This window comes from Acipenser ruthenus, chromosome 30 (assembly GCF_902713425.1).
Source record: "Acipenser ruthenus chromosome 30, fAciRut3.2 maternal haplotype, whole genome shotgun sequence".
NCBI classification, from domain to species: domain Eukaryota; kingdom Metazoa; phylum Chordata; class Actinopteri; order Acipenseriformes; family Acipenseridae; genus Acipenser; species Acipenser ruthenus.
Genome location: NC_081218.1, coordinates 6,752,890 through 6,897,068, shown reverse-complemented (window position 1 = coordinate 6,897,068; position 144,179 = coordinate 6,752,890). Strand labels below are relative to the sequence as shown.

The window sequence follows — 144,179 nt, the reverse complement described above, 5'->3', positions numbered from 1 at the left end:
CTGTTTGCAGCCCCAGCTCTCTCTAAGCTTCTCTTTGCCATTGCTGATCACTCTGTTGATTCTTGAAGCAGTCTGACTACTGGATTAACAAAGGTCAGCACTACAGCCTTTACACTGTGAATAAAGACCCATCACCCCTCCACACTGCCCCCACTCCCACCGTGACACACTCAACCACACCGTGAGGAATCAAAACCCATCATCCCTCCACACTGCCCCCACTCCCACCGTGATACACTCAACCACACTGTGAGGAATCAAAACCCATCATCCCTCCACACTGCCCCCCACTCCCACAGTGACACACCCACACTGTGAGAAATAAAAACCCATCACCCCTCCACACTGCCCCCCACTCCCACAGTGACACACCCACACTGTGAGGAATCAAAACCCATCATCCCTCCACACTGCCCCCCACTCCCACAGTGACACACCCACCGTGTGAGAAATAAAAACCCATCACCCCTCCACACTGCCCCCCACTCCCACAGTGACACACCCACACTGTGAGGAATCAAAACCCATCACCCCTCCACACTGCCTCCCACTCCCACAGTGACACACCCACACTGTGAGGAATCAAAACCCATCACCCCTCCACACTGCCCCCCACTCCCACAGTGACACACCCACACTGTGAGGAATCAAAACCCATCACCCCTCCACACTGCCTCCCACTCCCACAGTGACACACCCACACTGTGAGGAATCAAAACCCATCACCCCTCCACACTGCCCCCCACTCCCACAGTGACACACCCACACCGAGAGAAATCAAAACCCACTACCCCTCCACACTGCACCCCACTCCCACAGTGACACACTCACCCACACCGTGAGGAATAAAAACCCATCACCCCTCCACAATGCCCACCCACTCCCACAGTGACACACCCACACTGTGAGGAATCAAAACCCATCACCCCTCCACACTGCCCACTCAATCCCACAGTGACACACCCACACTGTGAGGAATCAAAACCCATCACCCCTCCACACTGCCCACCCACTCCCACATTGACACACCCACACTGTGAGGAATCAAAACCCATCACCCCTCCACTCCTACCGTGACACACTCACCCACACCGTGAGGAATCAAAACCCATCACCCCTCCACAATGCCCACCCACTCCCACAGTGACACACCCACACCGTGAGGAATCAAAACCCATCACCCCTCCACAATGCCCACCCACTCCCACAGTGACACACCCACACTGTGAGGAATCAAAACCCATCACTCCTCCACACTGCCCCCCATTCCCACAGTGACACACTCACCCACACTGTGAGGAATCAAAACCCATCACCCCTCCACACTGCCCCCCACTCCCACTGTGACACACTCACTGCTCTCTGCCTCTCTCTCCATCTCCCACTCCTACAGTAACACACTGTGAGGAATCAAACCCCATCCTATCGCCACACCCTACATGACAAGCATTTAGACTACAGGTCTGCGTCTCTGATCTTTTGACATTTTGACTCAGCCGCGTTGAGTGTTTAGTAGTTATGGATGATACTGTACATCTACGGTAGGGGTGGCCATGCTGGCCCTTCCACTCATGGTCTTTTTTCCAGCCCTGTTCTAAATTGTTCAATTGAACCAATTAAACCTCCATCCAGACCCTGAAGTAGTTCATGATCTCACTTTAACTGTTAAATCTGGAGTGGAATGGAGCCTCCAGGACCGTGATTGGACATCCCTGATCTACAGCATAACCTGATCCACTCGATATAAAAACAGATATGATACCTTTAACTCTGCTTTCTACCTGCAATGAACAAAATATACACTCTCTCTCTCTCTTTCTCAATTAGTAATTCTGAACGGCTTACTGAGCAAACTCCTATTGCATAGCAGATTCACCCAGTTCTGGTTTTACTAGGAGCTTGACTAACCCCAGTGTTTAGGTAACAAGCTCAGGTGTGTCTTCTTATTAAACTCTTAGTAAAACCTGGAATAGATCAAACTGCTATGCAATGAGAGTCTTACTTCCATCCCTGCTGTTCAAATGCATTCCCGATGAACAGAGGCCAACACTTCACTGCAGACCACAGCAGAACACAAGCCAGTAATCCAGAGGCTAAAGCAGCTGTGATCCTGAGACAGCAGAAGACACTGATGTCTCTGCGCTTCTTAAAACTACTGATACATTAAGAGCATCGCCTCTCACCTTCTGCAGGCTGGTCGGGTTCAGCTGGGTTTTGTCAATGATCTTTATTGCAACCTGAATTGAGAGGAAGAGAAAGGGGGAGGTTAGGAAATCAGAAATCTTAGTTTCACTGTAGGAAAAAAACACACAAACAAATAAATAAAAAGAGAAAGAAAACCTGTGTATTCATCAACGGACCACAAACCATAAACCTGCCCCCCTGCCACACTCTGCCCCCTGGTGGATGTTAGAAGTACCTCATTTGTTCTGTGTGGTTGTGGTTGCAATCCGTTACATAATCATGACATTCAGAACATTAACCAACTGTTTAAAAGATTCCAAGCTGCTCTAAACAAGTTTACAAATCATGATTTGTTAACACGTTTTTAAAGAGGAGTCTCGTTGACTGGTGCTCTGTTGGATTCTGATAAAGAAGCAGCCGTTCTGCCCCTACTAGACCTGCTTGTTTCAGTGATTATTTGAAGTGTGTGGATTCAGACGGATGGACGTGCAGTCACTATAAATATAAATGGCATTTCAGAACACCAGTATGTACTCAGAAACAGTCCCTTCACAGATAGAGCACCACACATTATCCAATACACGACTGGTTCATATTTTTTTGGAAAGTTGCGAATAGTTCACTATTTCTACCTCAATTACTCGACTCCGACAAATACCCATAGTGCTCAGAGCACAGCTAACAGGGCACATTAATGTGTGGACAATAGACAGGGCTCATTAATGTGTGGACAGCAGACAGGGCTCATTAATGTGTGGACAGTAGACAGGGCTCATTAATGTGTGGACAGTAGACAGGGCTCATTAATGTGTGGACAGCAGACAGGGCTCATTAATGTGTGGACAGCAGACAGGGCTCATTAATGTGTGGACAGCAGACAGGGCTCAATGTGTGGACAGTAGACAGGGCTCATTAATGTGTGGACAGCAGACAGGGCTCATTAATGTGTGGACAGCAGACAGGGCTCAATGTGTGGACAGTAGACAGGGCTCATTAATGTGTGGACAGAAGACAGGGCTCATTAATGTGTGGACAGCAGACAGGGCTCATTAATGTGTGGACAGTAGACAGGGCTCAATGGGTGGACAGCAGACAGGGCTCATTAACGTGTGGACAGTAGACAGGGCTCATTAATGTGTGGACAGCAGACAGGGCTCATTAATGTGTGGACAGCAGACAGGGCTCATTAACATGTGGACAGCAGACAGGGCTCATTAATGTGTGGACAGCAGACAGGGCTCATTAACATGTGGACAGCAGACAGGGCTCATTAACGTGTGGACAGTAGACAGGGCTCATTAATGTGTGGACAGGGCTGATTATGGCAGCAGTGTGGAGTAGTGGTTAGGGCTCTGGACTCTTGCCCGAAGGGTCGTGGGTTCAATCCCCGGTGGGGGACACTGCTGCTGTACCCTTGAGCAAGGTACTTTACCTAGATTGCTCCAGTAAAAACCCAACTGTATAAATGGGTAATTGTATGTGATATAATAATAATGTGATATCTTGTAACAATTGTAAGTCGCCCTGGATAAGGGCATCTGCTAATAAATAAATAATTGTGTGGTCAGCTCTCACCTCCCTGCCTGTGAGGATGTGTCTGGCCAGCTTGACCTTGGCGAAGTTGCCCTTGCCGATGGTCTTGAGCAGCCGGTAGTTGCCGATGTGCGGCTGCTCGTCCGTGCAGGAGGCGATGGAGTTCCGACAGCGAGCGGCCAGCGACCGGCTCGACCAACCAGAGCCCTTCTCAGAGCGGCTGCCTGTCAGAGAGGCATGCTGGGAGGAGAGGGAGACAGGCAGTCAGTCAGAGCACAAACTCCACAGCATGGCTACTATGCCAAAACTGTGACATCACTTGCAACACTGTGACACTGAAACACAACAATGACGCAGCCCTGCACCCAGCCTGCTCTTCACTGTCAGAGGCAGCCCTGCACCCAGCCTGCTCTTCAATCAGAGAGCAGACCTGCACCCAGCCTGCTCTTCACAATCAGAGAGCAGACCTGCACCCAGCCTGCTCTTCAATCAGAGAGCAGACCTGCACCCAGCCTGCTCTTCACAATCAGAGGCAGACCTGCACCCAGCCTGCTCTTCAATCAGAGGCAGACCTGCACCCAGCCTGCTCTTCAATCAGAGAGCAGACCTGCACCCAGCCTGCTCTTCACAATCAGAGGCAGATCTGCACCCAGCCTGCTCTTCACAATCAGAGAGCAGACCTGCACCCAGCCTGCTCTTCACAATCAGAGAGCAGACCTGCACCCAGCCTGCTCTTCAATCAGAGAGCAGACCTGCACCCAGCCTGCTCTTCACAATCAGAGGCAGACCTGCACCCAGCCTGCTCTTCACAATCAGAGAGCAGACCTGCACCCAGCCTGCTCTTCAATCAGAGGCAGACCTGCACCCAGCCTGCTCTTCACAATCAGAGGCAGACCTGCACCCAGCCTGCTCTTCACAATCAGAGGCAGACCTGCACCCAGCCTGCTCTTCACAATCAGAGAGCAGACCTGCACCCAGCCTGCTCTTCAATCAGAGGCAGACCTGCACCCAGCCTGCTCTTCACAATCAGAGAGCAGACCTGCACCCAGCCTGCTCTTCAATCAGAGGCAGACCTGCACCCAGCCTGCTCTTCACAATCAGAGGCAGACCTGCACCCAGCCTGCTCTTCAATCAGAGCAGACCTGCACCCAGCCTGCTCTTCACAGTCAGAGGCAGCCCTGCACCCAGCCTGCTCTTCAATCAGAGCAGACCTGCACCCAGCCTGCTCTTCAATCAGAGAGCAGACCTGCACCCAGCCTGCTCTTCAATCAGAGAGCAGACCTGCACCCAGCCTGCTCTTCACAATCAGAGAGCAGACCTGCACCCAGCCTGCTCTTCAATCAGAGGCAGACCTGCACCCAGCCTGCTCTTCACAATCAGAGAGGAGGCCTGCACCCAGCCTGCTCTTCACAATCAGAGAGCAGACCTGCACCCAGCCTGCTCTTCACAATCAGAGGCAGACCTGCACCCAGCCTGCTCTTCACAATCAGAGAGCAGACCTGCACCCAGCCTGCTCTTCAATCAGAGGCAGACCTGCACCCAGCCTGCTCTTCACAATCAGAGAGCAGACCTGCACCCAGCCTGCTCTTCAATCAGAGGCAGACCTGCACCCAGCCTGCTCTTCACAATCAGAGGCAGCCCTGCACCCAGCCTGCTCTTCAATCAGAGGCAGACCTGCACCCAGCCTGCTCTTCACAATCAGAGGCAGACCTGCACCCAGCCTGCTCTTCACAATCAGAGGCAGACCTGCACCCAGCCTGCTCTTCAATCAGAGGCAGACCTGCACCCAGCCTGCTTTTCAATCAGAGAGCAGACCTGCACCCAGCCTGCTCTTTATCACACAAGGAGGGGAGTGAGTGTGTGCTAAATCGTTTCTAATATTTTGTCCATACCCTCTAAATATGATTAAACTCTCACACATGCAAACAGATAGTAACACACACACAGACACAGGGACTCACAAAGCGACAGGCTCAGATACCAACACACACACAGTAATACAAACCGATAGTAACACACAGACACACACATAGCGACAGGCTCAGATAGTAACACACTCAGGCTCAGTATGTCCTGCAGATTAACAGGTTGTTTCAATGCTGACTCAGCACTCCTTGCCCCTCCCCCTCTCATTCTTATTCTCAGCTCTGCTCACTCTCACACACCTCTCTCCCCTTCACCTCCTCCCAGCTCTGTCAGCAGACGCATTCCCCCTCCCTCCTCATCTCTCTGCTCTTTTCTTCATCTCTTCTAGAGCCAGCATAAGGTTTCTTTCATAAGAGAGACCCCCTCTGTTAAGTTAAGTTGTCTCTTTGATCTGCTTAAGAACCGGTTCAAATATCAGTTCCTTCAATTGTATGAACAGCTTCAAATCAATATTATAGCTCAAGAGCTTGTATTTCATTGGAACCTTAGAGCCTATACAAGTCTATTTCGTATTGTAATGTCAGGAGAATCTGGTGGAAGTCTTGCTCTCACTAGTGTATTATTTAGTGCGACTCCCCTCATGCTCCTAAATTCTTCTCCTGGGATAACCAGGATTTGTTTTGTAGTCTTTCTGAAAGTTTTTATATTTTCGGTTTAACCGAGGAATCCATCCTTTATATTTTCTAAGGTAGGGAGAAGATCATTTGCTGGTGGTCTGTTTCTTGTGCCCGGTTTTATTTAAATAACAGTTGTTAAGATTATCCCACACAATGATAATTTAACTGTGCAGTTTTCATGTATAATCGTATGCTCCTCATTATAATACCTCCACAAACTTGCTATTATCCAGCTCCCCTTGATCTCTATAGCTAGGAGGGCTGCCCCCCCCCCCCCCAGATTAACCACTGCCCCTCCCTCTCTATTGATCCCTCTGTCAATTAATTCAGGCCACTGATTGATGAGCGCAGAGCTGCTAATGTGACTGAAACCCTGAGGGACAGAGAGAAGAGACCAGAGACACACACACACCCTGTTTTTTTTCAGTATTTCTCAACAACCTCAACCCTTTCTAACAGCTACAGCTCACAATGGGCACACAGAGCAAGTTCATTCATGTTCACAAACTCTTTTTAAAACAATGACGATGACTGTTTTTCACATAAATAAAATGATCCTGGCTGCGGGATATGAACACAGCACAGGAGCGGCGAGTTTGCGGAGTGCAGCCCGGTTAGACAGTTTATTGACATCGTGAGGATGTTTTCGTGCTGCTGTCTGTAGACTGAGGCTACAGTATGGCTGTGTTCCTGGTTCGATATGAGACAGGAGATAGGAGACAGGGAGGTCGTCACCCCACCTCTTATGATGCGCTCCGTTGTACGCTGCAGCCCCTCGCAGAAACTAACGCCAGCCACCTACTACTCACCAGAATGCACACTGCTTTTGAAAGACAGATTTCATCCAAGTTATTTGTAACTGTCTACAGTAAGTTAAAAGAAAGTTGAAACAAAAAAAAAGCTGTAGCTATTTTATAGCCTATAATTTAGAATAGAACAATATACTTTAAAAAATATATTTGTAATGATGGGTAGGGTCGGGAGACCACAGCACTGCATGGTTTTTATTTAATAACAAAAAAAGATCACGCTTTTGCAATCTGTGTGGAGGGGGAGGTAAACTATACAACGTTTCAAAATTTTTCCTTTGAGGTGAATTGGTGCAATGATAGGGTTGATGTTGTCACAAAAACATAAGCAACTGAAATCTCCTGTCAACGAGAAAACAAGTGAACCAGAGAAAGAGACACACACACACAAACACACACACACGCTGACACCAGAGAAACAGAGAGAGAAGCACAACCTGCTAGCCAACCTGAACCAACAAGACACACACACACACACTGACACAGCAAGAGGGCACACACAAACACACACACACACACACACACACACACGTGGTTAATGGTTAATCACATCCACCAGGCCAGGCTAATCAGGACAGGTTCTCTGTTTACTCTCTCAGGCCAGCTGTTCAGCAATGGATTAACAGCCAGAGCGCCTCCTCAGTCAATACAGCAGCATCCCTGCACCACACAGAGACAGAGAGAGAGAGCTCTGCACCACACTGAGTGACAGAGAGAGAGCCCTGCACCACAGAGACAGAGAGGGAGCCCTGCACCACACAGAGACAGAAAGGGAGCTACGCACCACACTGAGAGACAGAGAGAGAGCCCCGCACCACACTGAGTGACAGAGAGAGAGCCCTGCACCACAGAGACAGAGAGAGAGCCCTGCACCACACAGAGACAGAGAGGGAGCAACGCACCACACTGAGAGACAGAGAGAGAGCCCCGCACCACACTGAGTGACAGAGAGAGAGCCCTGCACCACAGAGACAGAGAGAGAGCCCTGCACCACACAGAGACAGAGAGGGAGCCACGCACCACACTGAGAGACAGAGAGAGAGCCCCGCACCACACTGAGTGACAGAGAGAGAGCCCTGCACCACAGAGACAGAGAGAGAGCCCTGCACCACACAGAGACAGAGAGGGAGCCACGCACCACACTGAGAGACAGAGAGAGAGCCCCGCACCACACAGTGTGACAGAGAGAGAGCCCCGCATCACACTGAGTGACAGAAAGAGAGCCCTGCACCACACAGAGTGACAGAGAGAGAGCCCTGCACCACACTGAGTGACAGTGAGAGAGCCCTGCACCACACAGAGACAGATAGCCCTGCACCACACAGAGACAGAGAGGGAGCCACGCACCACACTGAGAGACAGAGAGAGAGCCCCGCACCACACTGAGTGACAGTGAGAGAGCCCTGCACCACACAGAGACAGAGAGAGAGACCTGCACCACACAGAGACAGAGAGAGAGCCCTGCACCACACAGAGACAGAGAGAGAGCCCTGCACCACACTGAGTGACAGTGAGAGAGCCCTGCACCACACAGAGACAGAGAGAGAGCCCTGCACCACACAGAGACAGAGGGAGCCCCGCACCACACTGACTGACAGAGAGAGAGCTCCGCACCACACTGAGTGACAGAAAGAGAGCCCTGCACCACAGAGACAGAGAGAGAGCCCTGCACCACACTGAGAGACAGAGAGAGAGCCCCGCACCACACAGAGACAGAGAGAGAACCCTGCACCACACAGAATGACAGAGAGAGAGCCCTGCACCACACTGAGTGACAGAGAGAGAGCCCTGCACCACACTGAGTGACAGTGAGAGAGCCCTGCACCACACAGAGACAGAGAGAGAGCCCTGCACCACACTGAGTGACAGAGAGAGAGCCCTGCACCACACAGAGACAGAGAGAGCCCTGCACCACACTGAGTGACAGAGAGAGAGCCCTGCACCACACTGAGAGACAGAGAGAGAGCCCCGCACCACACAGAGACAGAGAGAGAGCCCCGCACACACAGAGACAGAGAGAGAGCCCTGCACCACACTGAGTGACAGTGAGCCCTGCACCACACTGAGTGACAGTGAGAGAGCCCTGCACCACACAGAGACAGAGAGAGAGCCCTGCACCACACTGAGTGACAGTGAGAGAGCCCTGCACCACACAGAGACAGAGAGAGAGCCCTGCACCACACTGAGTGACAGTGAGAGAGCCCTGCACCACACAGAGACAGAGAGAGAGCCCTGCACCACAGAGACAGAGAGAGAGCCCTGCACCACACCGAGTGACAGTGAGAGAGCCCTGCACCACACAGAGACAGAGAGAGAGCCCTGCACCACAGAGACAGAGAGAGAGCCCTGCACCACACTGAGTGACAGAGAGAGAGAGAGCCCTGCACCACACAGAGACAAAGAGAGAGCCCCGCACCACACTGAGTGACAGAGAGAGAGCCCTGCACCACACTGAGTGACAGAGAGAGAGCTCCGCACCACACTGAGTGACAGAGAGAGAGCCCTGCACCACACTGAGTGACAGAGAGAGAGCCCTGCACCACACTGAGTGACAGAGAGCCCCGCACCACACTGAGTGACAGAGAGCCCCGCACCACACTGAGTGACAGAGAGAGAGAGAGCCCTGCACCACACAGAGACAGAGAGAGCCCCGCACCACATAGAGACAGAGAGAGAGCCCTGCACCACAGAGACAGAGCCCTGCACCACAGAGTGACAGAGAGCCCCGCACCACACTGAGTGACAGAGAGAGCCCCGCACCACATAGAGACAGAGAGAGAGCCCCGCACCACACTGAGTGACAGAGAGAGAGCCCCGCACCACAGTGAGACAGAGAGAGAGCCCCGCACCACACAGAGACAGAGAGAGCCCTGCACCACACTGAGTGACAGAGAGAGAGCCCTGCACCACATAGAGACAGAGAGAGAGCCCCGCACCACACTGAGTGACAGAGAGAGAGCCCTGCACCACAGTGAGTGACAGAGAGAGAGAACCGCACCACACAGAGACAGAGAGAGAGAGAGCCCTGCACCACACTGAGTGACAGAGAGAGAGCCCCGCACCACATAGAGACAGAGAGAGAGCCCCGCACCACACAGAGACAGAGAGGGAGCCACGCACCACACTGAGTGACAGAGAGAGAGCCCTGCACCACACAGAGACAGAGAGAGAGAGCCCTGCACCACACTGAGTGACAGAGGGAGAGCCCCACACCACACAGAGACAGAGAGAGCCCCACCCACCCACCACCACCACCACCACCAAGCTGAGTGGCAGAGAGCCCCCCACCAAAATCTGTACACTGGAACTATAGCCCGCGAGCCTCCTCAATTAATACAAGAGCATGCCCGCAGCAAACTGAGTGACAAAGAGGTAGAGAAAGGGAGTAAGCAAGGCTAGGAGCACATGGCATACACAAGAGAAAGGAAGCTGACCAAGGCTACACACACAGACATGCAGAGACACTGACATTGAGACACACACACGCAGACAACCATGGCTATGAGTTAGTCACACACACAACAGAGAAAAGCCGACCACACAGAGACACCAACATCGAGCCTACAACATGTCGTAAAAGGAATTGAAGAACAGGAGTTGCCCCTGCACGCGTGCCCTCAGCCACAGCACTGTGAGTAGCACAGCTACAGCGGGACAACAAGTAGAACGCCTAGTGAATTCAAATGAACACACCACACAGCAAGCCCATCTCCTGTCTGTCTGCCTGTGTCCCAGGTATTAGGATCCCCTCTGACTGAGCCCTGAGTCCAACGCACACAAGGAAACAAGCTAACATGCCACAGAACTTCAATGAATGCTTTGAGAAATGAAATCACAGAAATACTGTAAATCGCACAGAACTTTCTCATAAGTCAAGTGCAAGTCAAGCAGCTCAAAGAGTCGTTTACAAATTTTCCACACTGTGCAGGACCAGCTTGAAAGGGCTTCCTGGTGCATGTTGGATCTTCCACAGAGCAGGGTCACTGCCCCTAAATACATGAAGTGCAGGAGGAAGTGAAGAGGGACAGGAAGCCAGGCTATGAGGAGGCAGTGCAATGGACCAGGATGCTGTGTATAAAACACCTTATTGCTATCCCTGAAGAGGATCAGCTGTGAGCGAGGACGGGTCGGGACAATACTGCTGTGCTCAGACAATGAGCGAGATCACTGCAGAGCCACGAGTTTCATATCCAACACCAGCACGGGAGGAACGAGGGGTTTTCATGTTCCAATAATCTTTCAAAATGCATTTCCAGATACTCTAGCTTTGAGAATTATAATTCCTACCCTATAAAAGTTTACACAAAATATCTAAAAGCGTTCTTGATTTCACACCTCATTCACACATGCATTGCCTTTGCACAATGTCTTTTTGATAATATCATATAGAAAAAGTCAGTTTATAAATTTTAGCGCTGGGGCAAATAGCCAAATACATTGTTTTCCATGCATTCAAAGGCAAAAAAAAAAAAAAAAGAAAAACATGTCTGTGTCCGCCAGAAATGACACAACGGATAGAAATGAGAAATACATCACGACATGTTTTGCCTTGCAACGATTTACCACTTTGCCAGAATTTGCGCAACAGTTTCTAAAACGGCATGTGAAGAGAGAACGTTTGATGTTTTAGACAGCAGGAAGTGGAGAGAGCAGATCTGAATTCACACACAGTGATCTCTCCGAAAGCTCAGAGGTTGCTTCAGGTCTGGGAGGAGTCAGAATGAGGGGGGACAAACAGCACCTCGCTCAGAAATGCTTTTTTATAATGTGATGCTATTTTCTGTTACATGGAACATAATAAAGGAGAATAAAACGTTGAGTTTTTTTCACTGTGCAACACCCCCTTTTCCACGTTTCAGATTCGGGAAGCGAGTCAATCAGGGGATACAACACCCCCTTTTAAAAGTGGATTTTATTTGAAGTGTTTATCCGCATCCGGTAAAGGCGCTCTGCGTGGAGTGCAGGATGCGCCCTATACCCTGGAGGTCGCCGGTTCGAGTCCAGGCTATTCCACTGCCGACCGTGTACAGGAGCTCCCAGGGGGTGGCACACAATTGGCCGAGCGCACCAGTAATGGTGTTATTACTTTATTTAAAATGTGTCTACAGCCACTTTGCGTATTGCAAAGAAACTTTATATTCCCATCAGTACTTTAAGAACTCTATACTTGTGTGATTGAAGTTGAGGAATCTCTGGCCTCAAACATCAACACATGTTGTACTCACTTGTATAACAATGCAGCTGATGTCATATTTCTCTTACTGGTCTGTTATCTCTGCAATACAAAAACCCAGGCCCTTCTCAAGGATTCTATTCCTTCATAGGCCGTGGGATTCTTTGAAGCAGTTAAGATAAGCAGGACTGAAAGGGTTAAAGGAGGGCAGTGATCAGGCATCCCCCATTAATAAGCAGAAGGATACGAATGAACATGAAGCAGTGTACAGATTGTATAGAGTGTACAGAGTGTACAGAGTGTACAGTGTATAGAGTGTACAGTGTACAGAGTGTATAGAGTGTACAGTGTATAGTGTACAATGTGCACAGTGTACAGTGTATAGAGTGTACAGTGTGCAGTGTATAGAGTGTACAGTGTGCACAGTGTATAGAGTGTACAGTGTGCACAGTGTATAGAGTGTACAGTGTGCACAGTGTACAGTGTGTATAGTGTACAGTGTGTACAGTGTATACAGTGCACAGTGTACAGTGTGCAGAGTGTACAGTGTATAGAGTGTATAGAGTGTACAGTGTATAGTGTACAGTGTGTATAGAGTGTACAGTGTGAACAGTGTACAGTGTATAGAGTGTACAGAGTGTATAGAGTGTACAGAGTGTATAGAGTATACAGTGTATAGAGTGTACAGTGTGAACAGTGTACAGAGTGTATAGAGTGTACAGTGTATAGAGTGTACAGAGTGTATAGAGTGTACAGTGTATAGAGTGTACAGTGTATAGAGTGTACAGTGTGTATAGAGTGTACAGTGTACAGAGTGTATAGAGTGGACAGTGTATAGAGTGGACAGAGTGTATAGTGTGAACAGTGTACAGAGTGTATAGAGTGTACAGTGTTAACAGTGCACAGTGTATAGAGTGTACAGTGTACAGTGTACAGAGTGTATAGAGTGTACAGTGCACAGAGTGTATACAGCAGTGGTGCACAACAGTTTGTTTTTATTCCACTGCACCCTAAAGTACTTTATTGAACGTTATTAAAAGCTTAATTGGTGCAATTAAATTATTTAGGGTATGGTTAGAACAAAAACCAGGCGGGACACTGGCATACACTGTACAGAGTATATAGAGTGCACAGTGTATAGAGTGCACAGTGTACCGATATTAGATATTTGGCAAAATAGATGTCATTTAAAACATATTGAAATCAGCTACCTCTGCCACACACAGATAGTGACACACACACACACAGGCACACAGGCACACAGGCACACAAACACAGAGTGAAGCAGTGAAGCACAGTCTGGCTCCAGTGCTCAGTATAACCAGGCTGAGCCAGCACTGGGGTTCAGGGCAGTCTACTAAAGGGTTAACACGATACCAATCAATTCACTGACACCCCTCCCCCCCTTCTGTGCCAACAGATCACACTCACAAGATCTCAAAAAAAAACCCTGCTACCTCCAAGAGAGGACAGGGAGGGACAAGGGTCAGTTTAATTCAGCACTGGAGTGGAGTGCCCTGGGCTTGCTGTTTATATATCATTTCAGCAGCTATCAGCTTTAATCCTCCTCGATAAACACACCCTGCCAATGCAAATCCTGTGTTCATGTATGTATGTATGTATGTATGTATGTAAACAGCTACCGGCGTCTATGTTTAAGTCTCTATTTAACTACGTTTCTCTTGACTGCACAGAACCATACAAGCAGATACTGTATATTAAAAAGATACCGTGACACACACACACGTCTACAACCCGCGGTGTATATATTATCTGCTAAACGAGGTGTACATACATACATACATACATGTATGTCACCAATGACACAAGCTGGGCCCGCACACACACGTATATTAACATGTATGACATGTCCACGGGTTTGGTGTGCGCACATGACTCAACATTAACAATTACGGTGGGTTATTTTCTCCTTGATAATATTACATTGTATTAACAATGTAGCAGCAGCACAGCCATGTATGCGATGCGGAGCCGCAGGACAACAATACCGAGCGCGGCCGTGCTGTATTACACGCTCTGCAGCATAGCAATATACTCGAATACAAAACACAGTGCGTTCATAATGCCTCATACACATGCACTACATTATATAATACAGATATCGCATTACCTTCTACTAGCTGTGTATAATAATAGCCCTCGATAACACCATAATTAATGCTTTCGAGTGCAATTAATACCCTAAGATTAGAATTACAAGCGTTGCCTGTGCAAACCGGAATCCACAAGACGCGTATTAGAATGATTATTACTGTGCGATACAGAGGGGCCACAATGCTAGTGTTGGACACCTGCATTCATGCTGTATAGGCCTGCCTTGTATTATATACAACAAGGACTCCCCCCCACACACACACCCCGCCGGGAAACCAAGCGCCACAAATCATAAACACACAACAACAACAATAATAACAGCAATAATTACTATTATAATAATAATAATAATAATAATAATAATAATAATAATATGTACTTACATGATCTGCATTTCGTTCATTCCCGGAAGGTAGCGCTGATCTGGATGACATGTTCCCTGAGTGCGAGTGTGTCTCTCTCTCTCTCTCTATATATATATATTCAATTATATTGATATAGCGCTCTCTCTCGCTCTCTCTCTCTCTCATGTATATATTTACAGAATCCGTTCAGTTCTAAAGCACACAGCTGTCATTCTCTCCACTCTCCTGAATCGATGGATGGTCTCCTCAATTGATCCGCATTTTTGGGTGGTTGTGGGTGATTTAAAAAAAGCATCGAACGACAGACCCACACGAAACGCTCAGCGCACAGCGGAAGATATCAGAGGCTTTGCATTATTACTATTATTAGTATTGTACGAATGAGAACAATAATAAGAATAATGACAATAGCAGTATACTGACTTCCTCAATTCGTATTGTGCGCATCGCCGGATTTACAAGAAAACAAAACAACCACAATCTGGAATATCTGGTGGCTCCGATGTAACGTGTATCTAATAATAATAATAATAATAATAATAATAATAATAATGTATTAAACTATATTCCCTGTCTGATTAAAAACATCCTCGCGTTCTGCTATTGAATGATAAATAAACAAACGACCCCCCCATTTTGCATAAATTTCTCTCTCGCACACAGTCTATCTATTCTGTTGCCTGTGGAAAAACATTCAGAGAGATTTACAACAAATCCCATTTAAAAACACACCGGCTTTCCTAAACGGAGGGGGGAAAGCTTCGATTAATGACAGACTGCACCTCCGCCATAAACTCAGTTGTTTTTTTAGACGGTGAATATGTATCGAAATTGCTCAGTTAAAAATATCCATCCCGGAGCCATAGGAGAGAGAGAGAGGGCGAAGGAAGCGCGTCAAGCAGGGCATGGGCCGGGCTGGAAACAGACTGCCCCCCTCCCCTTAAAGAGACAGCGCACCTTTCCATATACCGCGCCGGGGCGGAGCGCGTTTTGAAGACCTGAACACCGAACCGGCGTGTTTATAAACCGCTGGTGTTGGACTGGGTTTTAAAATAATGTATTCCCTCTTACTGGCAAAATAATGGAGTGCGAACCAGCTTAAAACCCATTATCTTACCTCTTATTAGCGTTATTAACATTATCACTGGTCCTCTTTTACTATGCTATTGAGAATATTTTGGTTTTCCACTTGTTTGGGTTTTTTACATTAATTCAGGATTTGCAGATATTTCAAACAGCACTGTATAGGAGGGGAGAAGGGCGAGGTTAATATTGATGCTCTACGATGCAATGGATTTTAAAAGTCTTTGAAAGGTGTCTATGTCTTCGGGGGAGAGATGGAGAGAAAGAGAGAGAGAGAGAGAGAGAGAGAGAGAGAGAGAGAGAGAGAGAGAGAGAGAGAGAGAGAGAGAGAGAGAGAGAGAGAGAGAGAGAGAGAGAGAGAGAGAGAGAGAGAGAGAGAGAGAGAGAGAGAGAGAGAGAGAGAGAGAGAGAGAGAGAGAGAGAGGGGAGGTCAGGGCAGGGCAAGGCAGGCAGACAGGCTAGCTCATGCCGTGTGCTGTGCCCTCGTTTCCAGACTGATTGATACCCCGGACAGTTCAATACAGTTCAATACAGCTCTTCAATGTGAGCAGAGCGCTGTGGCCGATTAACCTCCGAAGGAGATCTGTTATATGTATACAGATTGACACCATGGAGAATATAGAATTGTATTCCATGTTGCCATGGAAACAGAACGCCACATTGAACAAAAATATATCCTTGTAATAGTCACCTACACTGGTGTGAAAAAGTCTTAGACACGTTGCATTATGAGCATCAGCAATTTACTCAAAGCCTCCACTAGCGTTTTCTACTATTATAACAACCTTGACTTGCATACAGGAAACACATTGAGTAAAATCGCTCACATCAATCGATTTTCAAGGTGTGGTATCTGAAGCATAATCAACGAGTACAGAGAATCATCATCTGTAATAGACAAAACCAGCACTGGAAGACCCAAAAAGCTGTCTAACTAGGATGCGCAATACTTGAAGATAGTATCCTTAAGGAATAGAAAGAAGTGTTGAATTGACAACAGAACTGGCAGAAGGCTCAGGTGTCGTTGTCGATTGTACATACCAATCCTTCCCCGGGGCCGCCGGGAACCGTCATACGTTTTTAACATAAACTCAATTTTAATGGTGTTGCTATACACTATTTTATTTATACCGTGCCAATAATTAACCACCCATCTCTGCTCTTAACTAATAGCCTGTATTGGTAAATATATTTGTATTGTAGTGAGCACAGGGATGAATGGAGACACGCACACAATAGCTCTTTTAGGTAATGCAGTTTATTAAGCAGCTAACAGCAAGTCAGCGCCAACCAACCAAACATGCACACACAGCCCTTCCCCACCCCAGAGCACTACTCTGCCTCTCAGGGTGACATTCACATACTTAACAAACAACACCCGAAGGGTAATAACAATTACAGGGAAATTCATAGAACAGTACTGGAACTTTTACAATAACAAACAAATAAACACAACAACAATAATTCCGTTTCTCCCCTACCATAGTTCGTACTCCCAGCATCCTCTGCTGCACATTAACCAAATGTAGGGGACTGGCTCCGGGCACAGCGCCCTATTCGCCGACAGGTGGCAACGCGAGTCAGTCCAGCCGTGCCCGTTACACAGTCCCCATCTTAGGGCCGAACGTCCCGTCGGCCCAACACTTAATGTCTCACAAAGTCAGAGAGTCCCGGGGGTGGTCGACGGATACGCTGGCCGCGCTGGAGCACAGGTGCAGCGGGCTGGGAGTCAGCTGGAGCCGGAATGCTCCTACCTGGGCCACCAGCTGGTGAACTATTCGGTTGTTGCAAGGGGGAAGCGCTTTCCCTGTCCTGGGAGCTGGCCTCCGGGCTGGCTGCAGGGACAACCGAGTTTGTTGGGGGCCAAGCTCCATCAGGCGCTCGAACGTTGCTGGGGCATTGCACAGTCCAAAGGGCATCACTGAAAACTGCCACAGACTCTGGCCAATGGAGAATGCAGTTTTCTGTCGTGCCTCAGGGGCCAGCTCAACCTGCCAGTATCCGCTGCGCAGGTCGAGGGAGCTGAACCAGCGTGAGCCCGCGATTTAGTCCAGAGCTTCATCGATTCTGGGGAGGGGGTACGAGTCCTTGTGGGTCACTGCATTCAGTTTGCAATAATCCACACAGAACCGCAGTAACCCGTCTTTCTTTTTTACCAGCTGGGCTGGCGCGGCCCAAGGGCTAGCCGATGGTTCAATTACCCCGGCAGCGGCCATTTCCAGAATCATGCCCTCGGCCACTTCCCGCGTTGCCAAGGGTAGCCGCCATGGCCGCTCCCGGAACGGAGCCGCGTCTCCTGTGTTAATGCTGTGCTGAACTAATCCAGTCCGCCCACAGTCCTCTATGTTTGCAGCAAAAATGTCCAAGTACCCCCTTAATAGTTCCCATAACTGGTCCCGCTGGCCCTGAGATAGACCCTCCTTACTCCTCTGCCACAGCAGGGGGCGGTGAAAGTTCTGCAGGGGAGGGGGCGTAGACAGTTGAAGCCCTTGCAAACTCTGTCGCCGATGTCCTGTCCTCTGCTTCTGGGAGAGGCCGGGTCCTGCCCCCCCCCCGCGTTCGACGAACCTCCCTCGTCTGGCTATGCCGCACGGTGGTTCTGGTGCGGCGTTGCTCCCCTTCCTTCTCCCTACCTGGAATCAGGCGCAGTTGGCTCTGGCCAAGGCACAGGGTTCCCTCAGCCAAGTCGATGGTAGCTCCTACTTTGTTCAGGAGGTCCAGGCCCAGAATGCAGCGATCCTGTATCTCCGCCAGCCAGAATTCGTGTTGGATCGTGCAGTCTCCGAGCTGGATCTCCAGACGCCGTCGTCCCAGCATGGACGCGACCTGGCCGGTGACAGTGCGGAGGCGAACCTTGGTGGGCGTCCAGCCTCCCAGCCATCTGTCACTTTCTCTGGGGAGGACCCCGGGCCGCAGGATGGAGATGGTGGAGCCCGTGTCGACCAAGGCCTTGCACTGCACCCCATTTAGGAGGCAGGGTGCATGCAGACTGTTGCCCTGGCCAACACGGCCCACCATTGCCACCGCGTCGTTCTCATTGTCTCTATGGGTGGGGGAAGGAAGGTAAAGGAGCGGCGGTCCCCCGTTTACGCCGCTCCTTTTTCGTTTCCCGCCGACGACGTCTCTTGTTCAGACGGTACTGGGTGACGGCGGCGGTGGCATTGTGCATGCAGGTGACCTGGGCTTCCGCAGTTCCAGCAGCGCCTTACAGACGTGGTCTGCCTGACAGCGGTGGTATCCTCGTCTCCATCGCTATCTTCCTTTCCTCTGACCGTGCAGACTTTGGGGATCCGGACTCGCTCGCCCTCCTCGAGCACGGCCTCAATCCTTAGGGCATGGGTTAAAGCCTGCTCTAGGGAGGTTGGGGCAACGAGCCGAACGTGTTGTCTGAGCGCGGTGGGGTTCAGGCCACGGATGAACGCCTTCATCGCCAGGTCTTCTTGTACAGCCGGAGGTAAACCAGGATACCCCCTCCATGCCAAGTATTTAGTGTCCGCGGCCAGTATCCCGAGTTTCTCGCCACTGGCTCTCTTGCGCGTGGCGAGGCGATCGCGCAGGCTGACGGCTGACTCCACTTGTCCAAAGCGGCGCTGGAGAGCCATGGATAGGGTATGGAAGTCACACGGCTCCTCTGGGTCTAAATCGAGCAATGCTTGCATCGCCTTCCCTTCCAGTGCTGCCGCCAGCTGCCCCGCCTGTTCTTCTATTCTCCAGTTGTTTGCCAAGGCTGCGAGGCGGAACTTTGCTTGGTAGGCTTCCCAGGGCGCAGTCCCGTCATAGCGGCCTGCCTTGACAGCACTCTTGTTGGCAGGCTGCGCTGGTTCCACCGAGGCAGGGGGCTGGGGCCACCCGGGCTGATAAGGGTTCACGCCACTTTGGTTCCGTTCTCAGCCGTCCTCTTCCCCGCCACCGGCGTGCTCGTAGCCTCTCCCGGAGTAGCCCGCTCGGCTAGCCTCGTCTAGGTTGCTGCTCCCGAGGCATCCCGCCTGGTTGCTGTCTTCGGCGTCTCTCCGGAGGTGGCGCGCTTGGCTGCCAGCTTCTTTCTGCTGCAGCAAGAGTTCGCCACCGTGGGTCTTCTGAAGCGCGAGTCTTGTTTCTCCGCGTTGCCGCTGGGTGTTCTGCATCCGTCCCGTCAGCTGGGCGATCTGTTGCTCCATCCTCTGGATCTCTTCGTCCATCTTCCAGCTGCGGATTAAGTGCGTGTCATCCATCCCACTCTGACACCAGTGTAGCGAGCACAGGGATTAACGGAGACACGCACACAATAGCTCTTTTAGGTAATGCAGTTTATTATGCAGCTAACAGCAAGTCAGCGCCAACCAACCAAACACGCACACACAGCCCTTCCCCACCCCAGAGCACTACTCTGCCTCTCAGGGTGACATTCACATACTTAACAAACAACACCGGAAGGGTAATAACAATTACAGGGAAATTCATAGAACAGTACTGGAACTTTTACAATAACAAACAAATAAACACAACAACAATAATTCCGTTTCTCCCCTACCATAGTTCCTCTGCTGCACATTAACCAAATGTAGGGGACTGGCTCCGGGCACAGCACCCTATTCGCCGACAGGTGGCAACGCGAGTCAGTCCAGCCGTGCCCGTTACAGTATTTTAAGCAATATAACGGATCATTCTCTAATTGTGTTTACCACCCGCTGAAGAAAGTACTTTATTTATTTTACATGATATAATTTTTCTAACAAACTGCTGCACCACATTGTTTTGAGCAAATTATATATCTTGATAATTGAATAATTCATACTGTGGTATATATTGTGCAATTTTAGGGTTCTTTTAAAGTTTTTAAAAGTCTAAAAAAAATACATAAAATTGCTATGCCTTTTTTTCAGCTTTTTGGTGTAGTAAAATATGAAATGCGAAAGTTCAAATCATTGTGTGAAAGGAAGTGTTTGACAGCGCCTGGATACACAATCATTACACCACAGAAGCACATCGGCTCGGTGTGCAGCACGGGAGTTTTTCTTTTTAATGTGGTGGTGGGAACGCAAAGGGTCTTATGCAGGGCTAGTTTTAAAATATTATATATATACAGTGCCTTGCGAAAGTATTCGGCCCCCTTGAACTTTGCGACCTTTTGCCACATTTCAGGCTTCAAACATAAAGATATGAAACTGTAATTTTTTGTGAAGAATCAACAACAAGTGGGACACAATCATGAAGTGGAACGAAATTTATTGGATATTTCAAACTTTTTTAACAAATAAAAAACTGAAAAATTGGGCGTGCAAAATTATTCAGCCCCCTTAAGTTAATACTTTGTAGCGCCACCTTTTGCTGCGATTACAGCTGTAAGTCGCTTGGGGTATGTCTCTATCAGTTTTGCACATCGAGAGACTGAAATTTTTGCCCATTCCTCCTTGCAAAACAGCTCGAGCTCAGTGAGGTTGGATGGAGAGCATTTGTGAACAGCAGTTTTCAGTTCTTTCCACAGATTCTCGATTGGATTCAGGTCTGGACTTTGACTTGGCCATTCTAACACCTGGATATGTTTATTTGTGAACCATTCCATTGTAGATTTTGCTTTATGTTTTGGATCATTGTGTTGGAAGACAAATCTCCGTCCCAGTCTCAGGTCTTTTGCAGACTCCATCAGGTTTTCTTCCAGAATGGTCCTGTATTTGGCTCCATCCATCTTCCCATCAATTTTAACCATCTTCCCTGTCCCTGCTGAAGAAAAGCAGGCCCAAACCATGATGCTGCCACCACCATGTTTGACAGTGGGGATGGTGTGTTCAGGGTGATGAGCTGTGTTGCTTTTACGCCAAACATAACGTTTTGCATTGTTGCCAAAAAGTTCGATTTTGGTTTCATCTGACCAGAGCACCTTCTTCCACATGTTTGGTGTGTCTCCCAGGTGGCTTGTGGCAAACTGTAAACGACACTTTTTATGGATATCTTTAAGAAATGGCTTTCTTCTTGCCACTCTTCCATAAAGGCCAGATTTGTGCTGTATACGACTGATTGTTGTCCTATGGACAGAGTCTCCCACCTCAGCTGTAGATCTCTGCAGTTCATCCAGAGTGATCATGGGCCTCTTGGCTGCATCTCTGATCAGTCTTCTCCTTGTATGAGCTGAAAGTTTAGAGGGACGGCCAGGTCTTGGTAGATTTGCAGTGGTCTGATACTCCTTCCATTTCAATATTATCGCTTGCACAGTGCTCCTTGGGATTTTTAAAGCTTGGGAAATCTTTTTGTATCCAAATCCGGCTTTAAACTTCTCCACAACAGTATCTCGGACCTGCCTGGTGTGTTCCTTGTTCTTCATGATGCTCTCTGCGCTTTAAACGGACCTCTGAGACTATCACAGTGCAGGTGCATTTATACGGAGACTTGATTACACACAGGTGGATTCTATTTATCATCATTAGTCATTTAGGTCAACATTGGATCATTCAGAGATCCTCACTGAACTTCTGGAGAGAGTTTGCTGCACTGAAAGTAAAGGGGCTGAATAATTTTGCACGCCCAATTTTTCAGTTTTTTATTTGTTAAAAAAGTTTGAAATATCCAATAAATTTCGTTCCACTTCATGATTGTGTCCCACTTGTTGTTGATTCTTCACAAAAAATTACAGTTTCATATCTTTATGTTTGAAGCCTGAAATGTGGCAAAAGGTCGCAAAGTTCAAGGGGGCCGAATACTTTCGCAAGGCACTGTGTATATATATATATATATATATATATATATATATATATATATATATATATATTAAAAAAAAAGTTCCCCCTTCATCAGGGCCCCCATTCGGGGCGTTGGGCCCCGGGGAAATTTCCCCGTCCTCCCCACCTCTTGGTGGGCCTGCTGCGAGCTCAACAGCTTTTCAGTTTAAAGTTGTAGGACTTCTTTGCCATCCTGATCAAGTTGTATGTGCAGAAATAAACTTTATTGAAATGTATTTTACTGTAAATTTAACTGTGTTATTTTATTATTACACCAAGACCGAGAAACCAGGAAAAAAAACAATAATAATAATAATAATAATAATAATAATAATAATAATAAAGACTACAAGTCTCAAAATGTTACAGCCCTCCTAGAATTATTAGGAATATTATGTAAACATATGTAAGCAATCAATGATACTTTTTTATTTATTTATTTTTGGCTTTTGTATATAAACCTGCAAACTAAATATTGGAAATGCTGTACAGAAAAGTTAGATCTGAAAAGAATGAATGAATTTACCACAAACGTTTTTCGAGATGGTCATTGCTTTTTCTTGCAGGGTTTTAGTTAGGGCTGGTTCATACTTCTGAAGCAGATGAATGTGATGCGTCGGGCGCAGGCAGCTATGCAGCTTTTATTCGCTGTGTGAATGTCGAAGCCAAAAGTTCCTCAAAGTCTTGCTCCGTGATGGTTACCAGTGTATGACCAGGTAGCAAATGTTGACATTTTTCAAGATCATCCGATCCCCTGCGTTTTTGCGTGAGAAAAGGCTGTATGACTTTCCAAAAAAGATGCACATCACAAGAGTGTGGATGAAGTTATTCCGACCGGAGACCCTCGACTCCAACCAGAAATGATGTCGGAATCTGAAGTATGAACCAACCTTTACTTTTATTTTTGCAAAGTTGCTTTTCAAATCTATAGTAATTAGTCATATTCAAAAAGTGATTATATTCGGGTCCATGTGGCATGTACACCACCCCCCCCAACCCCAACATCTACCAAATAAAAATGCTACGTGTTTGCACAATGAACTCCTATCCAATACACAGTATATGAATCCTTAGCAGGTCATTGTTGGATCAGTGGTTTTGGTTCTTGGTAAAGCTACCAACCGTCCCGATTTTCCCGGGACAGCCCCCCTTTTAGAGAGCTCGTCCTGGTGTCCACACAGGTTTAGTAAAATGTTACTTTTGTCCCGCTTTTGGGTAGTTGTCCTGTCTATGTCCCATTTTTCATGAGCGTCTGTGTTTGGTCATAAGGCACCACGTTGTGGGTTCTTTCTGAGCTGCTCTGACTGGGGGTCCGCCCTGCATTCTGTTTCCTGTCAGACGGTGTCAGTCAGGCTGTTGTCTAGAAGCTCCGCGGCGCAAACAAAATTATTTGTTTGTAAATTATAGTAATAAGAAAAAGGCTTATTTTATATATACAGTGTATATATGTAATCACATACATACAGTGCCTTGCAAAAGTATTCGGCCCCCTTGAACTTTGCGACCTTTTGCCACATTTCAGGCTTCAAACATAAAGATATGAAACTGTAATTTTTTGTGAAGAATCAACAACAAGTGGGACACAATCATGAAGTGGAACGAAATTTATTGGATATTTCAAACTTTTTTAACAAATAAAAAACTGAAAAATTGGGCGTGCAAAATTATTCAGCCCCTTTACTTTCAGTGCAGCAAACTCTCTCCAGAAGTTCAGTGAGGATCTCTGAATGATCCAATGTTGACCTAAATGACTAATGATGATAAATAGAATCCACCTGTGTGTAATCAAGTCTCCGTATAAATGCACCTGCACTGTGATAGTCTCAGAGGTCCGTTTAAAGCGCAGAGAGCATCATGAAGAACAAGGAACACACCAGGCAGGTCCGAGATACTGTTGTGGAGAAGTTTAAAGCCGGATTTGGATACAAAAAGATTTCCCAAGCTTTAAACATCCCAAGGAGCACTGTGCAAGCGATAATATTGAAATGGAAGGAGTATCAGACCACTGCAAATCTACCAAGACCTGGCCGTCCCTCTAAACTTTCAGCTCATACAAGGAGAAGTCTGATCAGAGATGCAGCCAAGAGGCCCATGATCACTCTGGATGAACTGCAGAGATCTACAGCTGAGGTGGGAGACTCTGTCCATAGGACAACAATCAGTCGTATACTGCACAAATCTGGCCTTTATGGAAGAGTGGCAAGAAGAAAGCCATTTCTTAAAGATATCCATAAAAAGTGTCGTTTACAGTTTGCCACAAGCCACCTGGGAGACACACCAAACATGTGGAAGAAGGTGCTCTGGTCAGATGAAACCAAAATCGAACTTTTTGGCAACAATGCAAAACGTTATGTTTGGCGTAAAAGCAACACAGCTCATCACCCTGAACACACCATCCCCACTGTCAAACATGGTGGTGGCAGCATCATGGTTTGGGCCTGCTTTTCTTCAGCAGGGACAGGGAAGATGGTTAAAATTGATGGGAAGATGGATGGAGCCAAATACAGGACCATTCTGGAAGAAAACCTGATGGAGTCTGCAAAAGACCTGAGACTGGGACGGAGATTTGTCTTCCAACAAGACAATGATCCAAAACATAAAGCAAAATCTACAATGGAATGGTTCACAAATAAACATATCCAGGTGTTAGAATGGCCAAGTCAAAGTCCAGACCTGAATCCAATCGAGAATCTGTGGAAAGAACTGAAAACTGCTGTTCACAAATGCTCTCCATCCAACCTCACTGAGCTCGAGCTGTTTTGCAAGGAGGAATGGGCAAAAATTTCAGTCTCTCGATGTGCAAAACTGATAGAGACATACCCCAAGCGACTTACAGCTGTAATCGCAGCAAAAGGTGGCGCTACAAAGTATTAACTTAAGGGGGCTGAATAATTTTGCATGCCCAATTTTTCAGTTTTTTATTTGTTAAAAAAGTTTGAAATATCCAATAAATTTCGTTCCACTTCATGATTGTGTCCCACTTGTTGTTGATTCTTCACAAAAAATTACAGTTTCATATCTTTATGTTTGAAGCCTGAAATGTGGCAAAAGGTCGCAAAGTTCAAGGGGGCCGAATACTTTCGCAAGGCACTGTACATACATACATACATACATACATACATATATATTGTAAACCGGCTGCACTCTCTGCGGTTCGTTTACCCCTTTTAATGAGACCCAGACACACAGGTTTGAAATTTTAAGCACTACGCGCACATTTAATAATACCAAAACAAAACAAAACAAAAACAAAACCTAGCTCTTTTCGAGCGCTAACTAAACACAGAAACAGTCCTGTCTAGAGCGGGACAGCTAAGCTGTTTGCCCTGTAAAAAAACAAAAACACACAGTTTTTAACAAATGACCAAACTACACACGATACCTTTGATACGATTGAATACACTATGAATCGGGCTCATTCACACAGCAGCAGCCCCGAAGAGACTGGCTGCTTTCTTGGGGATTGCACAAATTAGTTCAGGTGCAGGGATTCAAGTGAATGATTAATTAGCAATCGAGTCCCGGCACAGCTGTAGATATAAACAGCACGAACGTCTCACTTGAGGGTTGGTATGTTCAGAGACGTGAGTATCAGAGAAAACCAAAGAGAATAAAGAGTTTTGTTTAAATCTTTTTGTCTGTAATAAACGTGCGCATCAGCGCTTCCATACCCCAGTCCTAAGTGTCTTCTTCCTGGTCTGATGTCACCCGCAAGCCATCGTGCCACATGTGGTGTCAGGAGGGATAGCAACGCCTCCAGAGACTCAGGCCAGGATCAGTACTGCGGGTTTGTTTTTGAAAAATAATTAAATAAATAAAAACTGTTTTTGAAAAATAATTAAATAAATAAAAAGGAACATGAAGAAAAGGGAAGCGTGTCGGATCACGGAGACAAGCGAGGGCGGTGCTGCCGGCCCGAGTGGAGAAAATACACAGTGGGCTGGACGGCTGCCTCACCTGCCTGAAAGAGGGAGAGCGCTCCACCATGTGCGGCCTCGTTCATGAGCCCCTTCAGTCATGCACCAGAGAGAAAGAAAAGGGGGCCGGACGAGAGCGTGGAGGAGCAGCAGCGCCGGTTTGAGGCAGAAGGGGTGCCTATGTGTGAGGAGAGTGGGGAAATTGGGCACATTTATGGAGAGAGGCCCATGGGCAGATCTCCTCTTCAAAAAGGCCTACTTTGCACAAGGCGGTTGGGCCTTTTTTTTTACTACGTACACTAAACCACTGGATGAACCCAACTGTACACTCATCTTGGAAGGAGATAGAACAGGAAATATTATCGCCATTTAGAATACAAGATATACTGTTCTCTGGTCTTACTTACAAAAGGTGTTCCCTGCACTATAGCCCCATAATCGCATACACTGTGCAAACTTTTCGGGCAGTGGAAAGAACTTTGGGTCTTAATATTAAGTGGCACAGACATTCGCCCATTTGGAACAATGTTAATATTTTAACTGGTGGTAAACCCCTTTCCTTGGACCGTGGGCCCGGAGGGGTATAAACGTGTTGAACGATGTAGCCGGTCAGGAGTCTATCCTAGAGTTCCAGGACCTAGTTTCTCGCTATAGTATCCCTAGCACCTCTTTGTTTTTTTTTATTTTAGACTGAGATCTGCTTTAAAAACATATGGGGTTCCCTGGGGCTCCAACTTAATCCGTCACCCAGTAGTGGATTGGGTCCTGGGGGCAGCACCTGAGGGCTTAGTCTCCCATAAATATAAACGTCTCACCGCACACTCCCCTGCTCCTCTCTCTTGTTTAAAGCTATGGGAGAAGGATATAGCACAGTGGGGTGGGACTGTAGATTGGGAAGCGGTGTGGGGTAGTGTTTTTGGAGCGTCTAAGAATCCAAATCACCAATTTATTCACTTTAAAATATGCCACAGAACTTATTTGACCCCTCGTAAAAGACATCTTATGGGGCTTGTACTCGTTGTACTTTGTGCAACCTAGGAGTACCAGGCACGCTGATGCATATACTATGGGACTGCCCAGATGTTCAACTTTTTTGGGGGCAGGTAGTCGATTCCATTTCTGCCATTATTGGGAGGTGCTTCCCACTGGACCCTGCCCTTTTTCTCCTGGGTGATGTTTCTAAATTTCCTCTCTCTGAGAAGGAGTGTAGACTGTGGCTGGCAAGTATGACTGCTGCAAAGAAAATGATTGTGCAGCACTGGCTCCCTCCTCACCAACTCTCCTTGCGGCACTGGCTACAGGTGTTTTTTTGGAGATGTCCTCAGCCAGAGTCAATGGAGCCAAAGCTTCCACTCTGCTGATGTGGAGAGACTCGGCAACTGCAATTAAGAAGTTACTATTGTTGTAACCAGTATGCACTGCTCATTTATTTCTTGTCAACCCATGTAACGAGGGGGTGGGGTGGTGGGGTGGTGGGGTGGTGGGGCGGGGGACATTTTTCCAATGTCTTTCTGTTCACTTTGTATATAATTTTTCAATAAAAACTTAATTACAAAAAAAGGCCTACTTTGGCCAAGAGGTGGAGTCATGTGGAGTCAACAAAGATGGATTCCCCCACCTTCGCAGTGTTTCCTTCCCCCTCCTACCACAGCGAGATTGAGGCCTGCAGGGAGCAGGGGCATTTCCCTGATAACTGCCCCCTCTCAGAGGTAGAGGAGAAAGCGGACCACCTACCGGCCCGAGGAGAAAGAAGGGAAGGAACGGCCGTCCCTGGAAGAAGGGGATGAAGCCGGTGCAAGCTCCAGCACCCACGAGGGAAGAGCACGCATGCCAGCATTCTCAAAGGGGGAGCACGAGGGCGATGTGGGACTGGCTGATGGACCCTGGGGAGAATCCTGAGGTGGCCCTCCTAAGGGCGGTGGACCTGCTGTGGGCCAGAGATGGGAAGCAGTGGGAAGACTGGGAGCTACAACATAGCCCTCGCAGACATAGCAGCCATGGTGTTCCATTACCTGGCTGCAGCTATGGAAATCGACCTGCTGCTCCCACCACCACATGCAGTAGGCATGTCCAAGCCAGAGACCGAGGGAGAGCCACACCAGTCCCCCGTGACCGAGAGAGAACTGCACCAGTCCCCAGTGACAGGGGGAGACTATCTGCTGCTCTTGCCTTCGCCGCCAGAGGGAGACTACTCTCTGCTCCCGCCTCCGTTTCCTGGGGAGGCCAGTTCTCCATCATCCAGGGATGCCTGCACAACACCACCTGGGGATGCCTGCTTATCATCACCAGGCACTTTGTTGTATCCAACAGCAGCAGTTGCGCTACCAGAAACTCTGGGGCTGGAGCCCAAGAGAAGGGAGCCGCCTGCTACAGAGAATGGGGGAGAGGTGAGGAGACCGCCTCCACCCGCAATAGTTGCACTACCAGAGGATGCAGCGCTGCTACCACTGCCGGAGTGTCCCGCTCTGAGGGCAGCATTACAACTGCCAGCGCCCCCATCACTGCCTCCACTGCCTCTGCCAGAGTATCCCGTGCTGAGAACCGCTGCCAGCGCCAGTGCCACTTCTGGAGTGCACCACACCTCTATAAGATCTGCTGTTGCTAGAGGAGCCAGCCTTGGCGCTGTCAGCATTGCCACTGCCAGCATTACCAATGGCAGCATTTCTGCTGCCAGGATTGTCTTTGCCAGAGGAGCCAGCCAGTTCGCTGTCAGCATTACCGCTGCCAGCGTGGCCCCTGTCGGTTACACATTCTGAGGAAGCAACAGTGTGCCACCCCATTGTCAGCCTTTCCACAGCCAGCAGGGCTACTGGAGGAGGACCTCGCCCCACTGTCAGCATTATCACGACAACATTGCTGCTCGTGGGCCCATTGATACCTCCATGCTTGGCTCAAGACTTTGGAGCTTTTAAGGGGGAGGTGGCCTTTAAGACCGTGTGTGCTGTACACAAGGGGGGAGATGTGTGATGGGGTGCTCTCACCCCTGGGTGTATTTGGTTTATTTCTGTAGTGTGGGTTATGTAGCAGGGGTGATTAAGATGTATGTTGGTATTTGGGCATGGGGAATGCACAAATTAGTTCATGTGCAGACCGGCACAGCTGTAGAAAAAAGCAGCACGAATGTCTCACTTGGGGGTTGGTATGTTCAGAGAGTAGCAGAGAAAACCAAAGAGAATAAAGAATTGCTGCACGTGCTGGGTATCCACAGGCACAATGCTTGTTTGTTTTGTTCCATGTTTGTTTTGTCTGGTGCAGTGCAGCTGAGCTCAGTACAGTGCAGTGCCATACAGTGCAGTGCAGCGCAGCTCAGTGCAGTCATTTCAGCTCAGTGCAGTACAGTGCAGTGTGTTTCAGCTCAGTACAGTGCAGTTCAGCTTGGTGCAGTTCAGTACAGTACAGAGCAGTGCAGTGCAACTACCCCTTATCCTTCAGAACAGGATTCTGAAAGATATGTACACTAGGACAGTTTAGGATGGTTCAGGCTTTTCAACTCATGCCCTATTGCATTCTGGTAAGTGTAGTTCTGCTGTGAAAGATCAAACATACCACCAAGCATTAGGGTGAGAGTTGAAAAGCCTGACCTGTACATGGAGTCCTATGGTAACTCCACTCTTGCAGTATTTGGGTGCAGTGGACTTGATTTTCTCTCTTTCTCTGTATCCTTTATTCTTGTAATTGTCCCGTTTTAAACTTGTTGGTCAGATTATATATAAAATAAACCCTTTAATTCAACAGTTATCCTGTTTGAGGCAGAGGTGCAGAAAGACAGGCCAATGCAAAACTGTACTACAGTCTTTCGAACCCGTGAAACGCTCTGTTTGAGCCGCTGCTTGTTCTCGAGACATGTGCTCTCTTCTCATGATGGTACAGTGAACGCGTTGATAGTGAGCGAGATTGCCGCTGACAGGCTAAAAGTAATACATTTTGTTTAACAATATCAAGGTTTTAAAATAAAATTAATTGACCTAAATGCGATTCTTCTATGTAACCTTAAACCCCAGCCTTACCCCTAACCCGAAATAACAGGACTGCAAACTAACACAGACCAACTTAGAACAAAAGCATAAAGGAGGTGGATAATTCAATTAAACACAATGACACTGCTAGGATTACACGCAAGGAGTCTGTTTAGAAGATGAACAATATTTTTGTTCTTTTTTTTCAAGAACCACATTTATACAACCTTAAACGCCAACCAAAACCTACTTAAATAATTACCGAGGAAATACACAATCAAATGCCAGTGCCACTCAACCTAACCCTATCCCTAACCCTAACCCTAACCTAATGTTAAGGTAGATGTGTGTATGTTGAAATTAAGAACTATTTTAAATCAGTATTGGAATTCTCTCAGCTGGCTCATTGCTGAAAAGCCTGCCCCCTCTTTCTAGTTTACTTTTCAGAATCCCCGAAACAAACTCACTTCCTGTTAAGTGCTTCCCCTTTCTGCTGATATAGCTGCAAATATTCTGACAGCCAATGGCGCCCCCTTGTGGTGAAACTGAATTGGCTCAATTGCAAATGCATACCTCCAGCAATACAATTCAGTAAAATTATTCAGAAACATGAACCATTAATACCCCTTTTAGCATCTCCAGGTTAATTGTTGTTTAATACATTTTATTTTTTACAAAGTTCTCAAAGTACTACACATTCAAACAGAGGTACCTGGCTGGGGTTAATAGACGTCCAAGGAAAGCTGTCCCGATCAGAAACACTAAAACTGTTCAATCATCACGATTTAATACACAAAAATAAATGAAACTTATTGATTACACGTTTAATAATTAATCGTCTGTTTAACTTCCTGGACCATGACGATTTTTTAATTTTATTTTATCTTGGTGCTACCAGTGAGGTTTGTATTTTACGTGTGTGTGTGTGTGTGTGAAAAACAAGGTTAGGGAGCGTGACTACTTTGCCATTTTTATTTTTATGTTCACTAGTTTGTTCCGAGGGTGTTTGTGTTTGCTAACCTTTTTGTGTGAAGTGGATTACCTTCAGTCAGAATCAGAGTGTATTACAAAGCATCTTCGTCTGTGGATGGGAGCTTTTTGGGTGGCCGATTTTAACGATGTTTACGGTGACTCCCTCATGGAAAATGCAGTTTGGCCCGAAGATTGAAAGCGGAGAGCCGGTTGCCGAGGTAGTTTCGATTATGGAAACGGGCGTTTCTCTTGGATTTACCTGATTTTCAATGGATGTGGAGGGCTCTGAAGGGGTTTCTTTATCAATTACACAAAGAGAAGTGTGGACATGTGATGTGTTTGAATTGTGGAGATGTGTTGTGTTTGAATTGTGGAGATGTGTTGTGTTTGAATTGTGGAGATGTGTTGTGTTTGAATTGTGGAGATGTGTTGTGTTTGAATTGTGGAGATGTGTTGTGTTTGAATTGTGGAGATGTGTTGAAGTTTGACAGTTAGTTTGACAGTTCGCGCTGGGGTAGCCCTGTATTAATGAGCGTATGTTTCCCATATCACACGGCAGTGTGATAAGTGAAATATGAACTGGATGAGCCCATTGAAAAAATTGCGATTATTATATATCCTGTAATAAATTATGATTGTGTTACATACTTATGTTAACTGATTCAGTTGAATTGAAGAGAAAGAAATGTTCTGGGTTTTCACTCTGTAACCCTATACCTGGGTAATGACCTAGGAAGTGAAACAGGAACAAGCAAACTGAGAACTTGCTGTAGCCTGGGCCTTGAATTAAATCAGAATTATGGCAGTGCCACGGCGATTCTAAAGTACAGATTTGTTTCAGCCATAAACCATGAACCATAAACCACAAACCATAAATTATAAACTACAAACCACAAACTATAAACTATAAACTATAAACCACAAACCATAAATTATAAACCACAAACCACAAACTACGACCCATAAAGTATAAACTATAAACTATAAACTATAAACCATGAATCACAAACCATAAACTAAACTATAAACCACAAACCACACAACCATGAACCATAAACCACAAACAACAAACCACACAACCATGAACCATGATTTAATTCAGGCACTTGCGTAGCATCAGATATCCTCTTTTAATGAACACTCCTGTTTGAGTGAACACTCCTGTTTGAATGAACACTCCTGTTTGAGTGAACACTCCTGTTTGAATGAACACTCCTGTTTGAGTGAACACTCCTGTTTGAATGAACACTCCTGTTTGAATGAACACTCCTGTTTGAGTGAACACTCCTGTTTGAATGAACACTCCTGTTTGAATGAACACTCCTGTTTGAGTGAACACTCCTGTTTGAATGAACACTCCTCTTTTAATGAACACTCCTGTTTGAGTGAACACTCCTGTTTGAATGAACACTCCTGTTTGAATGAACACTCCTGTTTGAGTGAACACTCCTTGTGACGGGGTACTGCCCCGTCTTTATGATCAATGTTGGGACTGGCAGGGAGGGGGTTAAAATTCCTCCCTGCCAGGAAAACATGTGAGAATGTGGCTGGAGCCCTAATTGACTAATCGGCAATTATTGAATAATTGGGCTCCAGCCACAGGGAATAAAAGCCAGGGGAGAGGCCCTGGCTAGGGGAGAGAGTTGAAGGAGAGTTCCAGAAGAAGCAAGAGTGTTTTTGTGTGTGCTGTGTTTTCAGTTTGTTGTTTGGTTCCAGTGAAGGCAACGCCCAGCCTGGAAGCTTTATTTTGTAAGTTTTGTTTTGTGTTTATTTTATGTTTAAAACCTTTTTGTTTGGCCCTTGTGCCTATTTATTTTGGATTTTTGTGAATTAAAAACTTTATTTTTGAACTTTACACTGTCTCTGAGTCTCAAACCTCGGTCCATCCTGTCACACTCCTGTTTGAGTGAACACTCCTGTTTGAGTGAACACTCCTGTTTGAATGAACACAGCACAGACCTGCACGGCAGCTGAGGCTGATGCACAAAGCAGTGAAGGGGAAACTGAACTATCCACTTCTCATTGAAAGAATAAAGCGTTTACTCACCCCTACTCTCCTGTATACGATCCCAGTATACACACAGTGATCAAGATAACAAGACTGTCGTGTTTTTCTCACCCTGGTTAACAAACACAGTCATGAGGATCCTAAGCAAATCCAACTCTATCAAGGGAGAGCCCAGGCATGTTACAATGTATTATATCATAAAGTGACTTAATGATGGGCAGAATCTCTTCTGATGAACTTTGAACCCACAATCCTGCACCACCACCATCACTGTAACAAGGGGGTAGGAACCTGCTGATTGTATTTACATGTTTGAATGACACCCTTGCCTTGACTTTAAAGACGTTGGGTTGTGCAGATCTACCATTAGATGGCACCACAGAGGATGAAGCGCTGCATGTGATTCAGATTTGTGAACCTTTTGGTGATGCTGTGGTTCGAACAGCTCAGTGATTTATGAGGCTTCACTTTACCCATCACTAGTTCTAACAATCCCGGTATACAAACAGTGACCAAATTAGCAAGACGTTTCTCCTTTCCTGTTTTACTCACCCTGGATAACACACACGCACGTTTGCATTCCTATATCTGCGGGGACTTCTCATTATATATATTTTTTTATACAGCGCCTTTCATAGTGGACCACCATCACAAAGCGCTTTACAGAGGTAGGCTGTGAACTGCGCATTATATGCAGAGTCACTTACAATAGGACATTGATTTAACATCTCATCAGCAGGACGGAGCACAAGGAGGTTAAGTGACTTGCTCAGGGTCACACAGTGAGTCAGTCAGTGTCAGAGGTGGGATGTGAACCGATGACCTTCTGGTTACAAGCCCTGGACTTTAACCACTGGACCACACTGACTCTCACTATATTTTTATTTACTATTTCTAACTCCAGTCAGACAAAACTCCACACAGGGTGAAAGTCGACAACAAACTAAATATTTTGGCACTTTTTTTTTGAAGGCATATTTAGTTCTTAAAAACGTGTTTTACAAAGTGGGGAAGAGACCACAATGTTGTTTTTTCAGGAGTTACTATCTTTGTGGGGACATTTTCTCAAATTTTGTCTGCACATTGATAGTAATACCTGCCCACACACACACATAAACATAATACAATGGAATGCCAGAAGTTTAATGGCAAATTGTCAAGAATTCAAAAGGTTTATTAGTGAGCGGGGTAAATCACCAGAGATTATTTGTGTGCAGGAAACTTGGTTAAAGGAACAACTGAAATGCAGTATTTTAGGATACGAAGCAATAAGGAGGCACAGGAATAATGTGGGTGGGGGGTGTTGTATATTTGTGATGAATAACGTGGTACATAGAGAAATAAGTACCTATAAAGAATTAGAATGCAGTGCAAGAGCAGTTCAATGTAATGGTAGTGAAGGAGTTGTTTTACATTTTTATAATCCAGGAAATAAATTGACGTTTTAGAAAATGTAATAAATGTAATGTAATAAAGGGAATGAATCATCCCATTATTTGGTGCGGTGACTTTAATGCACATAATGTAGTGTAGAAGGAGGGGTACTGAGTATTCAGAGCTGTAGAAGGAAGGGTACTGAGTATTCAGAGCTGAAGAAGGAGGGGTACTGAGTATTCAGAGCTGGAAAAGTGTTATGAATGTAAAATATCTATAGTGCCTATAGTAAGTATTCAACACCCTTAGACGTTTTCACAGTTTGTTGTGTAACAACCTGAAATCTTGATGCATTTAAATGGGATTTTTTTTTCCTTTGATTTACACAACCTACTCAACACTTTCAGTGTGTGAAAAAATGGGGGGGGGGGGTGAAAAAACAAATCAATTAAAATAAAAACCTGAAAAGTCTTCATTAGATAAGTATTCACCCCCTTTGCTATGACACTCCTAAATAAGCTCAGGTGCAACCAGTTGCCTTCAGAATTCACACAATAAGTTAAATGGAGTCCATCTGTGTGCAATAAAAGTGGTTCACATGATTTCAGATTAAATACACCTGTCTCTGTAAGGTCCCACAGTTGGGTAGTGCATTCAAAGCAAAGATACTACCATGAAGACCAAGGAGCTTTCAAAACAACTCCGGGATAAAGTTGTGGAAAGGCACAGATCAGGGGAGGGGTATAGAAAGATTTCAAAGGCATTGAATATCCCTTGGAGCACAGTCAAGTCGATCATTAAGAAGTGAAAGGTATACGGCACCACCCAGAATCTGCTTAGAGCAGTGCTGTCCTCCCAAACGAAGCAGCCGGGTAAGAAGGGCTTTGGTCAGAGAAGCCAGCAAGAGGCCAATGACAACTCTGAAAGACCTACAGCGTTCCATGGCTAAGATGGAAGAAACTGTCCATGTGTCAACAATAGCTCAGGTACTCCACAACCCTGGCCTGTATGGAAGAGTGGCAAGACTGAAGCCATTTCTGAAAAAAAGCCCATGTAAAATCCTGCTTGGAATTTACAAAAAGGCATGTGGGAGATTCTGAAAAGATGTGGTAAAAGATTCTGTGGTCCGATTAAACAAAAATTGAACTATTTGGCCTAAATGCAAAGCGTTATGTCTGGCGCAAACCCAACACAGCACATCACCCAGGTAACACCATCCCTACTGTGAAGCATGGTGGCAGTAGCATCATGCTATGGGGATGCGTTTCATCGGCAGGGACTGGGAAGCTTGTCGGGGTAGAGGGCAAAATGGATGGAGCCAAATACAGGCAAATCCTTTAGGAGAACCTGCTTCAGTCTGCAAAAGACCTAAGACTGGGATGGAGATTCACCTTTCAGCAGGACAATGACCCCAAGCACACAGCCAAAGCGACACTGGAGTGGCTTAAAAACAAGAAAGTGAATGTCCTAGAGTGGCCCAGTCAAAGCCCGGACTTGAATCCGATTGAGAATCTGTGGCAAGACTTGAAGATTGCTGTCCACCAACGATCCCCATCCAACTTGACAGAGCTTGAACAATTTTGCCAAGAAGAATGGGCGAATATTGCATGATCCAGATGTGCGAACCTGGTAGAGACTTGCCCCAAAAGACTCACAGCTGTAATTGCTGCCAAAGGTGGTTCTACCAAGTATTGACTCAGGGGGTGAATACTTATCTAACCAAGACATTTCAGGTTTTTATTTTTTATTTTTCATTAACTGTTGTTTCACAATAAAAATTCTCTTGCCTCTTCAAATTGTTGAGTAGGTTGTGTAAATCAAAGGAAAAAAAATCTAATTTAAAATGCATCAAGATTTCAGGTTATACACAACAAACTGAAAACGTCCAAGGGGGGTGAATACTTACTATAGGCACGAAAGATGCAGAGGCAGAGAAGTGGGCAAATAGATGGGGTTTTAATTTCAGTATCGAAAACAGAAACAATTTGTTTTCTTTTAAAAAGTTTCCAGATGACAAAAACATATGTTTGTATAAGTAACTGAAAGGATGGCTTGAGTGGTGAGTGTGGGTGGTGACGTCAGACCAGGAAATAAAACCAAAACACAAGCAGTACGAGGCAAAACATAAGAACATAAGAAAGTTTACAAACGAGAAGAGGCCATTCGGCCCATCTTGCTTGTTTGGTTGTTAGTAGCTTATTGATCCCAGAATCTCATCAAGCAGCTTCTTGAAGGATCCCAGGGTGTCAGCTTCAACAACATTACTGGGGAGATGGGGAGATGGGATAATGGGTTGATTCTTGGGAGGCAAAAAGGTCCACCTGTGCTTTCCCGAACTGTTGCCAGATGAGGCTCACCACCTCTGGGTGAAGCCTCCATTCTGAGGCACTGGGGACTCCCCTTGAAAGGAGATCTGCTGCCCAGTTTACCACCCCAGGCAGATGTACTGCCTGCAGAGATAGGAGGTGATGGTGCGCCCAAAACAACAGCCTGCGGGCTACGCGGTGGAGACTGGGGGACCTGAGGCCACCCTGGTGATTTATATAAGCTACCACAATATTGTTGTCCATTCAGATAAGCATGCGTCTCCCCTGAACCTCCCCTGAATTTATATGGAGGCCCTGCCACGGGGCTTTCCATACTCGTTATTCTCCCCTGCCGTTCTACTTGGCTCCCCAGCCGAGGCTGGATGCATTTGTGGTGATCACTTCCCTTCTGCCCAGCGCTACTCCTAAACGCAGGTGAGCAGGGTGTGTCCACCAGGTTAGCATCTGCAGACTGCTGCGGTTCAATAAGGGCTGAAAAATCTTACTGTTGAACCAGGCTTGGAGAGAACGCATGTGCAGAAGACCCAAGGGAAGGGTCTGGGAAGCTGCTGCCATCAAGCCTCGAAGTCGCTGAAACGTCAATTCTGTGCTTCAGACAAGCAGCTATTCTCTGCACTCTGTCCCCTGACAGAGTGGACAGCATAGACCTGGGATCCAGATGCACTCCTAAATAGGAGGCTGTCTGTGAAAGTGTGAGCTGGCTCTTTGCATATTTCACTGACATACCCAACCGAAGCAGCTGGTCTGTGACGAGTTCCGTGTGGGCCTCTGCCTGTGCTGGAGACTGAGCACAAATGAGCCAGTCGTCCAGGTAATTGAGTACTCTGATGCCTTTGAGTCTCAATGGGGCCATAATAGCCTCCATGCACGTTGAAAAGGCACAGGGAGCTAGAGAGAGGCCAATTGGCAATACCCAAAACTCATACGCGGTCCCTTGGAAAGTGAACCTGAGGTACCTCCTGTGCCCTGGTTTTATGGGGGGGTGAAAATCTAGTCGTCTAGCCTTATTGACCGCAACAGCTGCTGCATAGTCAACATTTTGTTTTTCCGTTGACTCACATACAGACTGACCTGTCTGAGGTCAAGGATTGCTTTGAGGTCACCATCCTGCTTGGGCACCAGGAAGTACCTGGAGTAAAATCCTTCCTCCAAATGAAGAGATGTGCAAATAGCCTCCTTCTGCAGCAGGGCTGCCACCTCCTTAGACAACACCAACACGTCTCGCTGCTCCATGACTAACATTGTAATCACGCCCCGAAATGGAGGAGGACCGTGTCTGAGTTGCAGAGAATAGTCGTTCTGTACAGTATTGAGCACCCAGGTGTCCAAGGTGCATTGACGCCAGTACTCCAGGTGACTCCCTGAAAAGGGGCCCTGGGCCTGTGGCAGTAAATTGCTAAGGTTGCTGCTTTGCTTAAGGGTTAGCCTGAGGCTTTGTGCAGCCGCAGGTCGGTTGTGAAAACCTCCTTTGGCTTTAGCAGGAGCTGGCTGAGTCGGTCTCTGAGGGTGTTGAAACCTTGGCTGCCAGTTGGGAGCTGGTCTACGTACTGGGGGAGGTCACTTAGGAAGCAGGTGCACCAGTTCCTTCATAGACTCCCATGCCCGATGAGAGCGCTGCAGCATATCATCTAGCGCAGGACCAAAGTGTCCTGGAGTAATGGGAGCATCCAGCAATGGTGCCTTGTCCCCATCCACTATGCGCGCTTATGACAGCCTGTGGCAAAGTGGTTGATTGTGCACAGGTGCAGGAGTGATGCAGTGTGCAATGAACAGACAGAGGTTTGTAATCCAGTTAGAAAAGTGCTTTATTTATACAATCCAGGTTTGGTGAGCAAATAATGATCCCTGGCAATACACAGCAATGTGTAGTGCACGGGGTAAATAATAATGGGTTTGCAGTCCCAAATAATAAACACATGGGGGTGTGAAAATAAGCGTCCACCGTAGTGAACCAGTCGTCTAGCCTTGTCCCCATCCACTATGCGCGCTTATGACAGCCTGTGGCAAAGTGGTTGATTGTACAGGAGGCTGTGTGGTCCAGTGGTTAAAGAAAAGGGCTTGTAACCAGGAGGTCCCCGGTTCAAATCCCACCTCAGCCACTGACTCATTGTGTAACCCTGAGCAAGTCACTTAACCTCCTTGTGATCCGTCTTTCGGGTGAGACGTAATTGTAAGTGACTCTGCAGCTGATGCATAGTTCACACACCCTAGTCTCTGTAAGTCGCCTTGGATAAAGGCGTCTGCTAAATAGACAAATAATAATAATAATAATAATTGTGCACAGGTGCAGGAGTGATGCAGTGTGCAAGTGTGCAATGTCCTTCGAAGCGTGTGCTGTCAGCCGACCGCTTCATTACACACTGCAGACTCACCATGCAGCCACCCAGAGCTACAGCGTCGGTGGACAATGCAGCCCTGGGCAGCTTACAGGCAGGCCCGCAGGCACCCGGCCAGACTACAGGGGTCGCTGGTGTGCGCGACCCCTGTAGTCACGGCTGAGTGCACAATATGTGAAGTAATTTTACTAAAACAAGTGAAAAACAATCGCAATATGTGTAAAACATAAGCAGTAAATCAGGTATAACACTTGGTGTCACTTATCTGTTTGTAGATCTCTCTCTCAGGCGGTGAAAGGAAAAATGATGACAATGTTTGTGTCAGCAGACTTTTATGCCCTCAGGGGCGTGCGTGACTGCATCACAGGCACTGCGTGCAGCTTTGATATATCTATTCAGGTTAGACAGTATTAAAGGATAACTAACCATGAGGTAATGGTTACATTTCGTACTTGATAGGGAAATGCTGTTAAAATATAAATACATGGAAGCTGCTGTTTCGGCTGTGTTCACTGCAGTTTCACTGACACACTCGCCACTTCAAACATCATTTCTGGGTTCTGCAAGTCCCAGAGTGATTGTCAACGGCTCACAGTAATGAAACCTGTGATAGAGAGAGAAAGGATCGATGCTGCAAATCACCCTCCCGAATAGAAAGGACGCTGTGTAAGGGGGAAGGTATGCTGCTTCCTAGATCTACCACCTCGGTGGTAGGTGGAAACCGGAAGGTGACCATATTAGGAGGGGCGCGTAGCTGCAAGTACTCGATTCCATTGCAGTCAGCTGCGGGGCAGCCCTCTATTGGAGAAATCATGGCGACGCGTTGGCTGCAGGGAGGAGTTTGCTGGGTACAAAGGGGAAGCAGCTATGTCAAAACCTCCCCTTGCACTGAGAATGAAACACAAACGGCCGGAGCCTGTATTGTTTTTATGATTTTGGATTACGTGTGTTTTGTGTTGCAGAGGAGGAGTGAACCACGGACCGGCAATTATAAAGAGCACGTCCCTGCAATGCACAGCACAGCACAGCACCGCACTGCACCACTCACGGCACCACGCTTCTCTGGACCAAGAGCACTGCGTGCACAGAGAACGTGGGGATGGACAAAGTCCCGTTTTTGTTTATTTTTAAGAGAGCTGCCGTGTACCCCCCAATACCATCGCTGGTAAAGGGGTGGACTTATTTTGTGTTATTTGTTATTATTTTTATTATTATTAAAACCCACAGACTGTTTTGGGAGAAAGGATTGTGTGGACTTGATTTATTTACTGCACCACTGCACCTGACTACAAACCCCATCAGACTCATTGTGTCTCATAGCAGCAGCAAAGAACACAACGCTCCTCTCAACAGGTGGAGAAGGTGAGACTGATAATCAAATCAGTCTCACTCTGTTAATATCATTTCCACGAGCACTGCAGAGCGGTGTTGAGTGCACAATGAAGCAAGTGTGACCTGTTCTGTTCACATTGACCTGAATGTGTATTTGAGTGCCACTGACTACTGGACTAACTACTACATCTCCTGGGGTGGTTTAGAGTCTGCATTCATTACTACCAGAGTGATATAGACACACAGAGATAGAGACAGACAGACAGAGAGAGAGACAAGAGATACGGACAGACAAACAGACAGAGAGAGATAGAGACATACACAGTGAGAGAGACAGAGACAGACAGACAGAGAGAGAGACAGAGATACAGACAGACAGACACACAGAGAGATACAGACAGACAGACACACAGACAGAGAGATACAGACACACAGAGAGACAGACAGACAGAGAGAGAGACAGAGATACAGACAGACAGACACACAGACAGAGAGAGAGACACACAGAACTACTCATCTAAGCACCTGTGTTACTATCTCCAGTCACTAGATGTTGCTGCAGCACATTGGTTAAAGAGCCTATGCTTAATGGAAATGGAAAATACCATGGGACAGCATCCGAGTGGCTTGTACAGGAGAGACTGTAAAGAAGCCTTGCTTAGCATTCATTTAAAGGGGAGCTGTGATAATGTCACCTGCTTCAATATCCCATAGTTAAAGCACAGCAAAGTTAAACTGCACACTCCGAATAAGAGGTAAGAGAATGGATTTTAAAGATGGTCAGCGCTCCTTTAAAGGAAGGGTCAGTGATCATGTTAATAAGCTGATAATAGGTGAGAGAATTTATTTTAAAGCCCTGGTTTAACTATTAAGCTGCCTTGCCTGCAGCACCTCATGTGTTCTGTTGTATTTCCTGTATCCAGTCACGGCACACTGCAGCAGGGAGACTGTGGTTACACTCTGCTGAAATCTTCAGTTAAGATGACTGTGACAGGGCCCAGTGCTATTTAATGCCCCTCTCTGCTGTGGGGGCAAAGTGCTGGGATTCCAGCCCGCTCACCTGTGGGAGGTGGGGGGGCATGACTTCGCCTCCTGCCTCTCTTGGGGGATGGGGGCACAGGAAGCCTGTGTCTTGGTGCCAGGAAGGGCACTGTAATCCAGTAATCTAAATGACATCTCAGCAGCTATTTATTCATCAAGAACACGTCAGAGAGGCTGCAGGAAATAAACAGGGGAAGAAGTACCAGTGCTGGGCTGTAAACACTGAGAGAGGGGGAGGGAGGAGGGGTGGAGGAGAGGGAGGGGGAGAGAGAGGGAAGGGAAAGGAGGATAGGAGAGAGAGAAGGGAAAGGGGGATAGGAGAGAGAGGAGGGCAGTGATAATGTTAATAAAGCTGATAAGAGGTACGAGAATGGATGTTAAAGCTGGTCAGCACTCTTTTAACAGTAATCCCTCACTCCATCCTTAGCTCTCCGGCTCTCTCGCTCCTCACTAAGAAGGAAAGCTCTGCAATCAAAAAGGAAAACAACAAAAACACGAGGCTGATAATCTTCAAGTGTCCAGAGCATTCCTGAAAACAATGGAAAATTCCAGAAGCAGGACACGGCATTCCTGAAACAAGGAGGGGCTGCCAGGGGGGTGATAACACAGGCACAGGACTACCCCGGGACAGCTCCCAAAATAAAACTATTACCCGTAACTATTCAAAGTCAATGGCGCTAAAACTAGAAATACTCAATGACAAAGGTTAGATTAAAAGTCTTTCTCAGTGTCTTCAATGTAAATTCAATTACACTATGGCTTGGGTTCAAATCCAGTTGACAGGGGACACACCACAGGGTGCGCTGTCTGTGTTTCTTTCTCTGGCACAGCCTTGAGTTCATGGAATGACCTTCCAGAATCCAGCTTCTCCTAGTCACCTCTTTTTAACAGTCCTGTAGAGTGTTTGGGATTAACAGAACAGATTATATGTCATCTGTTTGCATTTCCCTTGTAATTTATAACTTGTTATGGTTCCTTTTTCAGGAAGGTAACGCAAAGTGGTAATTGATTACATTTTATGTGAAATACAGACGTGCTCAAATTTGTTGGTACCCTTACAGCTCATTGAAATAATGCTTCATTCCTCCTGAAAAGTGATGAAATTAAAAGCTATTTTATCATGTATACTTGCATGCCTTTGGTATGTCATAGAATAAAGCAAAGAAGCTGTGAAAAGAGATGAATTATTGCTTATTCTACAAAGATATTCTAAAATAGCCTGGACACATTTGTTGGTACCCCTAAGAAAAGATAATAAATAATTGGATTATAGTGATATTTCAAACTAATTAGTTTCTTTAATTAGTATCACACATGTCTCCAATCTTGTAATCAGTCATTCAGCCTATTTAAATGGAGAAAAGTAGTCACTGTGCTGTTTGGTATCATTGTGTGCACCACACTGAACATGGACCAGAGAAAGCAAAGGAGAGAGTTGCCTGAGGAGATCAGAAAGAAAATAATAGACAAGCATGGTAAAGGTAAAGGCTACAAGACCATCTCCAAGCAGCTTGATGTTCCTGTGACAACAGTTGCAAATATTATTAAGAAGTTTAAGGTCCATGGAACTGTAGCCAACCTCCCTGGGCACGGCCGCAAGAGGAAAATCGACCCCAGATTGAACGAAGGATAGTGCGAATGGTAGAAAAAGAACCAAGGATAACTGCCAAAGAGATACAAGCTGAACTCCAAGGTGAAGGTACATCAGTTTCTGATCGCACCATCCGTCGCTTTTTGAGCGAAAGTGGGCTCCATGGAAGAAGACCCAGGAGAACTCCACTTTTGAAAGAAAAACATAAAAAAGCCAGACTGGAATTTGCTAAAATGCATATTGACAAGCCACAATCCTTCTGGGAGAATGTCCTTTGGACAGATGAGTCAAAACTGGACCTTTTTGGCAAGTCACATCAGCTCTATGTTCACAGACGAAAAAATGAAGCTTTCAAAGAAAAGAACACCATACCTACAGTGAAACATGGAGGAGGCTCGGTTATGTTTTGGGGCTGCTTTGCTGCGCCTGGCACAGGGTGCCTTGAATCTGTGCAGGGCACAATGAAATCTCAAGACTATCAAGGCATTCTGGAGCGAAATGTACTGCCCAGTGTCAGAAAGCTCTGTCTCAGTCGCAGGTCATGGGTCCTCCAACAGGATAATTCCCAAAACACAAAGTTAAAAGCACCCAAGAATGGATAAGAACAAAACATTGGACTATTCTGAAGTGGCCTTCTATGAGTCCTGATCTGAATCCTATCGAACATCTATGGAAAGAGCTGAAAATTGCAGTCTGGAGAAGGGACCCATCAAACCTGAGACAGCTGGAGCAGTTTGCTCAGGAAGAGTGGGTCAAACTACCTGTTAACAGGTGCAGAAGTCTCATTGAGAGCTACAGAAAACGTTTGATTACAGTGATTGCCTCTAAAGGTTGTGCAACAAAATATTAGGTTAGCGGTCCCATCATTTTTGTCCATGCCATTTTCATTTGTTTTATTATTTACAATATTATGTTGAATAAAAAATCAAAAGCAAAGTCTGATTTCTATTAAATATGGAATATACAATGGTGGATGCCAATTACTTTTGTCAGTTTCAAGTTATTTCAGAGAAAATTGTGCATTCTTCGTTTTTTGTGGAGGGGTACCAACAAATTTGAGCATGTCTGTATTAACAAAGTTACTTTAAAAAATGTACTAGAGATCATGCATGAAATCAAAAAACGCTTCAGCATTGCGAGTCAAACATGAACACGCTTCTCATATCATCTCACTCGAATACAACGTTACATATAAAAGGAATAATACTTCCAGCTGCAGCCTGACCAAACTGTAAAAAAACCTCTCTGTAAAAACTGTAACTGCAAGATTCCTTTTCAAAAGTAACTTCCAGCATTGGCCTGTATAAAGTGTTGAGGAGCTGCGCTGGTCAGCAGGCGTTTCTAATATTTTTGTCCGACAGCACTTCATCATCGAGATAAAGACAATGAAGTGCGCAGGGAAAGCAGTGTTTTATCGCCGAGGGGGCAGCTGCACACATCCTTCCCAGGGTCGGCAGTGCAAGCTGGGGGTGAGGGAGAAACTTGAGCCCCTGCTTTGACTGGGCCACTTTGACAGTGATTGATTTCGGGTGGTGAGCTCTGTTTGAAAACAGAGGCATCCTCCTCCTCATAACTTTCAAAGACGAACAGTCTGGGTGATGATCCCCCCCCCCCCCCCCCCCCCGATTTCCTGTCCTCTCCCTGAGGGGGGGGGGGGGGGGGGGCTGCTCGGCATGGTGTGTTTTGTTTTCTTTGAAAGCTGTGTTTGGTTTGCAGTCCCTGTTTGTTCTTGTTGTTGAGTTCGAGGTGTGAAAGGGATGTTATCTTTCACAGCATCAGAGAGTGAAGTGCTTCTGACCTTGTCTCCTCACAGAGCGAGGGGGCAAGGGGTGGGGTGGCTCCGGCATACATACATACAGAAAGACAGACTAGCCTCACATTTATACCTTTCACCTTTCTCTGAAGGCCTGTGTTCCAGTCAGGAGGGGGGGCAGTGATAATGTTATTAAAGCTAATTGGCTTGGATTTTAAACATGGGTAGCACTTCTTTAAAGGGGAACGGTGTTTGATAACCAAATCAATACATTTATCATATATAATCATCAGCAGGCAAATGTTAAGTTAAAAATAAAAACGGGAAAATCCATTTCCCTGCAGCGTCGGTGAGAGAAGCAGTCTGGGAGCAGGAGTGGCATGCAGCCAGACCGACGCACACCTTCGACCGGGCAGCCAGGCTGGCAAGGGGGGGAGGATGTCCGTCTGTCCTCCCCTCTGTCTCCAGGCAGTTTATAATGCCTCCCGGACAATGCTATCATGCCTCGCCTCTCCTATTTATAGCAGAGCTCCTGAAGAATGTTGTTGTTTTGAACTGAGGAAGCAGCTTCGTTTCCTATAGTCTAGTTGAGTGAGTGTCGGGAGCAGGGCTCTGTTACTGAAGCACAAACCCCATTCACACTGGCAGGGACCGCTGGTAGTCTAGTGGAGGGAGTGTCGGGAGCAGGGCTCTGTTACTGAAGCACAAACCCCATTCACACTGGCAGGGACCGCTGGTAGTCTAGTGGAGGGAGTGTCGGGAGCAGGGCTCTGTTACTGAAGCACAAACCCCATTCACACTGGCAGGGACCGCTGGTAGTCTAGTGGAGGGAGTGTCAGGAGAAGGGCTCTGTTACTGAAGCACAAACCCCATTCACACTGGCAGGGACCGCTGGTAGTCTAGTGGAGGGAGTGTCAGGAGAAGGGCTCTGTTACTGAAGCACAAACCCCATTCACACTGGCAGGGACCGCTGGTAGTCTAGTGGAGGGAGTGTCAGGAGCAGGGCTCTGTTACTGAAGCACAAACCCCATTCACACTGGCAGGGACCGCTGGTAGTCTAGTGGAGGGAGTGTCAGGAGAAGGGCTCTGTTACTGAAGCACAAACCCCATTCACACTGGCAGGGACCGCTGGTAGTCTAGTGGAGGGAGTGTCGGGAGCAGGGCTCTGTTACTGAAGCACAAACCCCATTCACACTGGCAGGGACCGCTGGTAGTCTAGTGGAGGGAGTGTCAGGAGAAGGGCTCTGTTACTGAAGCACAAACCCCATTCACACTGGCAGGGACCGCTGGTAGTCTAGTGGAGGGAGTGTCTGGAGCAGGGCTCCTTTTACTGGAGAACTGAGAGAGACACACAGGAACACAGGGGGAAGCACAGGCAAGCATTGCCGAGCACAAAGAGGTGTTATAAAGCATATTCCAAAACAAACCATGGTAAACTAACCCTTAGAAAAGTATCTCATATGAAACCACAGCAAAGTGTAATAAAGCACAGTGAAAGAAAGCACAGGGAAGCATTGTAAGCATAGAGAGATATTGTAGCGCATGTTAAAAAAACAAACCATAGTAAACTAACCCTTAGAAAAGTTTCCCACAGTAAAAGCACAGCTCTCCCAGTACAGCCCCCCTCCCAGTACAGCTACCCCTCTACCAGTCCAGGCAGCCAGCCCACTGCCTGCTCCCCGAATCACTATTTTTTTTTCTCATTATTATTTAAATGTCAAAACAGTTTACAGAAAGGAAGACAGATATCAATCTCGCTGCTGGATGTTTACAGCCTGGTGACGGTGACATTCTCAGTGTTTATATGAGAATATATACAACCTGATGACATTCCCCCTGGCCGACACCCACAGTGTTTCTATATTTACATACCCAGTCCAGCTACCCCAGCAGCACTCACCCTGCTGCTGTGGGAGGAGACACCATATCGGGTGGTTTGACTGGAAACCTGTGGAGGTCACCACTGCACCTTGCGTGTGTGTGTGAGTGTGTGTGTGTGTGTGAGTGTGTGTATGTGTCTCTGTGTCACTGTGTGTCTGTGTGAGTGTCTGTGTGTGTATTGTGTGTGTGTATGCGTGTGTTTGTGTGTCTGTGTCACTGTGAGTGTGTGTGTGTCTCTGTGTGTGTGTGCTTGTGTGTCTGTGTGAATGTGTTTGTGTGTCTGTGTCACTGTGTCTGTGAGTGTGTGTGTGTCTCTGTGTGTGTGTGCTTGTGTGTCTGTGTGAATGTGTTTGTGTGTCTGTGTCACTGTGTCTGTGAGTGTGTGCGTCTCTCTGTGTGTGTTTCTTCCATTCTCTTACTTCTTATTCGGAGTGTGCATGTGACGAGGTAAAGCGATCCCGTGCTGTAATCCACCCTCCCAGCCGTCAGGGTGCTGTGAGCCAGCCTAGAAGGCCCCAACAGAAATGGTGTGACGTGGCAGTTCCTCCTTTGGGGCGTAAGTCCCGAAAGGATGGTCGCCATCTTTGTTGAGGGCAACAAAACGGAATGTGCTGGAAAGTCCCAGAATTGGGAGGCGATTAAAATGCCAATCGCTGATTGGTGTTCCGCTGATTAGGGGGCGTTCCGCGGCACATAAAAGGGGGCCGTGTTGTAGCAGTCGAGGCTGGTATCTGAAAGCACAAAGGAGTGGGAGAGGTACGGAAGGTTATATTTATATATATATATATATATATATATATATATATATATATAAATAATTATATATATATATATATATATATATATATATATATATATATATATATATATATATATAAATATATATATATATATATATATATAAATATATAAATAATATATAAATAATATATAAATAATATATAAATAAAACCAAACAAATGCTAACTGTGTTTTTTTTTTGACAGACCTAATTTAAAAGAGAGGCAGCCAAACAGGAGGGTGGACACCAGAACGTCCAGAAAGGCAAGGACAGCCACCCAGAGTCTGGATAACTTTGTTGTTTATTTGTTTTTGTCTCTCCACATTTAAGTTAGCGTTTCTCCTTTGTTTGGACATTTTCTTTTGTTTGTTGTCCTGTCCTGATTAACACTGTTTGCGGACTATAATAAAGGAAAAAGAAAACAACTTGTGGAATATCACACCATTGTCTGGATTTTATTATTTTTACACCTCCACCCAACTCAGCTATCCGTGACAGTGCCGTTTAACTTTGCTGTGCTTTAACTATGGGATACTGAAGCAGGTGACTTTTAGATCGTTTCTTCACTCATTTAAAAAAAAAGTAGGCCAGGTTTGTGCTGCTCTAGCCACAGATAGGTGGTTGATTCAGGCTACGTGGACTCGCCAGTGCTGTAAAATGCTCTAAAAGTATCCCATGGTAAAAGCACAGCAAAGTTAATGAATGGAGGTAAATGCTGATCGAATCAGACCTTGGGGTCAATTCCAATTCAATTCCAATTCAATTCCAATTCCAGACACTATTGTTCAGTTACAATTCCAGTTGCAATTATGCAGCAGTAATTACAATTGTAATTACAATTATAGTAAAAAGTAACATTCTAAATAACCAGCAATAATCACAGGTACAAATACAGTAACGTACAGGGTCACCAAAAGTGTTTGAAAGTACAAGAATAACACTCGCTCAGTGTGAAACTCAACATGGAACTGCTTGTGATTAAACTGGTAAAGGTGTGTAATTAAACTGTAATTGATCAATGTTAGAATTACAATTATGCAGGTGTGCCAAGGTTCAACTGTAATTACACGTATAATTACATTGTAATTGCAATTAATTATGAATTACACAATTACAACTGTAATTGACCCCATGCCTGGATCACATCAACCCCTGAATGAAGCAGATGAATGTCCCTCCCCCTCCCCTCTCCCCCTCACAGCAGCCTGGCTCTCTCGATTGTGTTGTTGAGATTGTATGAGAACTGGGGGAGAGTTCAGAGCCAGACCTTTCCTGGCAGCCTGCTGGAATGAAAAATTCAAAACACACACAACACATCAACCACCTCCTAAACAAGCAAAAAACCATTTCATTCACATCAACCACCTCCCAAACAAGCAAACAACCATTTCATTCACATCAACAACCTCCCAAACAAGCAAACAACCATTTCAACAAACAACACTGCCAATCAGATTGGACCCACAGTATCAGAGTCGCTCTCCCCATCTGTCTGCGTAACATTTAATAAGGAGAATTGAGACAGACACACAGATAGACAGACACACAGACAGACTCCATGTACTGCAAGATTACAATACTGTACGCTCAAGAATGCCCCAGGGATGGATATAAGACTCCCATTGCATAGTAGTTTTTTTCCATTCCTGGAGTTTAATAAGACACAGCTAGGCTTGTCACCTATACACACTGTGGCTAATGAAGCTCCTAGTAGAACCTGGGATGAGTGAAGCTGCTATCCAATACTGTTGGTGTCTTATTTCCATCCCTGATCCCCTTAGCAAGTTTAATCAGAATAGGACAAGGGGTTCCCAACATACATGCCAAAATGTAAGCGTGACAGACAGCCAGAGACAGACAGACAGACTCCATGTACCCCAGGATTGCCACACTGTACCCTCATGAATGTGTACTGAAGATCCTTAGTGAGTCTCATAATAGCCATTATTGTTATAAGAACATAAGAAATTCTAGATAAAAAAAAGGTCATTCGGCCCACCTATGCTCACTCGCTTTGATGCAAGCATGATCCGTTAGGACTCAGGAGAGGAACAACAAAAAAAACCCTAAACCAGGTGAGTAGGGGAAATGAAACCTCTGGGAATCCGTGGCTAAACTGACCGCCCTTCCTCCAGACCGCTAGCTAAAGGTCATTGTTATTATGATCATAGAGAGGGTTATACAGTATTGTTCATGACAGCATCCAGTCTATTCTTGAAGGATCCGAGAGTCTCTGCTTCAGCTGTGTCCGGCAGCCTGTTCCAATGGTTCACCACCCCCTCTGTGAAAAAGCTCCTTCTCCCCTCGGTTCTGAATATGCCCTTCTTCAGCTTCCACCTGTGGCCCCTGGTTCTGTTCTCTGTGAGCTGTGAAAATAATTATCATCAGTTACTTTGTTAAACCCCTTGACAATTTGAAATACCTCTATTAAGTCGCCTCTGCCTCCCCTTCTTTCTAGTCTGACCGGTCTGAAAATAGAACTGGAAAACTCATTAAAAAGAAATACAGAAGGGAATTCCACTAGAACAAAGCAAATCCCAGCTCCCTTCTTCCTGAAACAAACCGGTAGGGAATCCATATCAATCGGTTTACCAGCCCTGAGAGGAAGCAACTGGAGGGCTGGCTGGAGGACTCCCGTGAAGAGAGTCATGGTCAAGCTTTGGCAAGCATTGTAAAGCACAGAGAGGTATGGTAAAGCATAGGGACGCATTGTAAAGCACAGAGAGGCCAGGTAAAACATAGGGAAGCATTGTAAAGCTGAAGACATTTCTGAGTCAACATAAACTCCTAGGTCTTTTTCATAGTTCGCTTCTTCGATTTCATTATCTCCCATATGATATTTATAATGCACATTTTTATTGCCTGCATGAAGTACTTTACACTTTTCTCTATTAAATGTCATTTGCCATGTGTCTGCCCAGTTCTGAATGCTGTCTAGATCATTTTGAATGACCTTTGCTGCTGCAACAGTGTTTGCCACTCCTCCTATTTTTGTGTCATCTGCAAATTTAACAAGTTTGCTTACTATACCAGAATCTATATCATTAATGTAGATTAGGATTAGTAGAGGACATAATACTGATCCCTGTGGTACACCACTGGTTACCTCGCTCCATTTTGAGGTTTCTCCTCTAATCAGTACTTTCTGTTTTCTACATGTTAACCACTCCATGTGCATGCTTTTCCTTGAATCCCTACTGCGTTCAGTTTGAGAATTAATCTTTTATGCAGGACTTTGTCAAAAGCTTTCTGGAAATCTAAATAAACCATGTTGTATGCTTTGCAATTATCCATTATCGATGTTGCATCCTCAAAGAAATCAAGCAGGTTAGTTAGACACGATCTCCCTTTCCTAAAACCATGCTGACTGTCTCCCAGGATATATTATTACCATATAGGTAATTTTCATAGCTAAACCTCTTCAGCAAGATTAATAACAATCTGAATGGTGGAACAGTGGAAACTTTCATGACAATCGGACAAGAGGTTCTGTTGAAGAATATCAGTGTTCAAGCCGGAACTCGATAAATAGGCAAGCTAAGTCACATGACTCACACAACTGTCCGATTCAGTCACTACAGTCCTCTTCATGTAATGAAAAGAGCATTAGGAACTTCTATTAGAAGCTACTTTAAGAAGGCTAAGAATGCTGATGAAGATGACAATGAGAAGCAACATGAGGCTGAGTTCCAGGCCCCTCCAGAACGGCACTTTGTTTATTTCTCATTCAGTGATTTTACTGGGCTTGTTTTTCACCTCTAAAAATAATCAAGTGGAGTTCCTTGGATTCTCAGAAGAGCTTTCAGCCGCTTTCCTGAAATTAAAAAAACACAAAACAACAAAACAAAAGCCTCTGGGCCAGCATCGTGGTCTATGATATGAAAACACAAACAAGCCAGTGCTTTTGTAACCCCAGGGAGGCCGATTCGGGTTTCCATCAACACAAACCAGACAGTGACGCTGCTAATCAACCACTTCCAAAAGAGACCCCAGCACACAGAGGAAACAGAGAGCTCTCAGCACTGTGATCAACCACTTCCAAAAGAGATCCTAGCACATAGAGGAAACAGAGAGCTCTCAGCACTGCGATCAACCACTTCCAAAAGAGACCCCAGCACACAGAGGAAACAGAGAGCTCTCAGCACTGTGATCAACCACTTCCAAAAGAGACCCCAGCACACAGAGGAAACAGAGAGCTCTCAGCACTGTGATCAACCACTTCCAAAAGAGACCCCAGCACACAGAGGAAACAGAGAGCTCTCAGCACTGTGATCAACCACTTCCAAAAGAGACCCCCAGCACACAGAGGAAACAGAGAGCTCTCAGCACTGTGATCAACCACTTCCAAAAGAGACCCCAGAACACAGAGGAAACAGAGAGCTCTCAGCACTGCGATCAACCACTTCCAAAAGTGACCCCCAGCACACAGAGGAAACAGAGAGCTCTCAGCACTGTGATCAACTACTTCCAAAAGAGACCCCAGAACACAGAGGAAACAGAGAGATCTCAGCACTGTGATCAACTACTTCCAAAAGAGACCCCAGAACACAGAGGAAACAGAGAGCTCTCAGCACTGTGATCAACCACTTCCAAAAGAGACCCCAGAACACAGAGGAAACAGAGAGCTCTCAGCACTGTGATCAACCACTTCCAAAAGAGACCCCAGAACACAGAGGAAACAGAGAGCTCTCAGCACTGCGATCAACCACTTCCAAAAGAAGTTCTGAGTGCGCACCGTGGGAAATTCTGTGGCCACAGCTGCCCACTGTAAACGAGCCTTGCGGCTCGGGTTCGTTTCGCCCTTTAAATATGGAACCAGACACAGATATGGAGGTTTTTAAAACACAGATGTGCTATTTCTTTAATAATAAAAATAAATATAAAACAAAACGAAAACCTAGCTCTTACGAGCACTAACTAACACACACTGGAAGCTACAATAATAACACCGGACGAAACAAAACACAACAAAAGAGTTTCACACAAACACTCAAAAAGGCTTTCACTACCTATTCTGTTACACCTGTACACACGCACACAGACAGGCCTCTAACACACACTTCAGCAGCCCCGAATAGACTGGCTGCTTTCTTTAAATACCCTGCACCTGGCTCTAATTTACAATGCTAGCCAGGTGCAGTGGATCATTACTAATACAACCATTAACAAAATGATTAAACAATTAAACACAATAACATAACTACGGTTTTTCAGCCTGTGATCTTTGTAGGTCTTTGCGCCCCAGGACTACACTTTCTCACACCACATGGAAGAGAGACATATACAAATATATACATTTTGTGAAAATACCTTGAGAATATATTGCAATATTCAAAAATGCCTGCCACAATATATTTAAATATATTTAAAGAAATGTATTTGAACATAATTCAGACACATATTCTAATATACGGCAACGATATTTTAAAATAAATGAGAGATATGTTTTGAAATATATTGTACTATATAACGCTGATGAAGGCACTAGAGCCCAAACGCTGGTCTGCTTGACTCCATTTAGTTTCAATAACACACATTTCTATGGTTTCTGATTGAGTATTTGAACCCACTGGCATTACAGACTGGATCATTTTAGCAAGCGGCGAGGGGCAGACAGACAGACAGACTGACAGAGAGACACACAGACAGGCAGACAGGCAGACAGACATGCAGGCAGGCAGACCAACATGCAGACAGACAGTGCTGTTTGTGGCACCAGTGGTTATTTGCGTCAGCATATTTTCCACAGAGAAGAAAGGGAACCAGGAAACCGAGACACAGCCATGCTGGAGTGCAGAGGAGTGGAGGTGCATGTGGGATTAATCAGCCTGGCAGAGAGAGAGAGATGGGGGGTGACTCACACACCACTCACTGGCAGGACTATACAGGGGTATGGACTGCACCCTGTCCTGTCTTAGTCACATACACATCTCTTTTCTAAAAATGAGCCCTGGAAAACATGCCAAGTGCATCACAGTGCTGCTTCCCAGTGATGTGCCTCAGTTCGCTTTACCCTCCATCCACTCAGAGCCAGGCTCACAATGGAAGGAAATCCACTGCAGTGCACTGGAGACATGTGGCACTACACTACAAAACATATGCAGGGAAAAAAATGCCTTCCTCAATTATATTACATCTTGTAACAATTGTAGGCGTCTGCTAAGAAATAAATAATAATAATATATATATATATATATATATATATATATATATATATATATATATACATACTTGACAAGTAAATATTTTAAACGTGTGTATTTATTTTATAAACAGACTGTGTCTCTGACTATGACTCAGTTGAAGAGCCCTCACTTGTTTATTTTTGTGATTGAATGTATTGAGCTGTTTTTTACTTGTTTTCATTCATTCCTTATCCTTCTGTAGAAATGTGCATCATCCCAACAGCTACAGCCACACCCGTATTATCTTTATAGAAATATGGTTACTTTGAATGTAATTGTTAGGCGAGCGAACCTTACTGAACCAAATGCTTCAAAGGGTTCAGACTGAATATCAAAAGGATTCACTTTTCACTTCACTAGTTTTCAGACGTCATTTTAGAGAATAATGGCGCTGTCTTTGTGCTGCAATGTGCTGTACAAACATTAACAAAACTACTAACTTTAGTCTAAGCAAGTGGACTAAACCTGCTTAATCTGCTATAAACCCATCAAGTGGACTAACTTTGGTACGCTGCAATCAACCCTGGGTAAATTCTCCTAAATTATCATACTGGACAGCTAAGCTGCAACACAAACAAAAAGGTTTACACACTCCCTTTTTTCTATTAACCCACACAGGCCTCTTGTCTTCACACAGACTGCAGACTGCCCAGAAAAACATTTTTCCCTGTTTAAATACCTGCCTGCTAATCCCATGCAGGTGACACTAATAAAATAATTCAACAGGTAATCAAATTAAATAAATAAACAAAATAAACTAATTATACCTGTGCACAGCCACACAAATTTATCTGGCAGGGACAGAAACCAGCCCCTGCCGCTATATATATATATATATATATATATATATATATATATATATATATATATATATATATATATATATATTAGGGCTGTCACTCGATACATTTTGATCAGTTAATTTATGGGCATTACTTGATATTCATGCACATTTTTAATAAAGGATTGAATGAAATAGAATGAAAAAAAAAATGCCCAATGGGAATTTGGTCTTTTTAAAATCATTTTTTTTATTATTTTTTATTTTAGTAAATGTAACATGTTACCTTTTCATCCGATTACCCTAATAAAACAGATTTAAGGACCTGATAACTCAGTCACACAAGCCCCAAGGGCCAGAGCAGCACAGATACACGTACTGTTTAACCACTCTGGGGTAACCCTTAAACAGCAAAATTATTAGCAATGCACGAACACAGAAACAAAAAACACTCTGAGGTTTGTAACTAAATCAACAGTTTATTATGTTATTCGGGATCAATGTGCCACGCTGGATTTTACCACAGCACTCAACAGCTCTGGTTACAATGCACACGAATAATTTTGTAGACCAACGTTTGGCAATCATTTAGATCAATGTAGATAAACATTCCAGTTCCAAATACATATGCACATCCGTAGCACACTATCAGCTATACAAAACAAGACAACAATTATGATTTTTACACAACTTTAACCACTTTTTATACAAACTTAAAACCACAGTGTCCTACCACTTCCAGGGAGAGAGAGCACGCGCTTCAAATCAGCACTTCCCTAAATAGCAGCATGCATTTCTCTCTCTACCCAGAATGCACAATTAAATTGTAAAAAAAAAAAATCTGCAATGAAATCTTTAGATGATTAATCGGTCTGATTAATCTGTTAATTGGAACAGCCCTAACTAAATATAGATAGATAGATAGAAAGATAGAGAGATAGATAGATAGATAGATAGATAGATAGATAGATTATATTTACCAAAGATATATTGCAATATATTAATGCATATTTATATTCAATATCCATGGAATAAATCTATTTTATTCTATATCATCCATACATTTCCATAAGAGAAAGGCCACACCCCAGAACATGCCAAAGATGAAGTAGAGTAGTGGTTAGTGGTTAGGGCTCTGAACTCTTGACCGGAGGGTCATGGGTTCAATTATTATTATTAATAATAATAATTCCAGTAACTCTCCCCTCACATTGCAGTTCTCACTTCCCTGTGTAAAAGCTCACACATTATGGTAAGGTGTGACAGGGTTGTTTAAAATGTATGTATGTGTGCACAGGTGTTTCAGGTCAGCAGGGAAGGACTGATTGCCTTCTCTGCCAAATTACTTCACATGCAGACTGTGCCGACTCAATGATTAACAAGCAATTGAGCCCAGAGGGTGAAAATCTCTCACTTGTGTTTGGGTGGTTCAGAGGAGGAACGAGACAACCAGACAGTAAGATTTATAAAAATAGAAACAGTTGCTGCCCGTGTCGGTTTTACACCAGCACGCTACTTGTTTAATTTTAAATAAAGTTTGTTTGGCCACCGTGCCGTTTTGTTTTGGGTTCAGAGTTTTGTTTCTGTTTGTTGAACCCTTTTATTTTTCAATAAATACGCGCAGCAGCGCTTCGTACCTCGCAGTACTTGATGCCTGCATTTCCTGGTCTGACGTCACCCCAAGCCACCCGAGTGACGTAAGACATTTGAGTTTTTAATGAATTTAGTTTACCTTCTTTCTGAGCATCTGGCCTCTTCTGCACTACCAAACACACCCAATCTGCATGTGTTGTGCTTCACTGAACTCCCATCAAGCCTAACCAAACCCGGACCCGAACCATAACCCGTCACTGAACTCCCAGCAACCCCAACCCTTCATGGAACTACCAGCAGCTCCTGTTATTCTTAACAGTGTTATTCTTCGCATAGCCAAGTAATTTCCTTTAAGAAATGTGAGACGGTCTGGTATTAATGAAATGCAATGAAACGCATTGATCCTCAACACAGCAATGCGCTCCCTCGGTTTTCCTGGTTTGCACAACTATTGAGTTTCAGTCAGTAACAATCTATATTATTTAATATAGAACCTGTTGTCATGGTGAAACTCATTAAAACTCATTTTAATTTCTATTTTTAACCGATCATTGGTTTTCCCTTTCTTTATATACTTTAGAAATGTGTCAGCTCTGCAATGCATTGTGGGATTGTAGTCCTGGGCAAGGTGTTTTCTCTGATTAAACTCGACAGAGAAATACTATCCCTGTTTCCACATCTCCATGACGAATCAGTTGCATTTGCTAGTTTTTAAACATATTTTCATTGTCAGTAGTAAGAATGTCAGTGCCCCGGATGAGAGGAATATTCGCTGCCAGTCAGCTTTTATAACAGTCAGGGTGGAAGTTAATTGCCATTGGTTGGTGTTCAGTTGTAAAGGTGTGGGAAGGACAGAGATCCAAATTCAAATACACACAATCTGACTGGTAGATTTATTTTATTCACAGTATATGCTATAATTATTATTATTATTTACAGTTCAAATATATTCAGTATATTCATACATGGAAACGGCACACTGGCAATAGAGGGTAACACACTGAATTGCAAAGAGAAAGGTTTACTACTGCTTTATTACACTGTGCTGTGCTTTTACTGTGGTAAACTTTACTGAGGGTTAGTTTACCATGGTTTGTTTTTTAATGTTTACCATGCTGTCACTGTGCTCTTATAAGATTAGAGAAGGAGGCTCACTCACCCCTTGGCAGGCCTGCTTTGGAATGTGTTTTCTGAATTGTGACCAGTGTTGTAGCTGTAACTGTTTAATCTGCTAAACTCAGGGGTTAATTAGTAAACCAGATGGAAGCAGATCTTATCATTGCAGTTTTGTTTCCAGACCTAATGGACTGACTGTACATGCTTCACATTCTCCTCTGCTTGTGGGTTGCGTGCCTCGTTGTTGGTGTTGCTAGCTGCATGCCCACCTTTGCCTAGCCATGTTTAAACATAATCTTCCCTCCTTCTCTCTATCTCCTCTTATTTTTCCCTCAGTATAAACCAGACTCACAATTTAAAAATGAATTACAGGAATGTTTAGAATTATCACTGCTATTTGATTCAGATACTATGACTGAATAGTTGCCCTTGATTTTTTCAATATTAATTAAGTAACCCGTGATCCCCAAACACCCCCTTTAAAATGTATGCAACCCAAGACTGTCGGAGTGGAGCCGTGCTAACGGAGGCTGTGAAAGAATCTCTTATTACTGCAAGAAACGTTCCTCCTGGGATAGAAACCTTTCACTGCTTCGTCTGAATCAGTTTTTATTTAATTGATTTTCCAGCCCTGCAGATCGGAGACTGGTGGAAGGATGCAGCCTGTGAGACAGCCTGTCTCTTTTATATATTAGTATCTTCCACAGGTCTGTGTCCTGGTTCCCAGTCCAGTCTGCAGCTCACTTGATCCACAGTGCAGCAGTGAGCCTTGTTTCCACCTGTCACTGGGACTGGGTTCAACACAGTCCTGCACGTTTCCACCTGTCACTGGGACCGGGTTCAACACAGTCCTGCATGTTTCCACCTGTCACTGAGACCGGGTTCAACACAGTCCTGCACATTTCCACGTCAAACCCAGTCCGGTCTGTTTCAGTTGAAACTCCAGCAAGCACAGTCCCTGTGATGAAGACTGGAATTTTGTTTCTCTCTCAAAGCTGCTCCTCCTCTCACCTCTCTCCTTTCCCTTCCTCCACTCTCTTAGAGCTGCTCCTCCTCTCTCCTCCCCCCTCTCCCCTCTGCCTCTCCTCTCTCTCAGAGCTTCTCCTCCTCCTCTCTCTCCTCCCTCTCCCTCTTTCTCTCCCTCTCCCCCCTCCCGACCCGTTCTCTGAGCAGTGTGCGCAGGGAGGATGTGGTGATGGAGACGCGGCTGAGCCCTCTCCTCTCCTCTCTTCTCTCTCCCCTCTCTCCTCTCTCTGCTCTCTCAGAGCTGCTCTTCCTCTCCCCCCTCCCTCTCCCGGCCCGCTCTCTGAGCAGTGTGAGCAGGGAGGAGGTGGTGATGGCGACCCGGCTGAGCCCCAGATTAAGGCAGCGCACCTCCGAGGTGACGGGGAGCTCAGAGAAGAGCGCCCTGTCCCGGGGGAGGGGCTGCAGGCTGGATTCCAAGTCCTTCACGATGTTCAGGATCTCTGTCCGCTCCACCTGGCGAAGCATCCCCCGCATATCCAGTAGGGCGGCGACATGCTTCTTACTGAGAGGGAGAGTCAATACAGAGAGAGAGCGTCAATAGAGAGAGAGAGTCAATATAGTGAGAGAGGAGACAATACAGAGAATCAAAGAGTTTAGAAAATACAGCAGAGAATAAGTGCGTCTTAAGGGTATTTTTTAAATTTGGCTGCTGTTGTGGATTCTGTAATAAAAGTTGGTAATGAGTTCCAAAGAAAAGGAGCAACACAGCTAAAACTACGCCCTCCGAGCGCAACACATTTTGGAAGCATGCATTTTAACAGTCCAGAGTTAGAGGATCTGAGCCTCCCAGGGATGGAGGTAATAAGAAGGTCCGTTATATAACTAGGACCCTGACCTTGCAAAGCCTTGTCGGCCAACAGTAATATTTTAAAGGAAACATGAGACTGGATAGGAAGCCAATGCAAAAGGACTGGAGTAACGTGTTCTGTCCGCTTGGTACCGGTAAGAACTCTTGTTGCTGCATTGCAATGTAAACTTAATGTGTGTGTGTGTCAGTGTGTGTGTGCGCGTGTGTGTGCGTGTGCGTGTGCCAGTGTGTGTGTCTGTTTGTGTGTGTGTGTGTGTCAGTGTGTGTGTCACTGTATGTGTGTGTCAGTATGTGTGTGTGTGTGTGTGTGTGTGTGTGTCACTGTGTGTGTGTGTCAGTATGTGTGCGTGTGTGTCACTGTATGTGTGTGTCAGTATGTGTGCGTGTGTGTCAGTATGTGTGTGTCAGTATGTGTGTGTGTGTGTGTGTGTGTTTCACTGTATGTGTGTGTCAGTATGTGTGTGTGTGTGTCACTGTATGTGTGTGTCAGTATGTGTGTGTGTGTGTGTCACTGTATGTGTGTGTCAGTATGTGTGTGTGTGTGTGTGTGTGTGTGTGTGTGTTGCTACCACGCGGTGTCATTCCTAAGAAAACATTGCTTTCCCACCCCCCCCACCCGGCTCTGCTAAAAGGAAGCAGTGGTGCTTCCTGTCTGCGGTCAGAGGAACCTCCCTGTATGACGCACTCTGTCCTCGGACTTAGAGAGACAACAGAGAGATGACAGAAAAACGGGGGGGTGCTCTACCTAAGTCTCTAAAGAGGGAGGTGGGTTACAGGTACTTACCGCACATCAGGGTACTGACTCACCAGCACCCCAACTTCCATCTGAATAGAGGGGGTGTCCTCCAGCACGATGATCTCAGAGAGGTGGGGTACAGCACTGTCCAACCAGGAGCTCCCAGAATCCTGAGAGACAGAGAGCGAGACAGGGGTGAGAGGAGAGAGGAGAGGAGAGAGGGGAGAGGAGAGAGGCGGGGAGAGGAGAGGAGAGGAAGGGAGGGGAGGAGAGAGGAAGGGAGAGCAGGGGAGGGGAGAGCTCTCTCAGTATAGTGAGTGTGTCTGTCTCTCTCTCTCTCTTCCAGTATAGTGAGTGTGTCTGTCTCTCTCTCCCAGTATAGTGTGTCTGTCTCTCTCTCTTCCAGTATAGTGTGTCTGTCTCTCTCTCTCTTCCTGTATAGTGAGTGTCTGCCTCTCTCTCCCAGTATAGTGTCTGTCTCTCTCTCTCTTCCAGTATAGTGAGTGTGTCTGTCTCTCTCTCTCTTCCTGTATAGTGAGTGTGTCTGTCTCTCTCTTTTCCAGTATAGTGAGTGTGTCTGTCTCTCTCTCTCTTCCTGTATAGTGAGTGTGTCTGTCTCTCTCTCTCTTCCTGTATAGTGAGTGTGTCTGTCTCTCTCTCTTTTCCAGTGTAGTGAGTGTGTCTGTCTCTCTCTCTCTTTTCCAGTATAGTGAGTGTGTCTGTCTCTCTCCCAGTAATGTGTCTGTCTCTCTCTCTTCCTGTATAGTGAGTGTCTGCCTCTCTCTCCCAGTATAGTGTGTCTGTCTCTCTCTCTCTCTCTTCCAGTATAGTGAGTGTGTCTGTCTCTCTCTCTCTCCCAGTATAGTGTGTCTGTCTCTCTCTCTCTCTCTCCCAGTATAGTGTGTCTGTCTCTCTCTCTCTTCCTGTATAGTGAGTGTCTGCCTCTCTCTCCCAGTAGTGTGTCTGTCTCTCTCTCTCTTCCTGTATAGTGAGTGTGTCTGTCTCTCTCTCTCTCTTCCAGTATAGTGTGTCTGTCTCTCTCTCTCTTTTCCAGTATAGTGAGTGTCTGTCTCTCTCTCTCTTCCAGTATAGTGAGTGTGTCTGTCTCTCTCTCTCTTCCTGTATAGTGTCGCGTGACTCTACTAATGTAATTTCCAGTCTGACCTTGGCGCACTTAAACTCCTCGGTTAGAGCAGGTGACTGGTAGCTGCAGTATTCCTTTACCATAAAGTCCCACTCTGCTGAGGCAGCGTGGAACTCCCAACCATTTCCTGATGTATGAACTGATTAAACCTTCCAGCTTCTCTACTGTTGTCAAAGATACCTTGTACACACAGTCAGTGGCCACAGCAACCTCGGCAGTAGACCAAACTGAAGTGGCACCAGAGTTTTAGTTTGCCTGGTAAAGCACTGCTGTCTATGCTCTTCAACCCTTCCACTGCTTGTTGTCTAACTTCACACGAACTGTGTCCTTTAGATCCCTGTCGTACCATCTCCCAAGACTCTTCACTGGCTTCTCAGACACTGTTGGTATTGCCTCACCATTAATGAAGAATGTTTTATCTACTACTTTACCTTTAATTATAGAGATGCTCCTTGATTTAGTGGGCTTGAATTGCATTTGTGCCCATTCAATGTTATTGGTTAATTTGTCATCCATGTATGCTCAAATTGGTGGTAGTCGCATTCCAGAAGCCAAGCGCTCACCTCCCACTACCCATTTTGATGCCCTAATGATTACTTCCATTGCCATGGTAAAAGCCAGTGGAGAAATTGTGCATCCTGCCATTATTCCAACTTCTAGGCATTGCCATGTAGTGCTGAATTCTGAAGTTGAAAAACTAAATTGCAAATCTCCAAAGTAGGCTTTGAAAAAATCAAGTTCATGTGGCACTGAACCATATGCATTAGCCAAATCCAGGAATGTCATATGGAGCTCCTTCCTATCCTTTTTAGCTGATTGAATTTGTTGCCAGATCACATTGATGTGTTCTAAGCATCCTGAGAAACCTGGAATGCCCACTTTTTGTATTGAAGTGTCAATGAAGCAGTTCTTAATAGGTAAGTTGACAATAATGCTGAAGAAAATTTTGCCTTCTACGTTTAATAGGGAAATAGGACGAAACTGACTGATGCTTGTAGAATCTTTTCCTTTAGGCATAAAGACTCCACCTGCTCTGCGCCATGCTCTTGGTACAACCTGTTTTTCCCATGCCACTTTCATCAATTTCCACAGAATTCGTAGAACTCCTGAAGCACTCTTGTACACTCTGTACGGAACTCCATTAGGCCCTGGAGATGATGAAGCCCTTGCTTTTTTCACAGCTTGCTCTATTTCTTTCCACTTAGGTGCACAGTCCTCCATTTGATATTCTGGTGGATTGATAGGTGGGATGTCTGATGGAATTGACATAGGCTCCTGCCTTTTTGAATCTGTATGTGGTTCCTCCAAATATCTCTCCAGCTCAAACTTAGATGCTTTTAGTGTGCCATTCTTCTCACTGGTGAATAACTTCTTTACAAATTTGAACGGGTCTTTATAAAAGTTAGTTTTCGCACGCTCCTTCTTTTTGTAGCGTTTCCGTAGGCGCTCAGCTCTGCGCAATGTTGCAAGCTTATCTTTTATGACCCTTTCTAAGAGATTGAGTCCCTCCTTCTGACTTTGTTCTGCTCTTCTCCATTGCTTCCTCAGCTGTCTCCTTTCTCTAACTAAGCGTTCAATCTCCTGCTGCCGTCAAGGAATAGTTTGTACTTTTTCCTTCCTTTTTTCAACTCCAAACCTCTCGCTTCCATATGCGTAGATGATGTCTCCAAATTTATCCAGCTTCTTTTCAACTGTTCCACTTAACCTTTCCAATGCAAAGAGATCTGTGCTTACTGTGTCTCACACAGTTTTCTCACAAGCTCTTGGCCATTTAACTCCAGGCTTGTGCCCGTTGAGGTTCTTGTCTCTTATGCTGGTTTGTCTGACCGGGTTCACAAGGATCATTATGTTCATCACTAACTGTATCCATGCAAGTCCTCCTCACGTCTATGACAGGGATGCTGATATCCTGCGAACTGTGGTTTACTTCCTGTCGCTGGATTTCATTCGACTGACTTGATTCACTTCGTAAGAAGTACTGATCAATGCAAGGCCCTTGTCCCTTCTCCCTCAATCATTTCATTCTCCCTTGATGAATCTTCAAACCCCTGACCGTTGTCGCCTTGCTCCAGCCGCAGACACAAACCTGGAGTTCTATGTCTTTGCTAACTGCAGATCTTGAATTATTCTTTTGTGAAGTATTCTCCATTCTCATATCCGTTTCCATTCCTAAGTCGTTAACCGTGTTGTCCAACGTTGAGTCATCTTCTGCCCCCGCTCTCGCAGACTCTAGGGGTATTTTTCTCTTTAATTTCTTAGAAGCCTTGGGAGGGTGTCTCCAGCATCCTGTAAACACAGAGCTGGATACTGCCGACAAGGGTAGCTAACCCTTGCCAGCCCCAATGGGGTCTCTAATACAGTGTTCTGTAGTGCGCCATTCTGACAAGTGCGCCAATGTGCGCATGTTAAACGGCTGAAATAATACAACAGCATATATTGAAAGGCTTGCTTATCCACTTTTATTTGAGACGTGGGCTCTCTTCGGTTACTGTACACTCTGCTCGTTTATGTGGTGTGTGAACTGGATGTTTAAAATATCCTGCAAGGCATATTGAAAGATGGCAGCTATTGATGTATTGCTCTGGTTTTAATATAGCATGTTTTAGATTTTTACATATTGCTGTGGAAGAAAGCACTAGGGAGCACTTTGTTAATTTAATGAATATATTTCTTGAATGCCTACAGGAGGAGAATGCAGTTTACCCAATTCTGCACGGTTCTCCTAATGTCAGCATCAAACAAAGTAATTTGAGAAAAGATTGAATATATTTTACTGTTTTGTCGAGTTAGGCAAGATTTTGGTGTCTGGCCAAAATTTCTACCAGAACTCCAGTTTCTCGCACTGTCCATGCAGTTTAGGTTTACCAGATCTCCAGTGAAAAACTGGGAGGTGTTTTTCTTCTTTAATTTACTGACGCTGTAGCAACTCTGCAGCCAAACATAACAAAAAATAAAATAACACGATAATAATTTAAAAATTAAATATCGGGTGAATTTTTTGCAGATAACTTATTATTTTATTTTTAAAATAATGAGTTATTTTTAAAAATAAAATCTAGTCAAAACATGTTAAATGTACAAAAAGCCAGATTTAAAAAATAGATCAGCTATTACCATTTAAATGTGATAAACACATAATCAGAATGATAAACAAATAATCCATAAGATTGTTTATTTTATTTTTGAATGGCGCTAACACACAACCTAATACATTACTCTGCTATTAACTTGCCGAGCAGGGTGATACAGTTTTGTACTTATTACTGGGCAATTTAAAATTGTATCCAGTCCAGTAAAAACACTATTGTATGCAGACAGGCTAAAAGAATTGAATCTATTCAGTCTTGAACAAAGAAGACTATGCGGTGATCTGATTCAAACATTCAAAATCCTAAAAGGTATTGACAATGTCAACCCTGGGGACTTTTTCGACCTGAAAAAAGAAACAAGGACCAGGGGGCACAAATGGAGATTAGATAAAGAGGCATTCAGAACAGAAAATAGGAGGCACTTTTTTACACAGAGAATTGTGAGGGTCTGGAACCAACTCCCCAGTAATGTTGTTGAAGCTGACACCCTGGGATCCTTCAAGAAGCTGCTCGATGAGATTCTGGGATCAATAAGCTACTAACAACCAAACGAGCAAGATGGGCCGAATGGCCTCCTCTCATTTATAAACGTTGTTATGTTCTTATGGAGCAGCAGCATGGAGTAGTGGTTAGGGCTCTGGACTCTTGACCGGAGGGTCGTGGGTTCAATCCCAGGTGGGGGACACTGCTGCTGTACCCTTGAGCAACGTACTTTACCTAGATTGTTCCAGTAAAAACCCAACTGTATAAATGGGGAATTGTATGTAAAAAATAATGTAATTGTATGTAAAAATAATGTGATATCTTGTAACAATTGTTCTTAAAATAAACAAATCCCCTGGGCCGGATGAGATCCTCCCAATAGTACTCAAAGAAATGAAAGAAGTTATTTACAAGCCGCTAACCAAGATCATGCAACAGTCTCTTGACACAGGGGTTGTACCGACAGACTGGAAAATAGCAAACGTAATACTGATCCACAAAAAGGGAGACAAAACTGAACCAGGTAACTACAGACCAATAAGCCTGACTTCTATTATATGTAAACTTATGGAAACTATAATAAGATCCAAAATGGAAAATTACTTATATGGTAACAATATCCTGGGAGACAGCCAGCATGGTTTTAGGAATGGGAGATCATGTCTAACTAACCCACTTGACTTTTTTGAGGATGCAACATTGAAAATGGACAACTGCAAAGCATACGACATGGTCTATTTAGATTTCCAGAAAGCTTTTGACAAAGTCCCGCATAAAAGATTAATTCTCAAACTGAACGCAGTAGGGATTCATGGAAATGCATGCACATGGATTAGGGAGTGGTTAACATGTAGAAAACAGAAAGTACTGATTAGAGGAGAAACCTCGAAATGGAGTGAGGTAACCAGTGGTGTACCACAGGGATCAGTATTAGGTCCTCTGCTATTCTTAATCTACATTAATGATTTAGACTCTGATATAGTAAGCAAACTCGTTAAATTTGCAGACGACACAAAAATAGGAGGAGTGGCAAACACTGTTGAAGCAGCAAAGGTCATTCAAAATGATCTAGACCGCATTCAAAATTGGGCAGACACATGGCAAATGAAATTTAATAGAGAAAAGTGTAAAGTATTGCATGCGGGCAATAAAAATGTTCATTATAAATATCATATGGGAGATAGTGAAATTGAAGAAGGGAACTATGAAAAAGACCTAGGAGTTTATGTTGACTCAGAAATGTCTTCATCTAGACAATGTGGGGAAGCTATAAAAAAGGCTAACAAGATGCTTGGATATATTGTGAGAAGTGTTGAATTTAAATCAAGGGAAGTAATGTTAAAACTCTACAATGCATTAGTAAGACCTCACCTAGAATATTGTGTTCAGTTCTGGTCACCTCGTTACAAAAAGGATATTGCTGCTCTAGAAAGAGTGCAAAGAAGAGCAACCAGAATTATCCCGGGTTTAAAAGGCATGTCGTATGCAGACAGGCTAAAAGAATTGAATCTATTCAGTCTTGAACAAAGAAGACTATGCGGCGATCTGAGTCAAACATTCAAAATCCTAAAAGGTATAGACAATGTCAACCCGGGGGACTTCTTTGACTTGAAAAAAGAAAAAAGGACCAGGGGTCATAAATGGAGATTAGATAAAGGGGCATTCAGAACAGAAAATAGGAGGCACTTTTTTACACAGAGAATTGTGAGGGTCTGGAACCAACTCCCCAGTAATGTTGTTGAAGCTGACACCCTGGGATCCTTCAAGAAGCTGCTTGATGAGATTCTGGGATCAATAAGCTACTAACAACCAAACGAGCAAGATGGGCTGAATGGCCTCCTCTCGTTTGTAAACTTTCTTATGTTCTTATGTTCTTATGTAAGTCGCCCTTAGTGTCTGCTAAGAAATAAATAATAATAATAATGTTCTTATGTTCTTACCTCAGTGGCCCAAGGGGCCAATAGTAAAAAATCTAAATGTAGAGCCTTGATAGTGTGTTCGTCTCTCTCCCAGTATAGTGAGTGTGTCTGTCTCTCTCCCAGTATACTGAGTGTCTGTCTCTCTCTCCCAGTATAGTGAGTGTGTTTGTCTCTCTCTCACCAGTTCTCTGAAGAGCTCTTTGATCTGCTTGCCCTCGTCCCTCAGCCTGCCTGACATCTTCCTCCTCTTCTTGGCGGAGGTGCAGATGATGCGACTGCGCATTAGAGCGCGTAGGTACTCCACGAGAACACGCCTGTGCACCTCACACACCAGCGCCTGAGAGGGAGAGAGAGTGAGAGAGAGGATGAGAGACTCCATGTGAACACGCCTGTGCACCTCACACACCAGCGCCTGAGAGGGAGAGAGAGTGAGAGAGAGGATGAGAGACTCCATGTGAACACGCCTGTGCACCTCACACACCAGCGCCTGAGAGGGAGAGAGAGTGAGAGAGAGGATGAGAGACTCCATGTGAACACGCCTGTGCACCTCACACACCAGCGCCTGAGAGGGAGAGAGAGTGAGAGAGAGGATGAGAGACTCCATGTGAACACGCCTGTGCACCTCACACACCAGCGCCTGAGAGGGAGAGAGAGTGAGAGAGAGGATGAGAGACTCCATGTGAACACGCCTGTGCACCTCACACCAGCGCCTGAGAGGGAGAGGGAGTAAGAGAGAGAGGGAGTAAGAGAGAGTGAGAGAGAACTACACTGGGTTAAAGAAAGTCCATGACTGCTTTACTTTCTGGGTCATTTCACCCCAGCAGTGTATTCTGGGTCATGTCAAGTCATGGCAAACAGAGATCTCTTTAACCAAGTGTAATACCAGACAGCATGTTTAAAAATAAAAACACATACAGATTATTTTCAAAACTGCACAACTGAGCACATGGCTTTTATAAGGATTTGTTTACCATGGTTTGGTTTTTAATATGCTTTACCAAACCTCTCTGTGTTTTAGAATGTTTCTCTATGCTTTACCATGCTTTCACTGTGCTTTATTACACTTTGCTGTGCTTTTACTGCAGGACACTTTCATTAGAGGTGTGGCGCTGCGCTCCCTGGTTACCCCAGGCCCCTCCCCTGATCTCTACCTGGTAGGGTGGCCCCTCCATCCTGCAGAAGGTCTTGAAGTTGCTCTTGATCATCTCAGTGATCGAGTCGAACGCCTCAGTGTTGTTCAGCCACTTCCTCTTTACCAGCTTCTCAAAGTAGGGCTGAAAAAACACCGAATAAGAGAGGGTAATCAGATTCACACAACAGAGAGAGAGGGAGGGGGGAGGGGGGATAGAGGAGGGGACAGAGAGGGAGAAGGAGAGGGGGAGAGAGGAAGGGGTGAGTGAGAGGGGGGGCAGATTAGGGGACAGAGGGGGATAGAGGAAGAGGGGCAGGGGACAGACAGGAGAGGAGGAGACTATCTAGAGTGTTACACAGTTTGTAGTCTCCTGTGCCCCACCTTGATCTGCTGGAACAGTTGCTCTACCAGCACCTTCACCCCCAGACTCACGATCCTGTCGAGGACTGCCATGCCTGTCCTCAGCCCCTCCTCACAGCACTGAGACTCGCACTGAGCACAGCGCTGGAGGAAACTCCTACAGAGAGGAAGAGAGAGAGAGAGAGAGAGAGAGAGAGAGAGAGAGAGAGAGAGATGGGGTGATTAGTGAAATCAGTACAATACATTATTAACATGAAGAAACCCTCAGCCCTCCTCATACTCCAGAGACACACTGAGCCTCTCCCCCCTCCTTCTCCCCCCTCTCTCCCCCTCCTCTCTATACCTGAAGGGAGGGCAGCAGTTGACCAGGGCGATAGTTTTGGGTGTGAAGCCCTCTGCTGGGTTTCCGCTCTCAGTCTGATACTGGTGAAACACCTCCACCTTCTTCTGGAAGCTGCAGAGACAAGGAGATGAGGAGATAAAGAGACACAGACACACAGAGATACAGAGACACAGAGAGATACAAAGCCACTGACACAGACACGCAGAGATACAGAGATACAGAGACACAGACACAGAGACGCAGAGATGTACAGATTTGAAAAAATCAAACAATGATTCCTTATCTGAAATACCACAGCTTTGTGTTCCAGTCGTCACAACCTGGGGACTTTACTACAGTTGAAATCCCCCTGTGGCCTCAGTAGAGTTCTTAAACATGCTCTCTGAGTACAGCTGGTACACCAGAGTGCAACCATGAACCTGCCCCCTCTGATACACTGTGCCCCCTAGCGGATGCATGAAATACAACACTGAACAAATGTTACACTCTGGTGTACTGAGAAGACATGTTCGAGAGCTCTACTGAGGCTTTAAACTTTATGAAAAAGCAAATGAAAGAAAACAGAACACGTATTTAAGTCATGGTGTATAACAGCGATGATTGGTTTTTAAGTGCAGTGTGTTGGAATTCGTATTCGAGTTCGTAATGTTTACCTCCTCGTGTACTGCACTTAAAAACAAATCAGTGAAATGAGTGAAGCCTCCTGTAGCCAGGCGTGCCGTGTGCGTACCTCTGCAGGAAGTCAGCCAGGCCAGAGAGGCAGCAGTGAGCCACACGCGCCCCCAGCTCCGCAGTGATACTGGAGGACCTGTCAAGGTGAATCTGCAGCTTCTGGAGGCAAAGAAACAGAGTGAGGCAGTGAGGAACACACACTACAGAGTGAGACAGGAACACACTACAGAGTGAGACAGCGAGGAACACACACTACAGAGTGAGGCAAGGAGGAACACACACTACAGAGTGAGACATGGAGGAACACACACTACAGAGCGAGCCAGGAACACACTACAGAGTGAGACAGGAACACACACTAGAAAGTGAGACAGGAACACACACTACAGAGTGAGACAGCGAGGAACACACTACAGAGTGGGACAGGGAGGAACACACACTACAGAGTGAGACAGCGAGGAACACACACTACAGAGTGAGACAGCGAGGAACACACTACAGAGTGAGACAGGGAGGAACACACACTACAGAGTGAGACAGGGAGGAACACACACTACAGAGTGAGGCAAGGAGGAACACACTACAGAGTGAGGCAAGGAGGAACACACACTACAGAGTGAGACAGGGAGGAACACACACTACAGAGTGAGACATGAACACACTACAGAGTGAGACAGGAACACACACTACAGAGTGAGACAGCGAGGAACACACACTACAGAGTGAGGCAAGGAGGAACACACACTACAGAATGAGACATGAACACACTACAGAGTGAAACAGGGAGGAACACACACTACAGAGTGAGACATGAACACACTACAGAGTGAGACCGGGAGGAACACACACTACAGAGTGAGACATGAACACACTACAGAGTGAGACAGGGAGGAACACACACTACAGAGTGAGACATGAACACACTACAGAGTGAGACAGGGAGGAACACGCACTACAGAGTGAGACATGAACACACTACAGAGTGAGACAGGAACACACACTACAGAGTGAGACAGCGAGGAACACACACTACAGAGTGAGCCAGGGAGGAACACACACTACAGAGTGAGACAGGAACACACACTACAAAGTGAGACAGGAACACATACTACAGATTGAGACAGGAACACACACTACAGAGTGAGACAGCGAGGAACACACACTACAGACTGAGAAGGGGAGGAACACACACTACAGAGTGAGACAGGAACACACACTACAGAGTGAGACAGGGAGGAACACACTACAGAGCGAGCCAGGAATATCTATCAGTTAGAGTGACGAGTTATTAAAGCAATGGGGGTGCCTCTATCAGTTAGAGTGACAGGTTATTAAAGCAATGGGGGTGCCTCTATCAGTTAGAGTGACGGGTTATTAAAGCAATGGGGGTGCCTCTATCAGTTAGAGTGACGGGTTATTAAAGCAATGGGGGTGCCTCTATCAGTTAGAGTGACGGGTTATTAAAGCAATGGGGGTGCCTCTATCAGTTAGAGTGACGGGTTACTAAAGCAATGGGGGTGTTTTTATCAGTTAAAGTGACGGGTTATTAAAGCAATGGGGGTGCCTCTATCAGTTAGAGTGACGGGTTATTAAAGCAATGGGGGTGCCTCTATCAGTTAGAGTGACGGGTTATTAAAGCAATGGGGGTGCCTCTATCAGTTAGAGTGACGGGTTATTAAAGCAATGGGGGTGCCTCTATCAGTTAGAGTGACGGGTTATTAAAGCAATGGGGGTGCCTCTATCAGTTAGAGTGACGGGTTATTAAAGCAATGGGGGTGTTTTTATCAGTTAAAGTGATGGGTTATTAAAGCAATGGGGGTGCCTCTATCAGTTAGAGTGACGGGTTATTAAAGCAATGGTGTTATTCTAACAGATGATTTAGCAGGAGTGATGGAGTCTCTGGATAATACCGGTGATCCCCTCAATGACGCGATCACGTCACAGGAGAGTTTAAAGCCCAGGGCTATTTTGTAATTGATGTGACTGGGTATTTATTAAGAGGACGTTATGATAATGGGTAATACAGATCGTGTAGAGCAATCATGTGACAGTGTAACAGCACTGACTGCAATACAGGTGATTCAATGCAATGCTGTGACAGGCAATCCCTTATAAAAATTTACAATGGTATTTTTGCAGCCCCACCCCCCATGCTTATACACTATGCATTTACTATAGTTTACTATGGTTTGTTTTACTATGTGCTTTACAATGCTTACCTCTTCTTTGTCATGCTTTATTACACTTTGCGTGCTTTTACTGAAAACTTCTATAAGAGTTCGTTTACCATGGTCTGTTTTTTAATATACTTTATCATATCTATCTGTGCTTTACAATGTGTGTCTATCCTTTACCATCTTTCACTGTGCTTTATTACACTTTGCTATGCTTTTACTGTGGCAAACTGTTACAAGGCAGTGTATTAGTTGACTGAATGCAGTGCAGTGTATTAGTTGATTGAATGCAGTGATGTGACAGTGTAGAGCAGGGTGTTAGTTGATTGAATGCAGTGATGTGACAGTGTAGTGCAGTGTGTTAGTTGATTGAATGCAGTGATGTGACAGTGTAGTGCAGTGTGTTAGTTGATTGAATGCAGTGATGTGACAGTGTAGTGCAGTGTGTTAGTTGACTGAATGCAGTGATGTGACAGTGTAGAGCAGTGTGTTAGTTGATTGAATGCAGTGCACACGCAGCTCAGTGGTTCAGGTTCTGTACCGCGATCACGTTGTTGGCCATGCTGCTCTGATACTCCTCGATCTGCAGAGACTCCCCCCAGCGCCTCTCCTCAGCCTCCAGGTCCTCAGACAGCTCCCCCGTCACCGTCTCCTGGAACAAACAGACACTCTTGACACCTGGTACTGGCTACACACTACCACCTGATATCAGAGAGTTCTTTACACAGTCTCCCCACTCCAACAAAGGAGTGTGTACACAGCTTCTTATCCTGGCTGCACCTCGCAATGCTCACTCACACATTTAGATACAATCTACCAGCTACAACCAGCTACCGGCTACCAGAGAGAGATTATCACTCACACCCCCCCCCCCAGTCCAACAGAGCAGCTCCTCCACTCTCCAGCATGCAACCCCCTCCCCGCAGGCTCAGGGAGTCAGCTACAGCCCCTGTGTGATTAGCAGCACCCTGCCCTGAGTCAGCTACAGCCCCTGTGTGATATTAGCAGCACCCTGCCCTGAGTCAGCTACAGCCCCTGTGTGATTAGCAGCACCCTGCCCTGAGTCAGCTACAGCCCCTGTGTGATTAGCAGCACCCTGCCCTGAGTCAGCTACAGCCCCTGTGTGATTTCCAGCACCCTGCCCTGATTCAGCTACAGCCCTGTGTGATTACCAGCACCCTGCCCTGAGTCAGCTACAGCCCTGGGTGATTAGCAGCACCCTGCCCGAGTCAGCTACAGCCCTGTGTGATTACCAGCACTGACCTGAGTCAGCTACAGCCCCTGTGTGATTAGCAGCCCCTGCTCTGAGTCAGCTACAGCCCCTGTGTGATTAGCAGCACTGACCCTGAGTCAGCTACAACCCCTGTGTGATTACCAGCACTGACCCTGAGTCAGCTACAGCCCCTGTGTGATTAGCAGCCCCTGCCCTGAATCAGCTACAGCCCCTGTGTGATTAGCAGCACCATGCCCTGAGTCAGCTACAGCCCCTGTGTGATTACCAGCCCCTGCCCCCTCACCTTGATGAAGCTGATGTAGTCTCTCTCCAGCTTGCTCAGGGTGTCGAGGGGCAGCAGCGGAGACAGTTGGTATCCGGAAGTGAGCTCCTTGAAGGCAGAGTGATTGAGCACCTCCCTGAAATAGAGAGGACAGGACGGGCAGGTGGTCAGCAATCAGCAAGCAGTGAGCAGGGAGCAGTAAGCAGGGAGCAGTGATCAGGGAGCAGGGAGCAGACAGGAGTGAGCAGGGAGCAGGGAGCAGGGAGCAGGGAGCAGGGAGCAGGGAGCAGGAAGCAGAGAGCAGGGAGCAGGGAGCAGGGAGCAGGGAGCAGACAGGAATGAGCAGGGAGCAGTGACCAGGGAGCAGGAAGAAGGGATCAGTGATCAGGGAGCAGGGATCAGGGAGCAGACAGCAGACAGGAGTGAGCAGGGAGCAGTGATCAGGGAGCAGTGAGCAGGGAGCAGGGAGCAGGAAGCAGAGAGCAGGGAGCAGGGAGCAGGGAGCAGGGAGCAGACAGGAATGAGCAGGGAGCAGTGACCAGGGAGCAGGAAGAAGGGATCAGTGATCAGGGAGCAGGGATCAGGGAGCAGAGAGCAGGGAGCAGTGATCAGGGAGCAGTGATCAGGGAGCAGTGATCAGGGAGCAGGGAGCAGTGATCAGGGAGCAGGGATCAGGGAGCAGTGATCAGGGAGCAGGAAGCAGTGATCAGGGAGCAGAGAGCAGGGATCAGTGATCAGGTAGCAGGAAGCAGGGATCAGTGATCAGTGATCAGGGAGCAGGGAGCAGGAAGCAGGGATCAGTGATCAGGGATCAGGGAGAAGGGAGCAGGGATCAGTGATCAGGGATCAGTGATCAGGGAGCAGGGAGCAGGGATCAGGGAGCAGGGATCAGGGAGCAGGGAGCAGTGATCAGGGAGCAGGGATCAGGGAGCAGGGAGCAGTGATCAGGGAGCAGGGATCAGGGAGCAGTGATCAGGGAGCAGGAAGCAGTGATCAAGGAGCAGAGAGCAGGGAGCAGAGAGCAGGGATCAGGGAGCAGGGATCAGTGATCAGGGAGCAGGGAGCAGGAAGCAGGGATCAGTGATCAGGGAGCAGGGAGCAGGGAGCAGTGATCAGGGAGCAGGAAGCAGTGATCAAGGAGCAGAGAGCAGGGATCAGGGAGCAGGGATCAGTGATCAGGGAGCAGGGAGCAGGAAGCAGGGATCAGGGAGCAGGGAGCAGTGATCAGGGAGCAGGGAGCAGGGTGTGAGTGTGTGTGTGTGTGAGTGTGTGTGTAAGAGTGTGTGACTGTTTGTGTGTGTGAGAGTGTGTGTGTGTGTGAGAGTGTGTGAGTGTGTGTGTGAGAGTGTGTGTGTGAGAGGGTGTGAGAGTGTGAGTGTGTGTGCGAGTTCTCTGACCTGCAGTAGGTGTTGTGCACCCAGTCCAGCAGTGTGTGCAGCTCAGTGATGTGCAGCTCAGCTGCGGCCACCTCTCTCAGTCTCTGCCCCACGGCCTGATGGTAGCTCTGCAGGTGCACTGCGAAGGCCTCGTACTCAGGGGGGTAGCAGGGCAGTGCGTTCCTCTTCACAGCACACAGATCCTGCACCACGCGCTCACTCAGAGCTCCCAGGAACCCGGCCAGGGCCCCAGCATCCCCCCTACATGGGATCCTGCTGCTGGCCGACTCCGCCACACCCTCCTTCCACTTCCTGCGGAGCTGCCGGGGCCGGGAGAGGCCCTCCGGGGCCCCAGCCTCCCTCTCAGCCCACTCCCTGTCTGCCTGCTCCTCCTGCTCGATAACCTGGAGCAGCAGAGGCAGCGCAGGGAGCGGGGCAGGGCTGTCGGGGAGCAAGGACTCGCGCACCACCTCCCCCAGCTCCTTCAGCAGCGCCTCATACAGCAGCTCCACGTCCTTCAACTTACGACCACTATCTCGGCCCTGCCCACCCACCTCCTCGGCCCCGCCCCCAGCCCCGCCCCCTCTCTCGCACTCCCGCTCCAGTTCCAGGATGTGAGTGTCGGCCACGAAGAGGTCCCGCTTCATCACAAGCCGCAGGATCTCCAACACTGAGAGGAGAGGGGGTGGGGGAGAGGGGAGGGAGGAGAGGAGAGGGGGAGAAGAGGGGATGGGGAGAGGGGAAGATGGGAAGAGATGAAGAAGAGGTGGGAGAAGAGAAGAGATGTCAAACATTTGAACATTTTTAAAGTCTGTAAGTGTGCAACTTGCAGGTCAATGAGTGCGCTCTGATTAACACACACACTGCCCTGCCTGCCTGTCCTGTGACATCTCTGATTAACACACACACTGACTGCCTGTCCTGTGCCATCTCTGATTCACACACACACTGCCACAAGGTACGATCCCCTCTATTAATACAGAGCCCATCATATCTGATCCTGTAATATACGATACCCTCTATTAATACAGCAGAGCCTGTCATATCTGATCCTGTAACATATAATTACTGTACCATTAAAAAGCTGAAAGAAGATTTTTTTCTTCCAGTTTGTGCTTGTGTGCGTGCTTTCTTGTGGTTGTTGTTTAAAATGCCTTTTCTGTCTCAGGGTGACACGCATTTACTGTGGCATGGCCTGAGAAAGCACATTAAGAGCTGTGTAACAGGGCGAGGTGCCCTGTACATTGTTTTGTTTATTTATTTTTAGAACGGGGTACCCCTCCGCCCCTGTGTTATTTTGTATTTGTTTATTATAATTTTGTATTGTATTTTATATGACGGCGAGCACCGCGGGATTTATTATTTATGTATTTAGGACAGCGTAGCCAAGTGTTTGTTTATTTTTAAAACGTGTTCTGGCAGAGATTGGTGCTCGTCCTCTGCCAGGAATAATTAAACTTGTGCAGAAGGTGGCCATCTCCCGAATTAAGTGATTCATTTTGTTGCTAATCAGGAGATGGTCACCTGAATATAAAAAGCCTGCAGCTCTCTCAGTTCGAGGTGGGTGTTAGAGAGGAGAGAGCGAGCAAAGAGACGGCGATTGAAAGAGAAACTAAACTTAAATAACATAGGAACAGTGAAGGCAATCTGCCCAGCCTGACCTGTGTTGTATTATTATTTATTTCTGTGGTCGAGATTTGTTTTGTTTAAACCTTTTATTTTGCTCTGCGAGCACAGTGTGTTTTTGTTTAAATATTTTATTTATTTTTGTTACTTGTAAATAAAAATGGCAAATGCCACCTTAACTGCAGTACTTCCCTGGTGTCAGTTTCCTTCCTGCTCCTGCCTGACGTCAGACCACTCAGTCACCCTGTCACAAGCTGTTTCTGGAATGCTGTTTTGTGAATTGCCAAATAGCATTACAGTGCTCTGTTTTGCAATCATTTTCACTGTTTTTCTTTGTATAGTATACATGCAGTATTGTACTGTGTTGTTTCAGTCACACTGACAATGTTCATTTATAATGCCCTGATGTTAATAAAGCAACGACAATGCAGTATAACGACTCCCACTGAGATGGGGTATGTGTACATATGCGATGGACCCCTGGAACAAATGCAATCTGATATGACAGGTTCTAGTGTAGTCGATTTAATTAGATTGGGGATGATTTGAACCGTGATCCATTAATACCAGCAAGCGATTTGATTACAGCAACAAGGTTTTATTACATCCTCTGGTTCTGATAGAAACGCTGAACGGTCCAAAGTATGACAATCATTCTTCCCTCGATAAAGCAGACCAGTAAATCATTGAAACAAGACACACAGCACAGCAGGACAAACAGGGCAGAGAAACAGCACAGAGAAATACACGCACACTGAGGACACACACAGAGACATAGCACAGAGACAAACACATATACACACACACACACAGACATACAAAGAGACACAACACAGCACAGCAGGACAAACAGGGCACAGAAACAGCACAGAGACACACACACAGAGACATGCACACAGACACACGCGCACAGAGACGCACACACAGAAACATAGCACAGAGACACACACAAAGAGACACAGCACACACAGACATAGCACACAGACACACACACAGTGACACACACACACACAGAGAAAGCCCTTATGCAAGTTGACCATGGTATTTGTGCACTTTTACCATGGCTTTATCATGGTTACACTTTTATAAGGGTTTACCACGGTTTTTCTTTTTTTTACTGTGCTTACCACACGCTGCTGTGATTTTACTATGGGAGACTTCTATAAGAGGAAACATAAACACAATGACTCACTGACTCACACACCGACATACACAGTCCCCCCCCCCCCCCCCCCCCCCCGGGGAGAAGGAGGAAGTGAGAGGAGCTGGTGTGTCACCACTGTGTCTCTGTCAACACCTCCTAGCAAGACTCAGGAAGGACATCCGAAAATAAATACACAGAACAAGCAGCCCTGACACTCTTCAGACACTTCAAACGAACCACTGCAGCGTCTAAAAGACCTGAGACAAGCAGACAAGCACAGCTAGAGCCTTCATCAGTATTACTGCAAGCAGACAAGCACAGCTAGAGCCTTCATCAGTGTTACTGAAACTAAACTGAGTCAAGCAGACCAGCATTTGGGCTCTAGTGCCTTCATCAGTGTTATTGAAACTAAACTGAGTCAAGCAGACCAGCGTTTGGGCTCTAGTGCTTTCATCAGTGTTATCATACATGCCAGCAGTCCCTATATGGTTGAGTCAGTCCCGATTTCCTAGAAAATGTTCCACGTCCCGATGCATAGTCAGAAAGTCCAGATATTTACACATAGAAAAAAATTAATTTATTCTGCACAACAGAGTTAGTGAAAACCACACGCTGTGCTCTTCGTGCGGCTGACACCTGCTGATCACCAACTTATACAAAGGTAAGAATGCTTCATAGTGTCTGTGTTTACTGTCATGCTGGTCGTGTGGTGTTGAGTTGAGGGGATACGTCTATTATTATATGATAGAGTGTTTTTTGCGTGTGACCCCTCCCATGTGTATGATGCATATAACACCCCCACCCCCCAGGGGACGAGCGTCCCGCTGAACAGTTTCCAAATGTTGGCAAGTATGGTGTTACTGAAACTAAACTGAGTCAAGCATTTGGGCTCTAGTGCCTTCATCAGTGTAGATACACTTTAATTATTCTCTCTGCCTGAGTGGTATTGAACAGCTACCAGCAGTGTTTCTCTACCCTCTGTGTACATCCTGCTTCCAGATGCTGTGTGGCTTATTGCCATTGCAGCCTGAGAGCTCAGAGCTAGTGAAGGCCCAATCCCCCCACTCTCCTGCTGCACACCCCAGGACCAGAGTTCACAGGCAGCCTCTCATCTCAGCATGCCCAGGGTGTGTAAACAGAGCTCTGGAGCGCAGAGATACCAAGCCCTGAGGACTGCAGCCAGCGCTCCACAGGACACAATACAAGCACGCCACAGTCTGGCAGCGTGCCGTCATCAAGATGGAAGAAACACTCAACACCAAAATGAGTCTTCAGTAAATGTTTCCCGTGAAACACCAGCCCAGCCATTCAGAGAGGCTTCTTTCCAACTCAAAGTCCTGTACTGTCCTGTCACAGATTCAGTTAGGTTCCCCACAGTAACAGCACAGCACGCTCTGTGTATGACAGATCCTCCCTCCTCGCTCTCCCCTCTCCCTTTACCTCAGGTTTATATAAATGAATCTGTGGTGTGTTGGGTGTCTCTTATAATCTGTTTATCAGGCTTGGGTGTCTCTCCCTAATCGTGTTGAGAGTGTGTTTCATTCTGTTGCACTCCTTGTACGACAGACCCACCTCCAGGCACAGCAAAGCGTTCAAGAGAATGAAACTCTCCATTACATTTCATATATTATATAGAAGGTCTTTTTCCATATCTGAAGCTGTCTCACCTGAAAGTGGCTCTTTGGCCTTCTTCTCCTCCTCCTTCTCTCCCTCCCTCTCTTCCTCCACTCGCTCCCCCTCTCTCTCCAGGGACAGTTTTTCGGCCTGGGACTCGCGCCGGCTCTTACCCCCCAGGCCGATCTTCAGGAAGGAGAGTCTCCTCTTGGGGTCCCCCTCTCCCCCTTCCCTCTCTGGGGGGCTCAGCTCGCCATTCGACAGGCTTTCCTTGCGCTTCCCAGGGAGACGGCTGCGCACACCACAGGGGGGGGTGGGGTGGGGACAAAGAGCGGGGAGAGGAAGGCAGGGGAGAGGGAGGGACATGGGAGGGGGGAAGGAGAAGGAGGGGGAGAGAGGGGTGTTAGACAGGGTCTGCTGTGTTTAAAATGCTTCAGATTACACTGTCATGTTTCTGACCACTGGAGGTGTGTAGCTGGATAGCTACAGAGGGGACAGAAATCACAGCTGCACAAGCCACCTCTGCACTTCCGCTATGATTTAAGGAGTCTTTTCAGAAGCATACTCATTGAAAACAGATATTTGGTAGAAGTGCAATCCGCATTTCCTAATCCAATGGCAATCCAATGGCACGGCAATGGTAATGTAATGGCACTATAATGGCAATGCAATAGCAATGCAATCGTTCAAGGCAGCTACTCCAATAGAATAAGAAAGTCGTGAAAATAGCTGTCTCCATATTACTGCTCTGACGCTTTTCATTATAAACTGGTCTTTATTTCAAACCCGGGAGGAAGTTATATTTTCAGTAGGTTTAAAACCTCTCTCTCTCTCGTTACAGTTTGGATTTCTCTGACCCCCCTCTGCCACGCACAGAGCACTGCCTCCTGTCTATTCCACAGGGGAGCTACAGGCAGGCAGCTACAATACTAACTTCAGTGCAGTGAAATCTCTGATGAACTCCAGTAAAGCCGAGGTCTTCAGCCTGGACAAACGCTTTTCTGAATCACGTCAAAACTCATTTGAAACTGCTCTGTAGCTCACAATAAAACAATAAAACAATAAAGCAATAAAGCAAAGGATTTACATAGCTGCTAGAGATAGAGAAACACAGAGAGAGAGAGGTACCACTTCACCCTGGGAAACAACACCCTGGAGCACAGCACCAGCTACAATTACCTGGGTCTAAAAATCAGTGCGTCTGGGAACTTCAACCTGGCTATAAATGCATTAAGAGATAAAGCGCGCAGGGCTTTTTATGCAATAAAGAATTGGCTATACAAAATTAAACCACCAATAAAAATTTGGCTACAAATTTTCAACAGCATAATAAAGCCAATCCTTCTGTATGGTAGTGAAGTATGGGGTCCCCTTATGAACCCTGATTATAAAAAATGGGATCAAAGCCCCATAGAGAATTTCCATCTGGAATTCTGTAAACACCTCCTGCAGGTTCACAGGAGTGCAGCCAATAGCGCTTGCAGGGCTGAATTGGGCCGGTTCCCCTTACTCCACTCCATACAGAAACAAGCACTCAACTACTGGGTCCATCTACAGCAGGCTGATCTGCAGTCCTACCACCACACTGCACTGCGGAGCTGCACACAGCCCCCACAAGAGAACCCCCTCAGTAGAATGGTACTGAAGCTCAGCCAAATAAGTCAAATTAATACCAGCGAGCTTCAGAACACCACCAACCAGCACAAAAAATGAAACAAATTAATCTAAATCTGGAAAACAATTATAAAGTACATTGGAATAACGAAATTAAATCACACAATAAATTACAATGCTATCTGGACCTAAAAAAAGAATTTACCCTGGCAGAATATCTGGTCAGGGTCAAAAACACAAAACATAGACAGATCCTGACCAAGTACAGACTCAGTGACCACAGCCTGGCCATCGAAACTGGCCGGCACAAAAAACCTGGATTGCCAAAGAAAAAAGGCTGTGCTGTCACTGTGATCTGGGAGAGGTAGAAACAGAAATGAACTTCCTGTTGTCCTGCCCAAAATACACAGAGATACGGGAGAGATATATCCCCCAATTCAAAAAACAAATGGCAGAGTTTAACCTCCTCTCCAATTCGAGTAAAATCCCCATCCTTCTAGGAGAGGAGCAGCGAACTGCAAATCTAGCAGCATAGTATGTGTCTGACTGCCACAACCTGAGGGACAGTGTGTGACACCCTGCATACACGACCATGGGTTACTGGTGATGAGGAGGGAGGGAGGGAGGGTGGAAAGAGGGAGGTAGTTATATCGTTCAAAGGGAAGGGAACAATGTTTTTTTGTGTTTGTTATGTTCTGTAATTGTATTTCTGTTTTATTATTTCTGTTTTGTATTATAAAAGCTTTGGCAATACCTGAGCGCTCTCGCCATGCCAATAAAGCATTTTTGAATTTGAATTTAGAATTTGAGAGAGAGAGAAACACAGACAGAAAGAGAGAGAAACAAAGAGAAAGAGAGAGAGAAACACAGAGAGAGAGAGAGAGAGAGAGAGAGAGAGAAGAGAGAGAGACAGAGAGAGAGAGAGAGAGAGAGAGAGAGAGAGAGAGAGAGAGAGACACATACACACAGTGACACACACACAGTGACAGACAGAGACTCACACAGACACACACAGTGATGCACAGAGACACACACACTTGTGAACTAACCCAGCACACCACCACTGTCCAAACAACCGAAACACAGGACAAGAGGAGCAGCACAGAGAGAAGAAACAAGTTAAGAAATATCAAACCACCTGATACAGCGTGTCACTGCTGTGAGATACAAACAGCACACTGCAGTGAGATACAAACAGCACACTGCAGTGAGATACAAACAGCACACTGCAGTGAGATACAAACAGCACACTGCAGTGAGATACAAACAGCACACTGCTGTGAGATACAAACAGCACACTGCAGTGAGATACAAACAGCACACTGCAGTGAGATACAAACAGCACACTGCAGTGAGATACAAACAGCACACTGCAGTGAGATACAAACAGCACACTGCAGTGAGATACAAACAGCACACTGCTGTGAGATACAAACAGCACACTGCAGCAAACAGGTTTAAAGACAGTACGCATGTTTCAGTATTTCTCTGTGCTGTGCAGTTTGCTCTGTTCTGTATTGTGCTGCTTTGCAGTTTTGCACTGTCCTGTGTATTGCTCTGTACTGTCCTGCTTGCCTGCACGCTCTACCTCAGTATGGATACCAGCTCCTCAACTGTTCTGTATTGTATTGTATTGTATTGTATTGTACTGCATTCTGCTGTACTGTATTGTATTGCACTACACTGGGTTGTATTGTACTGCACTGTACTGTGTTGCACTGTATTGTATTGCTCTGTACTGTATTGCACTACACTGTGTTGTATTGTACTGTACTGTACCAGAGACGCGGGAACGAATTTCAAACTGGGTGCGACGAAAATGAAAGGGGGGGGGCACCTTCGGGTAATATTTAAATATATACAAAATCATAATTTTGTGTGCATTTCACCATCAAAATATGCACAGACCAAGTGAGTTTCATAAGGAATAAGACATTAGAAACACAAGTCTAAAAATATTTAGGTAAGATTCAAAGCAACAAGGCAACGTATTAACTATGTTGCAAATTGGATGTTGAATAAATAAAATGCAATGACATACTAACCACATAGCCTGCTTGTACTGTGCTTTCTAGTCGAAACGTGTATATTCACACGTTATAAATTGTGGTGGTCTCATAACACAGATCAGACTTGAAAACATGTTACACACACCCATGCTGATCGGGAAAGTTCCGCCTTTTGTACATTCATTGTGTAGACGCATTGAGAAACAAAGTTACAGTTTTAAAGGCAGCGCGCTACTGCTTAGCATTGGGTAGCAGCTGTTACTTATTAATATAGGGTTGGTAGATTTTTAGATTTATTTCTGTTCTCTCTACCTGTCTGTAAAGCTGTAATTAGCATTGTTTAATCATGGGCTGGATTAAATCGAGCTCAAATATTTTGCAGCTCTACATTCCTTAATGAAAATTGATGGCTTTCCTCTCACTGTGAGGAGGATGTAGTCACTACACTACACACCGCTGATTTCATAAAATACAGATATCCTGTCTGGATACACACGGCTTGATAAACTTACCAAATAGCAAAAATGTACAATTAGCAATCCTGGGACACAGAGCAATAAACCTGTTAGCAATGGAGCTTGTTGCGTTGGTTTATCTGTGAGTAATTCTTTAGAGTGAAAGTAAGATCGAATGAAGTTAAAATCGCTGAAAAATGATTTGTTTAGATTTAGTTTTTATTTGAATTGTGTTATCTCTTAGTAGTTTCACCCACTCTCTCATTTATAAACGTCTTGCATCCCTCCCTCCCCGCCTTCCTTTTATACACGTCTTGCATTTCTTTTGTACATTTTGGAACTCCCCCATTACATTGCGGTCAGTTACAAAATATTCAACTCAAAATGTAACAATCACAATGGTCAATGGAAAAACTATTTTCTACTGGAAGCTAAAAATGAAAATGGCAGCTTGTCATGCCGTGTATACATCCAATTAAAACAGACATAAGCTTACCTTGTTAATCTGCCTTCCTTACGACTGAACATCTCTTCTGAGTTCTTATCGAAAACATAAACTGTCACTTTCTACTTGAATCCATAGTAAAAAAATCTCACATTCCAAATCCAGTACTAGTATGAGCCTACTTATGGAAATGATCGTGCCTCACTGGCCTGGGCTGCTGCAGTCACAGTTAAAAAAGGGCAGAGTGAATAGAAAAGAACATGACAGAGAAGACAGCACCACTACAAATACAGTTTAGAGCACGATTTATTTGGTTTAATTAAATTAAAATAAGTGGCATACAGAACGTGGACTGGTTCTTACTAGTAAAAAGAAACGCAGGAAGGTTATGATTTGTTTATGGAGAAATATATTGACACATGTTAACAGTTAAATATCCTTTCTTCTCGACTGTTTAAATGTGGTTCTGGAAGTTACAGAGATTCATTTGTAATGTTTTGCCATCCCACACTGTTAAACACACAGTTATCATAGCGAAACCAGTTGCGAGGTCAGGACGCATTTGTAAGCAAACGCGGTCTCTCGCACGACAGTGCTTGGTGCTGATACTATCAGTGATAGGTTGGAACAATGAACGCCCGCCCTCGCATAGCAATGCTTAGTGCTAATTGGTTGAAACACTAAATTACAGCACACACAAACATTGATTCATGACGTTCTTGCAGGCAATGCAAATGCTCATTCATAAAGTAAATGAGAAAAGTTGCCTGTGCGGCCACACCCCCAGCACCCCCACTTCCCGCGTCCCTGTACTGTACTGTGTTGCACTGTATTGCATTGCTCTGTATTGTATTGCTCCACACTGTAACACACTCTGTACCTCAGTATGGATGTCGGCTCCTCAGAGCTCCTGTGGCTGCTCTTCCTCTTGTCTTTCTCAGAGGACCTGCTGGGGGTCTTCTCCTCCCCGGGGGTCCCCTTTCCCCTGACAGAACTGCGCAGCCCCTTGCCCAGCTTGCCCAGGGTCTTGAGAGGGGAGACACCCCGGATCCTGTCCAAGGTCCCCCTCAGGGAGCTGCTGCACTCTTCATTCTTCAAGGGATCCGGGGAGGGTCTGGCGGGGCTCTCCCCCCCCTCCTCTTCCTCGAAGGGGTTCGCCCCACCCCCCTCCTCCTCCTTGTCCTCGAAGGGGTTGTCCCCCCTCTCACCCTCCTCCTCCTCAAAGGGGTTTGCCCCCCCGTTCATTGTTCCCAGGATAAGCGCTCCGGGGGCTGTCGACGGCGTTCCCAGATTCCTGCTGTGCTTGGACCCTCGGAGCTTCCCAGGCAGGCTCTTCAGGACCGGCATCGTAGCTCCGAGCCCTGGGAGAAACAGTCTGGAGACAGGAGGGGGGGGGGGGGGGGGTGAGGGGGAGGGAGAGTGAGAGATCAGAGAACGAGAGATTAGAGAAGGAGAGATTAGAGAGGTCCAAACTCCTACCACAACACACTCCATATCTAACCCCAGAAAAGATGCCAGGACCCTGTGGAACCCGAGCTCTCAGCGGCTTGTTTTTGGAAAGAAGCTTTAAAATTAGTCTGAGATTAACCCCCCCCTTGCAGCACATGCGGTCAGATGTCACCAAGAGCTACAGTGCCTTGCATAAGTATTCACCCCCCTTGGACTTTTTCACATTTTGTAGTGTTACAACCTGGAATTAAAATGGATTTAATTGGGATTTTTTGTCACTGATTGTCACAAAGACGGCCGGAGTGGGTGGCGTCAGACCAGAAACAGGAACACAAACGACAGAGAGATGTGGTTTGGTATAAGCTGGGCGCGTGATCGCGCTCAGCATTTAATAAACAGAAAATAAAAGGTTTTAACAGACAAAAACACAGGACACGGCACTACACGCCAAAATAAAAAGACAAACAAAACGGACTAGACAGTAAACAGACAGACAGACAAACGAAACACGGTGAGTGAGACAGTTCTTTCCTTATTATTATTATTATTATTATTCTTATTACCTCCTTCTCCACACTCGTTCTCCACTCACCGAACACCTAACCCCGACTGAATGAAACGTGCATCTATATATACTGTTGTGCTGGGATTCAATTACTAATTAATTATTCACTTGAATCCCAGCACGTGAATTAATTCTGTGCAACCCCGTGCTCGCATATTATATTTTAAATGCACGTGCGTGATGTGCAATCCCGTGCCTAAATACAAATATACAATTTAAACACACGTGAAACACAGACCTGTTTATATCCCGTGTACCAATCTATACACCAACATTAACATACGCACGCATATATACAACACAGAACACACAAATGCACACAGGGGCGGGGCACTTTGCCACACTGATCTACACAAAATAGTCCATAATGTTGAAGTGGGGAAAAAAATCTACATATTTTTCAAAATTATTTACAAATAAAAAACTGAAAAGTCTTGATTGCATAAGTATTCACCCCCTTTGCTGTGACACCCCTAAATAAGCTCTGGTGCAACCAATTGCCTTCAGAAGTCACATAATTAGTTGAATGGAGTCCACCTGTGTGCAATTACACCTCCCGTCCTGCTCGCCCCTCCCCTCCCCATCCCTGGCTCTCCTCTGCGCTCCGCTTGGCAAGAATCACACTGCGATCTGCTGAAAAGAAATGGAAGAGAACCAAACTCCCTGCTGCCCTAGACCTTTACCGCACTCTCCTCTCCTCCTTCTCCTCTACTCTCTCCTCTGCTAAATGTGCTTATTTCCAATCTGTAATCCAAGCCTCCTCTAACAACCCACGTAAACTATTCTCTACCTTCTCCTCCCTCCTAAACCCTCCCCCCCTCCTCCTCCCTCCTCTATCTCCCCTGATGACTTTACCTCCTTCTTCTCTTCTAAAATCTCAGATATCCGCAAACTCTTTAACACCTCTCCCTCCCCCGCACCCCCTCCTGCTCCAACCCCTACACCCACTACATCCCCTACTTACTTGCCCTCCTTCTCCACCTTCTTGCCCCTCTCAGACTCTGACCTCTCCTCCCTGCTCCAGGGTCACAAACCCACCACGTGTGCCTTGGACCCCCTCCCCACTCACCTCTTTCAAGCTGCTGCTCCTGCTCTACTCCCCTTCATCTCCTCACTCCTCAACACCTCTCTACTTTCTGGTATCTTTCCCTCTGCCTTCAAAAATGCCTCTATCACTCCCCTCCTCAAAAAACCTACCCTCGACCCCACCTCCCTCCAGAGCTACCATCCTGTCTCCCTCCTACCCTTCCTCTCCAAAACCCTCGAGCGGACTGTACACCGCCAGCTCTCTGCTTTCCTGTCCAACCACTCTCTGCTTGACCCTCTCCAATCTGGCTTCCGCTCTGCTCACTCCACTGAAACCGCCCTCCTGTCTGTCACCAACTCACTTAAGTGTGCCCGAGCTGCCTCTCTCTCCTCTGTCCTAATTCTCCTCGACCTCTCTGCTGCCTTTGACACTGTTGATCACTCTATTCTACTATCATCTCTTGCTGACCTGGGGATCTCTGGCACTGCTCTGGCCTGGTTCTCCTCCTACCTCTCCAACCGCACTTACCAGGTAACCTGGCGTGGAGCAACCTCCACACCTCACCCTCTCTTAACTGGAGTCCCCCAAGGGTCAGTCTTGGGTCCTCTCCTGTTATCTCTCTACACCCGCTCCCTGGGCCCCCTCATCGCATCCTATGGTTTCTCATACCATTTCTATGCTGATGATGCTCAGATTTTCCTCTCCTTCCCCACCTCTGACTCCACCATCTCCTCCCGTATCTCTACCTGTCTGTCTGCTATTTCCTCCTGGATGCACTCGCATCACCTCAAACTCAACCTCTCTAAATCTGACCTCCTTTTCTTTCCCTCCTCCTCCCCCTCCTCTGATCTCTCTATCTTTGTTCCTCTGGAATCTACCACACTCTCTCCCTCTTCCTCCGCTAAGAACCTTGGAGTCACCCTGGACCCCTGCCTCTCTTATTCCCAGCACATCTCCACTCTGGCACGCACTTGCCGATTCTTCCTGAGCAACATCCGAAGAATCCGACCCTTCCTCACCAACTATGCTACCCAGCTCCTGGTCCAGGCCCTGGTACTCTCCCGCCTAGACTACTGCAACTCCCTCCTGGCTGACCTCCCTGCGTCCGCCACCCGTCCGCTCCAGCTCATCCAGAACTCTGCTGCCCGCCTGGTGTTCTCTCTGCCTCGCTTCGCCCACGCTACTCCACTACTCCGCTCGCTCCACTGGCTCCCGATCACTGCTCGCATCCAGTTCAAGACTCTTGTACTAGCCTACAAATGCCTTGACCAGACTGCACCCAGCTACCTCCAGACCCTCATCTCTCCCTACACCCCCACTCGACCTCTCCGCTCCGCCTGCACTAGAAGACTAGCTCTACCTCCGCTACGCTCCCCTGCCTCCAGAGCCCGCTCCTTCTCCACCCTTGCTCCGCAGTGGTGGAATGACCTTCCTACAGATGTCAGGACTGCCCAGTCCCTGACCACATTCCGGCGCCTCCTTAAGACTCACCTCTTCAAAGAGCACCAGTAGAACTCCTCTGTTTGTATCCTGGGCCACTATCACCCTTCATGTAAATGTGCTTTATTTTGCTCTTATCTGCCCCCTATTTTACTGAATTTAATCCTGTACTTCAGAATACTGTAATCTGCAAAGTGTTTAACCTGTAGTACTTTGTATTTAATCACATCCTGATGTAACTATCACTATTTAATCATATCCTGATGTAACTATCACTATTATCTGCTGTATTATTGAATTGTGGTTTGTCACACTTTACTTTGCTTGAACAAAAGTTATTGTATTCTTGCTCTTATTGTATTACTTGTATTGTAACACTTGAAATGTATTTGCTTACGATTGTAAGTCGCCCTGGATAAGGGCGTCTGCTAAGAAATAAATAATAATAATAATAATAATAATTAAAGTGTCACATGATCTCAGATTAAATACACCTGTTTCTGGAAGGCCCCAGAGTTTGTTAGAGAACTGTGGCAATGCGCCCCGCCCCTGTGTGCATTTGTGTGTTATGTGTTGCGTGTTGCGTGTGTAAATGTTGGTGTATAGATTGGTACACGGGATATAAACGGGTCTGTGTTTCACGTGTATTAAAAGTGTATATTTGTATTTAGGCACGAGGAGAGCACAAATCACTTCACGTGCTGGTTAAATGTAATATGTGAGCACGGGGTTGCACGTAATTAATTCACGTGCTGGGATTCAAGTGAATAATTAATTAGTAATTGAATCCCAGCACAATAGTATATATAGACGCACATTTCTTGCACTCAGGGTTAGGTGTTCAGAGAGTGGAGAACGGGTGAGAGAGAAGGAGTAAAATCGTCAGCGTAATTATAAATATAATAAGTGTATTCTCACCGTGTTTGTTCGTCTCCGTTTCACCTGTGTGTTAGTGTCTAGTCGTTTTGTCTGTCTGTTTATTTTGGCGTCAAGTGCCGTGTCCTGTTTTGTGCTGTTTACAACCCTTTTATTTGTTAAATAAACGCTGAGTGCAGCCATTGCACTCAACTCATCATCACCACCGTCTCTGTCTGTGTATTCCTTTTCTGGTCTGACGCCACCCACTCTGGCCGTCTTTGTGACACGTGGTGTCATCGTGGGATAGCCGCGCCTCCAAGCGTCAGACCAGGAGGGGTTTTGTTTAAAAGAAAAAAAAAATATATATATATATATAATGGCAGAAGACGCCACAAAATGGCGGGACTGGTTCCTGGAGAATGCTGGGCTGGAGGCCCAGGCTCTGCCCATAGTCGTTCGGGCCCTGTGGATGATGGACAGTGAGAGATGGGAGGCCTATCAGCAGGAACACACCTTGGAGGAAGGTGTGGAGTTTCTCCTCAGCTACCTGGAGGCAATGATAAACGGAACAGCAGCCCAGGTAGCAGGACCACCAGCAGAGGAGTACCTGCTGTCCCCATCTCCACCAGCAGAGGGTGAATGCCTGCTGGTTTTGCCTCCACAGCCCAAGCGGGAGACAGATAAAGAGGTGAAGGACAGGGAGGAGGAGTGCCGCCTAAGGGCCAGGCATCCACGGCGATGTAACAAGCCATCGTCGGGGTGCCTCCTCTGTGACCAGGATCACCTGTTCGCCCACTGTCCCTTCCGCAGTTATGGGGAGGAGCCTGAGCGTCCACAGCCCAAGCGGGAGGAGCCTGAGCGTCCACAGCCCAAGCGGGAGGAGCCTGAGCGTCCACAGCCCAAGCGGGAGGAGCCTGAGCGTCCACAGCCCAAGCGGGAGGAGCCTGAGCGTCCACAGCCCAAATGGGAGGAGCCTGAGCGTCCACAGCCCAAATGGGAGGAGCCTGAGCGTCCACAGCCCGAGCGGGAGGAGCCTGAGCGTCCACAGCCCAAATGGGAGGAGCCTGAGCGTCCACAGCCCAAGCGGGAGGAGCCCGAACGTCCTACGCCTGAGTGGGAGGAGCCCGAACGTCCTACGCCTGAGTGGGAGGAGCCCGAACGTCCTACGCCTGAGTGGGGGGAGCCCGAACGTCCACAGCCCAAAAGGGAGGAGTCGGTGCGTCCACAGCCCAAAAGGGAGGAGTCGGTGCGTCCACAGCCCAAAAGGGAGGAGTCGGTGCGTCCACAGCCCAAAAGGGAGGAGTCGGTGCGTCCACAGCCCAAAAGGGAGGAGTCGGTGCGTCCACAGCCCAAAAGGGAGGAGTCGGTGCGTCCACAGCCCAAAAGGGAGGAGTCGGTGCATCCACAGCCCAAAAAGAGGGAAGTCGGGGCTTCCACAGCCGTAGGACCCAAGCTGCCAGCAGAGGGAGAATGCCTGCTGGTTCCACCACCGCCAGGAGCAGAGGAGCTGGAGCTGCCTCTGCCTCCACCACCGCCAGGAGCAGAGGAGCAGAGGAGCTGCCTCTGCCTCCACCACCGCCAGGAGCAGAGGAGCTGGAGCTGCCTCTGCCTCCACCGCCGCCAGGAGAAGAGGAGCTGGAGCTACCACTGCCTCAACCACCGCCAGGAGCAGAGGAGCTGCCTCTGCCTCCGCCACCGCCCGGAGCAGAGGAGCAGGAGCTGCCTCTGCTGCCCGTACCTCCGCAGGGAGTACGGTGGCCGGAGCCCCAGAAAGGGGAGCTGCCGGCCACGAAGAAGGGGGAGGAGGTCTGGAGACCACTTTCCCCAGCAGCAGTTTCGCTGCAGGAGTTCTTGTGGCCGGAGCCCCACAGGAGGGAGCTGCCGGCTACGAAGAAGGGGGAGGTCGGGGGACCACCTGCCCCCGCAGCTTTTTCGCTGCAGGACGGGACCAACAGGCTGTCAGCCGTGCCACTACCGGCAGGGGTGCTGACAGCATGGCCAGCCATGGGCCCACTGAAGCCTCCCTTCCCAGCCCAAGACTTTGTCCTGGACTGCTGGATTTTTAAGGGGGGAGGTGGCCGTTGAGGCCATGTGTGCTGCGCACAAGGGGGGGTATATGTGGCAATGCGCCCCGCCCCTGTGTGCATTTGTGTGTTATGTGTTGCGTGTTGCGTGTGTAAATGTTGGTGTATAGATTGGTACACGGGATATAAACGGGTCTGTGTTTCACGTGTATTAAAAGTGTATATTTGTATTTAGGCACGAGGAGAGCACAAATCACTTCACGTGCTGGTTAAATGTAATATGTGAGCACGGGGTTGCACGTAATTAATTCACGTGCTGGGATTCAAGTGAATAATTAATTAGTAATTGAATCCCAGCACAATAGTATATATAGACGCACATTTCTTGCACTCAGGGTTAGGTGTTCAGAGAGTGGAGAACGGGTGAGAGAGAAGGAGTAAAATCGTCAGCGTAATTATAAATATAATAAGTGTATTCTCACCGTGTTTGTTCGTCTCCGTTTCACCTGTGTGTTAGTGTCTAGTCGTTTTGTCTGTCTGTTTATTTTGGCGTCAAGTGCCGTGTCCTGTTTTGTATTCCATTGTTCAAACCTTTTATTTTCTGTGCTGTTTTATTAAATCCTGAGCGAAACCATTCGCTCAGCTCCACCAAAACCCCAAGTCTCTGTCTGTTTACTCCCTGCTTCTGGTCTGACGCCACCCACTCCGGCCGTCTTTGTGACAAGAACATATCTAAAAAAACAGCATCATGAAGACCAAGAAGCTATCAAAACAATTCCGGGATAAAGTTCTGGAGAAGCACCAATCAGGGTTGGGTTATAAAAAAATATCCCAAACTTTGAACATCCTCCAGAGCACCATTAAATCCATTATTAAAAAATGGAAAGAATATGGCAAAAACCGCGACTCTGCCTAGAGAAGGCCGTCCACCAAAACTCAGTGACCAGGTAAGGAGGGCATTAGTCAGAGAAGCAACCAATAGGCCAATGGTAACTCTGAAGGAGCTGGAGAGATCCACAGCTGAGATGGGAGAAACCGTCCATGGGACAACTATAACCCGGACACTCCACAAAGCTGTGCTTTATGGAAGAGTGGCGAGAAGAAAGCCATTGCTGAAAAAAAAACCCATATCAAATCCTGTTTGGATTTTGCCAAAAGGCATGTGGGAGACACAGCAAACATGTGGAAAAAGGTTCTCTGGTCTGATGAGACCAAAATTGAACTTTTTGGCCTTAGTGCAAAACGCTATGTGTGGCGCAAAGCCAACACTGCTCATCACCCTGAGAACACCATCCCCACAGTGAAGCATGGTGGTGCCAGCATCATGTTATGGGGATGCTTTTCATCGGCAAGGACTGGGAAACTGGTCAGGATTGAGGGCAACATGGATGGAGCCAAATACAGGGAAATTCTAGAGGAAAACCTGTTTCAGTCTGCAAGAGACCTGGGACTGGGGCGGAGGTTCACCTTCCAGCAGGACAATGACCCTAAACACACAGCCAAAGCTACACTGGAGTGGTTTAAAAACAAGAACCCGAATGTCTTAGAATGGCCCAGTCAAAGCCCAGACCTCAATCCGATTGAGAATCTGTGGCAAGACTTGAAAATTGCTGTTCACCAACGGTCCCCATCCAACTTGACAGAGCTTGAGTAATTTTGCCAAGAAGAATGGGCAAAAATTGTAGGATCCAGATGTGCAAAGCTGGTAGAGACTTACACAAAAAGACTCACAACTGTAATTGCTGCCAAAGGTGCTTCTACCAAGTATTGACTCAGGGGGGTGAATACTTATGCAACCAACAAATGTCTTTTTTTGTTTAATTAACTTTTGTGTCACAATAAAAAATATTTTGCACCGTCAAAGTGTTAAGTATGTTGTGTAAATCAAATGGTAAAAATCCCAATTAAATCCATTTTAATTCCAAGTTGTAACACTACAAAATGTGGAAAAGTCCAAGAGGAGTGAATACTTATGCAAGGCACTGTACACAGGCACGCACACACACTGACACATTAACTCACTGAGAGACACACACTGACACATTCACTCCCTGAGACACACACACTGACACATTAACTCACTGAGACACACACACTGAGACACACTCACTGAGACACACGCACACACACTGACACATTCACTCCCTGAGACACACTCACTGAGACACACATTCACTCCCTGAGACACACACACTGAGACACACTGAGTCACACAGACACACACACTCACAAACACACTGACATACACACTCACTGAGATTCAGAGACTCACACACTAAGATACACACACACTCACACTGAGAAACACACAAGCACACACACACAAATATTATATGCTTTACCAGACCTCTCTGTGCTTTACAATGCTTCCCTATGCTTTACCAGACCTCTGTGTGCTTTACAATGCTTCCCTATGCTTTACCAGACCTCTGTGTGCTTTACAATGCTTCCCTATGCTTTACCACACCTCTCTGTGCTTTACAATGCTTCCCTATGCTTTACCACACCTCTCTGTGCTTTACAATGCTTCCCTATGCTTTACCACACACCTCTGTGCTTTACAATGCTTCCCTATGCTTTACCAGACCTCTCTGTGCTTTACAATGCTTCCCCAATGCTTCCCACAACAAATCAATGACAGATACAAGTCAGGAAGGAGGGACATTGCCCATCTGCACTGGGAAAGGTAGTTTGCTTTTTCTTTTATGTGTCACACGATGGCTGCAGCTGGTGACGTCAGACCAGAACTAACTCCACAACACAGGTAACTGCGGAGCGAAACTGAGACGCTACAGCACTCACTGCTTTTATTCAAACAAGAAAATAAACAGTTTTAACAAAACAAAAAGGCACGTTGGCCAAACAAACACAAAACAAATATTAACGGTAACAAGTTTTATGCTGGTTGCAAAACCAGTACACATAGCAATTGTTATTTCTCTTTAGATTTTTACCTCCTAACTCCATCCAGACCCGTTCTCCACTCTGAACCCACTCCCCGTTGGTGACCGAGGGATTAACTGCTAGTAATTATCTTATCCCTTGGGCACATTTTGCACAAGTTTAATAAGATACGTGACTGTCAGCTATAAATTTTACACTATAAGAGACAGTGTGGTCCAGTGGTTAAAGTCCAGGGCTTGTAATCAGAAGGTCACCGGTTCAAATCCCACCTCTGCCACTGACTGACTCACTGGTGCTTTGCTGATCAATGCCATCGTTCTCAGTTTATTCTCTGCTTTGGACCAGCAGTTGTGCGAATGCAGCAGGGAAAGAGATACCCAAGCTGAGGAAAATCTAACGGAACGGGCGTTAATCAAACCTGACGCTTTCTTATTGGTGACTGCAGATAGCTCCACCCTACCCAGTCACAGCTCAGATCAGCTGGTCAGAGCTGTTGTGTAATTAACAAGGTGTTTTCCAATGAAGAACTCCAGTCAAACACATGAATCTAAAAGGTGAGAGACATGAATCTAAAAGGTGAGAGACAATTACGGTATTTAGGGATCCCCTGAAAAGGATCAGGCCCAGTTCTGACTTTCACTAACGACAGCAGAGCTGCTGAGATCCATTCAAGATGCTCTCAGGGCCACTCCACAGTGTGTTTGATTTCCTCCCAACAGGCTGTGTGAATGGAACAGTTTATTTAACTAAAAGCGCTTCATGGCTCTGCAGGGAGACAGGACAAATAAACAATGTGTCTCAGTGATGCAAAGCAAACAGCAGCCTGTCTGAGCTGCACAGCGTGGGTCCCCTCGCTCTGGAGTGAGGAATGAGAGCCCAGGGTTCAAACTCCTATTGATCCCTCAGGAATAAAAACGAAATAAACACAACGCAGGCAGAGACAGGCCGGCAGGCAGGCAGGCAGGTAGAGACAGAGACAGACAGAGAGACAGGCAGAGACAGGCAGGCAGAAAGACAGACATGCATCTCTGTGTGGACTTTATCACTGAAGGATTGCATTAATCATAATCAGATGGACTTTCATAACACAATGCCCTTTGACTGAGCAGCTATAAAACAGATACCAATAATCATGTGACTGCTTCAAGCCCAAACCCCCTCCCCTCCCCTGTCTAACCGCTTATATTCTGGATGAACGTGTGAGAATCCCGAATCACTTCACATAGAAATGCAAACAACAAGTACAAGCACAGGCAAAGACATCGGAGCCTCTTGAAAACAGCTGTGTGCACATTCCTGCAGATAAATAAACCATTCGAACACCCCATTGTGTGATCCAGCTCTCTATAAAGACATGCATTTCACAGCCTCAGAGCCAAAGCACAGCATTATTCCAGATGGGACACAAACTGAACACAAAACATTGCAACATGACAGCTAAGAACAGGCTGAACTGTTTAGCAGATCAGAGATACCTCTTCTCATAGTGTACTGCTTTGGTATCCCCTGGTAAAAGCACAGGTAGAACTCAAAATAAACAAGATTGTTCCAGTTGCCAGAACAGGAAATTCTCCTGGGCCGATTATCTCACCATAATTAAAAACCTAAAACACAGGAAGATCCTAACCAACTCCAGAATTAGTGACCACAAGCTGCGGATTGAAACAGGCAGATATACATTATAGGGAAGCCCAGAGAGGCTTGACTCTGTAGCCAGTGTGACAGTGGAGAGATTGAATCAGACACATTTCATCCTCCTCTGTACAAAATACAGAGAAGTCACAGACACATATTCTATCAATCTGGCAGAAAGAGAAGGAGGTTTCTTTAAGATTTCCATTACATGAGAGTAGGTGTTAAAACTTCATGCTGATATTTGACCCAGCTCTCGCCAAGATAAGCACCAACTAACACATAGTTTATTTTACTGTAAAACTAATGTGACCCATCTTTGTTTCCTTCCATCTGATGATATATATCCTTCTGTCTGGTGTTAATGGCTGAAGTGTAATGCTGGCTCCAGGGATCAGCCTATTTTGCTCCCTGTCGCATCAGCACACACAACGGCTGCAATGCTGGCTCCAGGGATCAACCACAGTGTGGCCTCCCCAGCGCATCAGCATGACAACCGTCTGGACTGAGCGGAGTAAAAACGACAAATCTTTTTGGAGACAAGAAAGATGCAGCAGAAATCTGTGTGCAGTGTTACAGCCTGCAGCCTCCTCATTGGAAGTGCACAGTACAGGCTTTCAAACACCTGGTATTGAGGACTGTTTGACAGATATAAATGCTCAGTATTTCTGTGCGTTTGCTGCATTCACTTTGGCAAGGCTTGTACGGTTCATCATGCCATTTGAATTTGAGTTTGAGTTTAAATCCCAGTTTCAGGTTTAATTTGCTGACTCGGTCAATGTTTGTCCTTCAATAACCCGGCTGCTTCCAGTAAACAAACAGCTGAAAAGTACCATATCTCAAGAGATTGTGTGTGTGATAGAGACCCTGCGAGAGCTGAGCAATGCAGCCAAACATGCCTGTACAGGGAGGAGGGGGAGCAGGGGAGAGGCAGAGGGGGAGAGGGAGAGACAGGGGGAGAGGGAGAGGGATGAGGGTGAGGAGAGAGGGAGCAAGAGAGGGAGGGAGACAGGAGAGAGGATTAGGGAGAGAGTCTGGGGAGGAGAAAGAGGGCAAGAGGGGGGAAAGAGGAGGAAAACAGGAGAGGGATTGAGAGAGGCACTGAGAGGGGGAAGGAGTAAGGGAGAGATTGAGAGAGTTTGAGAGTGAGAGATTGAGGGGCGAATAAGGGGGGTTGTATAGGGGAGGGGGACATATTGGGGGAGGGGGGTACGGGGGTTATCTGTTTGTATTTATGAGTTGTGTTCATGTTTGTTGTTTAACTGCTTTGGCAAAACGTATTATTTTGTCATGCCAATAAAGCCTGAGAGAGGCAGTGAGAGGTTGAGGGAGAGGGTTGAGATGTTGAGAGAGGCAGTGAGAGGTTGAGGGAGAGGGTTGACATGTTGAGAGAGGCAGTGAGAGGTTGGGGGAGAGGGTTGAGATGTTGAGAGAGGCAGTGAGAGGTTGAGGGAGAGGGTTGAGATGTTGAGAGAGGCAGTGAGAGGTTGAGAGAGAGGGTGGAGATGTTGAGAGAGGCAGTGAGAGGTTGAGAGAGAGGGTTGAGATGTTGAGAGAGGCAGTGAGAGGTTGAGAGAGAGGGTTGAGACATTCAGAGGCAGTGCGAGGTTGAGGGAGAGGGTTGAGATGTTTAGAGGCAGTGAGAGGTTGAGAGAGAGGGTTGAGATGTTCAGAGGCAGTGAGAGGTTGGGGGAGAGGGTTGAGATGTTGAGAGAGGCAGTGAGAGGTTGAGGGAGAGGGTGGAGATGTTGAGAGAGGCAGTGAGAGGTTGAGAGAGAGGGTGGAGATGTTGAGAGAGGCAGTGAGAGGTTGAGAGAGAGGGTTGAGACATTCAGAGGCAGTGAGAGGTTGAGGGAGAGGGTTGAGATGTTCAGAAGCAGTGAGAGGTTGAGAGAGAGGGTTGAGATGTTCAGAGGCAGTGAGAGGTTGAGAGAGAGGGTTGAGATGTTGAGAGAGGCAGTGAGAGGTTGAAAGAGAGGGTTGAGATGTTCAGAGGCAGTGAGAGGTTGAGAGAGAGGGTTGAGATGTTGAGAGAGGCAGTGAGAGGTTGAGGGAGAGGGTTGAGATGTTGAGAGAGGCAGTGAGAGGTTGAGAGAGAGGGTGGAGATGTTGAGAGAGGCAGTGAGAGGTTAAGAGAGAGGGTTGAGATGTTGAGAGAGGCAGTGAGAGGTTGAGAGAGAGGGTTGAGACGTTCAGAGGCAGTGAGAGGTTGAGCGAGAGGGTTGAGATGTTCAGAGGTAATGAGAGGTTGAGCGAGAGGGTTGAGATGTTGAGAGAGGCAGTGAGAGGTTGAAAGAGAGGGTTGAGATGTTGAGAGAGGCAGTGAGAGGTTGAAAGAGAGGGTTGAGATGTTCAGAGGCAGTGAGAGGTTGAGAGAGAGGGTTGAGATGTTGAGAGAGGCAGTGAGAGGTTGAGAGAGAGGGTTGAGATGTTGAGAGAGGCAGTGAGAGGTTGAGAGAGAGGGTTGAGATGTTGAGAGAGACAGTGAGAGGTTGAGAGAGAGGGTTGAGATGTTGAGAGAGGCAGTGAGAGGTTGGGGGAGAGGGTGGAGATGTTGAGAGAGGCAGTGAGAGGTTGAGAGAGAGGGTTGAGATGTTGAGAGAGGCAGTGAGAGGTTGAGGGAGAGGGTTGAGATGTTCAGAGGCAGTGAGAGGTTGAGAGAGGGTTGAGATGTTGAGAGAGGCAGTGAGAGGTTGAGAGAGAGGGTTGAGATGTTCAGAGGCAGTGAGAGGTTGAGAGAGAGGGTTGAGATGTTCAGAGGCAGTGAGAGGTTGAGAGAGAGGGTTGAGATGTTCAGAGGCAGTGAGAGGTTGAGAGAGAGGGTTGAGGTGTTCAGAGGCAGTGAGAGGTTGAGAGAGAGGGTTGAGATGTTGAGAGAGGCAGTGAGAGGTTGAGGGAGAGGGTGGAGATGTTCAGAGGCAGTGAGATATTGTCTGTCTGTCTATCTGCCTGCATGACCGACAGACAGACAGACAGGCACTATACTGGCAATACACTGGCAATGCAGAAACCACTTCCTTTTCTGCTGCTTTTAATATACAGCCAAACCAGAGTTTTAACAACCAGCTCCATAAAGTTTGTGTAATAAAGCACCGCTAAGACGAGGGTAATCTAACATTACCTGGGGAATACAGTGTTAATACTGGAATTCCCCTCTGCTGTTTTGACATATTGTTTGTCACTGTTATGCAAACTCAGACAGGCCGATCGCTTTGTGTACTGAGAATTATCAGGGATAAGCTTCCCCTATAAGAGTGTACTACAGTAATCGCATTTGTTTTTTCATGTGTTATGCTATGTATTTACCATAGTTTACTGTGGTTTGCCATGTTTTTTGAAGGTGCTTTACCATATGTCTCTGTGCTTTACTGTACATTCACTGTGCTTTATTACACTTTGCTGTGCTTTTATAAGGGTGACACACACACACACACACACAGACACACACTGAGGCGAAGCAGAGTGAAATAGCTAACACTGGGTAACAGGTTAATGTGATTCAACTTGAATTACATTTTGCACAAGCATGTGATTTACCATTACATTCAAATGAAGTACTGCATCCTTACACTTCACCCGATCGAACACTAACATCAACTAATTCACACGAACAAGCAGCGGCCGACAGGGTTTGAAAATCTCGCCGATACGAGTGAAGTATCGGCTGTACCCCGATGCCTTCTCCACACAAATTCAACGGGAAGTCATTTTACCGGTACTTACATTTAAATGACTATGACACTGGGGTAACTATCAAATACTGAAATAGTGAAATAACCCTAATAGTTTCAATGACAAACGTTTTGAATAGACGTATTTGCTAATACTGAAAGATACTTAACTCTTACATTGAGAAATACTTCTAGTCAAAACTTTTTTTCAGTGAACGTATTACGTACATTATTTCCTCCAAGATGCAGTTTGTTTTAATGCATAGTTATGGATGAACAGTCTGAGAAAACTTCACCTGTAAACTCCAGGCAGCTATGGGGCTGCGTTTTACAAATTCAAATAAACAATTAACAAAGACAGCAGACTTTTACTTATAATAACTAATAAAAACACCCCGAATATATACCTTACCTAGTGCCTCCATGGTTAACTGATTTCCAATGCCCCAGAAACCAGTTTATTTCAGTCCTGAGAGAGCTCGTGCTGCGCCCTCCTTCGTGTCCCGCAGTTTGAACTCTGATACAGGCGAACAGCTTTCACTTTCCCAAGTAAAGGTCATCGCTCCCCCCGCCCGCGCTCACAAAGCGCCCAGGGAGCCGAGAACAACGCGTCCTCCACAAACAGGTACTGAGAGATCCACCGGACCGGCACGGAAAGCACTGACCCGCGAACCGAGGAACCGCTGCAACGACAGCACTCAGCAGTACCGGCGGCCGAACGACGGGCAGGGTTGTGGCAGTGTAGTGTGCTTAGAGCATTGTGCAGAAAGGTGTTTATCAAACTGTGAAGTACCTGAGTGTTTGTGTGTCTGTGAGAGTCTGTGTGTGCGTGTGTGTGAGAGAGAGTGTGTGTGTGTGTGTGTGAGAGAGAGTCTGTGTGTGAGTGTGTGAGAGAGTCTGTGTGTGTGCAAGTGTGGGTGAGAGTCTGTGTGTGTGTGAGTGTGTGTGAGAGTCTGTGTGTGTGCGAGTGTGTGTGAGAGTCTGTGTGTGTGCGAGTGTGTGTGAGAGTCTGTGTGTGTGCGAGTGTGTGTGAGAGAGTCTGTGTGTGAGAGAGAGTCTGTGTGTGTGAGAGAGAGTCTGTGTGTGTGTGTGTGAGAGAGAGTCTGTGTGTGCGTGTGTGAGAGAGAGTCTGTGTGTGTGTGTGTGTGTGAGAGAGAGAGTCTGTGTGTGTGTGTGTGTGTGAGAGAGAGTCTGTGTGTGTGCAAGTGTGGGTGAGAGTCTGTGTGTGTGCGAGTGTGTGTGAGAGTCTGTGTGTGTGCGAGTGTGTGTGAGAGTCTGTGTGTGTGCGAGTGTGTGTGAGAGTCTGTGTGTGTGCGAGTGTGTGTGAGAGAGTCTGTGTGTGTGTGAGAGTCTGTGTGTGTGTGTGAGTGTGTGTGTGTGTGTGAGAGTCTGTGTGTGTGAGTGTGTGTGAGAGTCTGTGTGTGTGAGTGTGTGTGAGAGTCTGTGTGTGTGCGAGTGTGTGTGAGAGTCTGTGTGTGTGCGAGTGTGTGTGAGAGTCTGTGTGTGTGTGAGTGTGTGTGAGAGTCTGTGTGTGTGCGAGTGTGTGTGAGAGAGTCTGTGTGTGAGAGAGAGTCTGTGTGTGTGTGAGAGAGAGTCTGTGTGTGTGTGTGTGAGAGAGAGTCTGTGTGTGCGTGTGTGAGAGAGAGTCTGTGTGTGTGTGTGTGTGAGAGAGAGAGAGAGTCTGTGTGTGTGTGTGTGTGTGTCTCAGTGTGTGTGTGTGTATGAGTCTATGTGTGTGAGAGTGTGTGTGAGAGAGTCTGTGTGTGAGTGTGTGAGAGAGTCTGTGTGTGTGCAAGTGTGGGTGAGAGTGTGTGAGAGTCTGTGTGTGTGCGAGTGTGTGTGAGAGTCTGTGTGTGTGCGAGTGTGTGTGAGAGAGTGTGTGTGTGTGAGTGTGTGTGAGAGAGTCTGTGTGTGTGAGAGAGTCTGTGTGTGTGTGAGAGTCTGTGTGTGTGTGTGAGTGTGTGTGTGTGTGAGAGTCTGTGTGTGTGAGTGTGTGTGAGAGTCTGTGTGTGTGCGAGTGTGTGTGAGAGAGTCTGTGTGTGTGAGAGAGTCTGTGTGTGTGTGTGAGTCTGTGTGTGTGAGTGTGTGTGAGAGTCTGTGTGTGTGTGAGAGTCTGTGTGTGTGCGAGTGTGTGTGAGAGTCTCTGTGTGTGCGAGTGTGTGTGAGAGAGTCTGTGTGTGTGAGAGAGTCTGTGTGTGTGTGAGAGTCTGTGTGTGTGTGTGAGTGTGTGTGTGTGTGTGAGAGTCTGTGTGTGTGAGTGTGTGTGAGAGTCTGTGTGTGCGAGTGTGTGTGAGATAGTCTGTGTGTGTGAGAGAGTCTGTGTGTGTGTGAGAGTCTGTGTGTGTGCGAGTGTGTGTGAGAGAGTGTGTGTGTGTGAGTGTGTGTGAGAGAGTCTGTGTGTGTGTATGTCTGTGTGTCTCAGTGTGTGTGTGTGAGAGTCTGTTTGTGTGTCTCAGTGTGTGTGTGTGTGTATGTGTATGTGAGTATATGTGTCTCAGTTTGTGCAGGGCCGGCCTTAGTCTGTGTGGGCCACTAGGCAGGGCCCCCCCACACACACACACAAAAAGAAATCCCAATAAAAAACCCCCCCACACATCACGTCAATAAAACGGTAGGCTTCTCCTCACCTTCAGTAATCAAGTAGGCAAGCCATACTGCATGTGTGCTGTAACTGAAGTGAAATAAAAACTGTTTGCAAAACGTTATCCTTTTTACATAAATCTAAAATTATACTTATCAAATTATACTTATCAAATCCACGAGTAACATTTCACATTTGGATCCTGCACATTCAGCTGCAGTTTTGAGTGCTTTTTAATTTTTGCTGTGTAAATTATACTAAAACAACATGCCCAACGAAACATCATGACGTTTATTTCTGAATTGTCTAGCCAAGAAGCAGTGTTATTTTATACCACGCTGCATTTAATAACGGCCAATCGTTTTTGCATTCTAAATCGGAAATCGGAAAACTAGAAAACAATATATTTTTCTATTTCGGTTTTTTATAAAAACAAAAATCAATCCGTTTTTCAATTTCCAATTTCTGAGTTTAAAATACAAAAACTGATTCAGGCTTGTTTTCCCATTTTTCATATTGCATTTTGTAACAAAATATTCTAAATGGAATAATCTGTAATACAAAAATAAATAATAGACTGTAGGGACGAAAAATGAAATCAATCTCCAAGAGTCGGTGATAAAGAACGTAGTCTTTCAAGCAGAAATCTCTGGAAAGACAGCACGTCACAGGCAATCTGTTAATGCTTCTCTGACAGGTACACACTTAAACAATGATAGATATACCAACGTATCGGAGGGGGACAGACCTATTCAACCAAGCGTGCCAGCCCCCTTTAGTGATCCTATGGCAAGCTCTGTAAGATGCTAACAATTCCTCTCTCCCTGCGGTTTGCAGCTCTTACAAAAGAAGGAACTGTGATACAGTGCGAAACTGTAAACAGAATACACAGACACACATAAGAACATAAGAACATAAGAAAGTTTACAAACGAGAGGAGGCCATTCAGCCCATCTTGGTCTTTTGGTTGTTAGTAGCTTATTGATCCCAGAATCTCATCAAGCAGCTTCTTGAAGGATCACAGGGTGTCGGCTTCAACAACATTACTGGTGAGTTGGTTTCAGACCCTCACAATTCTCTGTGTAAAAAGGTGCCTCCTATTTTCTGTTCTGAATGCCCCTTTATCTAATCTGCATTTGTGACCCCTGGTCCTTGTTTCTTTTTTCAGGTCAAAAAAGTCCCCTGGGTCGACATTGTCTATACCTTTTAGGATTTTGCATGTTTGAATCAGATCGCCGCGTAGTCTTCTTTGTTCAAGACTGAATAGATTCAATTCTTTTAGCCTGTCTGCATACGACATGCCTTTTAAACCCGGAATAATTCTGGTTGCTCTTCTTTGCACTCTTTCTAGAGCAGCAATATCCTTTTTGTAAAGAGGTGACCAGAACTGAACACAATATTCTAGGTGAGGTCTTACTAATGCATTGTAAAGTTTTAACATTACTTCCCTTGATTTAAATTCAATACTCTTCACAATATAGCCGAGCATCTTGTTGGCCTTTTTCATAGCTTTCCCCACATTGTCTAGATGAAGACATTTCTGAGTCAACATAAACTCCTAGGTCTTTTTCATAGAGTCCTTCTTCAATTTCAGTATCTCCCATATGATATTTATATTGCACATTTGTATTGCCTGTGTGCAATACTTTACACTTTTCTCTATTAAATGTCATTTGCCATGTGTCTGCCCAGTTCTGAATGCTGTCTAGATCATTTTGAATGACCTTTGCTGCTGCAACAGTGTTTGCCACTCCTCCTATTTTTGTGTTGTCTGCAAATTTAACGAGTTTGCTTACTATACCAGAATCTATATCATTAATGTAGATTAGGATTAGTAGAGGACATAATACTGATCCCTGTGGTACACCACTGGTTACCTCGCTCCATTTTGAGGTTTCTCCTCTAATCAGTACTTTCTGTTTTCTACATGTTAACCACTCCATGTGCATGCTTTTCCTTGAATCCCTACTGCGTTCAGTTTGAGAATTAATCTTTTATGCAGGACTTTGTCAAAAGCTTTCTGGAAATCTAAATAAAACATGTCGTATGCTTTGCAATTATCCATTATCAATGTTGCATCCTCAAAAAAGTCAAGCAGGTTAGTTAGACTCCCTTTCCTAAAACCATGCTGACTGTCTCCCAGGATATTGTTACCATATAGGTAATTTTCCATTTTAGATCTTATTATAGTTTCCATAAGTTTCCATAAAATAGAAGTTAGGCTTATTGGTCTGTAGTTACCTGGTTCGGTTTTGTCTCCCTTTTTGTGGATCGGTATTACGTTTGCAATTTTCCAGTCTGTCGGTACAACCCCTGTCTCAAGAGACTGTTGCATGATCTTGGTTAGCGGTTTGTAAATAACTTCTTTCATTTCTTTGAGTACTATTAGGAGGATCTCATCCGGCCCAGGGGATTTGTTTATTTTAAGAGCTCCTAGTCTCTTTAACACTTCTGCCTCTATTATGCTAAAGTTATTTAAAACTGGATAGGAACAGGTCGACATGTGGGGCATGTTGTCCATGTCCTCCTGTCACAAAGACGGCCGGAGTGGGTGGCGTCAGACCCGATGCAGGAAATAAACAGACAGAGATTTGTGGTTTGGTGAAGCTGAGCGAATGCTTTCGCTCCGCATTTAATAAACAGAACAGAAAATAAAAGGTTGGAACACAAAAACAGGACACGGCACTGGTAGCCAAAATAAATAGACAAACAAAACGTACTAAACACTTAACAAACAGTGCACGGAGAGACAAACAAACACGGTGAGTACAAACACTTATATTTACGCTTTCGTTCACTATTTAGTTTCTCCGTCTCCAATCTCGTTCTCCACTCTCGAACACCCAACCCTGAGTGAAAGAAATGTGCATCTATATATACTATTGTGCTGGGATTCAATTACTAATTAATTATTCACTTGAATCCCAGCACGTGAATTAATTCTGTGCAACCCCGTGCTCATATATTACATTTAACCAGCACGTGAAGTGATTTGTGCTCTCCTCGTGCCTAAATACAAATCCACACTTTTTAAATACACGTGAAACACAGACCTGTTTATATCCCGTGTACCAATGACTATACACCAACATTAACACACGCACGCAACATACAACACATAACACACAAATGCACACAGGGGCGGGTGCATTGCCACACCTCCTTTGTAAAAACCTGTGAAAAGTAATAATTTAATATATTTGCTATTTTTTTTTTCTTCGTCTATGATTTTGCCATTTGTGTCTCTTAGACATTTAACCTCCTCTTTGAATGTTCTCTTGCTGTTATAATATTGAAAAAATATTTTGGAATTGGTTTTAGCCCCCTTAGCAATATTGATTTCTATCTCTCTCTCTTGGCCTTTCTCACTTCCTTTTTGACTTGTGTTTGCAGTTCCAAGTACTCTTTCTGTGTATATTGTTTTTGGTCCCTTTTAAATGCCCTGTAAAGTGCCTTTTTTTGCTGAATATTTTTTTAAACTGATCAAAAGAAGGAACTGTGATACAATGCGAAACTGTAAACAGAATTCACCCCCACCCTTCACCATATTCTGTTACAAAAGAACCCCCCACTGCAGCATGAAAACACTCCACAACATTTAATATCTTAAAAATGATTTAGCTCCTTCAAGACCTTTAAAAAAAAGCTCAGACACGGCCAGCTCTCTGTGTCCCGCTGTTATGACGATGCAATAATTTTGTGCCTGTGCTTATTGTCGTGGAAGTGTTCTGTGTGTTTACCAATATTATTCATTTATCAATGAATTTAGCAGTTGTTACAAAGTACTGTATTACAATACGGCCGCAGGTCTACGTTAAGTTAATATAATAATCATCCTTGTATCACACAGTACAGTGCATTATAATAACACTAAAAATAATAAGCCTTCACAAAAAGGTAGAAAAAAAATCCAGTTACGGTTCTTAATATTTATATCCGGCTTTATAAATTAACTTTATAAACTTAACTGGGTTATATTATCATAGCACATTTCTCCAGGGCGCTCACGTATGTTTAGAGCTCCCCTTTCACGGGTACCCAATTTGTGAGGTATGACACAGGCCCGGTTTTTGGGATGGAACCGCTAACAGTCTCGCATTTTGATTGGTCCATGTCTGTCACATGAATATGTCGTCACACGAGTGGAAAAGCTTGCAGGCATTTTTAACATTGTGATCAGAGAGAGAGAGAGTGATCTGCTTTACACAACCTTACCATTAAAATATAATGTGGTATTACGCTGTACTGATATAACAAACTATGGTTAATTACTTTATATGAATTATCATGTTATGCACGAATGTAAGAATTGGCTTGTGGTGGTGTACTTTTTTCTTTCAAGTAGCATATATCTATAATACTTGTACTGTGAAATGTATTGTAACGTGCTATCACCTCCATTGTAGAAACAGGGGAAACAGGATTAGGGACCCACCTGCCTATAGCACATTAGGGGGGTCTTGATTGACAAGTGGGGGTCCCATGAGTGTTTTCGCGGGTTTAATATGGGATTATGATAGGGGATTGACTCTCGTGGGCGGGATAAGAGAATGATTATATAGGGGTGCGCGGGGTTAGCCCCGGCAGAGCTGAGCTAATTGTAACTTTCCGGTACGCTGTTAGAGTGGGCTGGCACAGTGTAAACAGTTAAAGGGCAATAAATATTTCTTTGTACCTGAACAATGTGGTCCGGAGTGACTCTGTGGGGTCAATCAATGGGGAACGCTACAGTATTTTTGTTTACTACTGTAAATCGCCCTGGATAGGGGGCGTCTGCTAAGAAATAAATAATAATAATCGTTTTTGCGATATAATTTAATTTAAAATGTATACATTATTGCAGTTTTGTTAGAGGATACATTAGTTTATCTCTAATGTAAGGACAGTTTTACATATAGACTGCCCCTGTTTTCATTTACGTCGCAAATTCTGGGCCGCTTTGCATTTCAGATAACGTCCCAAATTCTGGGCCGCTTTGCATTTTTGAATTCAGCCCAGTTTTGGGGACTCAGCTGACAGCCGAGTTTCTAAGTCATCCATGCACAGTTTACCATAAACTGGATCGTGAATTCATTTGAGAGTAACCCTTAGTACATGAATCAGAGAATGTATTTTTTACTCTCCCCAGAAATCTTTTTTTTTTTTTATGAAAAAACAGAAATAAAATGTAAATGTTAAAAAAAACGTATTTCTTATTACATGAAGAAACTACAATGCACTGAAACAGATACATGAACATTAATTAAAGCAGTCGTTTTCCTTTATTAAAGGCTAATATTAAAACACATTTTTGGCAAGGAATATGGTATTCCGAAAAAAAGGACATCTCATTTTCTTATGTAACGTCCATCAATATATTGTAGTGTTTTAGGTTCTTTTTGGACAGAAATGAGACTGCGAGTAGATGAAGGCCATTTATTTTGACAATAATTAAATAATCACAAAATAAAATCATAAAGTGAGTGAAAGGAGACTGGGAGTCGAAAGTGAAAATAAATGATTGTAGTAATTTTTCTTTTACCCTACCCTTCCCAGTCTTTTCCCCGCCCCTCTTGTGCGCAAAACCTGAACTCCAATTTCCCTCCACACACGTGTACCACCATGCAACCCCTGCACGCACACACCACCATGCAACCCGTGCACGCACACACCACCATGCAACCCCTGCACACACACACCACCATGCAACCCCTGCACGCACACACCACCATGCAACCCCTGCACGCATACACCCACCATGCAACCCGTGCACGCACACACCACCATGCAACCCCTGCACACACACACCACCATGCAACCCGTGCACGCACACACCACCATGCAACCCCTGCACACACACACCACTATGCAACCCCTGCACGCACACACCCACCATGCAACCCCTGCACGCATACACCCACCATGCAACCCCTGCACGCACACACCACCATGCAACCCGTGCACGCACACACCACCATGCAACCCCTGCACACACACACCACCATGCAACCCCTGCACGCACACACCACCATGCAACCCCTGCACGCATACACCCACCATGCAACCCCTGCACGCACACACCACCATGCAACCCCTGCACGCATACACCCACCATGCAACCCCTGCACGCATACACCCACCATGCAACCCCTGCACGCACACACCACCATGCAACCCCTACATGCACACACCACCATGCAACCCGTGCACGCATACACCCACCATGCAACCCCTGCACGCATACACCCACCATGCAACCCCTGCACGCACACACCACCATGCAACCCCTACATGCACACACCACCATGCAACCCGTGCACGCATACACCAACATGCAACCCCTGCACGCACACATCACCATGCAACCCCTACATGCACACACCACCATGCAACCCGTGCATGCACACACCACCATGCAACCCCTGCACGCATACACCCACCATGCAACCCCTGCACGCACACACCACCATGCAACCCCTGCACGCATACACCCACCATGCAACCCCTGCACGCATACACCCACCATGCAACCCCTGCACGCACACACCACCATGCAACCCCTACATGCACACACCACCATGCAACCCGTGCACGCATACACCAACATGCAACCCCTGCACGCACACATCACCATGCAACCCCTACATGCACACACCACCATGCAACCCGTGCATGCACACACCAACATGCAACCCCTGCATGCACACACCACCATGCAACCCCTACATGCACACACCACCATGCAAACCCTGCACGCACACACCACCATGCAACCCCTGCACACACACACCACCATGCAACCCCTGCACGCACACACCACCATGCAACCCCTACATGCACACACCACCATGCAACCCCTACATACACACACCACCATACAACCCCTGCATGCACACACCACCATGCAACCCCTACATGCACACACCACTATGCAACCCCTGCATGCACACACCACCATGCAACCCCTACATGCACACACCACCATGCAACCCCTACATGCACACACCACCATGCAATACCTGCACGCACACTGTCACGGCTGACCCCGAACCAGTTATTATGTGTAGTAAGAAATTGGATTCCTTTGCATGGAGAATTTCAGTGGCTAGAGTTCACGGCTCCTCGATTGATTCAGATTCAGTTGTATTAAGTCTGCCCACTAATAATGTAGAGCAAAATAGGTATTGTGGTGTTTGCAGAGCCGACCCGAGCTGAACCCAAGACAGAAGTGGAGTCCTGCTGGGAACGAGCTGAAACATTGGACATGGACTGGATGATTTAAAAATGAAATGTATTAATGAGATGATATGTGCTGTAACCATTTGTAATGTTTGAATAATCTTTAGTCTGTAACAAATACTGTAAAGTGCTCTCTCTGTAAGACCGAAAAACAGAATCTGGTACAACTTGATACACTGGCCGGCCTTGAGCAGTCTCTTATTAAAATTGGCACGATTCCCAGAATTTAGTGCTGAAATCTCTGTTAAGACTTTTCAGCTTGACTACAGAATAATGCTGTACTAATAGATGTATGTTAATATGCTTGTTTTAAATGGTATAGATTGCTGTGGTAACATATAATCATAGGTAGTGATAATTATTGTTAGTATGAAATACTATGAACAATTTTTATGTATAAGATCATATGATTCACTTTGCTTAATATGATAGCATACCTGAAGCTGTTTTCTATCAAGATGAGCATAGTTAAAAACGGAGTCCTAATTCAATGAAAAGAATTACTGTGTGCTTACATTCAAGAATTATAACTTCTGAATATAAAGGGAAAAGGAGTTGGGGGTATTTTTAAGTAAAGGATTAAAAGACCTCGCTTTGAGTAGGTTTCTGCTTGTAATTCAGTTTTAAAATAAGTAGGTGAGTAGGAACAACCTAGAGTAAAAGCAGACTCTAACTTAAGAGAAATAAGCATTGTTAGAAGATACACCGCGAATAGAGAGCAGAAAAATTGAATAAAATCTTATTATAATATTGCTAATATATTGCTACTAGCAGAAAGTAATAAGGTTAGCAGCCATATGCTATAAGAAGTAATGTATTAGTTTGACTTTGAAGTTAAAAGATGCAGCATAAAGAAAAGTTGTAGTAGAACATACAAAAGGATTGAATAAATAATGAAGAATAAAAAGCAGGAGGTAGGTTTTAGAAGAATAAACTATGTGACCGTCTTCTTGAACTCTCTATCAGCCTGCCCTTGGAGAGATTAATATTAGCTGCTGGAAGGCCTTTTTGGTGGGAGGAAGCCGGAATTTTCTTATCAGAAGGATTATAGTACTGAAGGCCTGACTGCACATGTGGGGAGTTAGAATGGATGGTCTTAACACCTAAAATAACTAGTCGAAGGGCAAAAGGAGGCATATGAGATATAGGTATAGACTTATAGAAACATCCATCAATACCAAACTTGGCAAGGGAGGAGATGTCTTTAACGAACTGGATTTAGCCAGTATGTGTATAGCTGAAAAATACAGGGTCATCTGGATGTCAATTAAGTTCAAGCTACCAGGGGCCCATAGGAGAAAACATTACAGCTTTACAGCTCAGTAAAATAGTTAGGTTTTCCATAAGGAGAAAACTCTACATTAAAAAGATATAAGATGGAAGTTCCCTATAATACCTGCTAAACACACACCTGTAAGGAAAGAATGAAATTAATTTGAGAGTGAGATGACATGAGGGAATATATTTTTGAAAGCCAAGTTCATGTAATCAATTATAATCATTATAACTATAACTGCTATATTATGATATAACTATTGGTGTTGCATATATTCAAAAAACACCACTTTTCTTATATTGGTGTTGCATATATTTAAAACACCACTCCTTTTTATAATGCACCCATATTAAGTAGTGAATCAAGGTTGCAGGGATTTTGTGAACTCTGCTTCACCTAACTTTTCAGATGAAGGAGGGGGGCCAAGAATGAGTGGATGAGAACATGGGCTAGTGTTGATTTATTAAATGTTGTTGATTTGTTGGCATATGACCTTAATTGAGTCTGAGGAGTTGGTTGAATTCTTTAGAGATTACTGTTTGCCAAGAGATAAGGACTGTCAATATAGATTGATGACTGGATCTAATTGGGGCTTCCCATTGCTTTCAATGGGACGAAAATTGTATAAAAACCCTGGGCCGATCACACTGAGACCACCACAATCAAGCTTGGCAGAGCTATGTGTGGTCCATCCTTTGCAGATCTCCACAGAACAGTCCTTCTCTTTTGTTCACGCTACTCTTCCTTATAATAGGAGGTAAGCATATTAATGGTAATATTGTTATCTCGCATTTATTGGTTATATTGCTATGAGGTTTTGAAACAATGTTTTAGTATTAAGAGTGTTATATTGAATGTGCTAAAATATAGCAGTGGGTGCTTGTAGGCTTTGTGCTTAACCAGCCTGAGGGCTGCACTGAATACATATAATTGTATTATGTTATTGAAGTATTAAATGCTGAAGCTTGTAATAAACTTAGGATTGCTAATTATTGTTACATGTTTTCGGGTTTTGGTAGTATGCGCAAACTACTAAACCAATATTGAAGGCATTTTAATAAAACGAAGGAGCGCTGATGTTGCTCTGATTCGTAAAACTTTGAATAAATGAGTCTGAGTGATTTTCTTGATTAAATAAAAAGGTTTTAAGGACACACCGCTCGTCCAGTGCTCGAACATAAACCACTAGGAGTTTTAAACATCTCTGTCCTCCTTAACGTCTCCCCTGAGTTAAGAGTGTGTGCAGAGCAAATAATATAATAAAAGAGAACGTGAAAAGTGAAAACGTGACAGTTGGCGCCCGACCGTGGGGCGAGCGAAATAAACGGTCCACAAAATAAACCTAATCTAGAAAACACTAATAAATACGATCGACCAATAAAAATTAAAATTGTTTAACATTTTGAAACGCGTTACTAAAATAGTTTAAACATTTTAATTCCATCACGCAATTTTGTAAGGTAAATTGCGTATGGGCATTTAAACTCCGGAAACCCGACGTTGTGACGCAACCCCAGATGCGGCAACCTCACTTGTGCACAAATCTTCCGGTAAAATAAAGTCTAGCAAAAAAGGGCGTTGAACGGGCTATTATAAATAGTAAAAACGGGCTACTCTAAATGGCATCTGCAGGGAGATTCATAGAAAAACTCCTTGAAATAATTTTGTGGAAGAAAGGGTTTATGCAGTTATAAACAGATTGTCTCAGACTATAGACAGAGAAATGAATATTGATGATAATCTGGAAAGCGCTTCGGATAGGGGGGAACAGGATGAGATGGAGTCTCAACTTTCCTCCTCTGAGTCAGAAATGGGGGAAGAAACTGCTAACAAAAAACGAGTATGTGAAAGTAAGCTGTTACTTGCCTTAATGTGTCCAAAGAAAGAAAGAAAAATAAGTTAAGCAAGCAAAGGAATAAATCTGATGAAAAAAAAAAACTGCAAGAGAAAACTCAGTAAATCTGCCTTGGGAAGCTGCAACTAGCAGAGAGGAGAGAGCACCGGCTCCACCCACTAATTCATGTGACTTGCGATCATCAGGTCCTAAAGGGATACGAGCACAGAAAGTAACAAACTCTGAAAAACTTAGAGCGCTGAATACGTTAGACAACCAATGTATAATTTATTGGCTGTTACAGCTAATGTCTGCCAAGAAATAAATAATAATGAAAACCTCTTACATGGAGGAGGTGTGGTTAGAGCCCTGTCTGATGCAAGCGGTTTAATAATTCAGGAAGAAAGTTACGATTGGATTTTTTTTAAAAAAAAAGGTAAAGTTAGAAGTGAGGAATGGATGTAACTGCAACCAGTTTGTTACATGCATTTCACTTGCTATGATTCATGTAGTCCTAGAGAAGGAATGCTGAATTCAGTTAAAAAATTTAAGTGAAGCAGTGTTAGCAGCCTTGATACAGCCTCTGCTTGTAATGCAAGTGAGGAATGTTTAGTTCACCCAGAGGGGCGGTAACCTGCAGGGAGAGAGAGAGAGAGAGCTCACAGACTGCACCAGCTTGTGAGTATAAGGAGGGGGTCTTGGAGAGCCCAGAGATCGGGAATGCACAGAGAGCAGACCTAAAATAACATAGAGTGAAAGACATAGCAGACGTTCGATTTTTAACCCATTAGCAGCAGAAGCAGTTGAGATTATGATAGAGAAGGTGGAAGATTATTTGAAATATTGGAATTAATAAAGATAATGATACAGAAACAAATAATTATATTACATTAAATAATTTAATACATTTAAATAAAATAAATAAATAAATAAATAAATTAGAATTAAATTAAATTAGATTAAGCATCAGGGTATGAAGCTGAGTACAGCCTTTAAAGAAAAAGTTAGCAGTATTTCTTCCCCAAAAACAATAAAGCAACTCCAAGCCGTGATGGGGTTGTTTAATTATGCGAGAAACACTGTAACAGGATACTCAGTCCTGGCAGCCCCGTTGTATCGAAAGATTTCCCACGGTAACGCTGAGGGAAAGGGGTCTCGTGGATAGAAGAAGACGAACTTAGGCTAACGCAGCTTAAGACGTTAATACAAGAAGCGCAGGATATTACCACTCGAGTTAGTGGTAAGTCCTTGGAAGCCTACTTCCATATTGGTGAACAAGCTGCAGTAGGGGTGAAAAATAAAGGGGATGAAATGCCAATAAAGAATTGGGGTTTCAATTTCACCTCACAGAACAGCAGTTTTGTTATGAAAAAAGGATGCTAACCGCTCTTGCTAGAGTAGCACCGTCCTTATTCAACCTAGCTCAGGATGATCTTATTGAAGTTTTCAGTGATACCCCAGGACTAGCTACCCTAACAAAGGGATCACTGATAAACACAAAAGCGCTTAAATTACGGTGGGATAGATGGGTCACTTTGCTAGCAGACCCTAGAATAATCTTCACTACCGTCTCCGAGCTAGCCTCTAACCTCAGAAGTAAATTCCTTCACCTTCCCCCGTTTGAAAAATGGGAGGAATGAACTGCCCCAGCAGGACAGCCGTTTGTGCCTGACTGGTTAATCTTCTCAGATGGATCCATTCCAGTTTGTGGAATAGGGATATCCGTCGGAAGAAATCGGAATGGAATTTATGAGGAAACGTAGCACCACTCTGAAGTGGTATCAGGTCGATCCGCTCAAGTAGCAGAAGCTAAAGCCCTATTGAAGGGATTACAAATGGCTCAAAGTTTGGGGACGCCCAGTGAGACCATATTATTGATTACAGACTCAAGTTACTGCACCCAAGAATTCAATATTCACTCTCTAACATGGAAAGAGAATGGTTACTCTGACCATAAGGGTAAGCCCATAGCGCATGCCAATATATGGAAAGAGAGTGAAACATTGAGGAGCAATAGGATCAGTGTTCAGCGTATAGCAGGTCACCAGAAGGGGAAAGAAGTAACTATAGTGGGAAATAATCGCTCTGATGAATTGGCGCAAGGAGCAGTACAGGGTCATTAAAGTTTGACCTTTTGAGCATCAGCAGCAAAACTGATCAATTTGCTAGCTGATAGCCAGCTGTTGTCTGAGTTCCCCCCGGACGGGGACAGATACCAGTTGGAACAAGGGAATTCTATACCGACTGTTTAAAACAAGCAAAAGGATAGTACCCCCTAAAGCAAGTCGACAAGCCATAGTACTGGCAGCTCATCAAGGAGCAGGTGCCTTGCATAGTGCACTTAAGGGAACTTTGCATCAGTTGCGAGATTAATGGTGGACTGAACTGCATGCTGAAACTGTGGAGATCTGCAGAAGATGTTTGCCCTGCCTACAACACATTCAGAAACCAAAAGGAACAAAGTAAGAATTGCACCTGGAAATATTTCATTAAATATTTTCATGAATGAGTTTTTAAGAATCAAATACATATTTGAATTACAGACTGCATGAAAAATCAAAGACTTTATTCATTTGACAATGATTAAGGAAAAGAAAATATACAGTATACTATTTAACTCTAGAGTATACATTAAATAAATGTAATTCTGTTTATAACAATTTAAAAAGAAAAATGTTATTGCAGTTTACTAGTAATTCTGTAATGGTTATAAGTAAAGCCTAGCATGGTTTCATCTTATTTTATTACATGAATTGGAAAAACAAAAATAAGAATAAAACTTAAAAATAAATAATTAGTAATAATACATTTGAACAGTAATGAAAGTAAAAACTTTCATATTATAAATGTGATTATTTTACTGGTTACATCGTTAAAATAAAACTAAAGCTTTTGTGTTTTGTTTTTGCAAAAGGAATGTAACAGAATTGTTGTCTTGACTTGACAGGTAAAGCAAAACCATGCAATGAGAATGATAGGGATTTAAGAGAGCAGTTTGGAAAGTACAAAATGCTTATGACTGTTTATTGAGAAAGTGTGTTAATATACACTTTGCTTTTGAAACACAGAACGCAGCTTTTGTATTGCAGAACTATTGAAAAAAAAAGTACAATGAATATTTTTTTCTTTTAACACTTTCTTAAATTCAGTTTTGATGTACTCTGGGTGTTTTTGACAAATGGAAAAGATAAGAAGCTTGGTCTTTGTGTCTTAAATATATACTAACTTTTGTAAGTCTGTAACCAGAACTGAAAGGAGTGAACCTTGCTTGGAAACCATGACAACACTGATAAACAAGTCAGCTGGGAGCCACTTTAACTCTTTAGGTGCAGGTATAGTGGAAGAAGTTGATAGGTATGCTATTGCAAGCAATGAAATGTTATACGTTTGAAAAAATAACTTTTAGCCTGTTTTGGTTTTAGTGATTATATATAATTGATTAACAACTATGGGTTTTTGTAACATCAATTGATAAAATAACATCAAGAAATGTGGAAGTTTATTCTTTAAGTCTCGGTGATATATTCATTTTAACAGATATATCTGCTTGTAATAAGACAAAGAAAAACTTGCACTCATATTTCAATAGAGACCTTGTGAATAAATAATCAAACGATGAAACAGGTCATTGAAGGAGAAGCAAGCGCTTTTTTCTCTGTTACGAGCTGATTTCCAAGAGAATAATAATAATAATAAAAATACATTTAAAAATTATAATATAAAATAAAATAAATAAGCAAGAACCCATAGCATAGGCATTGGAAATTGCTGAACAGGTTCCTTATGACCCGGTGATTTATAGGGATTCATTTACATAGGATGATATTTAAATACTTTTCCAGCAGACCCTACTGTATAGACAGACATATATTTATGAGCAGGGAATGACAAACATCCATTTCATAAAGCAGCAGGGATTCTGGAAACTGTTTGAAATATTTAATATAACAAGAATAATGAGAATAAAAAAAAAAACATGTGAACAATGTTGTTATACTGCACCTTGGCTTTCCTCTGTTCGTGTTCTTTATGAGGAGCAGGAGCCGGTGTTTGAATCTGAGTCTCTCGAGGAACCTGAAGGGGGATCTGTCACGGCTGACCCCGAACCAGTTATTATGTGTAGTAAGAAATTGGATTCCTTTGCATGGAGAATTTCAGTGGCTAGAGTTCACGGCTCCTCGATTGATTCAGATTCAGTTGTATTAAGTCTGCCCACTAATAATGTAGAGCAAAATAGGTATTGTGGTGTTTGCAGAGCCGACCCGAGCTGAACCCAAGACAGAAGTGGAGTCCTGCTGGGAACGAGCTGAAACATTGGACATGGACTGGATGATTTAAAAATGAAATGTATTAATGAGATGATATGTGCTGTAACCATTTGTAATGTTTGAATAATCTTTAGTCTGTAACAAATACTGTAAAGTGCTCTCTCTGTAAGACCGAAAAACAGAATCTGGTACAACTTGATACACTGGCCGGCCTTGAGCAGTCTCTTATTAAAATTGGCACGATTCCCAGAATTTAGTGCTGAAATCTCTGTTAAGACTTTTCAGCTTGACTACAGAATAATGCTGTACTAATAGATGTATGTTAATATGCTTGTTTTAAATGGTATAGATTGCTGTGGTAACATATAATCATAGGTAGTGATAATTATTGTTAGTATGAAATACTATGAACAATTTTTATGTATAAGATCATATGATTCACTTTGCTTAATATGATAGCATACCTGAAGCTGTTTTCTATCAAGATGAGCATAGTTAAAAACGGAGTCCTAATTCAATGAAAAGAATTACTGTGTGCTTACATTCAAGAATTATAACTTCTGAATATAAAGGGAAAAGGAGTTGGGGGTATTTTTAAGTAAAGGATTAAAAGACCTCGCTTTGAGTAGGTTTCTGCTTGTAATTCAGTTTTAAAATAAGTAGGTGAGTAGGAACAACCTAGAGTAAAAGCAGACTCTAACTTAAGAGAAATAAGCATTGTTAGAAGATACACCGCGAATAGAGAGCAGAAAAATTGAATAAAATCTTATTATAATATTGCTAATATATTGCTACTAGCAGAAAGTAATAAGGTTAGCAGCCATATGCTATAAGAAGTAATGTATTAGTTTGACTTTGAAGTTAAAAGATGCAGCATAAAGAAAAGTTGTAGTAGAACATACAAAAGGATTGAATAAATAATGAAGAATAAAAAGCAGGAGGTAGGTTTTAGAAGAATAAACTATGTGACCGTCTTCTTGAACTCTCTATCAGCCTGCCCTTGGAGAGATTAATATTAGCTGCTGGAAGGCCTTTTTGGTGGGAGGAAGCCGGAATTTTCTTATCAGAAGGATTATAGTACTGAAGGCCTGACTGCACATGTGGGGAGTTAGAATGGATGGTCTTAACACCTAAAATAACTAGTCGAAGGGCAAAAGGAGGCATATGAGATATAGGTATAGACTTATAGAAACATCCATCAATACCAAACTTGGCAAGGGAGGAGATGTCTTTAACGAACTGGATTTAGCCAGTATGTGTATAGCTGAAAAATACAGGGTCATCTGGATGTCAATTAAGTTCAAGCTACCAGGGGCCCATAGGAGAAAACATTACAGCTTTACAGCTCAGTAAAATAGTTAGGTTTTCCATAAGGAGAAAACTCTACATTAAAAAGATATAAGATGGAAGTTCCCTATAATACCTGCTAAACACACACCTGTAAGGAAAGAATGAAATTAATTTGAGAGTGAGATGACATGAGGGAATATATTTTTGAAAGCCAAGTTCATGTAATCAATTATAATCATTATAACTATAACTGCTATATTATGATATAACTATTGGTGTTGCATATATTCAAAAAACACCACTTTTCTTATATTGGTGTTGCATATATTTAAAACACCACTCCTTTTTATAATGCACCCATATTAAGTAGTGAATCAAGGTTGCAGGGATTTTGTGAACTCTGCTTCACCTAACTTTTCAGATGAAGGAGGGGGGCCAAGAATGAGTGGATGAGAACATGGGCTAGTGTTGATTTATTAAATGTTGTTGATTTGTTGGCATATGACCTTAATTGAGTCTGAGGAGTTGGTTGAATTCTTTAGAGATTACTGTTTGCCAAGAGATAAGGACTGTCAATATAGATTGATGACTGGATCTAATTGGGGCTTCCCATTGCTTTCAATGGGACGAAAATTGTATAAAAACCCTGGGCCGATCACACTGAGACCACCACAATCAAGCTTGGCAGAGCTATGTGTGGTCCATCCTTTGCAGATCTCCACAGAACAGTCCTTCTCTTTTGTTCACGCTACTCTTCCTTATAATAGGAGGTAAGCATATTAATGGTAATATTGTTATCTCGCATTTATTGGTTATATTGCTATGAGGTTTTGAAACAATGTTTTAGTATTAAGAGTGTTATATTGAATGTGCTAAAATATAGCAGTGGGTGCTTGTAGGCTTTGTGCTTAACCAGCCTGAGGGCTGCACTGAATACATATAATTGTATTATGTTATTGAAGTATTAAATGCTGAAGCTTGTAATAAACTTAGGATTGCTAATTATTGTTACATGTTTTCGGGTTTTGGTAGTATGCGCAAACTACTAAACCAATATTGAAGGCATTTTAATAAAACGAAGGAGCGCTGATGTTGCTCTGATTCGTAAAACTTTGAATAAATGAGTCTGAGTGATTTTCTTGATTAAATAAAAAGGTTTTAAGGACACACCGCTCGTCCAGTGCTCGAACATAAACCACTAGGAGTTTTAAACATCTCTGTCCTCCTTAACGTCTCCCGAGTTAAGAGTGTGTGCAGAGCAAATAATATAATAAAAGAGAACGTGAAAAGTGAAAACGTGACAACACCACCATGCAATCCCTGCACGCAGACACCACCATGCAACCCCTGCACGCATACACATACCGTAGCAATTCTTTGCAAAATATATTTTCGGGTATTCAGCCCCATTCATGTCTATGGCAGTGTTAAAAAACACATTTTCAGTCATATCTCTTGAACCAGAGCACCTACAACCACCGTTTGAAGGGTTCTAGACCAGCCTGAATGTAACATGCCCAGTTTTGTAGCAATTCTTTGCAAAAAATATTTTCAGGGCGTTCAGGGTGTTCAGCCTCATTCATGTCTATGGCAGGGTTGAAAAACACATTTCAGGCATATCTCTCGAACCCGAGCACGTAGAACCACCATTCAAAGTGATAGACTTAGGGGAGCACCCCAAACCACCCCCTAAAACGGTGTGGTGGTTCACCCAAAAACTCATGTCATGACGAAAAAATTCACTTTGCCAAGCTGTCCTGGCATCTGAACCATGAAAATGGTGACTCCTTGTGCGGGGCCCCATGGGGCCCCACTGCAAAAAACAAATCAAGTTCCTAAACCCCACAGAACCCGAGATACGCCCTGTCAAAAATGTAAAAAAACTACTCTTTTCGGGGTCATATCTCCATGACCCCGGGGTCTAGAAACCGGGTTGAACTTCCTAGGGTCATGTCTGGGGGCCCTCTTTCACAGGGAGCCACCCGTTTTCAAATGCTACATGTTCAACAAATTTACACATTTTCAGCATGATGGCATGTCAAGGTTGCATTTCCAATAGCTTTTGAGCTCCAGGTTGGCAAAAAAAGTCTAAACTGATGTCCTTTCTAGCTGGGGACAGATCGCTTGGATCGACAGGGGCCCCGGGGTGGAGCCCCGTACTGATTTTCAAGTCTCGGGGACCCCCGGAACCCGAGATATAGCACCCTGAAAAATGTCTATGGGAAATCCCATTATAAAACCCCTTTGGGGCAACGCCCACCATCTGGCGGTGGGGTGGCGTTTGAACCCGTGGCCGATGTCTTTCTTTAGCTAAGACTCTTGTGCACGCAAAGAGTCCCCTTCTGAGTTCGTTGGCCCAGGGGTCGTGTAGATACGGGTACGATAAGAGACCACCCCCTTCCCTATGGCAAATCCCATTATAAAAACACCATCGGGGTAAGGCTCGGCCAATGGCAGTCGTGGATCGTACGAACTCGAAGGAACCCATTTTCTTTAGCTAAGACTGTTGTGCATCTAAATAGAGTACTAGCGAGTTTGTTGGCCCAGGATTTGTGGACTCATGGGGTATGACAGGAGGACCGCCCCCCCGACCACGATTTCCTATAGCAAAATACATACAAAAAATGTCCATTATATATAAGATCGTGCACATTTTGTTGTGTATTTATGCAACAGAAGCAGCAATTTAAGTCCATTCCAAGTGTTTTGTGATCACAGTATCAGCTTGAGTGTATCGGAGCATAATTTTGCACCAAAATTGAGCGGAGGCGAAAAAAAGCACTATATACCCTATTCTTTAAGATATCACTTTGCAGTGCAAATTTGAGGAACGCAACCACTTAGCAACTTGCAAATTGGTACTGCAATTTAAAGGCCTGTAGTGTCAGACTGGTAGTCCCTAACTGATTCAAGTGTTTTCAGAATGATTCTTGCAAAGACTGATTTATAAGAGAAAAGAGAGATTGACAAACAGCATTCTGCTTTATATGCAGAAACGGGCAACTACAAGAGGGTGTCAAACAAGCTGTGAATGTCCTAGGAGGCTACAGAGTACCTCTGGGTATGAATCCAGATGCTCGCAGTACCTGTTCTTAGATGTCCAAAACCACTGTATCGCTGTATAACTGTATACCCTATAAATATCACTTTTTATTGTGTATTTGAGGAACACAATCAATTACAAACTTCATTTGAATTGCTGTGCTATCAGAATATCAGTGTATAACTTTGCTGGGTATTGCAGTGTATGTTGGGTATCAAAAGGACTTCACTTTTACAAAAGGCTGTCAAAATTTAAAAAAGGCCGTCAAAGTTACAAAAAAAATAGGTGTGCTCCTAACCCAATACTTGTCTTTTTAATTCTGTGCAAAATACTTGTAGTTAAAAGTTTTAAGAATTAAGCCTACTGTTTGTTGTTCTGTCCTAAACCAGCAGCTTGTCACCCAAATTTATTAAATAAACGGGGGGGGGTCATCAGATTATTCTCCATTTTATTGTAACTGAGGTACCGTTCAGTTGAGCGAAAATTGTAAAGTGGTACTCAAGTTGAAACCTCCAGATAGAAGGGGTACAGTTTCAAAAAAAGGTTGAAAACCCCTGACCTACAGTATAAATGATCAGGAATAGATAAGGGAAATGCTGACTAATACAATACAATAGGATTTATTTGAAGTTGTTGAAGGGCACTGGTCTCTTAAACCCAGAAGTTCTGATAAACCCCATACGCCTCACTATATATATTTTCTGGGAGAGTAAAAAATACATTAACTTTGATTCATGTACTTAGGGTTACTCTTAAATGAATTAACGGTCCAGTTTATGGTAAACTGTGCATGCATGACTTAGAAACTCGGCTGTCAGCTAAGCAGAATATCTCAAAAACTGGCCTGAATTCGAAAATGCAGAATTTGGGACATTATCTAAAAACCAGAGCAGCCCAGAAATTGGGATGTTATCAGAGCGGCCCCGAATTTGGGACGTTATCTAAAAACCAAAGCGGCCCAGAATTTGGGACGTTATCTAAAAACCAAAGCGGTCCAGAATTTGGGACGTTATCTAAAAACCAAAGCGGCCCAGAATTTGGCACGTGAATGAAAACATGGGCAGTCTATATGTACAACTGTGATTACATTAGATCTAAACTAATACACCCTCTAACAAAACTGTAATAGTGTGGAAGACATATATTTGATATTAAAATATATCGCGTAAACAATTACCGATATATGCTAAAAAGTACGCCATTACAGAAAGCCAATTCTTACATTCGTGCATAACATGATAATTCATATAAAGTAATTACCCATAGTTTGTTATATCAGTACAGCGTAATACCACATTATATTTTAATGGTAAGGTTGTGTAAAGCAGATCACTCTCTCTCTCTCTGATCACAATGTTAAAAATGCCTGCAAGCTTTTCCACTCGTGTGACGACATATTCATGTGACAGACATGGACCAATCAAAATGCGAGACTGTTATGCGGTTCCATCCCAAAAACCGGGCCTGTGTCATACCTCCAATTTGTTTCATTTGGGGGTGCATCTCCATAGATGTAGATATCAATGTATTGATGCAGAAAACGTCATAACATCGAGACACATTCGATACGAGTAGAGCACACCTCAGAACTTTTTCTTTTTTTTTTTTAAATGTTCTATTATTTATTTTTGTATTACAGATTATTCCATTTGGAATACTTCGTTACAAAATGCAATATGAAAAATGGGAAAAAAAGGCTGAATCAGTTTTTGTATTTTAAACTCAGAAATTGGAAAATGAAAAACGGTATTTCAGTATTAGTTTACCATGTTTTGTGTTATTATTAATATGCTTTACCAGACCTCTCTGTGCTTTACAATGCTTCCCTATGCTTTACCACACCTCTCTGTGCTTTACAATGCTTCCCTATGCTTTACCAGACTTCTCTGTGCTTTACAATGCTTCCCTATGCTTTACCAGACCTCTCTGTGCTTTACAATACTTCCCTATGCTTTACCAGACCTCTCTGTGCTTTACAATGCTTCCCTATGCTTTACCAGACCTCTCTGTGCTTTACAATGCTTCCCTATGCTTTACCATACCTCTCTGTGCTTTACAATGCTTCCCTATGCTTTACCAGACCTCTCTGTGCTTTACAATGCTTCCCTATGTTTTACCAGACCTCTCTGTGCTTTACAATGCTTCCCTATGCTTTACCAGACCTCTCTGTGCTTTACAATGCTTCCCTATGCTTTACCACACCTCTCTGTGCTTTACAATGCTTCCCTATGCTTTACCAGACCTCTCTGTGCTTTACAATGCTTCCCTATGCTTTACCAGACCTCTCTGTGCTTTACAATACTTCCCTATGCTTTACCAGACCTCTCTGTGCTTTACAATGCTTGCCTGTACTTTACCATGCTTTCACTGTGTTTTATTACACTGTGTTATGCTTTTACTGTGGGAAATTTATATAATTCCCTGAGTCAAGCAGACCAGCGTTTGGGCTCTAGTGCCTTCATCAGTGTTACTGAAACTAAACTGAGTCAAGCAGACCAGCGTTTGGGCTCTAGTGCCTTCATCAGTGTTACTGAAACTAAACTGAGTCAAGAAGACCAGCGTTTGGGCTCCAGTACCTTCATCAGTGTTACTGAAACTAAACTGAGTCAAGCAGACAAGCGTTTGGGCTCTAGTGCCTTCATCAGTGTTACTGAAACTAAACTGAGTCAAGCAAACTAGCGTTTGGCCTCCAGTGCCTTCATCAGTGTTATTGGAAAAAGAAGAAAGTCAAGCAGGCAGACGTGCACAGTATAATTTTCCCCTATCCTATGTACAGGGGCCATGTTTACATTACACACACTGAATGTTTGGAGTAATAACAGCAGCTTCTTTTTCCAGTATGTGCTGCAGTTTGATGACTCTCCAGCTGGCTAAACACCAGTAAGCATGCTGGCTGTTCTGCACAGGTACAGAATTGACCCAAACAAACACACACCAACCCAAACAAACACACACAGACCCAAACAAACACACACCGACCCAAACAAACACACACCGACCCAAACAAACACACACACAGACCCAAACAAACACACACAGACCCAAACAAACACACTCACAGACCCAAACAAACACACACCGACCCAAACAAACGCACACCGACCCAAACAAACGCACACCGACCCAAACAAACGCACACCGTCCCAAACAAACACACACCGACCCAAACAAACACACTCACAGACCCAAACAAACACACACACAGACCCAAACAAACACACACACAGACCCAAACAAACACACACCAACCCAAACAAACACACACACAGACCCACACAAACACACACCGACCCAAACAAACACACACTGACCCAAACACACACACAGACCCACACAAACACACACCGACCCAAACAAACACACACACAGACCCAAACAAACACACTCACAGACCCAAACAAACACACACGACCCAAACAAACGCACACCGACCCAAACAAACACACTCACAGACCCAAACAAACACACACACAGACCCAAACAAACACACACACAGACCCAAACAAACACACACCGACCCAAACAAACACACTCACAGACCCAAACAAACACACACACAGACCCAAACAAACACACACACAGACCCAAACAAACACACACCGACCCAAACAAACAGACACACCGACCCAAACAAACACACACAGACCCACACAAACACACACCGACCCAAACAAACACACAGACCCAAACAAACACACACACAGACCCAAACAAACACACACCGACTCAAACAAACACACACCAACCCAAACAAACACACACCGACCCAAACAAACACACACCAACCCAAACAAACACACACACATACCCACACAAACACACACCGACCCAAACAAACACACACACAGACCCACACAAACACACACCGACCCAAACAAACACACACCGACCCAAACAAACACACACCGACCCAAACAAACACACACACAGACCCAAACAAACACACAACGACTCAAACAAACACACACAGACCCAAACAGGTCTTCCTCATATAAAACCCTGGTGTAACATCACAGGCTGAGAGAGACAGGCAGGCTGGCAGGCAAGCAGACAGACAGATAGACAGACAGGCAGGCAGGCAGGCAGGCAAGTAGATATCACCGTGTAACAATTTTTTTTTTTTTTTGGTTCCTGGGTAGTAAGTGTTATTTCCTAATTGCTTATGCCTCAAAAGTATAGAAAATGGCTATTATTCCCCACAAACTTTGCTTTTGTGACCAGGACAGTGGTATTTTGAAATTTACCTATTTTCCAGAACATTCCAGATAGATTCAGTGCTGAGTAAACTTGGGGTAACTTCTAGAACTTTCTAGAACTTTCCAGTAATATAAATAGTAGTATAAATACAGGGGCCTTAAGCCAACCAGTTCAGTTTAGTTCCAGCTGCCTAAGTGGATACATATCTGCATTTTACTGAGATGGCATCAAGGTCATAGGAGACTTCAAAATGGTGGCATTCCTGATGGGTCTCCAAGGCGGTTTTACCAAGTTTCCCTGCTATCTTTGCCTTTGGGACAGCAGGGACACCAAGGCGCACTACCACAGGCGGGACTGGCCACAGCAGACCGAGTGCTCTGTGGGGAGGAACAACGTCAAGTGGGAGCCACTGGTGGACCCCCGGAAGTTGCTGATGCCACCACTGCACATCAAATTGGGCCTTATGAAACAATTTGTCAGAGCTCTAGATAAGGAGTCGGCAGCCTTCAAGTACCTTCAAGACTTCTTCCCTAAGCTGTCTGAGGCAAAGGTCAAAGCCGGTGTCTTCGTTGGTCCACAGATAAAGAAGATCCTGGAGTGCAATGAATTCCCCAAGAAGCTCACTAGTAAGGAGAAAGCGGCTTGGAACAGCTTTGTTGCAGTGGTTCAGGGCTTCCTGGGCAATCACAAGGCCGAAAACTATGTGGAGCTGGTTGAGACTCTGGTGAAGAACTACGGCACAATGGGCTGTAGGATGTCCCTCAAAGTCCATATCCTTGATGCTCATCTTGATAAATTCAAGGAGAACATGGGAGCGTACTCGGAGGAGCAAGGCGAGCGCTTCCACCAGGATGTACTGGACTTTGAACGCCGCTACCAAGGACAGTATAATGAGAACATTATGGGAGACTACATTTGGGGGCTGATTCGTGAAAGTGATTTACAGTATAATCGTAAATCTCAAAAAACTACTCACTTCTAAATCTTTTGTAGTCATTTTTGTATTACTTTAGTATAATTACATGTTAATTTGGATTCATATGTTGTTTTTTTCTGACTTTATGTGAACGAAAAGACACAAATTCTCCCGTTTTCTCAATGGAAATAGGTACATTTCAAAATATCACTGTCCTGGTCACAAAAGCAAAGTTTGTGGGGAATAATAGCCATTTTCTACACTTTTGAGGCATAAGCAATTAGGAAATAACACTTACTACCCAGGAACAAAAATTGTGTTACATAGTGTATTCGGAGCACACTGATGTTTCCTTTGCTGTGTTGAAACACTGAATCCAAAGCAGCATGACCTGCAGTCGGCAGAGAGGTCAGTGCAAGGACTCCCACTGGACTTTAACACAGGGGGTGTAGAGCAGAGAGCAACAGCCTCAGTGTCGTTAAGAGCACAAAGTCCAGAAACCATCCCAGCCTCTCTCCCATTACACACCCAACACAGCAAACCATCCCAGCCTCTCTCCCATTACACACCCAACACAGCAAACCATCCCAGCCTCTCTCCCATTACACACCCAACACAGCAAACCATCCCAGCCTCTCTCCCATTACACACCCAACACAGCAAACCATCCCAGCCTCTCTCCCATTACACACCCAACACAGCAAACCATCCCAGCCTCTCTCCCATTACACACCCAACACAGCAAACCATCCCAGCCTCTCTCCCATTACACACCCAACACAGCAAACCATCCCAGCCTCTCTCCCATTACACACCCAACACAGCAAACCATCCCAGCCTCTCTCCCATTACACACCCAACACAGCAAACCATCCCAGCCTCTCTCCCATTACACACCCAACACAGCAAACCATCCCAGCCTCTCTCCCATTACACACCCAACACAGCAAACCATCCCAGCCTCTCTCCCATTACACCCCATACACAGCAAACCATCCCAGCCTCTCTCCCATTACACACCCAACACAGCAAACCATCCCAGCCTCTCTCCCATTACACACTCAAGACAGCAAATCATCCCAGCCTCTCTCCCATTACACACTCAACAGAGCAAACCATCCCAGCCTCTCTCCCATTACACACCCAACACAGCAAACCATCCCAGCCTCTCTCCCATTACACACCCAACACAGCAAACCATCCCAGCCTCTCTCCCATTACACACCCAACACAGCAAACCATCCCAGCCTCTCTCCCATTACACACTCAAGACAGCAAATCATCCCAGCCTCTCTCCCATTACACCCCCCAACACAGCAAACCATCCCAGCCTCTCTCCCATTACACCCCCCAACACAGCAAACCGTCCCAGCCTCTCTCTCATTACACCCCATACACAGCAAACCATCCCAGCCTCTCTCCCATTACACACCCAACACAGCAAACCATCCCAGCCTCTCTCCCATTACACACCCAACACAGCAAACCATCCCAGCCTCTCTCCCATTACACACCCAACACAGCAAACCATCAGAGTCTCTCTCCCATTACACCCCATACACAGCAAACCATCCCAGCCACTCTCCCATTACACCGCCATACACAGCAAACCATCCCAACCTCTCTCCCATTACACCCCCCAACACAGCAAACCATCCCAGCCTCTCTCCCATTACATCCCAAACACAGCAAACCATTCCAGCCTCTCTCCCATTACACACCCAACACAGCAAACCATCCCAGCCTCTCTCCCATTACACACCCAACACAGCAAACCATCCCAGCCTCTCTCCCATTACACCCCCAACACATCAAACATCCCAGCCTCTCTCCCATTACACCCCCCAACACAGCAAACCGTCCCAGCCTCTCTCCCATTACACACCCCAACACAGCAAACCATCCCAGCCTCTCTCCCATTACACCCACCAACACAGCAAACATCCCAGCCTCTCTCCCATTACACACCCCAACACAGCAAACCATCCCAGCCTCTCTCCCATTACACCCCCCAACACAGCAAACCATCCCAGCCTCTCTCCCATTACACCCCCCAACACAGCAAACATCCCAGCCTCTCTCCCATTACACCCCATACACAGCAAACCATCCCAGCCTCTCTCCCATTACACACCCAACACAGCAAACCATCCCAGCCTCTCTCCCATTACACCCCATACACAGTAAACCATCCCAGCCTCTCTCCCATTACACCCCCCAACACAGCAAACCATCCCAGCCTCTCTCCCATTACACCCCCAACACAGCAAACCATCCCAGTCTCTCTCCCATTACACACCCAACACAGCAAACCATCCCAGCCTCTCTCCCATTACACCCCCCAACACAGCAAACCATCCCAGCCTCTCTCCCATTACACCCCCAACACAGCAAATCATCCCAGCCTCTCTCCCATTACACCCACCAACACAGCAAACCATCCCAGCCTCTCTCCCATTACACCCCCAAAACAGCAAACCATCCCAGCCTCTCTCCCATTACACCCCCCAACACAGCAAACCGTTCCAGCCTCTCTCCCATTACACACCCCATACACAGCAAACCATCCCAGCCTGTCTCCCATTACACACCCAACACAGCAAACCATCCCAGCCTCTCTCCCATTACACCCCCCAACAAAGCAAACCATCCAAGCCTCTCTCCCATTACACACCCAACACAGCAAACCATCCCAGCCTCTCTCCCATTACACCCACCAACACAGCAAATCATCCCAGCATCTCTCCCATTACACCCCCCAACACAGCAAACCATCCCAGCCTCTCTCCCATTACACCCTCCAACACAGCAAACCGTCCCAGCCTCTCTCCCATTACACACTCAACACAGCAAACCATCCCAGCCTCTCTCCCATTACACACCCAACACAGCAAACCATCCCAGCCTCTCTCCCATTACACACCCAACACAGCAAACCATCCCAGCCTCTCTCCCATTACACACCCAACACAGCAAACCGTCCCAACCTCTCTCCCATTACACCCTCCAACACAGCAAACCATCCCAGCCTCTCTCCCATTACACCCCCCAACACAGCAAACCGTCCCAGCCTCTCTCCCATTACACACCCCAACACAGCAAACCATCCCAGCCTCTCTCCCATTACACACCCAACACAGCAAACCATCCCAGCCTCTCTCCCATTACACACCCAACACAGCAAATCATCCCAGCCTCTCTCCCATTACACCCCCCAACACAGCAAACCATACCAGCCTCTCTCCCATTACACCCCATACACAGCAAACCATCCCAGCCTCTCTCCCATTACACCCCCCAACACAGCAAACCATCCCAGCCTCTCTCCCATTACACCCCCCAACACAGCAAACCATCCCAGCCTCTCTCCCATTACACCCCCCAACACAGCAAACATCCCAACCTCTCTCCCATTACACCCCATACACAGCAAACCATCCCAGCCTCTCTCCCATTACACACCCAACACAGCAAACCATCCCAGCCTCTCTCCCATTACACCCCATACACAGCAAACCATCCCAGCCTCTCTCCCATTACACCCCCCATACACAGCAAACCATCCCAGCCTCTCTCCCATTACACCCCCCAACACAGCAAACCACCCAGCCTCTCTCCCATTACACCCCCCAACACAGCAAACCACCCAGTCTCTCTCCCATTACACCTCCCCAACAGAGCAAGCCATCCCAGTCTCTCTCCCACTAGACCCCTCAACAGAGTCCAAACCATCCCAGTTTCTCTCACTACCAAGAGTCCAAACCCTCCCTCTCTCATCAGTCTTACCTTTGTTGTCTTGAAGGTAGACAGCAGATCAGAACATTCCTGCTTCCTCTCTCCCTTTCTCAGTCTCTCTGTATTTCTTTACCTGTACCCCTGTCCCAGTCTTTCTGTCTCAGTCTCTGTCGCTCTCTCAGTTTGCTCACTTTCTCCTCCTCTTCTCTCTGAACTATGTGCATGCTCTGCTTCCTGTCTCCTTTTTCCTCGTCGCCCCAGGAAGTGACCGTCCCCTTTCCTCCAATCCTTGCCCCTGCTGGAGAGCTCCAATTATATTACTTACTGAGCACTGACCTCCTTCTTCCTCTTTTTAACAGAGCTGAGGTCACCAGCTCTCTTCTCTTCTCTCCTCTTTTCTTCTCTCCTCTCCTCTTTTCACCTCTTCCTCTTTTCTCTTCTCCTCTCCTCCTCTTTTCTCTTCTCCTTTCCTCTCTTCTCTTCTCTTTTCCTTTCCTCTCCTCTCTTCTCTACTGCACATCTCGGAGAGCTTCTTTCTTGTTTTGTTTTGCTGTAGTGTTTGTTCACACTACACATACTACACAATACACTATACACTATACACAGTATACAAGACAGTATACACAATACAATATACACAATAGTATACAGAATGCAGAATACAGAGAGGTTTAATCTCCCTCCTGCTCATGGCTCCCTCGTATTATTAATTACACGTATTATTAATTACACGGTCTCCATTTCTTTTTTTATTTTATAAATGTAGTCGTTGCCAATTATTTTGTATTATTTTCTCACCAATTTGGAAATGGCCAATTACTTTTATGCTCAGCTCACCGCTACCACCCCTGCGCTGACTCGGGAGGGCGAAGACGAACACACACTGTCCTCCGAAGCGTGTGCCGTCAGCCGACCGCTTTTTTTCACACGACAGACTCACCATGCAGCCACCCAAGAGCTACAGCGTTGGAGGACAACACAGCTTTTGGGCAGCTTACAGGTAAGCCCGCAGGCGCCCGGCCATACTAAAGGGGTCCGACCTAACCCACTCTCCGTCCCCCCGGACGGCGCCCCCTGGAAGCTCCCGTCCTCGGTCGGCAAAAGAATAGCCTGGACTGGAACTCGCGACTATAGAGCGCATCCTGCTCTCCACGTGGAACGCCTTTACTGGATGCGCCACTCGGGAGCCCCTTCATGGTCTTCATTTCTGTGCATTTTAAATCTGTCAGTGTGATGATGACCAAGTTGATGACCATGACCTATCAATTTGCCCCTTCATCTGTACCCCTCTCCCTCTCTCCCTCTCCCTCACCCTCTCCCTTTGATCTTTCTCAGTTTGCAGTGTAAAGCCTGAAGCATTCTCTCACACGGGGTCAGTTCGTTTGATCTGCATGCTGCCCTTGTTTAAATCAGTAAGAGAAAGAGGAAACCAGCATCTTCAGCACTGGCAGTAAAATGCCAAGTTTGGTCGCTGAGCTGGTGCTATACCCCCCTCTGCTGGCCATCGTGTGAACTGCAGGTATTGCACACCTCCCGCTCCCACAGCACAGCAGCAGTAGCACAGCCCTGTGGAGTATGTCTTCATTATCAAACTCAGCTGATCAGATTTGTAACTCTTGTTTGGGGATTGTACTTAAATCAATGTTATCTGGATTCTGAGTCTAAAAGAATAATATTAAAATATGTCACTTTTTTTTTTTTTTTTTTTTTTTTTTTTTTACAGTTTTTCCCAATTGTTTACACACGTTTGCTGAATCTTTGGCTCATTTTCCCAAAACTCTAAACACAAAACACAAAACCACAAACACAAAATGCAAAACTCTACAAATCTCTAGCAAAAGCAAACCCTGCATTCAAAACTGTTTTATCTCTTTCCAAAATGTTTTTTTGCATCCAAATGACACACACACACGTCATATGAATAGATCTGTCTACCAACCAACAACACACTGATGTGCTCAACACAAAACACTACTATGAATATCCCATCAGTAGGTTTATGCCTTTTGCATTTTCAGTGTTACACTGTAGCCGGTTGTATAAAATTGTCACAGTAATGTATACCTACTCAAATATATATAAATAAACACACACAAATGCAATACAGTAACAAAAACATTGTCATTTATTTCCAAAATGCAGTATTTCTGAACACCTGTGTTTTGTATGTAACACTTTCCATACCCAACAGGAGAAAACCAGGAAAAACATTCAGTAAGATAAAGGGTTTTCTGTACAAAAATAAAAAATGAAAGTGGCTCATTCTTTCAAAACTCTAAACACAAAAAGACAAAAACACATGCAAAATGTAAGACAAAAGAAATTAGGCTGCATCCCGCCTCCTATTTTGGTCTGGCCACAGCACCTCATCTACATCACAAGCGATGTTCTCCCTGGCTAAACAGCGGGGAAAGAATCTTCTGGAGTGACGGATCCAGCCGCCGAAAGCCCCCACATCAACTTCACCACATGCATCCTCCATTGCCTGGAGAAGAGGCATGCATGGGAGGGGATGGCGGTCATACACCTTCCATCGCCATGCCGAAAAAAACTCTTCAATTGGGTTTAGGAATGGGGAATATGGTGGGAGGTATAGAACAATAAATTGTGGGTGGTCGATGAACCAGTTGTGGACCAGAGCAGCCCGGTGGAAACTCACGTTGTCCCAGATGACAACATACCTGGGCTGCTCTGGTCCACCCCTCTGCTTGGCTGGAATGAGGATGCCATGTAGTGTGTCCAGGAATGTGATGAGAAGGGCGGTGTTGTAGGGACCAAGGTTGGCATGGTGATGGATGACGCCTTGCTGGCTAATGGCTGCGCACATGGTGATATTCCCTCCACGCTGTCCAGGGACATTCACAATGGCACGGTGGCCAATAATGTTCCGTCCCCGTCCCCTTCTTTTGGCTAGGTTGAAGCCAGCCTCATCAATGTAAATATAAACGTGCTGAATTGCAGCGGCATCCAGCTCCAAGACTCTCTGAAACAGACAACAAGACAATATGTGAAATAGACCTAGAGCAGTCAATATGGTGAGGCACAATACACTGGATTACAGTACTGTAATGTGTCTAGACAGTGCTGATATGATAGTAAATTCACAGTATAGTACTTACTTGCACATATTCATAGCGCTGTTCTTTAACCCTGAGTTTCGCTCAAATGGCACCCTGTAGACCTGTTTCATCCGGATTCGGTTGCGCTGTAATACACGGTCCAATGTAGACAAGCCCACCTGGTGAATGTTATTGAGTATTGTGTTGTCTGCAATTATGTGGTTCTGGATTTCTCTTAGTCTAATGGTATTGTTTGCCACCACCATGTTCACAATAGCGGTCTCCTGTTCTGGTGTGAACAGCCGGTGTCTTCCACCATGGCCTGGCTGTCTCTCACTTCTGCAGAAGATCCACAAATATGATATGATTGGTTACAGTAAGCTAAAATAATCTATTTTCTTTCAATATGAGATGACATTACTGTAACATTGGCCAACAATCACTGAGTAACATAGGCCTACTGATATGTCGGACTGCAGTATACTACAGTATACATACATAAAGAGCATAGTGTAGATGGTAGGTAACTTACCGGTTCTCATTTCTGAATGTATGGATGACAGATGCAACCGTGTAGCGGCTCAGGTTGGGCTGAACTCTCTTCCCAGCCTCCCTCGTACTCAATCCATGGTTGAGCACATGGTCAACCAATGTGGCCCTGATCTCATCTGAGACAACTGTCCTTCCTCGCCCTCATCCTCCTCTTCCTCCTCTTACTCTCACTCCTTGACCTCTAGCTCTTGCTTCACTGTTGACTTCCATTTTCCTCCAAAACAGGAGAGCTCATCTGTGGCCTTTTCTAGTGCTAAAGCTCTGATTTTTAAGTGAACAATTCAGCAACTAGTGTTTACACCTGTGAGGAGTGGGTGTTGCCAATTGGTGTATAGAGCTTGGCATTGTGATTGGCGTTGCTTTCCAAAGGGATACAGAGATTTTAATTTTGAATGTTGTGCCTAATGTAGAAAACTGTGTGTAGTGTTTTGCAAAAAGTGTGATATAGAATTGGAAACTGAGTGTAAAGCAGGAATTGTGCTTGCAATTTTGCAGACTTGGTTTAGGGATTTGGTACATGAGTTTCAGGTTTCGGTGATTGCGTTTCAAGTTCCAATTTTAGTGTGTAAACAATTGGGAAAAACTGTAATTTGTATAATGTAGCAGTCACATAACATTAGCTAAAGTAATGAAGCTTGGAACTGTCCAGGTAACTGTAGTTACGGGTGGACGCCAGCCCTTCATCCTATCCCATACAGGAGCAAGGGAAGGGAGCATCGCAGCCACCTGTCGAGACGCCTCCCGCTCTCGGTGGGAGCGTTGCAGTATCTCCTCCACCGCCGGCCTGAAGGTATGTCCAGGGAAGATAGGCATGTCTAAAAGGGGCTCCTTCCGCATCTGGGACCCTGGCCTGTGACAGCCTGAGCTGTCTGCATGCCACTTCAAGACCCGCCAGGCTTCTGCCCAGGGCCTGCGCTTGGGAGCCTGAAATTTGTAGCAGCATACCGGATACCAAGCGCAGCTCTAAGGCTACAGGCTCAGGGAGAGGCGCCGATCACAGGATTCCTGCGCTTCGGCTGCGTACGCTTTTTGAGGTGGGCCTCTGTGATCCTGCATTGGCCGTTAGGGCATACAGGTTCCTTGGCTAAACCTCCTACCGAAGGAGCTCCAGAGCCGCTATGGTGGAATCCTCCGACAGGAATTGTGCCAGTCCCAGCGTCCCCGCACCTTCCAAGGAGGCCAGCAGGGTTGCACGTTTTGAGATGCTTGGCGCCAAGGTCGGTCGGTGCCAGGAAGATTGTACCTCCTCCAGAAAATTTGGGAACACCGGGAAAGGCTGGTGGGGTCAAAGCTTGCGTCGGTCTGAACACAGAACTGCGCTGTTCTGGCTCTGCCTTCCAGGGGACCTGGAGGAAATTTGAGCTTGAGCTTGATGGAGGGGTAACACCAGTCTTTGAGGCCACCTCGGAGCTGGGGCCCATCTCCTGGGTCACTTTCTGGACCTGTGTCTCCTGCTGCTCTAAAGAGTCCCCGTCCCAGGAAGCCGCAATCGAGATTGCGTCCTGGTCCTCCTCGCTCATCACCTCGTCTCGGTCCGAGACGTCCGTGAAGGTGGGGTCAGTGCCTGAGCAGGTGTCGGAGGCAGAGCTGGGGCAGGAGCAGGGGGAACATCCTGCTACCTGACCAAATACTCAAGGACCTGGGCCATCTGGCTCTTTAGGTCAGAGATATCCTTGGCCTGCTTACTGTGCCTTGCCCTTTTATTGCTCCTCGAGGGAGACCGTGAGCGGCTGCGAGCTCGGTGGGCTGAATCCTGCGCACAGGGTATACTCTGTGATGGGCTGGAAGGCAGGTGGAGGAGGGGGGGCTCCCAATGCTGCAGAGGGCTCAGCTGAGCTGGCTGAGGAAGTCCCTCCTGTGAACTCTGCAAACCTCCTGCGCAGAGTCCGAGGCTGGGACACTGCGCAGATCGAACAGAACGTCTTGTCTCCTAAGGCGGAGCAGGCGTACTGCATCTTGAAGCACTTGACACATAGGAGGTGTTTGTCTTGTGGGGGAAGCATGCAAGAGGCAGGAATTTGCATACGTAGTTGTGACTCTGCAGCTGATGCATAGTTCACACACCCTAGTCTCTGTAAGTCGCCTTGGATAAAGATGTCTGCTAAATAAACAAATAATAATAATAATAATAATAATAATAATAATAATAATAATAATAATAACCAAAAGCACCTGTCAGGCAGCCCCGCCTCACAGGCAGATAACAACAAAAGAGCACAACTTTTACTGATGTCACACATCTAAGCCCGCCCTGCCACTCCTACAGCAACGCCATTTCCTCTCGGTATTCGATAGTTTGAAGTTGGATAGTTTAAATTTAGGAATGGTAAGTAAGGGTGCTCTTAAATTTACAAAAAGGTGTGTTTTAAGCCCGGACGTATGTACATACATACAGTAGTTATAAACGAGTATATTTAAAGTTAATTTTTATTTGTTTTGGTATTTATAAATGAGTATATTTAAAGTTACATTTTTATTTGTTTTAGTATTTATAAATGAGTATATTTAAAGTTACATTTTTATTTGTTTTAGTATTTATAAATGAGTATATTTAAAGTTAGATTTGTATTTGTTTTTCTATAATAGCCTCGAGCACTGTCTTTATATTAAATTAAATCATCGTTGAAATGCATTGTGTTTAGACCAAAATGTTAAAAAAGGGCGATTTTCGTGAAATGCATGTTCGCTGTTTTTATAGTTACAGGGTTAAGGCTAAGCAAATTGCGTATAAGATTAAGTAAATTGCATAACATTCGGTTATGCTATTGATTGTCATACCGCTAAAAAATATTGAGCATAACCTTCATAAAGAAGTTTGAACGTTGACTTCAGCAAGCAGATCATTGCATTACATACCGGTAGCTTACATGTAGGTTACAGTCAGTGCAGTCCATAGCTGCCTGGAAGGCAAGTTTAAGCGTTGTCGTTTTGTGTTGAAAATGAAAATGAAAAGCATTAAAAAACTTATCATTTCACCTCCGGGTTTGTCACAAGGTGATACAGAATGATTCTCAATCAAGTAATGTTTATTTTAAATTAATTAGAGGCCAGGGATAATTAAAATAAAACACACGTTTTTGTGTGTGTGTGTATGTATGTATATATATATATATATATATATATATATATATATAATTATGGCCAGCAGTGTGGAGTAGTGGTTAGGGCTCTGTACTGTTGGCTGGAGGGTCGTGGGTTCAATCCCAGGTGGGGGACACTTCTGCTGTACCCTTGAGCAAGGTACTTTACCTAGATTGCTCCAGTAAAAAAAACCCAACTGTATAAATGGTTAATTGTATGTAAAAAATGTTTTTTTACAATAATTTTATATCTTCTAACAATTGTAAGTCGCCCTGGATAAGGGTGTCTGCTAAGAAATAAATAATAATAATGTATATACCTTTTTTAAGTCAACCTTTGTGTTAAGAGCACAATTCAAGGAACATACATTTTGTTAAAATATGACATACAATCCAACTTACACATATACATCTTAAAATACTGCAGCTTACAATAAAAACACACACAGTACTAAAATAACATACTTACTGTAGTACATTGCTTCAACTTAAATCATGGACCTGATGACTATTCCTCTGTGAAACATTCAAGTCCCCTCCATCCTTCCGGACCAACCATCTATGGACAGCCTGTAAAATAAGCGTCTCAGTAAATGTATGTGCTCATCTCTCCCCGGGTTTACATTACAGGTAAAAGTCACTAATAGGAATAAAACCTTATGAATACATGAAACCAACAGAGCAGGATGACAGCATTTGGGCAAACATCTCTCACAGCATTAATTTCCTTCATGTCCTTGTCTATCATTATACATCTGTAAGAGAATTAGTTCAAATTAGTAATATTAGTTTTCCCCCTATTTTGTAAGGAAACAACCATTGGCCTAGACCAAATAAAACCTTTCGCAAATCATAAACCCAGTATTAATGGCGGGTTCCCTCTGGGGTAGAAGGAATAACCTTCTGACATCAGTACCAGGTTTGTAATTTGTGATTAGCGGGTGGGTCAAAGCTTTGATTTGGGCCAGGCCTTAGTGCTCAAAGGCATTGAATAACTGAAAGATGAAACATAAAAGTGAGTCACTCTGCATCAGCAGTTGTTGATGTATAGTTCACCCCTAATCTCTTGGATAATAGCACCTGATAAATGACTAATTAAAAACAATTACCTTTGTGTGAACTCATTTAGGGCATCTTTCACCTGAAGACACAATCTAAGATTTGGATTGTTTTCTTCACTTGAAATAAAGTATGCAACAGGTACACCACGACCTGCTTTATTCCTAACAATCACGGCATACAATGCAAATGAATATGCAGTCATGCCTTTATATGTAGCATCTAAAAAACAATGTCTTTCCCATGTTTCTGTAGCTGTTGATGCTGCCACTCCATGGATGGGATGATCATGAGTGGTTGTGAAACACTGCGAGCTAAAGGCTGATAGAACTACACGTGGTCTTTAAGATCTGTTTTGAGAAGTTTATCTACGCTAGAAGAATCATCATTATCCAGATGTGGTTCTTTAATCACTTTCACATCGTGGGGTGTGACAAAATATCTACGGTCACACAAATCGTCAAAACCTTGCTGTTTTGCCCAGTCTGCTGCCCTAACAGCTATATCAGTTGGTAGAAGATCTTGAGCCAAATATGTTTCAATTAACCTGAGAATTTCATGATGTACTTTGTTGACTTTTTGCTGATAAGGGTCTTTAAGATCATGCCCATTATGAATGGGCTGAATACGAACAACACATCCTTTGAAAGCAGAGTCACTTCTGAAATTAAAACTAACATATGCCCTACAACCGTTGGCTCTTGTTTTCCAGGGAATTCCAAGTGGTTTTCCTTTAGGTTTATTTGCTCTTTCACATCTATAATATACCGAGTTTTTAGCTTGATGTCTTGCTGTAAAGAATCCATCTCCATTACAACTAAGTTCTTCTAAGACTTCGTGGATGAAATCTTCTTCAGATTTGGTTTTAAACAGGTTCACTCTTCAGATGATGTTTGGGTCCACCTCTCTCTTTAGCGAATCTTCAATGGATTTAATCCAATATTTGTCTGTGTAAAATACAATTTGATGTTATGGTATTGTGTAATTTTACAAAATTAATGATATTAAGAAGGTACAGCAGGTACACACTAAACTGTACCTGCCTTCCAGGCAGCTATGGACTGCAATGACTGACACCTGCCTTCCAGGCAGCTATTATTATTTATTTATTTATTTAGCAGACACCTTTATCCAAGGCGACTTACAGAGACTAGGGTGTGTGAACTATGCATCAGCTGCAGAGTCACTTACAATTACATCTCACCCGAAAGACTGAGCACAAGGAGGTTAAGTGACTTGCTCAGGGTCACACAATGAGTCAGTGGCTGAGGTGGGATTTGAACCGGGGACCTCCTGGTTACAAGCCCTTTTCTTTAACCACTGGACCACACAGAGTGCACTGACTGTAACCTACATGTAAGATACCGGTATGTAATGAAATTATATTGATTTGGTGTTGTTTTCTTTGTCCAGATTTAACACCTGGGCTTCAAGACTATTTCTTATGTATAGCGCTACCCCTCTGCCTCTTCTGTCCTGCCTGTCTTTCCTATACAGTGTGTACCCACTAATATTATATTCGTCTCCATCACTCTCAGACAACCAAGTTTCTGTAACACCTATCACATCGTAGTTACTTGTTAGTGCAGTAGCTTCAAGTTCTAACATTTTGTTTCTGAGACTTCTAGCATTAAGATAATTACATTTAATAATTGTCTTACCTGAGTTGTTGCCCTTGTTTTGATGTGGTCTCCCTTCTGTTTTTTTGTTTTCTCCCCCCTTCCTTTCTAGTTTAAATGCTTCTGAACCTCCTCAAGGATGCTTTCTCCGAGTAGGATAGGACAAGACAAACAAACGACAGACAAACAGTCCTGCAACGATGCCATTGCCTGGGTCGTTATAATTATTATTATTATTATTATTATTATTATTATTATTATTATTATTATTTATTTCTTAGCAGACGCCCTGTGGCAATGTGCCCCGCCCCTGTGTGCATATTATGTGTTGGGTGTTGCGTGTGTAGCCCGTCTGACTACGATTCTGCGTTGTGTTCTGGTGTATGGATAATGAACAGGACTCTGGACACTGGTGGCCGGTTTCTGGTCTTTTATTCTGAATTAGATTAAATAAATGCAGTGAATACAATGGAATGAATGGTGATGAGCTTCTCTATGTTGCACGCAGTGCACACCTCTCCTCAGTAGAGCCAAAGACAGACTGAGCTGGATTCAATTGATAATACAATAATACAGCTACTTCATTGACCATTACTTAAAACTAATAACATTCTTACAGTGTATAGAAAAATATATATTCCTGCTGCAAAGATTTAACATTTTAAAAGGAAACTATGACAAAAGGAATTGCCCCTAATAAATCAATAAGAAATAATAATATATTTATAAATAAAATAAATCGTTCAGATAAAAGTACCAGATTATAAAAATAAATACATTTTTGTATCAAACACATTACATTAAAAGACCACCGGCTATATTGTAAATAATGGCAACTCAGCCAAATAAATGCAATATACAATAATACAACTGTGGATTAACATACCTGAATTAGATGAAATAAATGCAGTGAATACAATGGAATGAATGGTGATGAGCTTCTCTATGTTGCACGCAGTGCACACCTGACATGAGGAAAAGTAAAGTGAGCGAGTGCTTACACGTGGGAAGCTACAGACACCCTGCTAGCATGTACTGAAACTATCTAGCCTAACATTGCAACACTCGGTAAAGAAAACTCTTAACAAATTACTATTTCATCACAATCAATTCGTTAGCAACACAACAATGCTGGAATACATTCTAACATATTTACATAAAGTTTCACTTGTTCTAAACGTTTATATTATATGTACATTGGCGCATACGCAAACACATACCTCTCCTCAGTAGAGCCAAAGACAGACTGAGGAGTAAAAACCGCGCGCTGCTGACTGGATTGTCCCGCAGGCCAGAGCAATACACCACAGAGCAATCGATACTCTCCACGGATACGTAAAAAATAAAAAACTAACAGAAGGATTTGGGTGAAATACATATAAACGAGTATTAATACTCGTTACACGTGCGTGTGTAAATGTTGGTGTATAGTCATTGGTACACGGGATATAAACGGGTCTGTGTTTCACGTGTATTTAAAAAGTGTAGATTTGTATTTAGGCACGAGGAGAGCACAAATCACTTCACGTGCTGGTTAAATGTAATATGCGAGCACGGGGTTGCACAGAATTAATTCACGTGCTGGGATTCAAGTGAATAATTAATTAGTAATTGAATCCCAGCACAACAGTATATATAGATGCACGTTTCTTTCACTCAGGGTTGGGTGTTCGGTGAGTGGAGAACGGGATTAGAGACGGAGGTAATTGTAAATTATAAAAGCGTAAATATAAGAGTATCTGCTCACCGTGTTTTGTTCGTCTGTCTGTGCACTATATAGTCCGTTTTTGTTTGTCTCTTTATTTTCACGTATAGTGTCGTGTCCCGTGTTTTGTGTTCAAACCTTTTATTTTCTGTTCTGTTTATTAAATGTTGAGCGCGATCACGCGCTCAGCCTCACCAAAACCCCAAGTCTCTGTTGTTTATTTCCTGGCTCTGGTCTGACGCCACCCACTCCGGCCGTCTTTGTGACACGCCCCTATCCAGGGCGATTTACAATTGTTCCAAGATATCCCATTATACATTATTTCACATTATACAGATATCACATTATTTTTACATACAATTACCCATTTATACAGTTGGGTTTTTACTGGAGCAATCTAGGTAAAGTACCTTGCTCAAGGGTACAACAGCAGTGTCCCCCACTGGGGATTGAACCCACAACCCTCCGGTAAAGAGTCCAGAACCCTAACCACTACTCCACACTGCTGCCCATAATATCATAATATCAAAACGGCTGCCTACTACTGTCACACAATGTAAATTATAAAAATGCTTCACACTCATAGCATAAACAGAACACAAATATCACCAGGATTGTGTAAGTGTACCTGAATATACCATCCTGGAGAGCTGAAGAAAAATCTGGGGTGACTTAACCAGGAGATACCAAAGCAGTAAACTTTGAGAAGGGGCTGGTTCATTATCTTCTCTGTACTTTACTACACTGTTCTGTGCTGTGCTTTTACCAGGGGCTATCAAAGCAGTACGCTTTGAGAAGGGGTAAATGTGATCTGCTAACCAGTTTAGCCTGTTCTTAGCTGTCATGTTGCAATGTTTTGTGTTCAATTTGTATCCCACCTGTAATAATGCTGTGCTTTGGCTCTGAGGCTGTGAGATGCATATCTTGATAGATAGCTGGATTACACAGGATATTTATCTGCAGGAATGTGCACACAACTGTTTTCAAGAGACTCACGCACTTTGCCTGTGCTTGTAGTTGTTGTTTGCATTTCCATAATTTCTATCTGGACTGATTATGAGTTAGATCGGGTGGGAGGGGGTTTGGGCTTGAAGCAGTCACATGATTATTGGTATTTTATACCTGCTCAGTCAAAGGGCATTGTGTTATGAAAGTTCATCTTAGTGATAAAATCTCCATGGAGTCTCTGTTGAAAGTCTGCCTGCCTGCCTGTATGTCTCTCTCTCTGCTTGTCTGCCTGCCGGCCTCTCTCTCTCTCTCTCTCTCTCTCTCTCTCTCTCTCTCTCTCTCTCTCTCTCTCTCTCTCTCTCTCTCTCACCTAGCTCCATCTGTGCTGTTTTGTTTCTCTGCTCTGTCAGTTCCTGAGGGCTCAAGAGGAGTTTGAAGCCTGGGCTCTCAGTCCTCACTCCAGAGCAAGGGGACCCATGTTGTGCAGTTCAGGCAGGCAACTGACTGCGTGCACGTGATTATTACGAGAACAGAAAGGGGGGGCGGGGACACACGTTAATGAAACAGATGCACCAATAACCTTATTTGAAAATAAGCAAGGGGGTTACACGTTCACTACAAATAGCAACACCAGTCCGTTATTTTTTTTTTTGTACTGTCTAGAAGGAACAGTACACCACTTTTTTTACCCCAATGTATTACAGTGCTAATAATTTCAACACGTGTGTTTTATAATACGGGAACCAGAATAAATCTGCATAATTGAAATAAGACTCATTGCACTGCAGTTTGAGCCATTCCAGGGTTTATGAGCTGCGGGCTCTGTGATACCACCTGGAAGTTGGTTCCTTATTCCCGGTTCCTTATTCGTGTTATAGTTGACAAAGCAGCGTGTCCTTTTTCTGTGTGTTTTAACTCATTTACACATCTTGCTCAATTAATATATTTCTACTATTTAAAAGATAATTGAAAGATAAATTATCTTTATCAGCAGCAGAGCGGTACCCCCAAATATTACCTGCTTGTTTTGTCCCTCTACCCCCTAAGACACCTTGCTCACTAAATATCGAGGTATCCCTAGATAGATTATCGCCTCTACTTTGCAGAAAACCCAACTATTTTAGTGAGCAAGCCGTACCCCATGAGCAGTGGCACCCCAAAATGTAGCTCAATATAACCAATACAGAACGCATGGGGGCAGTTCTTTTGATGCCCCATTTACCCCCCTTAGACGCCTTGCTCACTAAATATCGAGGTACCCCTAGATAGGGTATTGTCCCCTCTTTGCAAAAACACTAAATATTTTAGTGAGCAAGCCGTACCCCACAAGCAGCAGCACCCCAAACTGATAAACGAAAGTAACTGATAACAACCCCAAAAGTAAAAGCTAAGGTTTACAATTTTAGAAAAGCAAACTATGAAGGTATGAAACGGAGACTAACCGAAGTAGATTGGAGTAAAATAGAGAAAACATCCACAGAAAAAGGATGGCTGTTTTTTAAAAATGTAGTACTAGAGGCGCAAAACAATTACATCCCAAAAGTAGACAAATCTTAAATCTAAAACAAAATGGCCAAAATGGTTTAATAGATCAATTAAAAAAAAATATTCAGCACTTTACAGAGCGTTTAAAAGGGACCAAAAACAAAGTACACAGAAAGAGTACTTGGAACTGCAAACACAAGTCAAAAAGGAAGTTAGAAAGGCCAAGAGAGAGATAGAAATCAATATTGCTAAGGGGGCTAAAACCAATTCCAAAATGTTTTTCCAATATAACAACAGCAAGAGAACATTCAAAGAGGAGGTTAAAGGTCTAAGAAACACAAATGGCAAAATCATAGACGAAGAAAAAAAATAGCAAACATATTTAATGATTACTTTTCACAGGTTTTTACAAAGGAGGACACGGACAACATGCCCCACATGTCGACCTGTTCCTATCCAGTTTTAAATAACTTTAGCATAACAGAGGCAGAAGTGTTAAAGGGACTAGGAGCTCTTAAAATAAACAAATCCCCTGGGCCGGATGAGATCCTCCCAATAGTACTCAAAGAAATTAAAGAAGTTATTTACAAACCGCTAACCAAGATCATGCAACAGTCTCTTGACACGGGTTGTACCGACAGACTGGAAAATTGCAAACGTAATACCAATCCACAAAAAGGGAGACAAAACCGAACCAGGTAACTACAGACCAATAAGCCTGACTTCTATTATATGTAAACTTATGGAAACTATAATAAGATCCAAAATGGAAAATTACCTATATGGTAACAATATCCTGGGAGACAGCCTGGTTTTAGGAAAGGGAGATCGTGTCTAACTAACCTGCTTGACTTTTCTGAGGATGCAACATTGACAATGGATAATTGCAAAGCATACAACATGGTTTATTTAGATTTCCAGAAAGCTTTTGACAAAGTCCTGCATAAAAGATTAATTCTCAAACTGAACGCAGTAGGGATTCAAGGAAATGCATGCACATGGATTAGGGAGTGGTTAACATGCAGAAAACAGAAAGTACTGATTAGAGGAGAAACCTCAAAATGGAGTGAGGTAACCAGTGGTGTACCACAGGGATCAGTATTAGGTCCTCTGCTATTCCTAATCTACATGAATGATTTAGATTCTGGTATAGTAAGCAAACTTGTTAAATTTGCAGATGACACAAAAACAGGAGGGGTGGCAAACACTGTTGCAGCATCAAAGGTCATTCAAAATGGTCTAGACAGCATTCAGAACTGGGCAGACACATGGCAAATTACATTTAATAGAGAAAAGTGTAAAGTACTGCACGCAGGCAATAAAAATGCGCATTATAAATATCATATCAGTGTGTGGAAGCGACATCGTGGGAGAAGTACGAGTGGACAAGTACAACGCAGTTAGAAGTAGAAAGGAGGAATTACATCTTTAAATTTGGTGTTGCTTTAATCAGAAAACATTGCAGCTTAAAGCCTTACAGCTGCGTGTATTTTTCTGATAACAAGCTGAAACTCGGAGCAGCTGATTCAAATCCCGCAGCTTTCTGGGACACGGGGGAGGAGCGGCGCACGCAGCACAAACACAAACAAACAAAAGGCAGGCAGACTTCCCAGTGACATCGTGGGAGAAGTACAGTCG

General features: G+C 45.0%; 2 protein-coding genes and 1 long non-coding RNA gene across 13 annotated transcripts in view; all 3 read right to left on the bottom strand.

Moving 5' to 3' along the window:
* Positions 1 to 15,678, bottom strand: part of LOC117403381 (MAP/microtubule affinity-regulating kinase 4-like) — a 48,461-nt gene extending 32,783 nt beyond the window's left edge. For 2 of the 5 annotated variants that reach the window (XM_059004599.1, XM_059004600.1), the window contains exons 1-3: positions 14,741 to 15,675; positions 3,760 to 3,957; positions 2,184 to 2,237 (exon numbers count right to left, since the gene is read on the bottom strand). In XM_059004599.1, coding sequence (XP_058860582.1) covers positions 2,184 to 2,237; positions 3,760 to 3,957; positions 14,741 to 14,887 — 399 coding nt within the window. In that variant the 5' untranslated portion in view covers positions 14,888 to 15,675. Of the gene's footprint in view, positions 1 to 2,183; positions 2,238 to 3,759; positions 3,958 to 14,740 lie in introns of all 5 variants that reach the window. The other 3 variants (XM_059004597.1, XM_059004598.1, XM_059004601.1) reach the window with 3 other exon arrangements.
* A 41,528-nt stretch (positions 15,679 to 57,206) lies between these two features.
* Positions 57,207 to 129,357, bottom strand: LOC117402343 (tumor necrosis factor alpha-induced protein 2-like). Of its 2 annotated transcripts, none has more exons than XM_034003827.3 (13): positions 129,086 to 129,357; positions 83,987 to 84,481; positions 78,637 to 78,875; positions 74,221 to 74,869; positions 72,845 to 72,959; positions 71,869 to 71,979; positions 69,212 to 69,312; positions 68,482 to 68,592; positions 68,160 to 68,295; positions 67,798 to 67,920; positions 66,828 to 66,983; positions 60,060 to 60,181; positions 57,207 to 58,969 (listed from the first exon to the last, which is right to left on the bottom strand). In XM_034003827.3, the coding sequence occupies exons 2-13, from the start codon at positions 84,451 to 84,453 to the stop codon at positions 58,534 to 58,536; spliced, it is 2,766 nt and encodes a 921-aa protein (XP_033859718.1). In that variant the 5' UTR covers positions 84,454 to 84,481; positions 129,086 to 129,357; the 3' UTR covers positions 57,207 to 58,533. The 2 variants fall into 2 exon arrangements, with proteins under 2 accessions (XP_033859718.1, XP_033860563.1); XM_034004672.3 differs by lacking the exon at positions 129,086 to 129,357 and adding an exon at positions 99,089 to 99,768.
* Positions 129,358 to 131,141: 1,784 nt separating this feature from the next.
* Positions 131,142 to 139,874, bottom strand: LOC117397207 (uncharacterized). 6 transcript variants are annotated; one of them, XR_009309530.1, is made up of 5 exons: positions 139,624 to 139,872; positions 139,290 to 139,368; positions 138,446 to 138,595; positions 132,154 to 137,731; positions 131,142 to 132,017 (listed from the first exon to the last, which is right to left on the bottom strand). It is a non-coding gene; the product is annotated as an uncharacterized LOC117397207 (long non-coding RNA). The 6 variants fall into 6 exon arrangements; XR_009309529.1 differs by having other exon boundaries at positions 138,446 to 139,368; positions 139,624 to 139,874; XR_009309528.1 differs by having other exon boundaries at positions 139,290 to 139,871.
* Positions 139,875 to 144,179: the final 4,305 nt, after the last annotated feature.

Coding starts and splice junctions, on each gene's coding strand:
- LOC117402343 (XM_034003827.3), bottom strand. CDS start 84,453: ATGCCGGTCCTGAAGAGCCTGCCTGGGAAGCTCCGAGGGTCCAAGCAC. Junction 69,313..71,868: donor TGGCCAACAACGTGATCGCG/GTACAGAACCTG, acceptor CTTTGCCTCCAG/AAGCTGCAGATTCACCTTGA. Junction 58,970..60,059: donor AGTCAGTACCCTGATGTGCG/GTAAGTACCTGT, acceptor TCTCCCTCTCAG/TAAGAAGCATGTCGCCGCCC.